We start from the raw sequence: 144,179 nt of genomic DNA, 5'->3' as shown, positions 1-144,179 counted from the left end.
ATACATCAATATTTTTTAATTCCTCAATTATAAATGACTGATTAATATTTATTTCATACAATCATATTATTAATGTCACACGATGGGCAAGCCAATATTGCTCCACTGAATTATATATCACCTAGTAAGCAAAATCAGATGCAGTTCAGTCAGGTAATATTACGAGAAACATTATGACCTGCAGAATGAGATTTTCACTATGCAGCGGAGTGTGCGCTGATATGAAACTTCCTGGCAGATTAAAACTGTGTGCCGGACCGAGACTCGAACTCGGGACCTTTGCCTTTCGCGGAAAAGTGCTCTACCATCTGAGCTACCGAAGCACGACTCAGGCCCGGTCCTCACAGCTGTACTTCTGCCAGTATGTCGTCTCCTACCTTCCAAACTTTACAGAAGCTCTCCTTTCTTTCAGGAGCGCTAGTTCTGCATGGTTCGCAGGAGAGCTTCTGTAAAGTTTGGAAGGTAGGAGACGACATACTGGCAGAAGTACAGCTGTGAGGACCGGGCCTGAGTCGTGCTTCGGTAGCTCAGATGGTAGAGCACTTGCCCGCGAAAGGCAAAGGTCCCGAGTGCGAGTCTCGGTCGGGCACACAGTTTTAATCTGCCAAGAAGTTTCATAACATTATGACATGTTTATCTTATCTTATATGTATCAGTAAATTTTCTAATAGATTTGTGTACTGGCTGGGTATGTAGAATACCAAAAAGCCAGTGGAATGCTGACACATTTTAATGGGGTTGGTGAAATCGTGTAAAAATGCATCTAATGTCCGACAGAATTGCAGTTAAATGTGAAACTCGCTGAAGAGTACGCCGAATGTTATAGTCGTGCCGACGATGGAGATGAGCAGCCTCCGGTCGACTGTGAAGAAGCCCGCGGCAGAGAAGCGCAGCCGCGGCAGGCCTTGCGCGAGCACGTAGCGGACGTCGTCTGCACGAGCCACCACTGCAGAGCACGCCTCCACCACCAGCAGGATGCGAGCCGCGTGGTACACCAGGTGGACGCCGCTGAGCGCCAGAATTTCCGGTGCCGACTTGGTCATGGTGGGCGATATGTTCGATAGTACTCTCAGGACCCTGTAGAGATAGGCCAGCAGTCGGAGAAAGTCAGAGGCCGTTTTAAGGAACACGGCTAATCCAAAGTGCTGCTGTAGCAACCGTGTGGCGTGCAGCAACGCCAAGTACTGCGATCTCGCCTTTTGGTGTGCTGCCGTGGCCAGAGGGATCCTCCTATCAATTGTCATGTCTGGAACGTAACACAGCAACGAGTCAGGGGACTGAGATGAGAATCAAATATAGACTTACGTTAAGAAACAGAACAACTTGAATGGCTAGAGATAGGGCATTTATATTGACAGAACGTGTACGTTCTGCAGAAGAGATTAGCATTTTAACCATGTCGGACAGCGGGTTCTAGATCAACATCGATATCGCGGCGCAACAGCACCTACCGGTAAAACGTGTCTGCTACTACACTAACGGATCGTGCAGCCACGTCTCGATCCCTGAGTCAGCAGATGGGGACGTTTGCAAGACAACAACCATCTGCACGAACAGTTCGACGACGTTTGCAGCAGCATGGACTATCAGCTCGGAGACCATGGCTGCGTTTACCCTTGACGCTGCATCACACACAGGAGCGCCTGCGATGGTGTACTCGACGACGAACCTCGGTGCACGAATGGCAAAACGTCATTTTTTCGGATGAATACAGGTTCTGTTTACAGCATCATGATGGTCGCATCTGTGAACGCACATTGGAAGCGTGTATTCGTCATCGCCATACTGGCGTATCATCCTGCGTGATGGTATGGGGTACCATTGGTGCAATGTCTCGGTCACCTCTTGTTCGCATTGACAGCACTTTGAACAGTGGACGTTACATTTCAGATGTGTTACGACCCCTGTCTGTACCCTTCATTCGATGCCTGCGAAACCCTACATTTCAGCAGGATAATGTACGACCGCTTGCAGGTCCTCTATGGGCCTTTCTGGATACAGAAAATGTTCGACCGCTGTCCTGGCCAGCACATTCTCCAGATCTCTCACCAATTGGAAACGTCTGGTCAATGGTGGCCGAGCAACTGGCTCGTCACAATACGCCGGTCACTACTCTTGATGAACTGTGGTATCGTGTTGAAGCTGCATGGGCAGCTGTACCTGTACACGCCATCCAAGCTCTGTTTGACTCAATGCCCAGGCGTAGCAGGGCCGTTATTACGGGCAGAGGTGGTTGTTCTGGGTACTGATTTCTCAGGATCTATGCACGCAAATTGCGTGAGGAAGGAGACGCAGGTAACACCTTAGCATAATTTATCCATTGTGTACTTAGCTCACTTACCTGAAGATTTTTTCCCACGAACCGGTCCTAAGCTGAACTCACATGCGATAGTGCGATCGAAGTCTTGAATTTGTATTTTTCATGTGTATCCCTAAGAGAGTATTTTGTGTGTTATAGACGTGTTATGCTCCCGTGCTTAGTCTGAAGGTCAGTGAGGAGGGTCGGTTGACTCGTCCCGCGTGGACAGCGAAGGTAGTTTCCACTAATTCTGATGTTTATGATACCGCTGTTATTCTTTAACTGCTCTTGTTGGTAAAATTTCATTTTAATTTTAGTGCAGCTCTTGAGGCATTTGATCCTTCTCCTATTACGTTTCTCATTAGTAAAGTCAATTATCATTCCTGTAAAGTCTAAAAACTGCTTGATGTTGTTGTGGTCTTCAGTCCAGAGAGTGGTTTGATGCAGCTCTACATGCTACTCTATCTTGTGCAAGCTTCATCTCCCAGTACCTACTGCAACCTACATCCTTCTGCATCTGTTTAGTGTATTCATCTCTTGGTCTCCCTCTACGATTTTTACCCTCCGTGCTGCCCTCCAATACTAAATTGGTGATCCCTTTATGCCTCAGAATGTGTCCTACCAACCGAACCCTTCTTCTAGTCAAGTTGTGCCACAAATTTCTCTTCTCCCCAATTCGATACCTCCTCATTAGTTATGTGATCTACCCGTCTAATCTTCAGCATTCTTCTGTAGCACCACATTTCGAAAGCTTCTATTTTTCTCTTGTCCAAACTATTTGTCGTCCAAGTTTCGCTTCCATACATGGCTACACTCCATACAAATACTTTCAGAAACGACTACCTGACACTTAAATCTATACTCGATGTTAACAAATTTCTCTTCTTCAGAAATGATTTCCTTGCCATTGCCAGTCTACATTTTATATCCTCTCTACTTCGACCATCATCAGTTATTTTGCTCCCCAAATAGCAAAACTCATTTGCTACTTTAAGCGTCTCATTTCCTAATCTCATTCCCGCAGCATCACCCGACTTAATTCAACTACATTCCATTATCCTCGTTTTGCTTTTGTCGATGTTCATCTTATATCCTCCTTCCAAGACACTGTCCATTCCGTTCAACTGCTCTTCCAAGTCCTTTGCTGTCTCTGACAGAATTACAATGTCATCAGTGAACCTCAAAGTTTTTATTTCTTCTCTATGGGTTTTAATTCCTACTCCGAATTTTTCTTTTGTTTCCTTTACTGCTTGTTCAATAACTGCTTAATAACCTTTATTAAATTATACAATTTGGGCACTGGTTTACCATTAGCACTTCGAAATAATTGTTCAGTTGTTATATCAAACGTCTAACGAAGACTAAAGGCTCTTGTTCTGTATTAATCGAAATACTTATTCCCCAAAGATACCGTTTCAATCTTTTTATGTAGTTTTAATTAAATTGTCTTACATATTTGCGAGTAGTGCTTAATCTTCATTTGTGCCCAATCCTTCCAAGCTTTGAGCAATCAATAAATCGCAGGAAGCGTACCACTTTTAACTGCTAATTCAGAAAATACCTAATTTACGTGGAAAGAGCCAACATTAACAATAAGTTAGTAGATGGTTGATTATATGAGTAAAAAATAAAATCGTCTTTGTTTGCAATTCCAAATTTCAGGCTTGTCATTATTGTGTTTAGAGATAGATCGGAGGTCCTAGATTTTTGATTTCATATTAAAGACGCTTCTTCACTGTATCGCAACACAATGATTGATTACACATTTTGACATGTTATTACAGTAGAAATTCACACCAGTCTTTGTTTTTTGCTAAACAGAGCTTCCACACACGCACATTATTCATCGTCATAGAACAGACTGACTGAGCAGCAAATTAATAGTCTGACAGAGAGCTCATAAAACATGTTAATACTGAGTGAAGCAGCACGGATTCAGGCCTACGTATTAGAACCTGAGCTTCCGGTGTGTTCTCCAAGTAGTAACTGATCAGATTAATAGTTTCACTAACTTCCTGTTTTTAAATAAGTGGGCAATTTGAACAAAACTGCATCTTCTAATATTTGCAAAAATGTAAGACTAAACATAATAACATAGTTTGTTTTAAATAATTATGGAGTATAACTTTTAAGATTATTGAATATGTCACATGTATAAAACAATAAACCTTTAGCTTTTACAAAATATTTTATTATTAATCAAAAAGTTAAGTGAGCTTTCGAAATGTAACAATGCCACAGTTTTCTATTTCGGAAATATTAAACGTTATGGAAAATTGCATCAATCAAATTTGGAAAAATATTCGAAATACACCATGTGATAAAAAGTATCCGGACATCCCCGCCAAAACATACGTTTTTCGTATTAGATGAATTGTGCTGCTACCTACGGCTAGGTACTCCATATCAGAGACCTCACTAGTCAGAATGGGGCGCTCCGCGGAACTCACGGACTTCGAACGGGTCAGGTGATTGGGTGTCACTTGCGTCATACGTCTGTACGCGAGATTTACACACTCCTAAACATCCCTAGGTCCACTGTTTCGATGTGATAGTGAAGTGGAAACGTGTAGGGACATGTACAGCACAAAAGCGTATAGGCCGAACTCGCCTGTTGACTGACAGAGACCGCCTACATTTGAAGAGGGTCGTAATGTGTAATAGGCAGACATCTATCCAGACCATCACACACGAATTCCAAACTGCATCAGGATCCACTGTAAGTACTATGACAGTTAGGCGGGTGGTGAGAAAACTTTGATTTGATGGTCGCGCTGCTGCTCATAAGCCACACACCATGCCGGTAAATGCCAAACGACGCCTCGCTTGGTGTAAGGAGCGTAAACATTGGACGACTGAACAGTGGAATAACGTTGTGTGGAGTGATGAATCACGGTACACAATGTGGCGATCCGAAGGCAGGGAGTGGGTATGGCGAATGCCCGGTGAGCGTCATCTGCCAGCGTGTGTAGTGCCAGCAGCAAAATTCGGAGGCGGTGGTGTTATGGTGTGGTCGCGTTTTTCATGGAAGGGGGTTGCACCCCTTGTTGTTTTGCGAGGTACTATCACAGCACAGACCTACACTGATGTTTTAAGCAATTTCTTCCTTCCCATTGTTGCAGAGCAGTTCGGGAATGGCGATTGCATCTTTCAGCACGATCGAGCACCTGTTGAAAATGCACGGCATAATACACGACAATAACATCCCTGTAATGGACTGGCCTGCACAGAGTCCTGACCTGAATCCTACAGGACACCTTTGGGATGTTCGGGAACGCCGACTTGGTACCAGGCCTCACCGACCGACATTGATACCTCTTCTCAGTGCAGCACTCCGTGAATAATGGGCTGTCATTCCCCAAGAAATCTTCCAGCACCTGTCTGAACATATGCTAGCGAGAGTGGAAGCTGTCATCAAGGCTAAGGGTGGGCCAACACCATACTGAATTCCAGCATTGCCGATGGAGGGCACCACTAACTTGTCATTTTCAGCCAGGTGTGAGGATACTTTTGATCACATAGTGTAAATGCTATTCCGATTCCTCAACGAGTATTTCAACATTATCAGAACCATTCATCATAGATTTAATTGTTTAAGCATTCGGTGCATTATGAAGATTCAGATTGATATTTTAAAGTAAAAAGCAAAGTACAGTGCATTTTCAGTCAGATCAGTTTACAATATGCAGAAATTATCTTTGATATTTCAAGATCTACGGTTAAATAAACTAAAAAATCATGATAATTCTTTTTATTCAGACAGTTTAGTTGCAATCTTACCTCTGTCTAGAAGGAAAGTAGTGAATCCCCCAACAGCTGTCAAGTATTCTTGCGTTTGTTGCATCAGAACGTCCAGTCTCTCTTCAACGTCCGACATGATGGACATGAATTGCATCATGGACACTACGGAGGAAAATTTGGAAAGTATCGAGAGGACCTTCCATCCCATCTTACAAATCCGTTTATTGTGAGTCCATTGCAGATAAACATGCGAGATACCGGTTGCTAGCAGAGAGACGAATGTTAGCATCCTGTATAGTCCATATCTTGTGCAGCAAATTCGATTTCTTTGACGCGCCCTTCTCATATTTAGTATACGGTAGGTTTCAGACACCAGTTCGTACTGTGTAGAAATACATTTGTGCAACAACGCTAGTGGTGCAGAAAGAGTTACGATCTGATGGGCGTAGTCTATAGACCGTATCTTTAGTGGAAGTTCGGGGTGGCAGGTCTCAGTAACATACACAAATGAAATACCTGCTGCAGTCAAGATAGCGAGCCACAGCGAGGGCACTGCTGACACAGGGATCCTGTATTGCCGGATGCTCCAGAACTGGGGCTGGAGTCCGAACACCTGCCAAACGGATGGGGACTGGCAGCGTCGGCTCCATCCTGTCCGCATCCCTCTACCTTTCCTGGTCCCAATAGCCTTACGCAGGGGAAGTGCTGCAGGAAGTGGTACGACGGCTGGGTTCTTACTATCCCCGCCCCAGTAGAAGGCACAACACCTTGTACACATGTCAGACGCTATAACTTTAACTGCCAACATTGGCCCACTTCTCACTTAGTGTGAGAAGGCTGATGTTTGCTGCAACGACTTCGCTTTTCGTGTGGCTTCATGCAAACAGGGCAAGTTCCTCTTGCTGTGCCCCACGCCACTCTGACGGTCTTCTTCTCGTGGCGCTACCGTAGTACCTGTAGTGACACACCAGCGATATTACTTACGCATATAAAATACTTCACAGATCGTGAGGCTGACAGCGTTTAATGCATATCGATAATCCGTTATCGCAGCGCTGCCATTATCGCAACAGTTAAATGCGTATATATTCGTCAACCAGTGTTATTGGGACCGTAACCGTGCGTTTACAATAGATCCTTAGTGGTAGTAGCCTCGGCAGTATTAAACGACGTTCATTAATGTCCTGCTTTACTTTGATCGCGTCCTGTTACGAAGGTTGTCCCTATAGCTACCAGAGTAAGGCGTTTACTTTGTTCAGTTGACATCGGTTAAGCATCATAAGTAATGGTTCCTTATTTGAGTCGTCAGTTACTGCGACATTTGTACCTGTCTTTATCGTCTCTTTACCATTACCTACATGTGCCCTTCACACTACAATGTGTGGCATGCACAAAAAGTAGTATCGAATTACCCTCCTCGTATTTAGCCCGTATGTGAAATTACGATTAATTTGAAATAAAAATTCTGAAATGCAATCCAACCACACAGGTATTATCTATGTAGAAATTCATCAATGGAGTACAAGGAGACGCCAAGTAGAAATGATTTCAGTTTGTTACTAAAACTGCTTTCTGTGTATCTCACGGGCGCGGTTTGTAGTTAAAGGCCCTAAGGTGGAGACGTCCCAAAATATATATTAAAATAATTTCTCAGCTTTCTCAAAATTCTCAAACCAAAGCTCACAGAAGAGGGACACATATTACACTCTAGGAAAACCACAAAGAAAATGTCAAACTTAGCAGCAGATGTCATAAAAAGAGGGTTAAAGTTTTAGAGGCACACCAGCAGCTACTACTAATATGACCCACCAACAGACTTCTGACATACGTACGAGGGGTCAAATCAGCAATACCATGGATCACACAAGTCAAACTTCAAAATGGAAAAGCCCAAGTCGATCCAGCATAAACTGAAGTCAGAAACATATACAGAGCTTGCATCGCAAGGGAAAGAATTGAGTGGCTGAAATTTTGGTATCGAATGCCTATCTCTGTGTTTCTATTATAGTTTGATGCGTTGTTAATCATCGTTTAGTATTAATGTTTTGATAGTGTTTTAGATAGGTTTTTATTTCTGTCATTGGCAGTTCTATCTGCTGTAGGAATAAGTTTGTACGTATCTCTCTAGAGGGTAGTAGAATGTAGTAACTTTGTCACTACCTAATAGGCGTTTTCGGGAACGAATAGAGGAAATATGCGCGCGAAAAATGATCCCTATCCGTTAACAACTACTTCATTTTTGTGAGTACATTATGCCTGAGTTCCAGTGAGTTTTATTTTCTTGCAATAAACTGCAGCACACAGTGCATCTGAAAGCAGTACAACATTAATCCAGAGCGCAATGTATTAGGCAACAATCCGGAACATGAGCTTGAAAACAAACTACTGAATCGTTCAAATTTTAATGAAATGATGACAGACCATTTTGCAGCGTAGAAGAGGAGGCAAGCTGGTCTCATCTATAAACAAATGAATGAAGGTAAGCAAAACGTACATTAATACTTCAAAGAATTAATTCATTTGTTGTAACCAGCGGTGTAACGTACTAAATGAAATTGTTAAAATGGGTGCTGACATATTTCTACACCGACGTTACATTTTCCTGTACTTTAGCTCAACAGGCCGTGCTAAAAATGAAGCGTTTTGGAGAGATCTTTAATACGGTTTATCACTTGAACTACGTATTTTTCGTAATAAACATGTGTGAATACGAAAACCAACAAATACTGTACACTAGCTTCGCAGACGTATCAACATGACGGCTACTCGGTTTTCATCTGTCGGACAATCACTACGCAAGACCCACGACATCAAGGAAAATTCAATTTGTACCCTAAACTCATAAACGCCGCGGATTGGACTTAAACAAAATATTAAATGTCCCAGATCTAGATTTGAAAACACAAAAATCACAAAGCATGCAGCGAAGAAAAAAATACAGTGTATTAAGGATTTCTCTTCAAAAATTAGCTTTTGTACGGTACGATTTGTTGTGATAAAAAATCAGAACATATGACACTGACGAATAAATACGATACCAGTAGATTTTTTCGACGAATTGCCTTTTGGTGTTATTTAGTAGTGATTATAAAAGGGAAAGGCGATATAGTATTTAAAAATTTGGCTGCAGTTGTGCCCCCCTCCCCCTCCCTCCCCCCTCAGCCCCTTCCGAAATCTTGCTTGTGGCGACTGGTGACAGGCTGATCTGTTGCGTAACCCGACGTCTAGGTTAGTTCAGATCGGTAAATGTCACAACATTCCCCAGTGTGGAAATCACGAGTCGCGCATGTCGTAATCTGTAATTGTAAAGGAAGAAAATAAAGTATTTTCGTACCTCGTATTTTGCTCCATTCTTTGCTAGAGCAAAGTTGTCAACTGTATAATTATTTTTGTGCCTTGACGTTGAATTTATTAATGCTATTATTATCAAATCGTCACTAGCTCATCGCAACAATCTTTGTAAGAAACTAAATTTAGTGTGAGACTGTTGTTAGTATACCTATTGTTTTAAACAATAATTTTCTATTTGTATTTCAGTGGTACCCTCACAATGATATCCTCACAGCACTATTCTGCTCGATGAATACTTTGTGGCTATGTATGGAATTGCATTGCATTGTATGGTAGTGAAACATGGATTGTGGGGAAATCAGAACAAAAGACAATCGAAGCATTTGAGATGTGGTGCTACAGACGAGTGTTGAAAATTAGGTGGACTGATAAGGTAAGGAATGAGGAGGTTCTGCGTGGAATGGGAAAGCAATCTGTGGAAAACACTGACAAGAAGAAGGGACAGTATGATAGGACATCTATTAAGATATCAGGGAATAACATCCAGGGTACTACAGAGTAAAAACTGTAGAGGAAGACAGGGACTGGTATACATCCAGCAAATAATTCAGGATGTAGATTGCAAGTGCTACTCGGAGATGAAGAGGTTGGCACAGGAGAGGAATTCGTTGCGGGCTGCTGTTGTCATCAACGAAATCAGAGCAAATTCCGCTTAACTCACGTATTTGAGAGCTGTAGTATGTGATTTTCTTTTAAATTGATGTGTGTCAAGTCATGTATCTTTTAACATTTCTTCGTGTATGCCCGTGCACCGTGCAGCGTGTTCAACAGCTAGACTATTATATTATTAGCACCTTACTGAAGTAGTACAGCGAAGTTCAGTTGAATTGGAACATTGCCGTACTTTAAACTGGCGAGGACTTGAATATTTATGAAAATAAAATCAGAGAAATGATTGGGAGAGAAACCTCAGGAAATTCGAAAAAATCCTCATTCATAATTTCTGTGTTTGTGTGGGGGAGGGGGGTGGAGGGGGGGGGGGGGAGCAGGGGGAGGGAGTAAAGAAGCGAAATGCGTCTGACATAAAAAATACGTATCGCTAATTTCATTTGCAGAAGTTATACTTCCAAAATTTGTAAGAACTATTGAAACACCAGTGGTTGAAACGGATGCAGACATATGAAAATACACAGCACAGTTTGCACGCATTTCACATATTGGTTTACATTTACAGTCTCTTCTTATGCCAGTTTTCCATGATAGTGATAAATAGTAAACGAAGTTTTCTTGAAGTGAGCTTATAATTTTAAATCATGCGAAACTGAACATGTGGAACTTTGTGATGCAATCCTTATACACTATGCCGGTGACCAAAACGAGCAGTCACTAATGGAAAATGAATAATCAAACATCAACTAATTACCTACAACGCTGCTCTGAACTGGGATCACATCTCTGCACGCTCAGCATTTCAGAAGACTCCACCATACATTTCAGTTCGGGAATACTTTGGACTTATGTATTAAACAACACTAGTTATACACTAAAGAGCCAAAGGAACTGGTATACCTGGCTAATATCCTGTAGGGCTCCCGCGAGCACGCAGAAATGCCGCAACACGACGTGGTATGGACTCGACTAACGTCTGAAGTAGTGCTGGAGGGAACTGACACCGTAAATCCGTAAGAGTACAAGGGGGTGGAGACCACTTCTGAACATCACGTTGCAAGACATCCCAGATAAGCTCAATAATGTTCATGTCTGGGGAGTTTGGTGGCCAGCGGGAGTGTTTAAACTCAGAAGAGTGATCCTGGAGCCACTCTGTAGCAATTCTGGACGTATGGGATGTCGCATTGTCCTAATGGAATTGCCCAAGTCCGTCGGAATTCACAATGGGCATGAATAGATGCAGATGATCAGACAGGATGCTTACCTACGCGCCATCTGTCAGAGTCGTATCTAGACGTATCAGGGGTCTCATATCACTCCAACTGCTCGCGCCCCACACCATTACAGAGCCTCCACCAGCTTAAATAGTCCCCTGCTGTCATGCAGGGTCCAGGTACTCATGAGGTAGTCTCCGTAATCGTACACGTCCATCTGCTCGATACAATTTGAAACGAGACTCGTCCGGTTTGGTTCAAATGGCTCTGAGCACTATGCGACTTAACTTCTGAGGTCATCAGTCGCCTAGAACATAGAACTACTTAAACCTAACTAACCTAAGGACATCACACACATCCATGCCCGAGGCAGGATTCGAACCTGCGACCGTAGCGGTCGCTCGGCTCCAGACTGTAGCGCCTAGAACCGCACAGCCACTCCGGCCGGCTGACTGATCCGGTCAGGCAACATGTTTCCAGTCATCAATACAGTGAGGTGTAAAGAAGGGGCCTTGTAACGTCCCTTAGCAAAAGACATATTTTGTAGTAAAGAGAAAATATTGTGCATCGTATTCTGTTATTGTATGGAATTATGTATTTTTTTTATTATTTATTTTAGATAATATCTGTGTCGGTGAGTACTGAAACCGCACAGACGATAAATATCAGCAAAGATAAGAATATATCACCAGTATAAATAATACAGAACGAACATTAATTTCTCTGTCTTCTTCTTGGAGTTACGGGAGTAAGATAGCCTGTGTCGCAGTTGTACATGCTAACGTAGTCTTCTTTTGTCATGGTCAATAGATGTACGCCATTACGTACTCAATTTTAAAAAAGGAGTGTATTGTAGATAAGTTAACATATTTGAATGTTTTGAATAGAGTTATTTAATGAAACCTTGCATTATTATTTGTAGTAGCTTGCTTAGAATATTATCCCATCCTTTTAAGACATTTTCAGTTATTTAAATATTATCCGTGGTGCAGAGCTGCGCTACGAACGAACAAGCCGCTGCCGCGGCGCATTCAAACTGCATTAAAAGAAATTGATCATACCGCAAAGAAGCGGGAAGGTAATAGTGAAATAAAATCATCTCTTTCAGCTTCCGGACTTGCAGAGCAGAGCAGCAGATTTTATGATGTGCTTTGCAGGTTGACGCGGGCTGCTAATAATATATTGCTAACAGTACAAAAGAGATAATTTACCTTCGTAACATAATAGGAATTTTGCTGTGCTTAGTTCTGGTCTGGCAAACCTTATAGTGAAAACGTATTTTTCTCCGACAACAGTCTCATGTTCTTGTGCTAGTCGTGGTAATTATTGGTGTTTTACTCTTAACAAAAATCCACTGCAAAATTTTGATGTTGAACAATCTTCGTGAACTGTAACATCAGTATTTCATAACAAAGTAATTTTCATGTTCAATAGCTATAAAGTAGGGAAGATACGTTGACTTTTATAGTGAGTTACAGTAACGAAAATGTTCCTTTAATACAAGGCCAGATACAGAACAATAAGAATCCAGTATATTCTGTTTTGTTGAAAATTAATGATTATAAAGAAATTCAAGGCACAGCATTACTAAAAGGTATTTCGCGGCTCTTTTCGTATATGCGTTATTACGCGAGCAATAATAAAACAAAATAAATAGAAGAGAGTATTTACGACTCGCGAAAGCCTCCAGACGTAAGTACCTCCGATTTGTTCTACATGAGTACCACAAGTTATGACTCTTGCTTTGCGTTTTGGTAGTTTTGACTCTTGAATTCCTTTGTCGCAACATAGTTCACACCTGTTTATTTGTTGTTTTCGTTTCAATGTGATGTCTATGCGGCATCTCGCCTGCTCTCACTACTCATCACATTTACTTGCGTTGGTGATATATTCTTATCACTTGCCCATATTCTGTAAGCAGTGTATAGTATGACAATTTCCATGACTACAGACGGAGAAAAGACACGTCAATGACCGAATGGAAAATTCAGAATTTTGTGAAAAAAGATGAGATGAGCACGAGGGGGATTTAAACATGGATCTCCCGCATTGTAGTGCAACACCGTGACCACAGAACCACGACGCCGTGTTACTTACAATTCGCTCGTTGTTGCACATTTTGAACTTGGCCCGTTCACTGTTTCTATTTTGCTTCTTTTTTCACAGTTCAGTATATCTTCTTCCTGTTTTCATGCTTGATGTGTGTTCAGGTTTCGAGGGTCTATCCACTGGGACATTTCAACAATAAATGTGAGAAGGGTTTGCTATTGGGAGTTTCCTTTGTAAGCCTTGCTTATGAACGTAAATGATGATCAGAGCCAATCTGTTGTTGCTGGGGCAGACAACAATCAAGAGAATGTTACCTGACGCACACATCTTGCTAAGAGTTTCACAATGTCTATGCCTCGCACTAAGCACTCCCATCATAGTCCCCCCGCAAATATTCTGTTTGTCAGAGCATAACAATAAAAACCCTTGAAAGCCGACCTAAAGTGATTTTCATTAATCTTTAGGGTATTTTATTAAGGTAATCATGTGACAAAATGAAAAATATGGGGCAATGTAGTATCCTCTTCACCTCGAATACCGAGACGAATAGAATATATGTAGTACGAGCAAAGCCAATAATGAAAATGCCACAAGTAAAGAGATACAACTTGTGTCTTTTATTGCTGCCTGATTCCAGCTGTTTTCGACGTTCATCGAACTTTTTCCTCTCGCCATCACACAGCGTGTTCATTTAATTTCTCTCTCTTGTTTTAGCCGTTGCAGAGTACAGATGCCCTTACGTTGACGTTCTTGGTTATATGGGTTAAATAAGTTATAGTCTATCCACACAAATGTATTTTTTCAAGTATGAAATGGAACTGAAAATGAAGCAGACAGTGTCTGGTCAAAGGCAGGAAGATCTGCAGCGGATAGGCACTTGGTGCAGGGAGAGGCAACTGACCCTTAACATAGACAAATGTAATGTATTGTGAATACATAGAAAGAAGGATCCTTTATTGTATGATTATATGATAGCGGAACAAACACTGGTAGCAGTTACTTCTGTAAAATATCTGGGAGTATGCGTACAGAACGATTTGAAGTGGAATGATCATATGAAATTAATTGTTGGTAAGGCGGGTGTCAGGTTGAGATTCATTGGGAGAGTCCTTAGAAAATGTAATCCATCAACAAAGGAGGTGGCTTACAAAACACTCGTTCGACCTATACTTGAGTACTGCTCATCAGTTGGGATCCGTACCACGTCGGGTTGACAGAGGAGATAGAGAAGATCCAAAGACGAGCGCCGCGTTTCGTCACAGGGTTATTTGGTAAGCATGATAGCGCTACTGAAATGTTTAGCAAACTCAAGTGACAAACTTTGCAAGAGAGGCGCTCTACATCGCGGTGTAGCTTGCTGTCCAGGTTTCGAGAGGGTGCGTTTCTGGATGAGGTATCGAATATATTGCTTCCCCCTACTTATACCTCCCGAGGAGATCACGAATGTAAAATTAGAGAGATTCGAGCGCGCACGGAGGCTTTCCGGCAGTCGTTCTTCCCGCTAACCATACGCGACTGGAACAGGAAAGGGAGGTAATGACAGTGGCACGTAAAGTGCCCTCCGCCACACACCGTTGGGTGACTTGCGGAGTATAAATGTAGATGTAGATGAAACAACAAAGTAATTGTACATATTTAATGATTTTAACTTGCAGGTAAGAGGTAAAGTAGAAACTGATGCACAGTTACAAAGAAACGCATACACCAAGCAGAAAAACGGAACTGTAGATAATGAAACTTTATTTAAGAGTGCGGTGTATATCAGTTTAAATTTGGCAACAAGTACAGATTATTGGCTAATAATGATTATTGAGACATAGGTGAAGAGGAAATCATGTAACAAAGGTGCTGACGTAAGCGGCGAAAGATATTACGGATATCGAGGAGGTAAAGGAAAATAAAATCTCAGATGAAGTAACTATCATAGATAAGGTGAGAGTTCCAAGAAAACGATAGAAGAAATATGATGGCATATACTGAATTAACCAAAATTGTTCTAACGTATTTTGAAAGTATCTTAGAAGGCGTGATAAAATTTGGAGAGAGCAATTATTTTAAACACTAAGAGTTTAAGGAAGACAAAAATCAAATGTTGCAGACATCCCATTTCATCAATAAAGTTGGCAATAACTAACATTGAGGAGAAAATTATTTGAAGATTTCCAGTTCGATTGAATAGACTCCACCGTATACAGACAAACAGCTTGTATGGAACAGGTTTTCCTTTCAGCCATGTTCAGTAAGAACTCACTAGATATCATGTCAGATGATGGTGAGACAAAATACACTACTAGCCATTAAAATTGCTACACAACGAAGATGACGTGCTACAAACAGGAAGAAGATGCTGTGATATGCAAATGATCAGCTTTTCAGAGCATTCACACAAGGTTGGCGCCAGTGGCGGCACCTACAACGTGCTGACACGAGCAAAGTTTCCAACCGATTTCTCATACACAAACAGCAGTTGACCGGCGTTGCCTGGTGAAACGTTGTTGTGATGCCTCGTGTAAGGAGGAGAAATGCGTACCATCACGTTTCCGACTTTGATAAAGGTCGGATTGTAACCTATCGCGATTGCGGTTTACCGTATCGCGACATTGCTGCTCGCGTTGGTCGAGATCAAATGACTGTTAGCAGGATATGGAATCGGTGGGTTCAGGAGGGTAATACGGAACGCCTTGCTGGATCCCAACGGCCTCGTATCACTAGAAGTCGAGATGACAGGCATCTTATCCGCATGGCTGTAACGGATCGTGCAGCAACGTCTCGATCCCTAAGTCAACAGATGGGGACGTTTGAAAGACAACAACGATCTGCACAAACAGTTCGACGACGTTTGCAGTAGCATGGACTATCAGCTCGGAGACCATGGCTGCAGTTACTCTTGACGCTGCATCACAGACAGGAGCGCCTGCGATGGTGTACTCAACGATAAACCTGGGTGCACGAATGGCAAAACATCATTTTTTCGGATGAACCCATGTTCTGTTTACAGCATCGTGATGGTCGCATCCGTGTTTGGCGACATGGCGGTGAACGCACATTGGAAGAGTGTTTTCGTCATCGCCATACTGACGTATCACCCGGCTTGATGGTATGGGTGCCATTGGTTACACGACTCTGTTACCTCTTGTTGGCATTGACGGCACTTTGAACAGTGGACGTTACATTTCAGATGTGTTACGACCCGTGGCTCTACACTTCATTCGATCCCTGCGAAACCCTACATTTCAGCATGATAATGCACGACCGCATGTTGCAGGTCCTGTACGGGCCTTTCTGGATACAGAAAATGTTTGACTGCTGCCATGGCCAGCACATTCTCCAGATCTCTGACCAATTGAAAACGTCTGGTCAATGGTGGCCGAGCTAACTGGCTCGTCACAATACGCCATTCACTACTGTTGATGAACTGTGGTATCGTGTTGAAGCTGCATGGGCAGCTGTACCTGTACACGCTATGCAAGCTGTGTTTGACTCAATGCCCATGCGTATCAAGGCCGTTATTACGGCCATACGTGGTTTTTCTGGGCACTGATTTCTCTAGATCTATGCATCCAAATTGCGTGAAAATGTAATCGAAAATGGCTCTGAGCACAATGGGACTTTACATCTGAGGTCATCAGTCCCCTAGAACTTAGAACTACTTAAACCTAAGTAACCTAAGAACATCACACACATCCATGCCCGAGGCAGGAGTGGAACCTGTGACCGTAGCGGTCGTGCGGTTCCAGACTGAAACGCCTAGAACCACTCGGCCGCATGGCCGGCGAAAATGTAATCACATGTCATTTCTAGTATAATATATTTGTCCAATGAAAACCCGTTTATCATCTGCATTTCTTCTTGGTGTAGCAATTTTAATGGCCAGTAGTGTATAATAGCCGAAGAAGCTGCATGAGTGACAGTGTCCTGCGCAGATTGTACAGGGAAGTCGTGGAGCAGAAAGACTGCCTCGAACGGCTTCACACAACGCAACGTTTCCACTGCCTCCCGCAACCTTATCAGGAGACTTCGGCAGTTTGCCCCTCACGAAAATAATCTGTTAGCACCATAACACGGCATTCCCATAATGCTATGAGCGTCATCCAGTGGCTGTTGGGTGGTGCATCCACATGATTTACTGCTTGCTACGTTCCTTTTTCTAGAGTTCATAGCTCTTTGGTGATGAGGTGGAATAAAAGTGTAGCTGATCTGAAACAGCTGCAAAATACTCGCCGACTCCTCGGTTAGGCTGGCTTTTGTATGGTTATGAGCAGACGGGCATGAAAGGGAAGCAGTGGTTGGAAAAGGAGTGAGACAGGGTTGTAGCCTCTCCCCAATGTTATTCAATCTGTATATAGAGCAAGCAGTAAAGGAAACAAAAGAAAAATTTGGAGTAGGTATTAAAATTCATGGAGAAGAAGTAAAAACTTTGAGGTTCGCCGATGACATTGTAATTCTGTCAGAGACAGCAAAGGACTTGGAAGAACAGTTGAACGGAATGGACAGTGTCTTGAAAGGAGGGTATAAGATGAACATCAACAAAAGCAAAACGAGGATAATGGAATGTAGTCAAATTAAATCGGGTTGTGCTGAGGGAATTAGATTAGGAAATGAGACACTTAAAGTAGTAAAGGAGTTTTGCTATTTAGGGAGTAAAATAACTGATGATGGTCGAAGTAGAGAGGATATAAAATGTAGACTGGCAATGACAAGGAAATCGTTTCTGAAGAAGAGAAATTTGTTAACATCGAGTATAGATTTAAGTGTCAGGAAGTCTTTTCTGAAAGTATTTGTATGGAGTGTAGCCATGTATGGAAGTGAAACATGGACGATAAATAGTTTGGACAAGAAGAGAATAGAAGCTTTCGAAATGTGGTGCTACAGAAGAATGCTGAAGATAAGGTGGGTAGATCACGTAACTAATGAGGAGGTATTGAATAGGATTGGGGAGAAGAGAAGTTTGTGGCACAACTTGACTAGAAGACGGGATCGGTTGGTAGGACATGTTTTGAGGCATCAAGGAATCACAAATTTAGCATTGGAGGGCAGCGTGGAGGGTAAAAATCGTAGAGGGAGACCAAGAGATGAATAGACTAAGCAGATTCAGAAGGATGTAGGTTGCAGTAAGTACTGGGAGATGAAGAAGCTTGCACAGGATAGAGTAGCATGGAGAGCTGCATCAAACCAGTCTCAGGACTGAAGACCACAACAACATGAGCAGACTTGGAACCCAGGGAGTGGATGGTCTGTGTCATGCACAAAATGTCGCCCAAGATATTCAGAACTGATCCTGACTGATTTTCAGTTTTTTTGTTATAACTAGGACCGCCACATCTCTCTTTTCCGCGCATGCGTGATTCCTGCTAGGGCCCAATAAATGTGGACACTACTACGACGCGAATGTAATCCATTTCGGTCATTCAAGAACGTGTCATATCATAACACAAAAATCAATTACCTTCTATGGAACATCACTCACTTCACCACAGCTCTCATCAACACAGTTGTTCGAGAAGACGACCCAAACTACAAAACACCGAAAAGCTACTATTATACAGCACTTTAGGACCTAGGCATTAGAAACAAAATCATAAACAAGAAAATCCTCCCAAACCGTCATTGACTAAAAATTATCTGAGCAGAAGACGGTGAAGCACTGGAACGCTGGTTCTTCTAAAACATCAAAGGGTTTAAGCTCAGCCAACTGGACGTTGAATATGACCAGTCGCGTCTTGCCTTGGCATCTTGCACCTCAGATGTCGACTAGTTGGTTCGAAGAAAACATTATGGAATTACTTTTTTTTGAGTCATCAATCTTCTGGCTGTTTTTATACAACTACCAAGAATTCCTCTCCTGTGCGAACCTTTTCGTCTCAGTGTGGCAATTACAATCTACATCTTGAATTGTTGCTGGATATATTCTAGTCTTTGTCTTGTTCTACAGTTTTTACGCTCTACAGCTCTTTCTAGTACCTTGGGGTTATCCTTGATGTCTTAATAGATGTCATAACATCCTGTCTCTTCTTCTTGTCAGTGTTTTACATATTTTCTTTTCCTCGCCGATTCGGCGGAGAACCTCCTCATTCTTCATCTTACCAGTCTACCCAATTTTAAGCATTTTTTTGTAGCACTACATCTCAAAAGGTTCGTTTTACTTCTGTTTCGATTTTCGCGATGTTCATGATCCCTTACCATACAATGCTGTGCTCCGAATGTACATTCTCAGACATTTCTTCCTCAAATTAAGGCTTATGTTTGATACTAGCAGATTTATTTTAGTCAGGAATCCCATTTTCGCCAGTGCTAGTCTGCTTTTTATGTCCTCCTTGCTCCGTCCGTCATAGGTTATTTTGCTCCTTAACTTCCGTCTACTTCTTGATCATCAATCTGGATGTTAAGTTTCTCGTTGTTCCCTTTTCTGCTACTTCTCATTACTTTCGTCTTTCTTTGAATTACTCTCAATCCATATTCTGTACTCACTGTAATTCTTCTTCACTTCACTGAGGATAGCAATGTCATCAGCGAATCCTTTCACCTTAAATTTTAATCCCACTCCTGAACCTTTCCTTTATTTGCATCATTACTTCTTCTATGTACAGATTGAACAGTAAGGGATGAAAGACTAAATCCCCGTCTTACAACCATTTCAGCCCGAGCACTTCGTTCTTCGTCTTCCACTCTTATTGTTCCTTCTTGTCTCTTGTACGTATTGTGTATTACCCGTCTTTCCCTATAGCTTATCCCTAATTTTGTCAAAATTTAGAAAATTTTGCACTATTCTACGTTGTCGAACTCTTTTTCCAGTTCGACAAATCCTTTGAATGTGCCATCATTTTTCTTGTCTTGCTTCCATTATCGATCACAACGACAGAAGTGCCTCTCTGGTTCCTTTACCTTTCCTAACGCCAAACTAATCGTCATCTAATATATACCCAATTATTTTCTTTCCCTTTCTTCTGTATATTAATTTTGTCAGCAACTTAGATGCATGAGATGTTAAGCTAATCGTTCAGCTCTTGCAAAAAAAAAAAAAAAAAAAAAAAAAAAGTTCAAATGTGTGTGAAACCTTATGGGACTTAACTGCTAAGGTCATCAGTCGCCAAGCTTACACACTACTTAGCCTAAATTATCCTAAGGACAAACACACACACCCATACCAGAGGGAGGACTCGAGCCTCCGCCGGGACCAGCTGCACAGGCCATGACTGCAGCGCCTAAGACCGCTCGGCTAATCCCGCGCGTCCAGCTCTTGCAATCTTGGGAAAAAATCTGATGGTATATCGCCAGTTTCATACGTTCTACACACCAATGTGAATAGTACTTTTGTTTCCACGCCCCCAATAATTTTAGAAATTGTAATGCATTGTTATCTATCTCTTATACCTTATTTGATCTTAAGCCTTCCAAATATATTTTTAAGTTATGATTCTAGTACTGGATTCCCTATCTATTCCCTACTGACTTCAGTTTCTTCTTCCGTTACGTCATCACACAAGGTTTCCCCCTCGTAGAGGTCTTCAGTGTACTCTTTCCTCCTATCGGCTCTCTTCTCTGCATTTAACAGTGGAAATACCATGCACTCTTAGTGTTCCCGCTCTTGCTTCTAATTTCACCGAAGGTTGTACAGCCGTTTTGCCTTAGCTTCCCTGCACTTCCTGTTTATTTACTTCCTGAGTGACTTGTTCTATATTTCCAGATTCCTCCGAACATTTTTGTACTTCCTCCTTTCGTGCATCAGCTGAAGTCTTTCATCTTTAATCTACGGTTTCTTTTCAGTTGCCTTCCTTTACCTACGGTTTTCTTTCCAACTATGGGATTGCCCTGTTTAGAGGCATCACGCGTCTCTGCTGAACTGCCTATTTTGCTATTCATTATCGAAACACCTATGGCCTCAGAGAACTTCAAGCGTGTCTCTTTATTCCTTAATACTTCCGTATCCCATTTGTTTGCGCATTGATTCTTCCTAACTAATCTCTTAAACGTTAGCCTACTCTTCATCATTACCAATTTGTGATTTGAATATATATCTGCTCCTGGGTAGACCTTGCAGTCCAATATTTTATTTCAGAATTTCTGTCTAACTATGATGTAATCTAATCGAAATCTTCCCGTAAGTCCCTGCCTTTTCCAAATACACCTCGTCCCCTTGTGATTCTTGAACAGACTAATCGCTATTACTAACTGATATGTATTGCAAAACTTCATCAGTCTCTCTCCTCTCTCGTTCCTGCTACCACTCCCATATTCTCCCGTTACTCTTCGTTCTACTCCCTCCGCTACAACTGCATTCCAATCCCCCATAACTATTAGATTTTCATCTCCCTTTACGTACTGAATCACCCCGTCAATATGCTCATATATTTTCTGTATCTCTGGAACTTACACTATGTTATTCGGCGGCAAATCTGGGAAATAGGTTTGTTACAGATCCACTGGTAAACCCTGAAAAGCAACAACAACATACTACTTTTATGAAAGATACAAGATAAATCTTGTTTTGAAGCATACAATGATAAAATTTTTAAAATTTTTTAGAATTTTTAATTGATTTTATACAACAATTAAAATATAACCATCGATAGTGATGTTTATGCTGCTATCACTGTGGGGAGTTGTAGAAGGTAGGCTGATGAGGAAGGCGAGATACCAGCAAGTCTTTCTGGGATTGGTAAAATTTAAATCCAGGCAATACTGACATAAGTTGAGTCGGGGCAGATGAGGGATCTAGAGGGAGGATAGTGATAGAAGCTACCTGTTCGTAGTTTTAGTCCGTTCTGGGCTTCGTGTTGTGTGGTAAGGAGGTGCGTGTTAGTTTTTTGTCAAGGATTGGTCCAAAATATGTTATTAGTGAGAGAAACTGACTGATTGGAAATGTAAATCTGGAGACGTTATGGCCGAGTTGCGCGGCCCAAAATGGTGGCTTGGCTTTTCTTAGATTTACCGGTAGTTTCCAATAATCACACAATCGGCCAGGAGATTCAGATGATGTTGGATGGAAGCATGGAAGCGTTCGAGCGTGTCTCTTCAGCGTGTTGTAGGAGGTAGATTGGGGATGGAGGGTGAAGGGGGTGGAGGCGGGGGAATGTTTGTGGCGTGAAGAAGTATTTAAAGGAGGGCAGACGGGCGCACAGCCAGGGGGTGAACGATGTGGCAGTTGCAATGTGTGACAGAATAGAAAGTCCATACAGACGCATAATGGACAATGCTCTGGTGACAACCACATTTTTTTACCTAGGAATACACGATAAATAGCCGGGTAGCGTCGCAGGGAGGTGCATGTAGCTACCGAATATAATGGAAGATGCACCTGATTAGTGACATTAATTCTAGAGTATTATTTCGCAAGAGGTTAAACATATGACATTGTAGTATATTTCCCTACGCATTAAACATGGGAGTGACGGAAACAGTCATCATGAAAAAGCAAATATATACCTGGAACGGGAAGAGATGTGAAAAATTAGCCGTATGTTGCGATATTTTTGATGTTCTGGGAAGAACTGCAACTGATCAGAAAAATAAGTCTCAGTTGTTTTGTCTCAGGAAAAATTAAGCGTCTTAAATGTCATTTAATTTCATATTAGCAAAGAGACAATGATTGTATTTATAATGAAGAGAATATGGACAAAAAGGGAAAGAATGAAGGACTGATGTAAAGATATTGATTGTGATTTCATGTAGGCGAGTAGTCACAAGGGAGTCATAAAATAGTGAGTTTCCGCAACTCGTGTCTCAGATGGTGTATTCATGGACAAATGGCCTGAGGAATGATTCGAGAGTTAACTTTTTCCGTTACATAAAAGCATGTACCTTGACGGCCTCTCTTGTCGTAGACTTATTTTGAACCAAGGACCCGAGTTGTTTACTTACTGCTTGCAGAAGCTATCAAACCCCCTCCCACACCTTTATAAACATAAATAAGTATGTAGACCAAATAAAAAAGTAGTTACACTATGCATTCAAAACAAAGCAGTTCAGTGATCGAAATGGTGTGATAGTTTTGCATAAAACCGAAACTGATGTTAATGGACATCATAAAGCTGAGAGACAAAAGTTACTGGATACCTCCTAATACCGTGTCGCATCTCCTTTGTTCGGCGTAGTGCTGCAACTAGACTGGCGTGGACTCAATAAGTCGTTGGAAGTACTCTGCAGAAATACTGAGCTGCGCTGCCTCTAAAGTCATCTATAATGGCGAAAGTATTGCCGCTGCTGGATGACGTGCAGGAACTGACATCTCGATTGTGCCCCATTAATGTTGAATGGGATTCATGTCGGGCGATCTGGGTGGCCAGCCCATTCTCTCGAACTGTTCAGAATGTTCTTCAAACCAATCGCTAACAATTATGGCCTAGTGACTTGGTGCATTATCATCCATAAAAATTCCATCGTTGTTTGGGAACAAGAATGGTTGCATATGGCCAGCAAGTAGCCGAACATAACAATTTCACTGTTCTGATTAGTTGGACCAGAGGACCCAGTGCATTCCATGTAAACAAAAACCACACCATTATGGAACCACCATCAGCTTGCTCAGTGCCCATGGCTTCGTGGGGTTTGCACCACACTTGAACCATATCATCAGCTGTTACCAACTGAAATCGGAACTCACGTGACTACGTCACGGTTTTCCAGTCGTCTAAGGTCCCACCGATATGGTCACGAGCCCAGAAGAGGCCCTGCACGCGAGGTCGTGCTGATAGCAAAGACACTCGCTTCGGTCGTCGGCTGCCATAGCCCATTAACGCCAAATTTCTCCGCGTTGTCCTAACTGATACTTTCATCGTACGTCCCATATTGATTTCCGCGGTTATTTCACACCGTGTTGCTTGTATTTTGGCACTGGCAACTCTGCGTAGACTCCTCTACCCTCGGTCGTTAAGTAAAGGTGAAAGGTAATGCCTAAAATGTGGTATTGTCGGCACACTCTTGACACTGTAGATCACGGAATCTAACGATAACCGGAATGGAATGTCCCTAGCGACTAGCTCCAACTAGCATTCCGCATTCAAAGACTGCTAATTCTCGTCGTGCTGCCATTATCACGTTGGAAATCATTTCACATGAATCACCTCAGTACAAATGACAGCCCCGCCGATGCATTGCCCCATTACACGTTATGTAAGCGATACTACAGCCAACTTTATACGTGCATATCACTATCCCATGACTTCCGTCACCTCAGTCTATACTCGTATTATAATGAACTTTTCGACTACGAAAATTTATGATATTATTCCTAGAAAGAGATGTATGCCTAGAAAAAGCATTCGACAACGTAAAGTGGTACAAGATGTTTAAAAATCTCAGAAAAAAATAAAAGGAAGCATGGGTACTAAATAACATCTCACGAACAAAGAGAAAACAATAAGAAAGGAAAACCAGAAGAAAAGTGTTAGTATTGGAAAGGGCTTAGGGCAGGTATTCAGTATTTCTCCCATATTGTTCAATCAGTTCAGCTAAGAATCAATGACGGAAATAAAAGATAGCTCTGTAGATTGGATTAAAATTCATGGTAAAAGGATATCTGTGATAAGATTCATTGACGACGTTACTATCCTCAGTGAAAGTGAGAAGGAGGTGCATGTTTGTTGAATCGAGTGAACAGCCAAATGGGCACAGACTACTAATTGAGGGTAAACCAAACAACGATAAAAGTAATGAAGAGTACAAGAAAAGAGATTAACAATAAATTAAACATCGAAACTGCTGACACGTGCTAAATGAAACGAAGGAGCTCTGCTATTTTTGAAAGAAAGAAAATGGATGATGTACGTGGGAAAGAGCTTGTGAAAAACTGACTAACACAAGAAGAGAGGGTATTCTTCGCTAAAAGAAATCCACCAGTACCGACTTACATTGAGTAAGAAATTTCTGAAAACGCACGAAAGGAGGGCAGTATTGTGTAACTGAATGATGGACTGTGGGAAAACTAGGAATTAAGAGAATCGGTCAATTTGAGTCGTTACAGACATACGTTAAAAGTTTAGTGCATTTCTGCACAAAATCGGCGAAGAAGAGTCGAAAACACTACAAAAGATGCAGAACGATAGGGCTTGTGTTAAGTCATTAGAGAATAGCTTCCACAGTAGTTGAGGGAGCCATAGAGAGCAAGAATTATGGCGGAAAACAGAGATTGGAATACGACCGACAAAGAATTCCTCCCTCCCTCCGTTCCTGAGCGAATATGTGTCATTCACTGAAACACTAAAGTTTCTTTTTTATGAATGTTAAATATTTTGGCAATCGTCTCGAATTCAAGTAAATGGATTGAAGGAAATCAGTGTAAGTGAAGCAAAAACCACAATTTATGTCCATGAGCAACACGGTATTTCACAAGTTTTTCAGTAGGTTTGAGTGTTTTAATAAAGATTGCTCTTGAAGCTGTAGGAAGGCAATTAAAACAGACATGTCGTCAGGTGACCTTTAGGAAACTTCATCGTTTAATATACTAAAGGTTCAGATAGTGTTTATAAACGTCAAACAGAATTCGACGCTGCTGGGTTTTCAGGAAAAAATATAACGTTCGCACGGAGAATACACTGCGACAGCCAGCAATTTAAAGATATATCTGAAAAATCTCTTCCACTATCCACGAGCTGTGCATGCACAACAATTTTTACGTGTAATCACAACACACTTTCGTAGCGCGTCTGGGTAAAATTTTTTGACAAAGGTAAAGGAAAACAAAGCAAATAAGCAGCCCTTAATATTTAATTTTCATGTCGTATGTCAACAAAGTTCTTTAGAACTTTAAGGGCCGAAACGCAGGCGTACGTCTCCTACCGTATTCAAATAGTATGCGGGAAACTGCCTGACAGCTCCCACGACAGGCACGTAAATTGTTGTGTAAACAGGGTGGCATTGCGACCAACGTAAAGGTTGACAAACAGGTAACACGTACGTAAATAAAGACGTACTGGCTTACAGAGCATATATACAAAAACTGGCTGTGGCGTACTCATTCAGCGAATGTTTTTCTTCCTCGAGACATTGAGCAAGACAGTCTGCTAGACATTCACCAGGCCATGTTCACCAGAGTTAAGGAGGTCGGTAACTACATTTGATGAACAGGATAGGTGGTCTCTGTAGAACTAAGTGAATCACCACTCGCATTCGATATAAAAAGAACACTGTAATGAAGTAAAAGTAGAATTATAGTCATAAGTAGTGCATTGTTGTGACGTCTTTAATGGGTTGGTACTTCTGCGAGCGCAGCAGCAATCGCTTAACGTCACTGTAAACAATACACATTTCGATCATTCTCTGTTTAGGAGACCAAAATCAGTGTCCCTATGCATGAAAGCAAGTAACGTAGTATTATCGGACGCGTACTTCTTTTGGCGGGCGGGGGGGGGGGGGGGGGTTGGGGGGGGGTTATCAGTCTTCTGACTGGTTTGATGCGGAGCGCCCACGAATTCCTCACCTGTGCAAATTTCATCAACTCAGAGTAGCACGTGCAACCTACGTCGTCAGTTATTTGCTGAATGTATTCCAATCTCTGTCTTCCTCTATAGTTTTTGCCCTCTACAGTTCCCTCTAGTACCACGGATGTCGTTCCCTGATGGTTTACAGATGTCCTATCATCGTGTACCTTCTCCTTATCAGTGTTTTCCACATAGTCCTTTCCTCTCCAATTCTGCACAGAACAGCGTCATTCCTTGCCTTATCTGTCCACCTAATTTTCAACATTCATCTATATCACTAATCTCAAATGCTTCGATTCTCTTCTGCTCCGGTTCTCCCACGGTCCATGTTTCACTATCATACAGTGCTATGCTCCAGACGTACATTATCAGGAATTTCTTCCTCAAATTAAGACCTATGTTTGATACTAGTAGATTTCTCTTGGCCAGGAATGCCCTTTTTACCAGTGCTAGTCTGTTTTTGATGTCCTCTTTGCTCCGTCCGTCATTGGTTATTTTCCCGGTCTAGGTAGGAGAATTTCTTAACTTCGTCTAGTTTGACCATCAATCCTGATGTTAAGGTTCTCCCTATTCTCATTTCTGCTACTTCTCATTACTTTCGTCTTTCTTCGATTTACTCTCAATCCATATTTTGTACTCATTCGATTGTTCATTCCATCTGGCATATCATGTAATTCTTCTACACATGCACCCATGATAGCAATGTCGTCAGTGAACCGTATCACGATACCCTTCACCTTGAATTTTAATTCCACTGTTGAACCTTTCTTTTATTTCCATCATTGCTTCTTCGATGTACAGATTGAACAGTAGGAGGGAAAAGACTACATCCTTGTCTTACACCCTGTTTAATCTGAGCGCTTCGTTCTTGGTCGTCCACTCTTATTATTCCTCCTTGGCTCTTGTACAAATTGTATATTACCCGTCTCTCCCTATAGCTTACCCCAATTTTTCTCAGAATTTTGAATATCTTGCACCATTTTACATTGTCGAACGCTTTTTCCAGGTCGACAAATCCTATGAATGGTTTTGATTTTTCTTTAGTCTTGCTTCCATTACCAACCGCAACATCAGAATTGTCTTTCGGGTGCCTTTACATTTTCTAAAGCCAAACTGATCGTCATTTACCACATCCTCAATTTTCTTTTCCATTCTTCTGTATATTATCCTTGTTAGCATCTTGGATGCATGAGCTCTTAAGTTGAGTGTGCGATTATTCTCGCACTTGTCAGCTCTTGCAGTCTTCGGAATTGTGAGGATGATATTTTTCCGAAAGTCAGATGGTATGTCACCAGACTGTTACATTCTACATATCAACGTGAAGAGTCGTTTTGTTTCCATTTCCCACAATTGTTTTCGAAATTCCGATGGAATGTTATCCAACCCTTCTGCCTTATTTGATCTGAAGTCCTCCAAAGCTGTCTTAAATTCTAATTCTAATACTGGATCCCATATCTCTTTTAAATCGACTCATGTTTCTTCCTCTATGATATCAAATATTCCCCCTCATAAAGGCCTGTAATGGACTCTTTCCACATATCAGCCCTCTCCTCTGCATTTAACAGTATAATTCCCATTGCACTCTTTATACTACCACCCTTGTTTTTAATTCCACCGAAGGTTGTCTTGAATTTCCTATATGCTGAGTCAGTCCTTCAGAATTTCTTCACATTTTTCATGCAGCCATTTCGTCTCAGCTTCTCTGCAGTTCTAACTTACTTGATTCCTCAGCGGCTTGTATTTCTGTATTCCTGAATTTCTCTGAACATTTTTGTACTTCTTTCTTTTCATCGATCAGCTGAAGTATTTCTTCTGCTACCAATGTTTTTTCGCACTTACCTTCTTTGTACCTATGATTTTATTTCCAACTTCTGTGATTGCCCTTTTTAGAGATGTCATTTTCTGTTCAACTGGGCTATTTCTTATTGCTGTATCTACACTCCTGGAAATTGAAATAAGAACACCGTGAATTCATTGTCCCAGGAAGGGGAAACTTTATTGCCACATTCCTGGGGTCAGATACATCACATGATCACACTGACAGAACCACAGGCACATAGACACAGGCAACAGAGCATGCACAATGTCGGCACTAGTACAGTGTATATCCACCTTTCGCAGCAATGCAGGCTGCTATTCTCCCATGGAGACGATCGTAGAGATGCTGGATGTAGTCCTGTGGAACGGCTTGCCATGCCATTTCCACCTGGCGCCTCAGTTGGACCAGCGTTCGTGCTGGACGTGCAGACCGCGTGAGACGACGCTTCATCCAGTCCCAAACATGCTCAATGGGGGACAGATCCGGAGATCTTGCTGGCCAGGGTAGTTGACTTACACCTTCTAGAGCACGTTGGGTGGCACGGGATACATGCGGACGTGCATTGTCCTGTTGGAACAGCAAGTTCCCTTGCCGGTCTAGGAATGGTAGAACGATGGGTTCGATGACGGTTTGGATGTACCGTGCACTATTCAGTGTCCCCTCGACGATCACCAGTGGTGTACGACCAGTGTAGGAGATCGCTCCCCACACCATGATGCCGGGTGTTGGCCCTGTGTGCCTCGGTCGTATGCAGTCCTGATTGTGGCGCCCACCTGCACGGCGCCAAACACGCATACGATTATCATTGGCACCAAGGCAGAAGCGACTCTCATCGCTGAAGACGACACGTCTCCATTCGTCCCTCCATTCACGCCTGTCGCGACACCACTGGAGGCGGGCTGCACGATGTTGGGGCGTGAGCGGAAGACGGCCTAACGGTGTGCGGGACCGTAGCCCAGCTTCATGGAGACGGTTGCGAATGGTCCTCGCCGATACCCCAGGAGCAACAGTGTCCCTAATTTGCTGGGAAGTGGCGGTGCGGTCCCCTACGGCACTGCGTAGGATCCTACGGTCTTGACGTGCATCCGTGCGTCGCTGCGGTCCGGTCCCAGGTCGACGGGCACGTGCACCTTCCGCCGACCACTGGCGACAACATCGATGTACTGTGGAGACCTCACGCCCCACGTGTTGAGCAATTCGGCGATACGTCCACCCGACCTCCCGCATGCCCACTATCCGCCCTCGCTCAAAGTCCGTCAACTGCACATACGGTTCACGTCACGCTGTCGCGGCATGCTACCAGTGTTAAAGACTGCGATGGAGCTCCGTATGCCACGGCAAACTGGCTGACACTGACGGCGGCGGTGCACAAATGCTGCGCAGCTAGCGCCATTCGACGGCCAACACCGCGGGTCCTGGTGTGTCCGCTGTGCCGTGCGTGTGATCATTGCTTGTACAGCCCTCTCGCAGTGTCCGGAGCAAGTATGGTGGGTCTGACACACCGGTGTCAATGTGTTCTTTTTTCCATTTCCAGGAGTGTATATCCTTAGAGAACTTCAAGCGTGTCTCGTCATCCCTTAGTACTTACATATCCCACTTCTTTGCGTATTGATTCTTCCTTACTAATCTCTTGAACTTCAGCCTATTCTTCATCACTACTACATTGTGATCTGAGTCTATATCTGCTCCTGGATACGCCTTACAGTCCAGTATCTGATTTCGAAATCTCTGTCTGACCATGATGTAATTTAGCTGAAATCTTCCAGTATCAACCAGTCTTTTCCAAGTATATCTCCTCCTCTCGTGATTCTTGAACAGTGTATCGCTATTCCTAGCTGAAATTTATTACAGAACTCAGTTAGTCTTTCACCTCTCTCATTTCTTGTCCCAAGCACAATTCTCCTATAAGCTTTTCTTCTACTACTCCTTCCCCTACAAGTGCATTCCACTAACATGACTATTAGATTTTCATCTCCCTTTATATACTATATTACCCTTTCAATGTCCTCAAATACTTTCTCTCTCTTCTTCTTCAGCATGCGATGTCAGTACGTATATCTAAACCATCTTTGTCAGTGTTGGTTTGCTGTCGATTCTGATAAGAACAACCCTATTACTGAACTGTTCACTGTAACAGACTCTCTGCCCTACCTTACTCTATACTCAATTGACCAGAAATCCTTGTCTTCTTTCCATTTCACTCCACTGACCCCTACTATAGCTACATTGAGCCTTTGCATTTCCGTTTTCAAATTTTCTAGCTTCCTTACCACATTCAAGCTTCTGACATTCCACGCCCCGCCTCGAAGAATGTTATCCTTTCGTTGATTATTCAGTCTTTCTCTCATGGTCACTTCTCCCTTGGCAGTTCCCTCCCGGAGATCTAAACTGGGGGCTACTCCGAAATCTTTTGCCGATGGAGAGATCATAATGACACTTTTTCGATTACAGGCCACGTTTCCTGTCGATACACGTTATGTGTCTTTAATGTAGTGGTTTCCATTGGCTTCTGTTGCCTTCTGCATCCTCATGCCGTTGACCATTGGTGATTCTTCCCCCTTTAGGGGCAGTTTCCCACTCCAAGGACACGAGAGTGCCCTGAACCTCTGTCCTCTCCTTTGCCCCTTTGAGAAGACCGTTGGTAAAAGGAGGTTGACTTCTTATCGCGGAAGTCTTCGGCCGCCAAGCCTGATTATTAATCCGAAACCCGGTACCGGGGACGTTTTGATTAGTAATAAAGGAAGCTACCACCTCCTCCCTTTTTTTAATCGTATTTTGTTCGGTATTGTTCGTTGCGGATGTCCCACGACACCCGTTGAACTTCGTCGTTGATCCGTTTACTCAAATTTTTTTATTACAGAGGGCAGCTAACACTCTGACCGAACAGAGCTACCGTTCCGACGCCCCTAGAACACACGTCGCCTCTATTACATTTTGAACGCAGCTGGGGAAACTTTTATTGAGGTGTCTGAATGGCTGGAGGAATAACAGCCCATTTATTTCTCAAGAGACGAAACCACAAAACGCAGTGATAATTGGACATTGAGGTCTGGAGCGAAGACAATGTTCTAACTCATACCAAAGCTGTTCCACTGAGCTCACGTCGAACCCTGAGCAGTCCAGCCCATTTAACGAACATTAATATCCACAAACCATTGTCTTACAGATGCTACTTTATAACAGCGTGAATTATCATGGTGATACAGTCATCGTGTCCGTATTGTTGCTGCATTGTAGGCATACACATTGCTGTAAAAAATGTTCATATCCTTATGCGCTTCTTAAGCGCAGTAAGCTTACACACCTTAACCACGAAAAATACCCCCACGTATAACACCACTTCCTCCGTATTTCATTGTTGGCACTATACACGATGGCAGGTAACGTTCACCAGCATTAAAACCACCACTTTATTTTTGTTTATATTTCGTCAATCCAGTCTCGAAACTTTTTGCATTTGTGAGGCATACCGCTTTCGGAGGTCAGAAGCCATCTTCAGACCTAGAAAACACAAAAAAGCAAAATTGTCGTACTCTACGAAAACACAAGTTGTGGCGTAGCAATACGCAATCGCTCCTTAAGACGCAGTACTGCCTCTATAGACGCCGTATGGAGTGGTAGCTGAGTCATCTGTTCATATGTTATGTATTCGTCGATTGCCACACAGCAGTGTATTTGCATATGGAGTCGCTAAATGACATACCTACCAGTGACTGAACAATGAGTTTCAGCATACTGATTGTAATAAAATTTTATACAATAATGTAAAATGGTGTTGTGTCGATTCCCTAAGGTCTCGACACAATGAGTGGCTAGGTGCACGCGAAACTAACGCAGACGGGCGTAAATTCTGAAACAGGAGACTGGATGAAAACTATAAAGAAAAGAAGAGAGATTTTAATATACTTAACTTTAATGTAGTCTTGTTCTTGTTGAAATACATCTCTTGCATAGTAGTAAGCAATTAGCAATGATACACATGGCGCCTTGCTAGGTAGTAGCGATGGACTAGCTGAAGGCTATTTAATCTGTCTCTCGGCAAATGAGAGGAATACTTGGTAGGTCTAGTCGCAAGCTATGTCGTCCGTACAACTGGGGCGAGGTCAAGTCCGTCTATTGTGACCTGCCATGTGGTGGCGCTAGGATTGCGATTACACAGTGGCGACACGCGGGTCCGACATGTACTACAGGACCGCGGCCGATTTAAGTTACCACCTAGCAAGTGTGGTGTCTAGCGGTGACACCACATTCCTCCCCCGCAAATCGGCGAACGGTCGTGAGATAAGGCTTCCGCCCGCCGTGGGGAGGACCCCATGTTGACGTATGCGATGAGGTGGGGAGCCTAACAACAGGCGAGGCTGTGCCACCCGCACCCGGCCATTCGGTCCGAGGGGAGCTAGGAAACGCCTGCAAACCTAGTCCAGGGTGCACGTCAACATGAGGTGTATGCGCACGTAATGATATAAGAGGAGCCGCGGGGTCGACCTCCATGTGGTCGGAGCACCCGACGGGCGAAGACGACATCAGGTCCGGAGCGGGCAAGAGGTCCATGGCGGAGGACGGCTGGTCACGGGAAGCAAGCGGCGGCGCGTGACCCAGAGAGGCGCGTGGCGGCTGCAGCGAAGCGTCCGCTGCTGGCGGCGCCGGCGGCGGCTGCGGCGGCGCGACGCCATGAGGCAAAATGGAAGGCATCGTCGGTAACACCTGGGGATGAGGCGAGCCAGTAGATGGGTCCCCAAGGCGCTGACCTGACGGCTCCGTCGCTGAAAGCAGACGGGGAGCGGCAGAACCCAGGCGACGACAGAGGCGCAGCTGATTGAGATGCCGACGCACCTCACCAGAGGCCCCCAAAACCAAATACATCGCGCGGCCGAGGCAGCGAAGAATGCGCCCTGCGAGCCAACGCCGTGAACCGCGATAGTTGCGATAATAGACAACGTCGCCAGGAGCAAAAGCAGGAGTCTGCCGCTGCACAGGAACCTGATGTGGCGGATGCAGCAAAGACATCAGAGTTCGATGAGGACGACCATGAAGCAACTCAGCCGGCGAGCGACCATCGCGAGGCTGAGAGCGATATGAGGACAAAAAGAGCAACAAAGCGTCCTCCCGAGAATGCGACTCTTTCAACTTCAACATCTGCGACTTGAAAGTCCGGACCAATCGTTCCGCGGCACCGTTTGACTGAGGCGAAAACGGCGCGGATGTCAGATGTTGAATACCATTGGCCTTGCAGAACGACTGAAATTCTGCGGACAGGAATTGTGGGCCATTGTCGGAAACAATAGTCTGCGGAAGACCTTCAATGCAAAAGATAGCAGACAAGGCTTGGATGGTGGCAGAAGACGTCGTGGAAGACATCCGGACAACAAAAGGAAAATTACTGAAAGCATCGATCACAACCAACCATCGAGCATTCCAGAATGGACCAGCAAAATCGATGTGCAAGCGTTGCCAAGGGGAAGTGGCTTTCGGCCAAGCAAAGAATTTCCGCGGCGGTGCGGATTGTTGTTCGGCACACGCCACGCAAGAGGAGCACATATTCGCAATCGCAGCATCGATTCCGAACCAAGTACAGTGCTGACGAGCAAGCTGTTTCGTTCGCACTATACCCCAATGTCCTTGGTGAAGAAGCTTTAAGACAGAGGACTGTAACGAACGTGGGACTACGACTCGGGATTGATCATTATCGGAACGCAACAACAAAACACCACGTCGGACAAAAAGTCTCTCCTTGTGAGCAAAAAAACGGCGAACCAAAGGATCCTCGATCCGTGACTTTGACAAGGGCCATTGCGTAGCAACAAAACGCAAAACGGAAGCAAGGACAGGGTCAGCAGCAGTGGCAGTAGCTACACGACGAAAATCAATCGGAAACGATGCGACCACGTCATCGGTTTCCGAATCAATGAACATGCAAGCAAGTTCGGAAGAATCGAATGCTTTATCCTCAGCAACAGTCAAACGGGACAACGCATCAGCGTTGCCGTGCTTAGCAGTGGACCGATACAAGATATCGTAGCGGTACTGCGAGAGAAAAAGTGACCAGCGAATGAATTTCTGCGCTGTACGTGGAGGTACAGGCTTGTTCGGATGAAAAAGCGATGTCAACGGCTTGTGGTCCGTGATGATGGTAAAGGGACGACCATACAAGAAGTCATGGAACTTGGTAACACCAAACACAAGAGCCAAAGCTTCCTTCTCTATTCGTGAATAATTTCTTTGCGCAGATGAGAGCAATTTGGACGCAAAGGCAATAGGGCGATCATGCGAGCCATCTTTGTGCGCAAGCACAGCACCGATCCCGAAATCCGAGGCATCTACCATCAACAAAAGGGGTTTTCGGGGATCGAATGGCGTAAGGCAAGTATTTGAAAGTAACGCCGATTTCAACTGGCGAAAGGCGCGTTCGCATTCCGTCGTCCAGACGAACGGAACACCTTTACGGCGTAAGCGATGAAGCGGAGCTGAAATGGAAGAAGCATTGCGCACAAATCGACGATAATAATTTACCTTACCCAGCACACTCTGTAGCTGTTTGAAGTCCTGCGGTGACGGCAAGTCCTGAATGGCACGAAGGTGCTCTGGACTCGGATGTATACCTTGGGCATTAAGGACATGGCCCAGGTACGGTAAGTCACGAGCAAAAAACACACATTTGTCCTTCCTCAAGCGAAGACCATTCTGACGCAAGACCTGAAATAATGTCCGGAGATTCTGCAAATGTTCGGCTTCTGTCTGTCCTGAGATCACAATATCGTCCAGATAGTTCGCAGCAGTAGGGACCGACGCACAAATAGTTTGTAAATATTGCTGAAATAAAGCAGGGGCGGATGCACACCCGAATGGCAGTCTTTTGAAGCGATACAAGCCAAGATGCGTGTTAACCACTAAGACGCGCTGGGATTCTTCGTCCACAGGTATCTGCAAGTACGCATCTGCTAGGTCCAATGTTGAAAAATATTTTCCCGGGCACAGTTTGTCTAAAAGATCTTCCGGGCGGGGCAAAGGAAAAGTAGCAGTCACAAGTTGTGGATTCACAGTGCCTTGAAGTCCACACAAAGTCTCAATTTTCCGGAAGGTTTTGGCAAAATTACTAAGGGTGAGGCCCAGAGAGAAGCCTGCACACGTTCAATTACACCTTGAGATTCTAACTCGGCCAATGTTCGTGCGACCTCATCACGCAATGCGTGGGGAACATTGCGCGCTCTGAAAAATTTCGGTTGCGCGTTGTCTTTCAGTTCCAAATGCGCTTCATAGTTCTTAGCGCAACCAAGGCCCGGTGCAAAAATGTCTGCAAATTCTTCACAAAGGCTAGAAACACTGGCGGAAGGCACAGTCTGATTCACGGATAGGACCTGATTTACAATAGACAAATTAAACAATTGAAACAAATCTAAACCAAACAAGTTCACTGCACTAGAGGAACGAAGAACATAAAATGACACAAGTTTTGTCTGTCCCTTGTATGTTGCAAGAAGGCTGCACTGTCCTAACACAGGTATATGCTGTCCTGAGTAACTAGTTAACGTAACATTTGCGGCACGCAATGGCGGGGCGCCCAGTTGTTTGTACGTGTCGTGATTGAGCAATGAAACAGCAGCTCCGGTATCGAGCTGGAATGGTATCACTTTTCCTGCAAAGTCTAAGTCCACAAAAAGTTTATTGTCTTGTTGACGACAAGAGCGACTGTCTCGTGCAATGTGAACTGAGACAGGTACAGAAGCACTTGCGACTTTACGGGATTTCCGGCGACGTCGACGCACACTTTGGGTGGGACGAACACAGTCACTGTTAGCTAAAGTGTCACTGGACGGGTGGGAATGAACTACATTAATGTCCATGGGCGAAGGTCCACGAGCCTGATTGTCCTGGGTTCGATTCCGGCGCGAAGCAAAAGGCCTGGAATTATTGCGAGTGTCTGATCTAAGCTTTTTCTGGCAAACACTTTGAACATGTCCTTTCTTTTGACAGTAAAAGCAAATAGCTTGGCGTGACGGGCAATTTTCACGCGAATGTCTAGTTGCACACCGCGGGCAAGATTTCACTGCATTTGCTTGCTTACGCGGCGCACGTGGTTGCAAGCTAGGCGGCCGCTGCGAAGTCGGGCGCGAGGGCCGCTCAGCGTCCCGTGCAGCGGGCCGGGCGGGCCGATTAACGTGACACACTGCTGGCGAAGTTTCAAATGATTCCTGAGCAAAGTCAAGTGTGTCTTGCCTGTCCAATATGTCTATCACTTGTTGCAGGGAGGGATTAACTAGCTTCAAAATCTGTTCCCTTATGCGAACATCAGAAACGTTCTGTGCAATTGCATCACGCACCATAGTATCTGAATATGGGAGGCCACATTCACAGGCAAACGCACAGTCTCTAGTAAGTCCTTGCAAAGTTGCTACCCACTCCCTATTAGTCTGACCGGCCGTACGTTTTGTACGAAAGAACGTATACCGTTTTGCAACTACATTTACTGTTTCTTTGAAATAGGCATCTAAAGCCGACAAAATTTCTTCGTAGGTCAGAGTTGCTACGTCGCGTCGGGGAAACAATTTCACTATCACACGGTAGGTAGACACACCGACACAAGAAAGCAAAAACGGCTGCCGCTCTTTACCTTGAATTCCATAAGCAGTGAGGTGGAAGTTGAACTGATCGGCCCACTCAGTCCAACTTTCGGTTGTGGCCTCGAAGGGCCTAAATGGCGGTGCGACAGCGTTGTGTGGCTGCGGTAGCGAAGAAGCGGCTGCCGCCGCATCGGTTTGCAGCGCACGTTGACCCTGGACGAGCTGTCCAAGGGCGTCCAATAACGCCTGCGTCTGCTGATTCTGCAAGCGAAAAAATTCGGACAGTACATCTGGAGAATGCGGCGAAGCCATGACACAAGCAAATTAGAGCAAGTATAACACAAAGACTGCAACGTGGGCGCGGCACCACTCCTCGGCGCCAAAATATTGTTGTGTCGATTCCCTAAGGTCTCGACACAATGAGTGGCTAGGTGCACGCGAAACTAACGCAGACGGGCGTAAATTCTGAAACAGGAGACTGGATGAAAACTATAAAGAAAAGAAGAGAGATTTTAATATACTTAACTTTAATGTAGTCTTGTTCTTGTTGAAATACATCTCTTGCATAGTAGTAAGCAATTAGCAATGATACACATGGCGCCTTGCTAGGTAGTAGCGATGGACTAGCTGAAGGCTATTTAATCTGTCTCTCGGCAAATGAGAGGAATACTTGGTAGGTCTAGTCGCAAGCTATGTCGTCCGTACAACTGGGGCGAGGTCAAGTCCGTCTATTGTGACCTGCCATGTGGTGGCGCTAGGATTGCGATTACACAGTGGCGACACGCGGGTCCGACATGTACTACAGGACCGCGGCCGATTTAAGTTACCACCTAGCAAGTGTGGTGTCTAGCGGTGACACCACAAATGGCTATGGTAGTTAACCACTCCTGTTTCAAAATAATAACTTCGATAGTCGTCGTGATACAGAAATATACCCAAAGTTCGAAAACTTTCGTATTACGTACAGAATAGATTCCTGAGACGTTGGTATAACATTGTATACGTATCATAGAAGAAACACTTTATTGTAAGGTAGTCATAACACAATCTTTAACAATAAAAATAAGGTCTGGTTTTACGAACCTTTTTGGGCCCTTTTTTCATTTCAAGTGGTTCTACCTTTTACGTGTTACCAGTATGTGTGGTGGAGTACATAACAGTGTACATGAAAAATGATCCTTGAAACTGTAAATGTTTAACTATGTGTGAGTGAGTATCTGTTTGTATTATTTATTTGTCATCAGTCCTCTAGCGATTTCATGCAGCTCGCCACCAATTCCTCTCCTGTGTCAATCTCTTCATCACAGTGTAGCACTTACAACCTCTAGTACCATGGAAGTTGTTCGCTGATGTCTTAACGCATATCCTAGCAGTCTATCCCTTCTTGTTGTCAATGTTTTCCATATGTTCCTTTCTTCGCCGCTTAATTGTCAAAATTCTTCTGTAACATCTAATCTCAAACTCTTCGATTTTCCCACTGACCATAATTCCTGATCACACAATGCTGTGTTCCAAACGCACATTTTCAAAATTTCTTCCTCAAATGAAACCCTATACTTCATACCAATAGAATTCTCTTGGCTAGGAATGCGCTCTTTGACAGTTATGGTCTGCTTTTTATGTCTTCCTTACTTTTGTATGTCACAGATAATTTTGCTTCCTTAATAACGTACACTTTGTGATCAACAATTTTTATGTTGAGTTAGAAGGTCAGAACTGTCTCTCTGCTGCTTTTGCCTTTACTAAAGCCATAGCGATCGTCATCTAACAGATCCTCAAATTTCTCTTCCAGTTCTCTGTGCATTATTGTTGCCAGGAACTTGGACCCGTGAGCTGTCAAACTGACTGTGCGATAGTTCTCGCAATTATCTGCCCTTGCTATCTCCGGAAAAGTGTGAATGATATTTTTCCAAAAGTCGATGGTACGTAGCCAATCTCATACATTCTACACACCAGCTTGAACAGTCGTTTGGCTGCCACTTTCCCCAATGCTTTTACAAATTCTGGTTGAATGTTGGCTATCCATTCTGCCTTATTTGATCTCAAGTCTTGTAGACCTATTTCAGATTCTGACTGTAATTCTGGTTCCCATACGTCTTCCATATCGAATCAAATTTCATTTTGTATCACGTCATTGCACAATTCCTCCCGCAGACAGAGGCTTTCAAAGTACTCCTTTCACATATCGGATCTCCCCTCTGCATTTAATGGTGGAAATCCCATTTCACTCTAAATGTTTTGCTTTTTATTTCTCCGAAGGTATGCTGAGCCAATCCTCTCGACGAGCATTTCTTGTTCGATTTCTTCACATTTTTTCTGCAGCTATTTCGTCTTGGCTGCACTGTATTTCCCATTTATTTCATTCTTAAGTGATTTATATTGTTGTAGTTTGGTATTTCCTTCTACATTTTTGTAGTTTCTTCTTTCGTTGATCAACTGAAATATTCCTTTCGTTAGCCAAGATTTCTTCGCAGTTACCTTCCTATTACATATACTTCTCTTTACAACATTTGTGATTTCCATTCTTAGAGATTTCTGCTCCTCTTCAACTAAACTGTCTGCTCTGGTCTTCGTTATCAAAATATCTACATCCTTAACGAACTTCAAACGGGTTTCATCATTCCTCAGTACTTCAGTTTTCATATCCTTCCACATGGATTCTTCCAAACTATTCTCTTAAAATTCAATCTACTCTTCATCATTACTAAACTGTGATCTGAATCCATGTCTGCACCTGAGTACGCCTTACAACCTAATATTTGATTTCGGTATCTCTGCCTGACTATGATCTAATCCAGCTAGAATCGCCCCACGTTTCCTGGCCCTTTCCAAATATACCTCCACCTCTTGTGATTATTGAACAGATCATTCGCTATTATCGTCTGAAATTTATTGCAGAACTCAGTAATCTTCCTCCTCGCTCATCCCTACTGTCAAGCCTACATTTCTCTATAACCTTATCTTCTGTTTTTTTTTTCCCACTAGGACCGTGTTCTATTCCCCAATCTCCCTTCACGTGCTGACTTACCCGTTCAATATTGTTATATACTTAATCTGTCTCTTCATCTTCTGCTTGCGACGTTGGCATGTATACATGAACAACGACTGTTGGTGTTGGTTTCCTGACGAAAATAAAGCAAACAACCTTATCACTGAGCTGTTAACAGTACCTCACTCTCTGCCGTACTTTCCTATTCATAACGAATTCTACTCCCCTTATACCATATTCTGCACCTGATGATATTACCCTACATCTGCCTAACCACATCTTCCCCTTTGACGTCTCTGACCCCCACTAAGCTAGAACGAACCTCTGCATTTCCCTTTCCAGATTTTCTAGGTTTCCTACTACGTTAAAACTGCCGACATTCCAAGCTCCGGTTCGTAGTACCTATGCTACCCTGTCGTTCGTTATTCCATCTTTTCCTCGTGATCGCCTCTCCCTTGGCAGTCCCCTCCTTGAGATTTGAATATGGGACTAATCCGGAATGGAGAGACCATCGTGACACTTTTTTCATTTACGGGCCACGTTTCCTGTAGGTAAACACTTTGCGTCTTTAATGTAGTGGTTTTCATTGCCTTCTGCATCCTCATGTCGTTGATCACTGCTTATTTTCCATTTTTTAGGGACAGTTCCCCAAGGGCAAGAGACTGCTCTGAACATCTGCCCGCTCCTCCACCTCTCCATTGGCAGAATGAGGGTGATTCCTTATGCCGGAAGTCTGCGACTGCCATTGATGATGATTTTTATTCACAATTTAAGCAGTGGCTGTGTTGGAGCTCGGGTCCCACGACGTTTTGATTTCTAGTCGAAGATGATATCTGTAGACCACGGGTCTACATTCCTACAGTTAAAGATTTTTTATTTAAAGTTCATGTAGCATATTGAGGAAAGAAGTACTTAGTTACACAAGAGCAGCATCACCTGGCACTGGCCATAGAGAAGAGGGCGGTGGCCCATTAGAGTAACTGCACGGGCCAGGGCATGTTCGAGATCTAACTCTGATAGAGATGTCTTCAGTGGGTTTGAAAATTTTGATAGCATCTTCAGCAATGCATTTTCGTGAGAAACTGTATGATAGGGGACAGTGAACAGTGGACATCATCATTAATAGTAGATTTGGATAATTTTTGCTGAGAGTTTTGTTAGCTTTAGTGAAATTTGCCCTTCTTATTCCATGTCGCAACACGGCGTGGTATGTAATGTATTTTTGTATAGACATACTAGTTCACTCTTAAGTAAGGAACTGTCACATTTTGACCAACATAACTAATCACCGAACAGTGTGTGAAAATTTGACTATTAGCATTTTGTTTTGCTTTATAATCTCCCGTTCGGTGTGGATAAAGACTGTTAGTTTGAGTGCTTCTTATGAATGAACTGAACAGGAAGGAACAATGAATATTAACTTTCGTACCGTAAATTGTGCATTGGAAATGTATACTTATTGTGTAGTATGGACTTGGCGGCAGTTATTTTCTGTTGTTCCATTTTATAATATAGAACTGGTATATTTTGCTAGTTACCTGGGACTGGTGCGTAGAACAAATTTTCAGAGGATTTACATTCAACACGCTTCCTGTCTGGTATGGAACGACTGCTGCACAAGTGCTTGCGTTTCAGCGCAGATGTCCGAACAGGCTGCAGTAATATGTCAAAGCATATTATCGGTTGTGATTGGTAAGTTCTCGTAGACATTCAACCTAGGGACACACCACTCCTGACGTACAGCATTATACGCATCACTTCTGACATACAGCGTTATATTCTGGGTTAACTCCTCCCATCCACAGAAGATGATTTTGGCTCAGAAATGGGCAGCTCGAGCAATGTGACGTGTAAGTTCGCAAAGCTCTTGTCGATCCGCATTCAGAGTCTGGGAACTCTGACGCTGGCCTGTTAAAAATTTATTATTTAATGTCGTTTGTTGTTAACAATATGAGCTTATTCCCAAGAATTAGCAGATTTCCCTCAGCCAGTAATACACAAAAGTGAAATCTGCATTTGGTTCGCATCACCTTCATTCTTGTGCAGAGAGATACGCAGTATTCTGCTTTATCCATTTTCAATGGGATGTCACGGCAATCAAAAAAATTTAGCAGTAATACTCGCATATTCAAATATAAACTATAAAATTTCCTCACGGGTCACTCCTTCTGTTCTATCGGGAAGTTGCTGGAAAATTAAGCTAATTCCTATATTACATTGTTGGTTATGGTAAATATACAGGGTGGATCACCTGAAAATCGCACCGCGAATATTGCACAAGTGGAAAGTGCTTTTGATGTGCGGTTTTCACACAATGGATCTGTAGTCGAGGGCTCGTATTGTCAGGCTATCAACATATTGTACTAATACTTAGAAAGTGTATTTTTTATGAAAACATACACTTTTTTAAATGGAACAATGCCTATTGACATTTACAAACTGACAGTAGAGTCAATTAGAATGTCAGTGGTGTTTGCTGCAGCACTCTGGCACGAGTTGTTTACGAGATATAATTTGAATAGTTCCCACACCTACACTTGTACAATACCTGTAATAGGACACACTAAAGAACAACACAAGAGGGTACACTAGTTACATGGATTCTGGTCAGTAACGAGACAATTGACCATTACAGATTGTGTTCAAAATGACCGCCAGTAGAGGCAAAACACGCTTCCTGTCTCGTATGGAACGACTGCTGCACAAGTGCTTGCGTTTCAGCGCAGATGTCCGAGCAGGCTGCAGTAATATGTCAAAGCATATTATCAGTTGTGATTGATAAGTCCTCGTAGACAGCGTCTTTCTACTTTCTCCATAGAAAAAAGTCTACCGGCGTCAAACCCGGGGATGGGGCCGGCCAAATTACAATTCCTCTACGTCCAGTCCGATGATTTGGAAACAATTCGTGAAGACAAGCTGCATGTAGTACATCACGCACTAAGGACTGGACAGTCATCGTGGTGGTACCATAGGCTCCCCCTACTCTGCAGAGGAACGTCTTTTAGCGTCTGTGGAAGATGGTATATGAGAATGCTGAGATGCTTGTGCGGTTTCAGTGTTTCTTCTATGAAAACGGGTCTATGAGGTGATGGCCCACTATCCCACGCCACACGTTTAGACTTTCTGGATCTTCCAACAGACAAAGCTAACGGTGACTGTCAACAGGCCAACAGTGCACGTTTTGGCGGTTTATCTGGCCATGATTGGCTTCATCACTAAACAAGATGCATGATACATCTGAAGTATCCTGTCGTAACGCCCATTTACAGAAATTTAACACGAGCCTCATAATCGTATCCATGCAGCACCTGATGGAACGAATGTCGTTGGAGAATGTGTAGGACGCTTGCCTGACTCATGCCACTTCCACGTGCGATTGCGAGGGACCTATGGCGTGGATGAACTGCAACAGCAGCAAGAACATTAATTTCCCCCTCTTCTGTCGTCACTTCTTTCCTTGTGTTACGTTGTCTAGGTGTAACACTATCACTTTCACATAATTAGCTGAAGAGGTTGATAAATAATAGCGTGGCAGCCGGCCGGAGTGGCCGTGCGGTTCTAGGCGCTACAGTCTGGAACCGGGCGACCGCTACGTTCGCAGGTTCGAATCCTGCTTCGGGCATGGATGTATGTGATGTCCTTAGGTTAGTTAGGTTTAATTAGTTCTAAGTTCTAGGCGACTGATGTCCTCAGAAGTTAAGTCACGTAGTGCTCAGAGCCATTCGAACCATTTTGAATCTGCGTGGCAAATCGCGTCGTCCTCTCACAACCTGCTGCTTGGACTTTCACACACTAACTGACTAGCAAGTCGCATTGCACTCAAGGAACACACTGTACGCAGAGGTAACATCGTTCCTAGCAACCACGCAGGTTGAATGGCACAATCAAGTGTCGGGGTGGAAGCTTTTTAAAATACAGTGTCACGCAAAGAATCGTGCAACAAACACCACTGACATTTTAATTTACCCTACTTTTAGTCTGTTAATATCAGTGGGCATTGTTCCATTTTTAAAAAAAGTTTATGTTTGTACAAGAAATATAATTTTGAAGTATTATTACAACAATCTGCTGATAGGCTAATAAGCGGTCAAAGGCGCTGCAGTCATGGACTGTGCGGCTGGTTCCGGTGGAGGTTCGAGTCCTCCCTCGGGCATGGGTGTGTGTTTTTGTCCTTAGGATAATTTAGGTTAAGTAGTGCGTAAACTTAGGGACTGATGACCTTCGCAGTTAAGTTCCATAAGATTTCACACACATTTGAACATTTTTGATTGGCTAATAATAGTTAGTTAGTTAGTTGGTTGCGTGTTCCATTGATCAATCGCACGGTACGGTAGCCGTTATGATGTGGAACGTGTCAAGTGCACAATAAATGCACATATGAAACAAGATTTTTTAGTATGTACATATTAAAATACAGCGTTAAAGATTAATATTTCTATTATTTATCCCATTCCCTTAAATGGAACAAAGTGCATATACTATATTTATAGATTTATTTATTCCTATTCAAGAATTCATCTATGGTACAGAAGAAGTTGTCAAGGAGATATGATTTCAATTTCTTTTTGAAGCTATTACTGCTGTCTGACAGACATTTTATTTCATCTCGTAATTTGACGAAAACTTTTATAGCAGCATATTTCACCACTTTCTGTGCCAAAGATAGGCTGAGTAAAGGATAGTGTTAGCCTTTCTTTTTTCTCGTATTATAATCATGAATGTCACTGTTGTTTTTAAACTTGTCCATGTTTTTGAGAAAATATTTCATTAGTGAGTAAATGTACAGTGAGGCTGTTGTGAGAATTCTCAGTCTTTTAAAAAGATGCGTACAAGATGTGCGACTATGAACCCCACGCATTATTCTAACCACTTTCTTTTGAGCAGTGAATACTTTTTGTCTAAATGTTGAATTACCGCAAAATATTATTCCATATGACATCAGAGAGTGAAAGTAAGCAAAGTATGTTAGCTTACTAATTTCTATCTCCTCAAAATTTGCAATTATTCTGATTGAAAAAGTTGCTGAACCTAGTCGCTTTAGAAGATCCAAAATAGGAATTTTCCAATTAAAATTCTCATCTATATGTACACCCTAAAACTTAGTAAGCTCTACCCTGTCTACTGACTTCTGTTGATGTGCTATGTTTATTGAAGGAACTGTACTTTTTGCAGAAGAAAATTGGATGTACTGTGTTTTTTCAAAGTTTAGAGCAAGCCCATTTGCAGAAAACCGATTAATGACTTTCCCAAAGACCTTATTTGTATCATTTTAAATTGGAGTTTCTTTTACTGGATTAATGATGCTTGTATCAGCAATTAGTGTCAGTTCAGCTTCCTGTTTCAGACAGAGAGGAAGGTCATTCACATATATCAAGAACAGAAGGGGACGCATGATTGAACCCTGTGGAACACCTTATGTAATTTCACGCCAGTTAGATGAAGTGACAAACTTATTTAAATCACTTGACCCATATAAGGAAACATTTTGCTTCCTGTTCTGTAGGTATGACTTAAACCACTAATATGCCATTCCATTTATACCATAGAATTGTAATTTCTGTAATATAATGTCATAGTTCACACAATCAAATGCTTTGGACAGGTCATAGAAAATTCCTGTTGGTGACATATTACTATTTAAAGACTATATTATGTGGACAGTGAAATTGTATATTGCTGTCTCAATGGAATAGCATTTTTGAAATCCGAACTGTGATTTGCTAAGTATCCCATTACTGTTGAGATGGATAACCATTCTTGAGTTCATTACTTTCTCGAAGATTTTTGAAAATGCTGTAAACAAGGATACTGGCCGATAATTATTGACATGTCCCCCTTTTTGTAGAGAGGCCTGACATTGGCATATTTTAACCTGTTTGGGGAAATATCTTGAGTTAGTGATGTGTTACATATATGGCTCAGAACATCAGCTGTAATTGCTCCACATTGTTTTAATATCTTATTAGAGATGTCATATACTCCAACAGAACATTTATTTTTCAAAGATTTAATAATTTTACTTATTTCACAAGAGGTTGTTGGGTGAAACTTAATCTGACTAATTTTTTTTCAAAACAGACTCTTCTATGCACTGCCTGGCTTTTTCTTTTGAATTGTTCTCACCAATTTTTTCTCCTACACTTAAGAAATGGTTGTTAAATACATTAGCTACTTGTGTACTGTTGGTTCGGATGGTCTAGTTCTCTTTAATAGTAATAGTACCTATCCCAGTGGTTACTTTTCCGTCTCCCTTCTAACAACATTCCATACTGATTTTATTTTGTTGCCGGAGCTGTTAATTTCTTCTCTAACATACTTCTTGATTTCCTTACAACTTTTCTCAGTATGTTACAATAATTTTTACAGTGTAAAACTACTTCTGGACTTTACTAGCTCTTGCTGTCTCATAAAGTTTTCTTTTTCTTTCTGAACACACTTTAATACCTGTAGTAATCCAAGGTTTCTTTGAAAGGAGTGTGGTGCTACATTCAGTAATTTTCTTTCGGAAACAATGTTCAAAAAGGGATACAAATTTATCAAGAAATATGCTGCATTTATCATTAGCATTTGTCTTAACTTTTCTTAAGCTTTCTCTGAAGTGCTCTATAGATACCAGGTTGAGCGACTCACATTTTTACTTATTGGTTTCCGAACTGAACACCCTGTTAGGTTTTGTAAGTTAATCTGTTGTGCATCATGGTCTGACAATCCATTTACCACAGGGAAGCTTGTGTTTGTTTACATCCTCTTTCTGTACAAATACATTATCTATTAGCGTGCTACTTTCTTGAGCTACACGTGTAGGGAAATTGATCACTGATTCTAAGTTATATGTTGTTAATAACACTTCTAGTTCACTTTTCCTATCAGAATTACTTAGAAAGTTTACACTGAAATCACCAAAGATTAATAACTTCTCCTTTTTGTCTGACAGACAGCATAATAGGGAGTCAAACTTTTTTATGAACAGCTCCCAGTCTCCTAATGGGGACCTGTACACTGTTGCTAATATCAATACTACATTATCTAGCTGAAGTTCACATGTACAAACCTCAAAGTGCTGATCAACACAAGATTTTCTTACTTCTACAGTTTTGCAGTTATACCCTTGTTTTATGAAAATGGCAACTCCTCCTTTATCCATCCTAGATCTAAAAGTGTAAGACGCTAAATTATACCCACTTATACTGACACTATCCGTACCCACAGTAACATGGTGCTCAGACAGACTGAGTATATCAATCTCATTCTTATTTTTGAGATCATCTAAACACACTAATAGCTAATCTACTTTATTTTTTATTCCCCTGATATTATGATCAAGTAAGTTGATACTGCCCTTAGCTTTGCCCCTATTTACTATACATGAAGTTTCTTTTATTCTAGTATTTATCTTGGTGTTATCTGTTTGGACTTTGCCTTTAACATAAAAAACCTGTCTGCCTGGACCCATTAACCACAGGGATCACCCTTCGTGTGACTGTGGACCCCCTTACAGTTTCTGCTAATAGAGAAGCCATCTTATTTTTCTCAACCGATTCAGGTTTAGGCCATGTGTAGTGGATTTCCACCTACCAATACGAGCCCCTGACTACCAATTTACTCTGTGAAATTCCCACATGAATAGCACATTCCATTTTCGCAATATTTGCGGTGCAAGTTTTAAGTGATTCACCCTGTATACTCGCAGCTTGTCGTCTGCGTAGGACTCGTACCAATTTTATTTTATTTATGTTAATTCCGTGTATACATGGAAGAATCCTGGAGATACGAAAAGGTATCAGATAGATTATATAATGGTAAGACAGAGATTTAGGAACCAGGTTTTAAATTGTAGGACATTTCCAGGGGCAGATGTGGACTCTGACCACAATCTATTGGTTGTGAACTGTAGATTAAAACTGAAGAAATTGCAAAAAGGTGGGAATTTAAGGTGATGGGACCTGGATAAACTGAAAGAACCAGAGGTTGTACAGAGTTTCAGGGAGAGCATAAAGGAACAATTGACAGGAATGGGGGAAAGAAATACAGTAGAAGACGAATGGGTAGCTCTGAGGGATGAAGTAGTGAAGGCAGCAGAGGTTCAAGTAGGTAAAAAGACGAGGGCTAGTAGAAATCCTTGGGTAACAGAAGAAATATTGAATTTAATTGATGAAAGGAGAAACCTTAGAAGATAGGTTAAGGAAAGGCAAACCTACGTTTCTAGCATTTGTAGACTTAGAGAAAGCTTTTGACAATGTTGACTGGAATACTCTCTTTCAAATTCTAAAGGTGGCAGGGGTAAAAAACAGGCAGCGAAAGGCTATTTACAATTTGTACAGAAAGCAGATGGCAGTTATAAGAGTCGAGGGGCATGAAAGGGAAGCAGTGGTTGGGAAGGGAGTGAGACAGGATTGTAGCCTCTCCCCGATGTTATTCAATCTGTATATTGAGCAAGCAGTAAAGGTAACAAAAGAAAAATTCGGAGTAGGTATTAAAATCCATGGAGAAGAAATAAAAACTTTGAGGTTCGCCGATGACATTGTAATTCTGTCGGAGACAGCAAAGGACTTGGAAGAACAGTTGAATGGAATGGACAGTGTCTTGAAAGGAGGATATAAGATGAACATCAACAAAAGCAAAACGAGGATAATAGAATGTAGTCGAATTAAGTCGGGTGATGCTGAGGGAATTAGATTAGGAAATGAGACACTTAAAGTAGTAAAGGAGTTTTGCTATTTGGAGAGCAAAATAACTGATGATGGTCGAAGTAGAGAGGATATAAAATGTAGACTGGCAATGGCAAGGAAAGCGTTTCTGAAGAAGAGAAATTTGTTAACATCGAGTATAGATTTAAGTGTCAGGAAGTCGTTTCTGAAAGTATTTGTATGGAGTGTAGCCATGTATGGACGTGAAACATGGACAATAAATAGTTTAGACAAGGAAAGAATAGAAGCTTTCGAAATGTGGTGCTACAGAAGGATGTTGAAGATTAGGTAGGTAGATCACGTAAGTAATGAGGAGGTATTGAATAGGATTGGGGAGAAGAGAAGTTTGTAGCACAACTTGACTAGAATAAGGGATCGGCTGGTAGGACATGTCCTGAGGCATCAAGGGATCACAAATTTAGCATTGGAGGGCAGCGTGGAGGGTAAAAATCGTAGAGGGAGACCAAGAGATAAATACACTAAGCAGATTCAGAAGGATGTATGTTGCAGTAAGTCCTGGGAGATGAAGGAGCTTGCACAGGATAGATTAGCATGGAGAGCTGCATCAAACCAGTCTCGGGACTGAAGACCACAACAACAACAACAATTCCGTGTACTGACTCATTCCATGACCGTGGAGATTTGATACTCAGTTTGGTCCTAAGGAACTAGACGTGTAAGATAAAATAATAAAAATGTTGGCGGCGGTTTTGCAGGGCGGCTGCCTCCTGCGGCCGACGACGCTGCAGGAGGCGATGCGGCCCGTGTGGCTGGTGTCCCGGGCTGTGGGGCTGGCGGCGGCCGGGGGCGGTGGCTGGGGGCAGGCGTACTGCGCGCTGAGCGCCGCCGCGATGGCCGCCGCCTCCCTGGTTGTGGTGGCGCGCCGCTTCCTGAACCCGCCCTCGGCCCAGGTGCACGCCGCCGTCGAGGTCACCTATAACACCTCCTCCACGCTCAAAACGCTCTTCAGCGTCTCCTGCGTCGCCGTCGCCGCTTGCAGACCAGTCGCCCTCAAGCACATCCTTAGCAGGTAGCGCAACGATTTCCATTTCTCCTAGCCACTGCGCCGGAACAAATCATATCAGAATATACACTATGTGATCAAAAGTATCCGGACACCCCCAACAGCCGGCCACGGTGGCCAAGCGGTTCTAGGCGCTTCAGTCTGGAACCGCGAAACTGCTACGGTCGCGGGTTCGAATCCTGCCTCGGGCATGGATGTGTATGATGTCCTTAGGTTAGTTAGGTTTAAGTAGTTCTAGGGGACTGATGACCTCAGCTGTTAAGTCCCATAGTGCTCAGAGCCATTTGAACCATTTGAACACCCCCAAAAAACATACTTTTTCATATTAGGTGCATTGTGCTGCTACCTACTGCCAGGTATTCCATATCATATTCCATATCAGCGACCTCAGTAGTCATTAGACATCGTGAGAGAGCAGAATGGGGCGCTCCGCGAAACTCACGGAGCTCGAAGGTGGTCAGGTGATTGGATGTCACTTGTGTCATACGTTTGTATGCGTGATTTCCACACTCCTAAACATCTCTAGGTCCATTGTTTCCGAAGTGATAGTGAAGTGGAAACGTGAAGAGACACGTACAACACAAAAACGTGCAGGCCTACCTCGACTGACAGAGACCGCCGACCGTTGAAGAGGGTCGTAATGTCTAATAGGCATACATCTATCCAGACCATCACACAGGAATTCCAAACTGCATCACGATTCAATGCAACTACTATGACAGTTAGGCGGGAGGTGAGAAAAGTTTGATTTCATGGTCGAGCGGCTGCTCATAAGCCACACATCACGCCGGTAAATGCCAAACGACGCCTCGCTTGGTGTAAGGAGTGCAATCATTGGACGATTGTAAAGTGGAAAAACGTTGTGTGGAGTAACAAATCACGGTACACAACGTGGCGATCCGATGGCAGGGTGTGGCTATGGCGAATGCCCGGTGAACGTGATCTGCCCGCGTGTGTAATGCCAACAGGAGGCGGTGGTGTTACGGTGTGGTCATGCTTTCAAGGAGGGGGCTTACACCCCTTGTTGTTTTGCGTTGCACTACAAAAGCACAGGCCTATATTGATGTTTTAAGCAACTTCTTGCTTCCCACTGTGGAAGAGCAGTTCGGGGACGGAGATTGCATCTTTCAACACGATCGAGCACCTGTTCATAATGCACAGCCTGTGGCGGAGTGGTTAACAAACAATAACATCCCTGTAATGGACTGGCCTGCACAGAGACCTTACTTTAATCCTATAGAACTCCTTTGGGACGTTTTGCAACGCCGTCTTCGTGACAGGCCTCACCGACTCTCCTCAGTGGAGCACTTCGTGAAAAATGGACTGCCATTCCCCAAGAAACCTTCCAGCACCTGATTGAACGCATGCCTGCGGGAGTGTAAGCTGTTATCAAGGCTAAGGGTGAGCCAATACCATATTGAATTCCAACATTACCGATGGAGAGCGCCACGAACTTATTAAGTCGTTTTCAGCCAGGTGTCCGGATATTTTTGATCACACAGTGTATGGAGTGGTCAGTAGGCGTAGGTTCAAATGGCTCTTATCACTAAGGGACTTAACATCTGTGGTCGTAAGTCCCCTAGACTTAGAACTACTTAAACCTAACTAACCTAAGGACGTCACACACACCCATGCCCGAGGCAGGATTCGAACCTGCGACCGTAGCAGCAGCGCAGTTCCGGACTGAAGTGCCTAGAGGCGCTCGGCCACAGTGTCAGTAGGCGTAGGTTACGGTAATATGGCTATCAGTTCGTTAGCTCAATTTTTAATTTCAATCCTAGCATCGCTATACATAGATTTTCTGATGGCTTTTAAATTTATATATTTTTGTATACTTCACTTGAGCAGCAATGTATCCTACTGTAAGTAGGCTGTTTAGGTTTTTTTGGTAACGCCACCTCTGTATGAAAATCACTGGCTGTGCTGTGTGCAGTCTGTGGCTGCTTTGCATTGTTGTAATACTCGCCATTGTAGTGTTAGGCAGCTGGCTGGGAACAGCGCGTAGCGTTGCGCAGTTGGAGGTGAGCCGCCAGCAGTGGTGGATGTGGGGAGAGAGATGGCGGAGTTTTGAAATTTGTCATGAACTGCTATATATATTATGACTATTAAGGTAAATACATTGTTTGTTCTCTATTAAAATCTTTCATTTGCTAACTATGCCTATCAGTAGTTAGTGCCTTCAGTAGTTTGAATCTTTTATTTAGCTGGCAGTAGTGGCGCTCGCTTTATTGCAGTAGCTCGAGTAACCAAGATTGTTGGGAGGTAAGTGATTTGTGAAACGTATAGGTTAATGTTAGTCAGGGCCATTCTTTTGTAGAGATTTTTGAAAGTCAGATTGCGTTGCGCTAAAAATATTGTGTGTCAGTTTAAGCACAGTCATGTAAAATTCTTCAAAGGGGACGTTTCACTACATATATGATGACTCATTTGGTGTAGTTTATCTTACCACAACTTACGTTACTACGCCAACATGTTAGATTTGTGATGGTGTTTGTATTTCATTTTTCGTCACTTTAAATGGTTCAAATGGCTCTAAGCACTATGGGACTTAACTTCTGAGGTCATCATTCCCCTAGAACTTAGAACTACTTAAACCTAACTAACCTAAGGACAGCACACACATCCATGCCCGAGGCAGGATTCGAACCGGCGCCGTAGCGGTCGCGCGGTTCCAGACTGTAGCGCCTAGGACCGCTCGACCACCCAGGCCGGCGTGACTATTTACTTAGCATGGCCTGCTACTATTACTTTTTTTTATCCCTTGTTCATTCATTTTACCTATGTACCACTGCATTATTGCCTAAGAACGTCACACGTTGTCGAATGTTTGGGAGTTATTTAGGCTAACGGCATACCACAGCTCGTTCGTATTCTGCTATGTCCGTAAATGAAGTATTGTAGGCGCTCGGACCAGTCATTCGAGATTTTCTGTATCTTCGCTGATAACGTCAGTTTACTGCTTGCACATCGTTGGCACCTGCGCCACACCGCGCCTCCAGACCTCCAGTATAGACCCTCCACTCAGTCGCGGATGGCGTTTTTGTCTCACGGCTGTCTGACCTCGGTAGCGTGAGTACAGTATTTGTTCCCGCTTTCTGCTTCCTTCGTCCCACCCGCCCGGACGTTACTTTTTTAGGTTAGTTTGATTATTATGCCCTTCCCTTTTTGCTAGTTCCGCCAACATGCAGTGATTGGAGCACTAATTTGGAGATAATGCAGTGTCTGGCTTGATCGCATGTTATGTGTTACCAAAAACAATAAGTAGGAAGCCTCCCTTTGGTAGTCTGCTCCTTTGGTTTTTACAGAAATGCTGCATTATATTTCTCACTGCTCTCCTTTATATGTTACAATTTTATTCACCTGAAGATGTAATTTTAAAATGCCAAAACCGGTGTAGATTGAATAAATCATTAGTTCAACTGAAGTGGATCTTTCTGAATCAATTATCATGCCTCTCACTTGCGAATGGCCTGCATACCAAATCTAGTACCTTTTCTTTTTACATTTGTTACATCATGTCTGCAGGTCAGCGTCCAATAGACCCGTTAACATGTATGGCTCCTGTGGTTTGCGTCACAGCTCGTGACGTTGCCGGTCTTTATCGATTGCAGTGACCGACTCCGACGGCGAGCGAATTACTACTTCACACAAAATTAAAAGTTCGTAGGTGCATACTAAAATACACTTACGCTCTAGATGAATGAAATAATCCTATGACATTGATGACCGGTAGTTCCCACCTGAGGAAGTTCTGCCGTCGAGTTGCAAGTCTTTTCAGGTGACGCCGCCCTGTCCGACTTGCGTATCGATGATGATAAAATGATGAGGAAGACAACACAACAGCCAGTCCCCGAATGGAGAAAAATCTCCTAGGCGGCCGGGAATCGAGCTTGGGCCCGCAGTATCGCAATTAGACACGTTAACAGCTTAGCTAAAGAGGCAAACACTCTCTCGATAACACATGGCAACATTAAGAATTTAAAATGGTGTTTTTCCATTGTAGTACCAGTTTGCCGCCTGGCCCCTGACCTAGCCGAGGTTTACGCTAAGGTAACAAAAGTCGTGGAAAACCTTCGAATATCACGTCGGATCTACTTTTGTCCGGCATGGTGCAGCAACCTGACGTGGCGTGAAGTCAACAAGACGTTGGAAGTTCCCTGCAGAAATATTGAACCAAGCTGCCTCCATAATAGCGGAAATATTTCCAGTGCGTGATTTTGTGCACGAACTGACTTCTCGATTGTATCCCATAGATGTTCGATGGGGGTCCACGTCGACTGATCCGGGTGGCTAAATAACTCGCTTTTAATAGTAGAGAATGTTCTTCTAACCAATCCCGAACAACTGTGAACCGATGACTTGGCGCATTGTCAGCCGTAAAATTCCATCGTTGTTCGGGAATATGAAGTCCATGAATGGCTTATCTGTCTACCCACCCACCCACAGCGCACACACACACACACACACACACACACACACACACACAAACACAAACACAAACACACACACACACACACACACACAAAGATAAAATGTAAACAAAATTCGAATTTGGCACCGAACTCTCTGGTGAACAAATGAACACTGACTGGGCTGGGATGCACAACAACCACAATTACATCTACATCTACATTCATCTACATTTATACTCCGCAAGCCACCCAACGGTGTGTGGCGGAGGGCACTTTACGTGCCACTGTCATTACCTCCCTTTCCTCTTCCAGTCGCGTATGGTTCGCGGGAAGAACGACTGTCTGAAAGCCTCCGTGCGCGCTCTAATCTCTCTAATTTTACATTCGTGATCTCCTCGGGAGGTATAAGTAGGGGGAAGCAATATATTCGATACCTCCCAGCTTCAGGCAGTGTTGGCTTCGGTCACACAGCTTGAGGCTGTTGCCAATGGGCATCACTGTGGGGGTCCGGATGGGGGTTTGTCGGGGACGGCCAGCTCGTCCCACGCATCCTCCGATCGGACTACGACTGTGGTTGCCCGGGATACTGCCCGCATTGAGGCTGATCCCTCACCTGTGGTAGAGAGGGAGGTCGTCTCAAGGTGTGGTAGGGGGCGAAAGACATTCCGGAGGGCTGAATGGAAGGTCTCTCCCGTTTGTCTGACGAACCGGTTTCAGGCTCTGTCTCAGGTTGATACTGATCTTCGGCCTGACATGGCTGCTTGTCCTGTTCCAGAGGTTGCCCCTCAGTCTGCAAGATCCGGGCGGTCGCATAGGGTGGGCTTACTGGTAGTTGGGAGCTCCAACGTCAGGCGCGTAATGGGGCCCCTTAGGGAAATGGCAGCAAGAGAGGGGAAGAAAACCAATGTGCACTCCGTGTGCATACCGGGGGGAGTCATTCCAGATGTGGAAAGGGTCCTTCCGGATGCCATGAAGGGTACGGGGTGCACCCATCTGCAGGTGGTCGCACATGTCGGCACCAATGATGTGTGTCGCTATGGATCGGAGGAAATCCTCTCTGGCTTCCGGCGGCTATCTGATTTGGTGAAGACTGCCAGTCTCGCTAGCGGGATGAAAGCAGAGCTCACCATCTGCAGCATCGTCGACAGGACTGACTGCGGACCTTTGGTACAGAGCCGAGTGGAGGGTCTGAATCAGAGGCTGAGACGGTTCTGCGACCATGTGGGCTGCAGATTCCTCGACTTGCGCCATAGGGTGGTGGGGTTTCGGATTCCGCTGGATAGGTCAGGAGTCCACTACACGCAACAAGCGGCTACACGGGTAGCAGGGGTTGTGTGGCGTGGGCTGGTCGGTTTTTTAGGTTAGATGGCCTTGGGCAAGTACAGAAAGGGCAACAGCCTCAACGGGTGCGGGGCAAAGTCAGGACATGCGGGGACCAAGCAGCAATCGGTATTGTAATTGTCAACTGTCGAAGCTGCGTTGGTAAAGTACCGGAACTTCAAGCGCTGATAGAAAGCACCGAAGCTGAAATCGTTATAGGTACAGAAAGCTGGCTGAAGCCAGAGATAAATTCTGCCGAAATTTTTACAAAGGTACAGACGGTGTTTAGAAAGGATAGATTGCATGCAACCGGAGTGTCTGGATACGCTGTTTCGAGCCACTTACTGATTTAACGTAAGACCAGAACTTCCTAGGATTTTCTGTCAAGTCGGTACATAGAATTCACTGAACGCTTCACGCATAGCCCTACCACTGCCTACACTGTGCTTTGGTGATGTGCAAAGCGCTTTTATGACTTTACTTGTGAAAATACGTGTTATATTTACGTGTGCATCACGACACTTCACCATGATGCTCAGAATAAAAGGGCCTGCCACACGAAAACGTAAGTAAAAACGAATACAGGCGCGAAATATCGCGGCAAACTAAATTACGTTTAGATGATAGGTTAACTCCCAACAAAATTTCTCATCAGCATCGTTTGGTTGCAGAAAATAAGCTACCTGTAATAAACAATGCACAAGTGATCCTGAAAAATCATGTACACCAAGTGTAAAGGTATTAACGAAAAGAAACGAACTATTGTTTGAACTAAATATCCACATAATTTTGTAATCATTTAGTAAAAATGTTTCACATTACTGATTAACTAAAACGGAAACCCACTGATGATGGCACAGTGGTGCTGAAACATGCTTGGGTACTTGAAAAAAAGGTGTTTTGCATAACTGGCAGACCTCACAACCTACAATTTTAACTGCAAACACGGTAAACACAAGGAGCTGCAAATCCAAACGATGAAGGACTCACTACTATTTGCGTGAATACTATTGAGTGGGACAATGATGGTCAATTGACAAGGTGAGTGCCATTACACTGTATACTGTTGGGTGGGGGCAAATAATGGTCAGCTTGCAGGGTGACCATCATTACTCCGGAAACTAATAGGCGGCGACCACCTTTGTAGCTCAGTGGTTAGTTTGGCTGCGTTCGGTGTGGAAGGGCCTATATTCGATGTTGGTATCTCAGATTTTTTTGTGGTAGAGAGATCTGGAAAGATGTCCACTCAGCCTCGTGAGGCCTCATGAGGAACTACTTGAATAAAGAAACAACTCAGTCATAAGGATTTATCTGCTGGCAGTAACAATTGGAGGGATTGGCAACTTGTTGCTCACATGAAAATGGTTCAAATGGCTCTGAGCACTATGGGACTTAACATCTGAGGTCATCAGTCCCCTAGAACTTGGAACTACTTAAACCTAACTAACCTAAGGACATCACACACATCCATGCCCGAGGCAGGATTCGAACCTGCGACCGTAGCGGTCGCGCGGTTCCAGACTGAAGCACCTAGAACCGCTCGGCCACAACGGCCGGCTGATCACATGATCATAGATCGCTTCTCATACCTTACTTACATGAAGTATAAATGCCAAATTAACTTAAAGTAGTAGAAACTGAGCTCCAAATAAATATGATCAATTTATAAGGCGTGTGAAGCTAGAGTTTTAGATGATATTTCTATTACAAGTAGTAGTAGTACAGGTGTTGCGATTATTTTTAACAGTCATTTTCTTGCTTGATACATTGACTGAACTGGGCACACGACATTAGCAGATTAGTGCTTAATTTAAAATTAATAAGTGATGTGGGCATTTGGTAGGGTGTGGTAAGAAAGTTGGGAGGGGAATGAACGAGAAGGAAGAGAGAAAGAGACTGATAGAGCCAGATTGACAGGCGGGTGGAGTGGAGAGAGCAACACACACACACACACAGAGAGAGAGAGAGAGAGATGGCAAAGAGAGAAAAGGGCAGACGGGGAGAGAGGAATTGAGAGTGTGTGTGTGTGTGTGTGTGTGTGTGTTTGCGTGTGTGCGTGTTGTCTATTTTGTTTCTGAATACCAGATTAGTTCTTCAAAGTTAAAGAGTCTTTAGAAATATGAAAGAAGGGGCTATTTGCTAATGCTGTCTGTTCATTTAAAATTATGTGAGACGATTTATGTTTGTGAGTGAAAATCTTTAATTGTGCAAGAAGGTCGTCTTTATTCCCTTGTCTACAGTGTGTGGGATATGGAGGCTGGTTTTTGTGTCTGTAATGGAATGTTTATTTTCTGCGAGATGGGTGGCAAACGTAGATCTATTTAAGTTTTTTAGATAGAGTGCATCAGTGTACTCTTTGTATAGTGTTCCAACGCTTCTTCCAGTTTGCCCTATGTAGTAGCACGAGCAGCTATCATATGTTAATTTATATTTGCCAGATTTGTGAAATGGTATGACGGCTCTTTTAGTATCATGGACTATTTTGGACAAGCCTCACAAAGCTACAAATAAAGCACTGAATGTATATATGTGAAGCATCTGATGAAGCGGTCATGATTTACTGAAATACATCTATTTAAAAAGGCGACTGGTTGAGGTAATTTCTGAAAACCTTTTCATATTACAGTCGCAGTGTTACACATCCACAATGGATAATAATCTTTAAGTTTCATTTATCAGTTTGGTATGTGCCTCAAAAATCTTTCTGTGTAGGGGCGTAATTCCAGTTCCAAAGAAAACAGCTGTTGGCAAATGTGAAACTTACCGACCTATGAGTTTAATAAGTCATGGTTGCAAAATATTAACACGAATTCTTCACAGAAGAATGGGAAAACTGTTAGAACGCGACCTCAGGGATGATCAGTTTGGATTTCAGAGAAATGTAGGAACACGCGACGTGGTATGGACGCTGTGACTTCTCATAAATTACCTACGTTTGTAGCACATGTAGACTTAGAGAAACGAGAGTGAAAGGGACGCAGTGGTTGAGAAGGGAGTGAGACAGGGTTTTAGCCTATACCAGTGTTATTCAATCTGTGAGCTGAACAAGCAGTAAAGGAGCCCAGAGAAAAATTTAGACCAGGAATTAAGGTTCAGTGAGAAGAAATAAAAACTTTGAGATTTGCCGATGATATTGTAATTCTGTCACAGACAGCAAAGGGCTTGGAAGAGCAGTTGAACGGAATGGACAGTGTCTTGAACGGAAAATGAAAGATGAACATCAAAAAAAGCAAAACGGGGATAATGGGATGTAGTCGAATTAGATCAAGTGATGCTGAGAGAATTAGACTAGGAAATGAGACACTTAAAGGAGTCGATGAGTTTTGCTACTTGAGCAGCAAACTACCTGATGATGGACGAAGTAGAGAGGATATAAAATGTAGACTGGCAATGGCAAGAAAAGCGTTTCTGGAGGAGAGAAATTGGTTAACATTGAGATTTGAGCCAGGAAGCCTTTTCTTAAAGTATTTGTATGGTGTGTAGGAGTGCAACCATGTGCGGAAATGAAACATGGATTATACACAGTTTAGACAAGAAGAGAATAGAAGCTTTTGAAATGTGGTGCTACAGAAGAATGCTGAAGATTAGATGGGTAGATTACATAATTAGTGAGGAGGTACTGGACAGAACTTGGGAGGAAAGAAATTTGTTGCACAATCTGACTAGAAGAAGTGTCATTTGGCAAGACACTTTCTGAGACATCGATCGATTACTAATTTAGTACTGGAGGAACGTATGAGAGGTTAAAGTCTTAGAGGGAGACCAAGAATGGATACAGTAAGAAGATTCAGAAGGATGAAATTTGCAGTAGGTACTCGAAGATGAAGGGACCTGTACACGATAGAGTAGCGTGGAGAGCTGCGTCGAAACAATCTTTGGACTGAAGCCCAGAACAACAAGGCAGTTCGAGCATCGGTTAAATCGTTCTCAGTCGACATGTTTTCCTGTTTTTCAGACCATGTCCCTGTTTCTCCAACACTAGGTCGAGCTGATCAAACATTGCAGTTAGGTTACCGTCTACTTTCTCAGTTCTGCGGAATAACTCCGATAACGGATCTGTAAGAGTTTGGTGATTAGTGGCTGGTTCAATATACTGTATGACCTGCTGAACGTTTGTTTGTCCCAGATTTTCCATTTTAATGCGATTATGAATCTTTGCTACAGTGAGCTAAGTTCACGAAGAAACTCTTCTAATATTAATTTGGACAGCAACGACGATAGACTAATACACTGATGTTAGCTGAATAACGCAAGATTTGGGTTATCTTTATGCAATTTTTATAAGAAACTGTGATAATGGTCTTCCTAACAGAACACGTCAGTAGCACAAGTCTTGGTTGTTGACATACTAATACTTCCATATCAAAACAATTCTGAACAATTTATCAACCCTTGGTACAAACAGAGTGAGTTGGGAATGAGTAATGTGTATGCTACTTGCTTATCATTTTCAGCAACATAGCCCACCAGTTTTCCAGTCCACTCGTGACTTTTAATTGTCCTTGTCCACGTTCTCCGTCCATAGTACAGGACCCATAAAAACATACAATACATTAATACACTCTTACAACAAAAATAATATTTTTACCGTAAACGTGCTACCGGTCCTTTCGTTACGCCACTGTGTCGCCTGTATAATATCACAGTTTAATAATATTTTTGTGTGTTTAATTTTTTTTAGTTATTATACCCCTTCAATGAATTCCTCGGAACAGATTAGAAAGTCAAAGTCTATGGCTGGTACAATGCTTCACTGTGCGCAAGACGCGTCAGTTATGCGACTTACTAACTGTGCAGTTAATCGAAACTAGTATGGAAGGAAATTGTCACCAAAGGCAAGTTCTGTAGCTTCGCACAAACCACTGATAAGCCATGATAGTCAGTGGAAATAATTATAATTTATAACTTAGAAACGCGAATTTAGCTTAAGTGTTCCTACCATGCGTGCTCCAGTGAGAAATTTATTCCTCTTCTGTAATGTTACCATGACCAGTCAGTTGACAGTATGACATACTCAAGCCAGAATAGTTTTGCACACCTCTAAGTCCGGTTTCTTTACAGAGCTCACCTCTAATCTCATCTGCATACATGATAATCCAATGTGAACCAGAGATGATCATACTTGAAAAATTCCACGGAGCCAAAAGATCACTACCATGCCAACACTAATAACTCTGGTTGACAGAAACTTACAAACAGAAAAATGATATACTGCAAATGCTGATAATCTTTCATGCTGTAAAGTGAGAATGCGTGCATGGTTTGATGTTGAAATGTCCCTTTGAGGCATACAGACAAACTGAGCAGTGTACAAAAGCCTCCTCGTCCCATTTGCTATTGGGGACACAACGCGCTCTACTCAACTGTACTGAGAATGAAGTTTTCTTTTTAGGTTTAATATAAGGGGTGATTAAAAAGTTTCCGTTTGAGGCTGTTGCTGTAGTGTATATGAAATTCAGTGCGACTCCAATGCGGGTATATAAGCACCGACAAGTAGGCAAGGGATTAGTGTGACATTCGTGTCTTTCCGACGTGCGTGCGGTAAATGCGGAAGCGTGAACTACGGCGACGTTATTACCAAATACATCCGAAGAGGAGTAACGTGCTGTTATTCCTTTCTTGCTTGCCGAAGGAAAAAAAACACCCGTATACATCCACCACTGAATGAAGAATGTGTATGGGGCAGCACGTCCGTCAAAAACCACCATTGTAGTCCAAGTTCTGTGCTGGTCACTGTCCGAGATAAGATCTAGGAGGCCAGGAGAAGTTACGCCAACTCAGGTGGGAGTCACTTGAGCACCCGTCCTATAGTCACGATGTCCGACCCGATAGCTGAGTGGTCAGCGTGACGGATTGCCGTCCTACAGGCCCGGGTTCGGTTCCCGGCTGGGTCGGCGATTTTCTGATTGTTGTGTTGTCTTCATCATCATTTCATCCCCATCCGGCGCGCAGGTCACCCAATGTGGCGTCGAATGTAATAAGAGCTGCACCAAGGCGGCCAGACCTGCCCCCTCCCGCCCAATGACGCCAAACGCTCATTTCCATTCCCATAGTCCCGATCTCTCCCCAACCTGCCAGGGTAGCCGAGAGCGTTAACGCGCTGCTTCCTGGACTCGGGTAGGCGCGCCGGCTGAGAATCGAATCCGCCCGGCGGATTACCGACGAGGGCTGGTGTGCCGGCCAGCCTGGATGTGGTTTTTAGGCGGTTTTCCACATCCCGCTATGTGAATACCGGGCCGGTCCCCACTTTCCGCCTCAGTTAAACGCATCGCAGACATTTGAAACATGTCCACACTATTTCACTATTTATACTGAACGTAGACAATTGGGGTACACTGATTCAGTCCTGGGGGGTACGGGGTGGTGGCAGGAAGGGCATCCGGCCATTCCTAACACTAACACTGCCAAATCCGTTGTAAGCAAGCCGACCGTGCGATCGCTGTGGGACTATGACGTCAGCGAAAGGAAGAAAAGAAAGAAAGAAAGTTTCGACCTCTCCCCATGCGATTATCACGTCTTTGGTCCCTTAAGAAAGGCCTCGAAGTGTCGACGATTCCTATCACACGAGGTTGTGCAACAGGCACTTACAGACATCTTCAAGCAGCAGAAAGCCGGCCGAAGTGGCCGCGCGGTTCTGGCGCTGCAGTCTGGAACCGCGAGACCGCTACGGTCGCAGGTTCGAATCCTGCCTCGGGCATGGATGTGTGTGATGTCCTTAGGTTAGTTAGGTTTAACTAGTTCTAAGTTCTAGGGGACTAATGACCTCAGCAGTTGAGTCCCATAGTGCTCAGAGCCATTTGAACCATTTGAACCAAGCAGCAGAACATCGTGTTTCACGAAATGGGGACCCTGAAGTGGCATGATTGCCTCAAAACTCATGGCGATTTTCCTGATCCGCTTACCAATTGTGGACTGCACAGCCATCAAACAGATATTTTTTGTTCGGATCTAACACGCTGGTGATTGTACCTAGCAATTTCCTATAGCCAAAAGAATTTTATAGAAGAGGTTTCCAATTAAAATAATAACAACGAAATTTACGAGTGCAGCGAAAAACTTTTTTGAGGAGTTTACTTCATTTTACCATTTCCACATATCACTAAGCAGCACCACTTTTGTAGCATGTCATACTAATAACGACTGTAGATCTTGAGTCGAAATATACGGCTTGTATGAAAAAATATATTCTCTTGGAATAACTCGCCTACACGGTCAGATGCACAGCTTGCTCCAGGCACCTCAGCTGTGTCATTAAACTAACCAGTGATCAGAAGAAGAAATATGTGTCAGTGTCGACAGAGACTTGCAAAATGTTGGAGGAGTTGAGTGCGTTATAACGCAAATTTTGAAGGAGAGACGCGATAGAGGCAGCAGCAAAACAAACACAGCAGGTATTCAATTGAAAATATGTATAAATGTGCCATTGGGCAAAATTTTCTGTGATACTGTGGCAGACGTGCTCTGAAGCCTTAAGTATATGGGACGGGGCAGCTAATTTTGATGTACACTCAGACTGGATATTCAAATTATGAGACATGGCGCCATTAGCACACAGCACGAGCTGGTTAAGTGACTTTGCGCTCTCAGCGCTCTCCAGCGGCTGTCGTCGGGCTTTAGTGTCTCGCAAACCATACAGCCTGTTTACAAAAATGAATACATGTCAAATTCCTGCGTTAGCTCTGTTAAAACGCACGTTTTCTTCCCGCTCCAAAAGCTAGTCATGTTATTTTGCCTGCAGTATACATAAATTAAACTTCAATGTCCATGAACGTATAATAAGACAAAAAAGAAATTACATGTCCAGTCAGTAAGAATAAGAGATCAGCAAATCGAACAAACTGACTCCTGGTAGAGAGCACACTCATATTTACGTAACATTAGATATTACAGAAATTATTTCTATTAATTTCATAAGAAAGTCCTAAAACCTCTTGGAAAATACGAAGGCGAAAAATATGTAGATACAGCAGGACGTGAAACCTCTACCATACTATCCGTTGTTCTGTAACATAGCGCTTCTGCTAACTAGTTTACACTGAAGGCCTGAAGCAAGAAACTTTCATATTGCATGTTATGTTTGTATCTTATAAAGGCTTTAATTGCCGAAATGTTATTAACATGTTTAAATATAACTAATCCTAAGGCGAATAACATGTTTTCATGAATTTTCGTTGTGCTATTGTCTTAAAGCGGCTTATTTTCGTAACACACGAGTTATAACACGCAAATAACTTAATACAAAAAATTTTAGCTACCATAATAACGTTACTCATCAGTTTAATACCACAAATCGTACCAATAACGTTGTGTTCTCGAGATATTGAATGTATTGCTGCTTAGAAGTTGCATGTGTTCATTTGGTGTAAGACATAACACAAAGCCCACTGAAAACATACTACTCCTGGAACGAAGGTCAAACAGGTGAGAAAGGTTTATTGTTGATTTTATTATATCACCACTCACACAACTTGTTTAATGTGAGCACCAGATAAATGTCGTGTGACTGAGGCCACCCTTCGGGTAGACCGTTCGCCGGGAACAAGTCTTTCGATTTGACGCCACTTCGGGGACTTGCGCGTCGATGGGGATGAAATGATGATGAGTAGGACAACACAACACCCAGTCCCTGAGAAGAGAAAATCTCCGACCCAGCCGGGAATCGAACCCGGGCCATTAGGATTGACATTCTGTCGCTCTGACCACTCAGCTACCGGGGGCGGACATGAACGAGGTGCTGTATAGTATCAGATTTCTGTTTTCCGCAGCGTAAATTAGTTCAGGATAAGGCTTCAGCATATCTACCAAGTATCGCTGCCATACGTTAAAACAGCCTACACTGGACCTCTTTGAATAGCTGCACTTCATTTATAACCACCCCGTACAATATAGCATCTCGCTTTCTGCATGTGAAATTGGGAGCATACTTACTTCTCGCTTTGTGCTTGTGACGTTGGGAGCGTTCTTGCTTGCTATTCGTTCTACATTTTGTGGTACCTTGCCGAAATATAGCAGAACTTATTTTGTGTTTTACTTTTAGAAATGGCTTCCCAAGGTAAAGTAACAGGAAGTGACATCATGAGGTCACAAAACTCGTAGAGTGCTGCGTCAGCGTTAACTAACTCGTTTCATACGACGACGGCTTTACAGATTCTCTCCCACAGAACTAGAGTTCAAAGTTGGAATCGAAACTCTGAGTAAGGGTATTCTAATAGCACTCAGTAATAAAAGTGCTAGACTGATGTGTCATGTGCTACATCATAAGCAATGGTAAGGAGATGTGGGCTACGGAGTGAGTCAGCAGCTGTCACCGTAGGAAAGCTGGACAGGAGCAGATTTGATTGGTGAACAAGTAAGTACAGTAAACAGAAGCTTTACTTAACTTGTAACTTTCTCCAAGACTCTTTACAAATTAACATGCACCAATGAAGTCCAGCTAATAAAATAGCAACAAGACTACCGTAGGGTGAGGCTATCTTAAACTAATGCACAAGTGATAGCGACTGGTCCGCACCTCATTGTGAATGGGCTGTGTGAGTACCGCCGACCATCCTACACCGCAGTGGCAGACGCCGCTCGTGTACGGAGCCTCTGGAGGTGTGGCTCAGTGGGCGTGCCCCATTGTGTCCGCCGGATCCCGCACGCCTGCTACCGGTATCTGATGGGCAAACTTGCGTTGCTGTTACCAACTGATTGACGCCACTTGTGTGGTATCGATCTATGGTACCACAATCACGTTTCAGTGACATAACGTAGAATCAAAAAGAGCAACCTACATATTTATGAAGAAATCGATAAAGGGAACTGAAATGTTTTACTTAGATGAGATTTGAATTGGCACGCTTTACAGGGAATAAATGCTCAAAATTTGACTGTTGCTGTACGTTTTACATGTGACAAAGCTTCACTTTTGTGAATGCCTAAACATACATCGTCTATTTCTCTCTCTATCTGAAATCTGGTTTCGCACGATAGAGCATATCAGGTTATGGTTGTGGAGGGGGTCCGTAATCGTTATTGTTAGTTGCACCAAACACACAAACTTTTATTTTCCTAAGAATCAATTAATTACACATTGCCTTAAATGGATCAGATTAAAACAATACGGCTGAAGGCCTAGTTAAGAAACTTGCGATACTTCCTGGGCTGAAGGCTCAAAACCACACCAAAAACAAGAACGGCTGAAGGCCTGAACACAAGTTATAAAAATTGCTTTAAAGAACAGACGCGGCTGAAGGCCTTATTTTAAAAATATTTCATGTAAATACACGACTGAATGCCACATACAAGTCATTGAACAACTCAGGGCTTAGGGCCTAGATAACAAAAATTTCAGATAGAACAAACTTTCAAATTTTAGTTATTAAACAAATCAATCTTCAAACTTAAGTCGGCTGAAGACCTTATCTTAAAAATATTTCATGTAAAAGCTCGGCTGAAGGCCACACACTGGACATTAAACAACTCAGGGCTTAAGGCCTGGATAACAAGAATTCCAGATAGAACAAACTTTCAAAATTTATTTTTTAAACAAACCAATTTTAAATTTTTAATTTAAGTCAGCTGAAGGCCTTATTTTAAAATTAAAACAAACTAAATTAATAGACGGCTGAAGACCTCGCACAGTAATCAGACTAAAATGAAAATCACAATCTAAAACCAACAGAACAGTGGTGTTCAGAAGTGTTCCAAGGGTCGGCCTGAGGAGGTAGCTCTAACGTAAGGTGAGGCGAGACAGGCAGCCAAGAGTAAGGGTAAATGATCGGATGGCAACCCGACTCAGGGACGGCTGAAGGACCGATCAACAACCTAAACAATTCCCTTCCGCCCGACCAATGGTACGACAACGAAAAATATCAGCCGAGGACGAAGGTACCAGCAGCACTAAGTCTTCAAAATTGGCGCCTAAAAACAGCCAAGGAACAAGAACCACTCTTAAAAAAATATATGAACAAAGAACTAAAAGGCTTTCGAACTACACGCCATGCCGGACAGCAACACGGAAAGACACACTGCTGGAAAACTACGCTAACGACCAGGGCACGTAACTGGGGCATTAACGGCCACAAGGCAGAAAATACCTCTGGGGCACTTCACTGACAAGTAACAACCAACTTAATAGTTAAAGACCATACAGGAAGACGGCTGCAAAATTTCGCCGACTCCAACTCATCATACGTTGCTGCTAGATGGGACGGCCCAGGAAGCAACAACTGGCAATGAACGAAGAGATGTCACAGCAGTTGAGGTTAACTGATCATTCAATTTCAGGGTCCAGGTTCGGTGGGCAACGATCTTTGTAGCTCTCGCAGCTAGCGCCTCACAACCCGACCGCGCGCGCACGCCGCCAGCGGTCTCGGCCTGAAGTCGCGCCACGGAGACTTCCTTGCTGCTCTGTCCCAACCGACCGACTGCCACACACACCACCACACGGAAATATAGCGGTCTCACCAAAAATGGTACAGCAGTACTAGTATCGATAAGCGCTGCTGCTGCCACTGACGGAGGCAAGTCAGCAACTCGTTATGGTAGTACCTCAGGGAGAAATAAGACGCCACTCGATTGCGACAAAATGCCAAAGAACAAACTGCAACAACGCGAGCTGGCAACGGCTCACTATCTTTCTGGTATGAACATTGTTTCTACTCTGGTTGGGACTTCAGATTTATTGCCCTGTTGGGCGATATCTCTGGTGAACCCCATAACACGTCTGTGTTACTGATTAAATTAGCAGTCTTGAATAAACACTATTGCTCCTCATTCTTCTAGTAACAGTATCATAACGTTGAACTACCACATGCACATAGTTCGCTGTCCAAGGCGCTTGTGAACCTGGCCTAACGCTGCCCCATATACAGTCTGGACATGTGCCATTGGCGTGGGGTGCCGAAGGCACGTCACGACTGTACAGGCGAAAATTGGCTCGAGATGATCTCTGGCTAGTGGACAACACTTTGGTAACTAAGTAAGCAGCTCTGCATACAGGCTGTCGATGTGTCATCATGTGCTGCTGCGATAGGGTCGAGAAGCTCAAGTAAATACTACTGTCTTTACAGTCTGTTGTTATTCTATCATTATCTTCTGTCGTTGGTGTCACAAAGGTACAAGTGGGAGTTAATAGTGAGATTGGCATTGTGTAGTGCCACAGTCTTCTGGTGTTCAAATACAAATTGCTTTGTGCACATTGTAACACTTCCGTTTATTTATCCCGTCCTGATCTGATCGAATAGCAGCCCAATAATTATTATTAATGTGACCGTGTACCTAATGGGGCTGGCAATCGGAATTGACTGCTACGGAAGTTGTTACTTTCCAGTTCGTCCTTCTGAATACTGTAATAATGAAATGTCTGGTAACAAGAAAAACACCAACACAGTTTCACTAATCACGAACCTATATTCGTCTCAAAAACACAAAAAGGAGGAGACAGCCACTGCCTTCGTCATACATATCTAATTACGGCTAATCTCAGCACAGGCTTCTTCATTTTCTATTATCGTCACACGCTAATCCATCACTGCATCCAACACTGCAATCCAACACTGCAATCCAAGGTGATGCCGGCGCAGTAGACGCGAAACCAAAATATCGGCACTAGAAATGTCACTGACCACTTCCGTAATGATACTTCTTCACTTTCCCGGTATTATTTCTAGTACAAAGGGGTTTAACCACGGCGATGGCAACTCCCTTTGTCGTTAAAGCCTTGCATTACAACAACTGGCCTCCACACACCTCTACCTGCAACATGGCCCTCTCAACTCCACACTCGCTCTCGCAACACGACACTATCGATTGTTCGCCCTATCGACCTGTGCCGAGTGCAAATTTATAGTAAGGGCCTACGGACCCCTTGCATCCCCGCCCTCGAAAACTTCTTTGGAGCCTCTGGCGTAAAAGAATCGGCAAGGAAATTAGATATCATTACATCTGAACAAAACACATAGTGTAAATAATTAATGAAATTACAGTTCACCAAATAATCCCTCCACTCCGGTAGTGGGCTGCCTCCACAATAATATTCTACAAAAGGTTATTACATCTCACAAACATGGCATTGTCCAAATCACAATTTTTTTTATCAAGCAGCAATAATCCTCTATAGTCCATATTGAAGGTAACACACAACATACAATCAAAAATTATTACGTGAACACATGACATATGAGTTATTATATTACAAATTAGTTGTTACAGGTTTTACACCCATTCTCAGGTAATCGTCGATATGAAATATGAAGTTCTAGTTATAATACATCAGAAAATACAATGCAAATAAACATACCCCTTTTTCAAATGTCCGTTTAACAACTAAATGTTCTAAACATGTCTTAGTAGGTTTATTCTGGTCCTTGTCGCTCTCACTCCTGACCGGACCTCATCTGGAGTGTCATTCAGTTTTCCGGTCTCTCTGCCTCTTCTATATGCACTGTGTCATTCATTCGCCTATCCCTTCCTCTCTCATGATCTCTTCGTTCTTCACTCCTTCTCGAATCATTTCTCCATTGCCGTTCACCACCATGGTTCCTATATTTATGGCCACCACCTATTCCTCTATAATCAGACGAATTATTAAAATGATTCCTTTGGTCACTATTTCCCTCTCGGTTTTGATCATTAGCTTGATTGTGTTCCTGTGATCGAACAGATTCCAACTGTTCCAGTATCTCCATCAAGGCCTCCCTATCTTTAATTAGGCTCCCAGATACAGTTTCTTGCATTCTCCGGCTCAATCTTCTTTTTATCGCTGATATCATTATGTCATCACTCAGGGGTTGTTCCAAGGTCTCGTTCAATTCCCACAAATGTTCGGCAAACTCTCTCAACGTTCCTCTCCATGTATTAAGTGACTTGCGGTGTAGTAGGTCCTCAAGTGCTGCACACTGATGACTCTTCAAGAAGTCCCCTTCAAACTGATCATAAGTAGTAGTCCCTTCCTTCTTCCTGACTCCCCAAGTGCAGGCCTCACCTTCCATCCTATCTATTGCAAACTGAATCTTGTCTGCGTCCTTGAAAGGTGCTGGGAAAACTCCTTTTAACCATTTCATAAATATCATTGGGTGCAACCCTCCTTTCGGTTTAAACTTCTGCCCTGTATTATTTTGGACGTACCGATTATCACTGCTCATCAAGGTAACGACTCTACCTTCCCCAACGGTTAAAGTGGCATTGCTAATTCGTCTATCAATTTCTTCTGTCTTGCTCTCCAATTGTTGCACTCCCTGTTGTAATTGCCTGACCTCCATTGCAACCCTCTTGTTATCCTCTTCTCGTTGCACGGCTATAGCATTTCTCAGATTGACGGCCAGTTGGTTTTGCCTATCTCCTATCCCCTTAACCGTATCGTTGCATTGTTTCTGCATCTGCGTCACCTCGGCGATTCGATGACTGCAATTTGTTTCCACTTCGGTGATCCTTTCTCCCAATTCGGCTTTAGTTTCTTTAATATCATCTTCTATCTTTTTCGTTAACTTTCCTTCCATCTTCTCCACGTCTCCCTGGACTTGGTCTTTGCTCTTCTGTAGCTTACTCTCTCTCTCATTGATGTCCATCTTCAGTCGTTCTTGTAACTCCTGCATTTTCTTCTTCAGATTATATTCTATCTTCATTTGCGATGTTTTGATCTCTTGTGCTATAGTTTCCTTAAATGACTTTTCTAAGCTTTCTTTGGTTTCTTGTAAATCTTCCTTTAATGATTTGCGGAATATTTCTTCCCTTTCTCTAGTTTCTTGTAAATCTTCCTTTAATGATTCTCTAGTTTCTTGTAAACTTTTCTCTAATGATTTGCGGAATATTTCTTCCCTTTCTCTAGTTTCTTGTAAATCTTTCTTTAAGGATTCTATAGTTTCTTGTAAACCTTTCTCTAATGATTTGCGGAATATTTCTTCCCTTTCTCTAGTTTCTTGTAAATCTTTCTCTAATGATTTGCGGAATATTTCTTCCCTCACTTTTGTTGCCTTGGTTTCCTTTAACAAGTCTGCTAACATCAACCGTATACCCTCACCCTCTGAAACTGGCTTATCTCTCGTCGTTTGCCCCGGTGTCTCGGGGTAACTAGTTGAATGTGCTAATGGGCTTTCTAATGACAATCCATAATCACTGATTCCTGAAACATCTCTGTCTTCCTGTCTTGTCCCTTTCCTTTCAACTACTGCCTCACAAACCTGCTTATCTTCAGTAGACATGTTTGGTTTATTTTTAATGCACAGGCAAGTAATATAAAATAACCTCTAGTAACCCAAAACACTCCTAATTACTGCTAAACTAATCAAACAGTAACTGTAGTATTTTCAGTTAATCCCAAAATTGATACAATACGTATGAGTACTGAACACAACGATTCCCAAAACCTAATAATTTCAAATATCAATTTTCACATACACAGTTTATGTAAAATGTTTTAAATAAGACAAATCACACCATTCATTAAATCTATAAATGTAAAACCTCCAAAAATAATGAGCATATCTGTATAATCACCATTTAGACAGCGCAGTATGCATAAATAAGTATGCTATATTTCAGAGTATGTTTCGCAAACGTTTCGGAAATTACTGTAATTGGGGACTTGTCCTAAGGTAAAACGCAGTTTAAAACTGTTTATTTATCGTGAAGACAGTATACTGCAATTTAATATTATGCTAACCAGTTGTCTTCACTCACCAACTGACGTTACCACGAGTAGCGATGTTTTGATGTTTGAAGTGGGCGTGGCGCTGTACTGCCGGCGGAGCCGCATGAAGTCGTGCTGAAGATCTGTGGCGAGTCATCGTAGTTCTCAGTCGGCCGCTCCGTGGCGCTGCAGGCGGGCGTAGTTTGTAGTTCGGCCGCTAGATGCCGGGTTGGCGCTCGGTGTCTCGAAGTCGCGCTGCTCGCTGTCAGTGTAGTGCGTCTGCGCCTGACCTACCCCTTGCACAGGTAGTTGGGATGATGTGTGAAATCACCTCGCGGGTCGAAGCTCTTTGGCGCGGCTGCTGCACGGGTCTGCGTGACGTCATTCAATAATTGCGTCGCCACATAAATTGTCGCCTGCATAACAGTTTATGGGTTCACATGAATTTGCTCGATTTTCGTCATTCAAAAAGCAATTTCGGTCATAACATTACTATTAAACACTTCTTTAAAAGCTTTCGTGGCGAATTCTTGGCACGTTTTGTTGTAGTTCACACGTGTCTTTCTTTGGCGTTCACTTTTCACAGTTTTTCGCGCGGATTTACGCGTTTGCACATTATAACACAGTTTATCGACACTACTACTCTCATCTAATATGGTGGAAAAACAGTTTTTTCACAATCGTAAGATGCTATTACTTCGTATTGTTCAAAATGCACTGTTTCTTGTCGCGATTTTAAAGTTTATGCTCTGTCTTGATCCGAAATTGGAAAATATTTTCTCGCGTTAAGCAAGATAAAATTACCTATTGTTCTTACTATTCGTCCGAAGATTGCACTTGTCCTTTCACGGTAAGCCAAGGTGTAGCACCTCCGTTTATTTATTCCAACCTGATCTGATCAAATAGCAGCCCAATAATTATTATTAATTTGACCGTGCACCTAATGGGGCTGGCAATCGGAATTGACTGCTACGGAAGTTCGTCCTTCTCAATACTGTAATAATAAAATGTCTGGTAACAAGAAAAACACCAACACAGTTTCACTAATCACGAACCTATATTCGTCTCAAAAACACAAAAAGGAGGAGACAGCCACTGCCTTCGTCATACATATCTAATTACGGCTAATCTCAGCACAGGCTTCTTCATTTTCTATTATCGTCACACGCTAATCCATCACTGCATCCAACACTGCAATCCAACACTGCAATCCAAGGTGATGCCAGCGCGGTAGACGCGAAACGAAAATATCAGCACTAGAAATGCCACTGACCACTTCCGTAATTATACTTCTTCGCTTTCCCGGTATTATTTCTAGTACAAAGGGGTTTAACCACGGCGATGGCAACTCCCTTTGTCGTTAAAGCCTTGCATTACAACAACTGGCCTCCACACACCTCTACCCGTAACATGGCACTCTCAACTCCACACTCGCTCTCGCAACACGACACTATCGATTGTTCGCCCTATCGACCTGTGCCGAGTGCAAATTTATAGTAAGGGCCTATGGAACCCTTACAACATCTAATGACATGTAATCACGTGCTGCTTTTTGGGGTGGGGATGACACACCACAGTTGTACAGCTGGGAGTAGTGGAACTCTCGTTTTGGGGTAGATACCACATTCTGTATAATACAGGGCTATTACAAATGATTGAAGCGATTTCATAAATTCACTGTAGCTCCATTCATTGACATATGGTCACGACACACTACAGATACGTAGAAAAACTCATAAAGTTTTGTTCGGCTGAAGCCGCACTTCAGGTTTCTGCCGCCAGAGCGCTCGAGAGCGCAGTGAGACAAAATGGCGACAGGAGCCGAGAAAGCGTATGTCGTGCTTGAAATGCACTCACATCAGTCAGTCATAACAGTGCAACGACACTTCAGGACGAAGTTCAACAAAGATCCACAAACTGCTAACTCCATTCGGCCATGGTATGCGCAGTTTAAAGCTTCTGGATGCCTCTGTAAGGGGAAATTAACGGGTCGGCCTGCAGTGAGCGAAGAAACGGTTGAACGCGTGCGGGCAAGTATCACGCGTAGCCCGCGGAAGTCGACGAATAAAGCAAGCAGGGAGCTAAACGTACCAGAGCCGACGGTTTGGAAAATCTTACGGAAAAGGCTAAAGCAGAAGCCTTATCGTTTACAATTGCTACAAGCCCTGTCACCCGATGACAAAGTCAAACGCTTTGAATTTTCGGCGCGGTTGCAACAGCTCATGGAAGAGGATGCGTTCAGTGCGAAACTTATCACTGATGAAGCAACATTTTTTCTTAATGGTGAAGTGAACAGACACAATGTGCGAATCTGGGCGGTAGATAATCCTCACGCATTCGTGCAGCAAATTCGCAATTCACCAAAAGTTAACCTGTTTTGTGCAATCTCACGGTTTAAAGTTTACGGCCCCTTTTTCTTCTGCGAAAAAAACGTTACAGGACACGTGTATCTGGACATGCTGGAAAATTGGATAATGCTACAACTGGAGACCGACAGCGCCGATTTCATCTTTCAACAGGATGGTGCTCCACCGCACTTCCATCATGATGTTCGGCATTTCTTAAACAGGAGATTGGAAAACCGGTGGATCGGTCGTGGTGGAGATCATGATCAGCAATTCATGTCATGGCCTCCACGCTCTCCCGACTTAACCCCATGCGATTTCTTTCTGTGGGGTTATGTGAAAGATTCAGTGTTTAAACCTCCTCTACCAAGAAACGTGCCAGAACTGCGAGCTCGCATCAACGATGCTTTCGAACTCATTGATGGGGACATGCTGCGCCGAGTGTGGGAGGAACTTGATTATCGGCTTGATGTCTGCCGAATCACTAAAGGGGCACATATCGAACATTTGTGAATGCCTAAAAACACTTTTTGAGTTTTTGTATGTGTGTGCAAAGCATTGTCAAAATATCTCAAATAATAAAGATATTGTAGAGCTGTGAAATCGCTTCAATCATTTGTAATAACCCTGTACAGGCTGACAGTTTTCGATCACGTGCTGCTGTTGCGGTGGGGAGCAGATAGGAGGGGGGAGGGAGGGGGGAGGGGAGCGAGAGGACGTGTTACAACTACACTGCACAACAGAATTAAAGAATAACTTTTCCGATACCCCGTCCTATTGCTACGGATAAGTTTGAAATTTGGCTGAAAGGTGCCCAGAACCTTCCCCTGCAGTGATACAAAAACGTGGTGCCCTGTGACGTCACCCTCGGGCTCGACGACGCTTCCAATAGCAACGTGTCGACATATTCGAAAAAAAGGCCACAGCTCTAATGTTCATGTGAGTTGTAAGTTGGGAACTACATTTCACTACAGTTCTGCCCATCGCCACCGACGCTTCTACGATGTGGGGGTCAGAATCGCGACACATAACGTTGATGTCACGCGGTTTTCTTATGGGTGGCCTATGGGAACATTTCAGACACGCCACCGTTCAGAATGGACTCAAAAAGGGCTCAGGGGGTGGCATAAATGGCGCCAATGAAATTACCCCTTTCCTTGGTGCGTTGATTCCTATACATTTCGCGGTCGAAAACAACAGTTCGCAGTGCGACGAGCAACAAGATGTCCTTGACAACTTTGACACTGCCGAAACCCTCGGACGGGTCAGCCCTTCTCTAACGACATTGTGGTACTGCATCGCCAATGAAAACAGCGCGACAGCAACTTTTGCTCTCGTGTGCGGGTTGGAATCACTAGAAACTGTTCATAATCATTCGAGGAAGTTTGAACGTGCTCTGAAGCTTCAACGGGTACTTACGCTTTTTCAATAATCCTGTTTTCTGCCCTCCTGCGAGGTGATTATGTGTGGAAGCAACATTGACATGTTCGTGTGAATACAACAGTAATTGGACCCTCTAAGACCTCACGCCCAATACGGCAACACTATTCGTGCTACTTATGCAACGTTGTTGACCACGATAGAAATGAACCTTCAGAAATTTCAACACCAAATTAACCTAGCGCCTGAGAATTAGGAAAACCTTTTGTATGGTTTGTCTACCTTCAGGCGCTATAGGAGCTGTGTAGTTGAATTTATGTCGAAGTTCCTCACAGCTGCATTTGCCACGTGTGCAACAAAGTTACGTGGGTGCCACCGAAGGTGTTGTGAAACTCGGGGGCAGTAGAAAGCCCCTTTGTCGTTTTATACACGCACACGTTAATGTTGCATTCACGAGTGATCATGCCACAGGTGGGCGGATAACAGGATTGTTGGAAAAGCGTATGTACCCTTTGATACTTCGGATCACGTTCAAATTTCGTCACATGTTTTTGAACGGTCCTAGTGGTTTCAACTTGCACACGAGAACGAAAATTGCGTCGCGCTGCACTCCAAAGGGGTGCGACCGCTTTCAGTGGCGATGCAGCCCCACAACGTCATGGAGGGTGTTGGAAAGTCCGAGGATGTCAGCAATGTCAAAGGTTGTCAAGAACATCTTCCTGTCACGCATCGCAGTGCGAATTGTCGTTTTCGACCGCGAAATGTGTTGGAATTAACGCCCCAAGAGAAGAGGAGGTATCATGGACGCAATTTATGCCACCCATTGAGACCTTCTCGTATCGATAATGAACGGTGAACGGTGGTGTGACTGAAATGTTTTCCTCCGCCACTCATAAGAAAATCGCGTGATTTCAACGTTGAGTGTCCAGTTTGACCTCCACCGCAGAGCCGTCAAAGGATGGGGTGGAATGTGGGTAAGAGGGTGGTGTCGTAGTGGCGTCGTAGTGACGGTGGCGTCGTAGTGAAATTTGATGCCAATGTGGCATCGTTAACCCAACTTACAGCCCACATGGACTTTAGAGCTGTGGCCCTTTTTTCGCCCTGTCGACACGTTGCTGTTTGAAGAGTCGCAGAGCCCTATGGTGACGTCACAGGGCACCTCGCTTCTGCGTTATTACAGAGGAAGGTTGTAGGCACCTTTGAGCAAAATTTAAAACATATGAATCGCAATGGGAGACAATTACGGGGTTTCGAAAAAGTGATTTTTTAATTCTGTTCCGCAGTGTATTGTACGGTGATGACAATGGAAATTCTTACACAAAGAAGCACCACTCCATATCAAACTTAATGGAGATATTGATCATAGAGTGGACAATATATAAATGGTCCATGAAATATTTGTTTTTTGTGGTTTTTATTCGCTACATAGTCCGTGTCACACCATTTTACCAATAACTTTTGCACTACAGACTTCACTAGAGGTTTTTCCGATACACTTCCAGTCTTAAACTCTTGCTCATACGGTTCCGCAAAGGTTCACCACCAATCGTGCTTCGCATAACACTCGATAACCAACATGCGCTGTTTTATCGTGAGCAGCAATATGTGTTGCTTTCAACTGCTCACTAAACACGTTCGCTTCTCTCACTTACTCAAACGTAATGTCATAGTGTAGTACTCGGACAGAGCTCGCGACAGATGCGCGTGTGCTGACATGTAACATCAAATGATTGGTTTATCGAAGTCTCACTTTCCAGAATTCTCTTTTGGGACAGTTTTCCTGTTAATTAACATGGACCAGTTTCACATCAGTCTTATAAATATGCTTCTTATTTTTATAAAGTCTTTTCCGTCAGACATGCATGAAATTTTTCGCAGCTGTGAATATTTTTGACATCAGCTGGGTTAGGTATGGATATCATCCCCATTGGCGACACATAAAAATTTGTGCAGGGCCAGAACTAGAACCCGGATATGAAGAGCAATTGTGTTGTGCTTCTTCCCCACAGCATCATAGGTAAGGTTCCACCTTATCTAAGTTTTTTCTGTAAAGGGATCAGAACTGACAGCCAACAATATTTTTCTACGTATTTTATTGCACTTATTCACATTGTCCAATCTTTGTTTAATCCATTACTTCACTATAACATTGCACACGGTACCGAAGTGTTACGAAAAAACAACTGATTTGGAACTATGAAATTGTTTCAATAAATACGATGACCGATTTGCACCTCCTGCTTGTCGATTATTATTTTCAATTTTTCTGTATTTACCCTTTTGATTTTTATAGACAAGTAAACTATCTATACCATTTTTTCGCCATCTCAGCAGAAAAGTAAAACCATACACTACACACAAAAAAATAGAAAATACATCAGGGCTCCAATTTTGTAGAGATAAAGGAAGTAACAGTCAATAATATTTTTTAGGTTTTCTACTGCACTGATTCATATAGTCGAATCTGTTCTAATCAATTACGTTATAACGACACTCTCTCATGCAGAAGTACTTAGATACATGCAAGGGTTTAAGATCCTGCATAAATTGGAGATAATCAACCAAACTGTGATGTAGAAATTTTATATGCATATGAACCATAGCACCAATATGTATACAGTGAATGGCAATTTACTCGAACACACTTTGCAAATTTATCTAGGACTTGTCTCGTAAACACACGGCCATACAGTCGCAGAAATTATCTCTACCATACAATGATTTATAATTCTGTCTCTAAATATTTTTCAACATAAAAAGCGTTTCGTATCAGTGATGACATTTACAATTGTACATTCGTTCTATATATCTATGAAAAGTGACTGGTCCTCCTTTCACATACTTCTCTTTACATCAGTTGTTACTAAAACTCAAACCTGCAGAAAGTTGCATAAAACAAGGTAAAAACGTGTAATATTCAAGTTTCACTATTAACGTAAATAACTGTAGACAAGTAGTTATCCCAAAATCACGTGACTAGCCCAGTACAATAGACTATTCTCAGTTTCTACCCTCTACATTTCCCTCTTGTACCATGGAAGTTATTCACTGATGTCTTAACAGGTGTCTTATCATCCTGTCTCTTCTTCTTGTCTGTTTTTTTCTCCATATATTCCTGTCCTCTCCGATTCTGTAGATAACCATCTCATTCCTTACCTTACGTAAGGTCCATCTAATTTTCAACATTCTTTTGCAGCACCACATCTGAAATGTTTCTATTCGCTTGTGTTCCGGTTTTCTCACTGTCCATGATTCACTACTGTACAATTCTGTGCTGCAAACGCACATTCTCAGATATGTATTCTTTAAATTAAGGTCAATGTTCAATACAAGTAGACTTCCCTCGGTCAGGAATTCAATTCTAGCCAGGTTAGTCTCCTTTTGGTGTCCTCCTTGCTCCTTCTGACATAGGTTATTTTGCTGCCTAGTAGCACAATTCGTTAACTTCGTATACTTTGTGATACCCAATTCTGATTTTAAGGTTTTCACTGTTCTCATTTCTGCTATTCCTCATTCCTTTCGTCTTTCTTCGATTTACTCTCAAACCGTATTCTCGACTCATTACATCGTTGATTCCAATCAACACTTCCTTTAATTCTCCTTCGCTTTCACTGAGGACAGCAAAGTTATTAGCAAATCTGATCATTGATTTCCTTTCACCTTGAATTTTTATCCTACTCTTGAACCTTTCTTTCATTTCAGTAATTGCTTCTTCGATGTATAGCTTGAATAGTAGGATCGAGTGATTACATTCCTGTGTTACACCCTTCTTAATCCCAGCGCTTCGTTGTAGAAGCCTATAGGCAGGTAACTCTTGCGATAAGCACTGCTCCGTGTACAGGCTAGTGAAGTGCGACTCTCTGTTGTGCTCATAAGATGAAATCACAGATGTACAGAAACGTGCTGGGACGTGTTGGGTACAGGCTGTAGTCACATTACTCTAACGATCATATGTGGTGCTCTGTGTACAGGCTGGAGAAATGTGACCACCTGCTGCTCTTGTCGACTGGGGAGAACGCGTCGCGGCTGTATAGGCGGCAGTTGTTGGTGAGCTGGGTGCTGGCCGGTGGCACGATGACGTGCCTGCTGGCGTGGACCGCCACCATCCCCTCGTCCTTGGGCACACTGCAGGCTGTGGTGCAACTGTGGAAGGCCGTCGTCATGACCGTCCTCGTCATGCAGTACTCCAGCCTAATGCTTATCCTCGCCGACAGGTAACAAACACTTTCTCGTGGATATTTCAGGCAATGTTCGCAAGCTATGATCCAGTCATGTTAACAGGAGTAGCGTTGAATATTTTGCTCATATGAGAGTCCACAGCCTCCGAGGATTTTGTGAAAGAAAACACTCTCCATAATAGGTTGTAGAATTATGCTTTACTCGTTGTGCGATTGGCCAGTTTCGAAACTAAATCATTTTCAAGCACCTAAAAAAGAATGCATCAAAATGGACAAGCATTAAATTAAATAAATACAATTTAACATCAGTGCAATAATGTTAAAATCTATAGAAGCAGTCTTACTTATAAGAGTAAGAAAGGTTCGAAAATAGAAATTTGATTGCCCATATCGCAGTTGATACATTTCTTGACTGTTAGTTTCGGCGAAGTTGCAATCTCCAGATCTGTAAGTGTTACAAATACGTTACAAGGTTTATAATTATCATATCTCATTTTGAAAAAAAAAAGTTACTTCAATTTTACATACTATCGGATACATGAATTATAAAGCCATTACGTATGGCACATTGCCGTCTGGCCACTGAAAACACGCAGGTGAACGCTGAAAATAAATATACCAAGTAATAGAAAGCGCTAAAAATTTTATGGTGACTTCAACGTCAAAGACTAAAATAATGAATAACGTTTACCTCAGAGAAAAGACTCTCCCATGCAAAACTAAGTACACTAGAACAAAAGCCATAACGATATCAACAAAGCACAGAGAAATCAAATACCTCAAATAGAGCGTAAGCACTAATGTCAGGTGTTTGTATTTTACTAACAGCCTCCATACTGCCGAAAAGTTGTCAAACGAACTTCATAATACAACAGAGCCTCAGAGCAGTCTCGACAAAATATATAATGTAGGAACAGTGTTAAGCTACACACAAACTATATCAATTTGTTTACATCAACACCAACCTAAAAATTATTGCAGTACTATAGAGCATACAGTAATTTTTGTGATCATACTGATCGAAAAATATTTAGAGAAAAAAAATATATAAAGCATGTCGAGAGACATGGCATCATACAATTACAAAATCTTCGAGATGATTGCAGAACAGTCTGATGGGCATAACCATGTATATTACAATATTGACAATGCACACAGAGGCTACAGCCACGATTATCAGTGGTCAACATTGTCAGTATTGTAATATGCATGGTTATACTACTCATATTGTTCTGCTGTCATCTCGACGGTTTTATAATTATATAACATTACCTATCTTTACAAGCTTTATTTTTGTTTTACATATATAAAATTGTAAAATATTGCTTATGTTTATATTGCTATCACTATATTTTATCTTGAAATAGTATTATCACTTGCTGCTGACACAGCTTTTCAAAAGTACCGCAATTGCGGATTGTTTTCCCTAAATATTTTTCGATCTGTATCATTGCAAATGTTACTGCTTGCTCTGTAATGTTACAATAGTTTTGTAAGCTTGGTGTTGATGTAAACAAATTGATTCACTTTGCATTTAGCTGGACAATTTTCCTACATAACTTGTTTTGTCGAGACAGCTGCTACCTGGTAGGGCTCTGTAGTGTTATGCAGTTCGTTTCTCACTTTTTCGGTAGTACTGAGCGGGTTATCAATCTACAGTTATACACACATCTGACAAAAGTGTATGCACTCTGTTTGATGTATGTGACACATCTGTGCCTTCGTGATACAGTTATGGCTTTTATTGTAGCGTAATTATTGTTCCATGAGAGTGTCTTTTGTGTGAGGTGAATATTATTCATTATTTTAGAATATGACATTGGAGCCACCATAAAATCTTTTAGCCTTTTATTTTACGTAGTATTTTTAATTTCACAGTTCACCTCAATGTATTCAATGGCTAGATGGCAATGTGCCACATCTAGTGGCTTTGTAATAAACATATCTGATGGTAAGTGAAACTGAATTAACATTTCCTTCGAAATTAGCTATGGTAATTATAAACTTTATAATGTGTTTGTAACACTCACAGATCTAAAGAAGGCAATACAACTTTGCTGAAACTGGTAATGAGGGTAAGTATCAACTGATATCTGGGCAATAGAATTTCTATTTAGGAAATTTTTTTATTGATAGAGAGGTCGATCTCCATCTGCCAGTGTCATGTAATTATACGTAAGCATTGTGCAGTACGTGTGTGTCATACGTGTTGTGGCATACAATTGAAAACACATTCCATTTTTGAAGCCATATATGAAATATGTACATTTTAGTGACTGCGGCCAGCACGACCATACAGTGTAGTACCGAAATGTTTCACGCATGTGTCATGCCATGAGTGTTCGATTTCACGCTGCCAAATTTGTTCTACACTGGCTCCCAAGAGCGCTGTGTTTCATCTGTTAACTCTGCTCAAATTACTCTTAGTTTATAGTACTTTGTACTCGTATGTTCATGTTACTCTATGTTGAGTTTGGTGACTGCTTATTGTAGTGGTTAATAAAAAAGAAAAATAGAAAGAAATGAAAACAAAAGGTTGAAAATGTGGGAAGAAATGGTGAATAAAAAGGGGGTTTTCAAATCGTAAATGACCGTGAAAAAGGGAAAGAATGAAATGCAAATCGGACTTCGTATTACAGAAAAGCGATCGGACTTCGTGATTCGGAAAAGCTATTGTTGGGGTGGTCCTTGTGGCGTTTTTGAGCAAAAGTTAAACCAATTTCCAGTACAAAAATTATTGAAAAAGAACAGAGAATAACAAAATGTAACTGACAGGGGGAAGTGGCGTAGATAAGAGTTCATCCTTTACCAGGTTAACTTGTCTTCTTTCGTGCGGCGTCCAGGTCTTCAAAAATCTCCTTCATTTCTGCGTGAAAAGTCTGCTCCGAAATCTTGCAATAAGTTTCATTGTCCAGGAATTTCTAATGTATCCAAATCCGTCTTGATATTAAATGCAGTTTGTTTTAGTTGCTTCTCTCCATCCTCCGAATTTCATAACAACTTCCACAATGTCTACACGTTAATAAGTTTTTTCATCTTAATCAGATCACGTTTGCATTAAGCTTCCGCTCTCGAGAGAGACAATAAAGAAACGGATAGAAAATAAAAAAGAGTTACTCTCTGCTGTTGAGCGCTCATACCGCTGCGACGGTATAATACTTACTTTTTAAATCTATATACTAAATACAATTGTTACAGTTTTGATCCTTTTTACAAAATTAATATACATATATTTACGTAGAGTTTGTTTGAACAAGCTGTTCGCCAGCGCAGTTAATGTTGTGTGCTTCCAGCGTTGGTTTCCCAATGCACCTCTGGCAGCACGTAGTTTTTGCGCATGCGCAATAGCATCACTGAATTTCGCGTGCGGCAGTTTCAAAATCGCTGTGTTACGACAGTCTTGCACAGTATTCACTTTCACATAGTGTTCATTACAAGTTGTTATTCCAGCATAAATGGCGTGTTAAGTCCGGAGACACCATAAGATTGAGTGTGTGCGTGATCTGAAGCAATGTCCATGTCTTCTGTTACGACACAACACTCCAGGTCCTTGTGCGTTTTCATGACTATTGTCCCCGGGGCATATATGGTCGATGTAGTTTTTAGCCTCCACATCGCCTACGACAGGTGCTGAGTTTATTGTCTCCAAAGCATCTGAAGGCCGGCCAGGAACAACGGCGTCGATGTTCGCAAAGGTAGGTGTTTGATCACGTTGTTTACACTTGCCAACAAACGTTCATTTGCAGTGTGAAAATCCTCATTATCGTCGAAGTAAATTGCAGTTTATATCGATTTGCAAACAGTTATTTCGTTTATGCACCATAGGTTTCACAAATTTCGTCGTTTATAACGTACACAGTTTAACACAGTTTGCAACACTTTTTTGCCATATTTACATTTTAACAAAGTTCACTGTGTCCCAGCATGTTTACATCGTTAATTATGAAAGCTTATTCTTCGTGGTAACATTTCAAAATATGTTGACAATGTGCAAAGTTTTAACACATATACAAATACATATAAACTTACAAGAATATGCATGTGAAATATTTACAATAAAAACTAAACGAAGTCCCATTGGCTTTCTTTTATTGTGGTTTATGGTCATTTTGATTTTCTTTATTAAGGTTTGGGCGTGCAAAGGGATATCAAACTTAATATTTAAAGCACGGGCTTTCCTTCATTTATTATTTATTTCTTTCTTTTGATTCCATATAATGGCTAGTGGTTGACCAGGCTTGTAATGCCATCAATAGTCATGTCTTTCTATTCATACTTGAAAGTTTACTGTCACACAATATATTCTTACATTCCACAAACAAACAATACCCAGCTGCAGGAGGTGGTAGGATAATGGAGAAAGAAAGAAAGATAGAATGGAAGAAACTATTCACTACCTATAAACTACCAAACCCTACAGCTAATACATAAAAAGAGAACATAATACATTATAACATTTGCATCACCTTCAAGGGGTGTGTGAAAGGAGGTGCTTACCATTTACCAAATCATGGGTAAATGTAAGTGTCCTTACTTCAAGTCTATGTAGTGTAACATCATGATAGATTCTCTGTTTGTGTTGTGATTGTTCATATGAATAAGTGTATTATACCTTAACAAATCCTTGCATGAGTAAATCGCATATCTGCTCAGTACTTCCTCAATATCTCCACTTCTTGTGGATACCGTCTATACAAATGGAAAATATATCTCACAGAGATTCTCTCTCTCATAATGTGTATTATATAATACCATATCAAATTCCCTCTCAAGAGTTCAACCATGAACTTTCTCCTACTTTAATGAAGGTTAAACATAATGTATGTTGTGTATATATATATCATTTCTTTCTATAAAACATAAATAAAGAACATAGTATTATAATTGACAGTATAATATCTCTTCTGCAGTGTCTGTTGCTCGACGTTGGTTGCATGGGTGGTCACTGCTCCTTTGCACTTACCTTGCATTACCTGAAAAGTCAAATGTTGTCTTCAATGTAGATGTAATTTTGTCATCTGTTCACTTAAGTGGAGGTGTTGTACGAATCGCAAAACGGCCTTAATAACTCTATCTTTTGCTTCCTCAGGGTTTTCTGTTGTGTGTAAGTATAATAAAGGCTGACATGGCACTAAATTTCACTTTCGTATACACAAATGTATTCACATGAGGGATGTGTAAAAACTATATTTCAACTTAAGTTCCTTAAAATATCATTCTCCTGTCTGAACACGAACTATAAATGTTTTTTTCCACACAGTGGCTTAACAAAACTTAACGAAAGTTTACTAAGTTACACTTCCGAAATAAATTAAAGCTTATGTGTTTCCGAGTCACATTCTTATTACACTTCTTTCAACAGCTGTAATCATCATTATGTTCACTCTGCTTTTCTTGCATTCGTTCATTTTCAAGGACACTGTAAATAGATTCACATTTAACGTCTTGTATTCACGTGTTCTAACTCATGACAAATGTTTTCTTTCAAACTGAAATTCTTATGTAATCTTAAAGATGTAGACTGTTTACTCACTTCTCTATGTAGCACAATATTACCAAAACATTCTCACTCATTCCTTACTCACATATTCATGATAATATATATATCCTTATACATTAAACATATTCCTCATCAAACCTTAATATATCACATACGTGGGGCCATCTGACACTTCCATTCTCATAAAACTTCAATATCATCTTCCTCAAATAAACTCTTGTCTCCATCAACTACTTCACAGTAACTTACCTTCTTATATTAACCTAAATATTAACTCATTCATACTGATCATTCATTCTGACGTCCTCATTCATTCTGCTACATACCTATGTCATTACTGATCTCAATAGCTATTATTTCCTCTCATTATAGTGCCTTGAAATAACTAACTAGTTGTTGTTCACCTTATAATTAACAATTAACAACCAATGTAACCTGCGTAGACCTCACTCCTATATGAATATCTTTTCTCATTGAGTAAGTGTACTCATCTGGGTTTACATTCTCTTCATAATTATGTGTACAAGTGTAGCTGCAGTATATAATTTCCATAAAATAATGTTTGTGTTCTTAGGCTGTATAACTTAATGTTCGTGTGTTCAATACAAATATTTATGATCTCGTTTTCACAGCAACTTGCTCATGTTCAACTTAGTTATCATTATATTATGTTGTTTTAGTGCACAAAGGGTTTCAAATGTCTGAGGGGATGCAGCCCTCTCGGCTTGTGAGATAACGGGTATTCTAGGGAGTAACAACCTGGGTGAGGTATGCTTGCTATTCTGAAATGACCTGAGTATAATAGCTGCCATTTTCTGTTCAGTTGTTTTAACTTTGTAGACTTGGGATGTGAACGCAAAAGAACAAGGTCATCAACCTGATAGGTTTGTTAATTCCTGTTCTGCTGTCATTTTGTCGTCGTACCTGAGGAAACAAACCGTCTCAGCCGTTGCACTCTTACAACACCTCCCGACCGAAGCACGAGCGCTTAGCTCGGTCGTCGACTGTTTTCCGTCGTCTGCTGTGTTTGGCTGGGTTCATTGACCAGCTCCACTATGTTTACATTCCGGCCGGTTGGCGCCCACGCGTCAGCTGATGGCGCGCCGCAATTGCTACTTCGTGGCGGGGAGTGCATAACTATACAGGGGAACGGCGCCGGATTCCGTGGAGTGATATGATTTGTCATGCGTGAATTTTGTGTGTTCCACATATTCTGTCGGTGATTGTTGGGATTGTTATTGTTTGGGTGGTAATTATGTCTGTTATATGGCATGTTCCTGTCAAAGTAGCCCGGGTTGTACCGGTTATTCTCACGTCTCCCATTGCGGTTGTTGTTGTACTGTCTGTGATTTTCATTTTGCATGTAGTTACCATTTTGATATGGGTGATAATTATTGTTGTGATTATTATTATTCTACGAATTTCTGCGGTTGTTCCTACCGTCATACACGTTTTCATTTGAATATGTTTCGCGCGCAGGCATGGTATTGTGTCGCGGCGCGGACGGATGGTTCCACCAACCACCGTCACTACGGTTCCTTTGGGTTGGGTGCTGATTTTGGTTACTAATATGAGTAAAATTTGAATGGCGTGAATCGCCCGTGTAAACTACGTCCATTTGATCTAAGAAGTTTAAGAAAGTCTTAACGTCATTCTCCGGTACTCCTATTAATCTGTCTCGGTATGGAAAAGGTAAGTGGCTCTTTAAAGTGTCAATTATTGCTGGCAAGTCGGCTGGTTTGGACCAGTACAGTGTCTTGTCTAGGTACTTCTCAAAGTATTGTCTTAATGTCTCTTTTTTAGGGTCATAGGTCTCGGGGTTGCACACTTCTCTCCTTAGATTCTGTTGCTCATTCTCGGACCAGAATTCGTCCAAGAAGGCTTGTTCGAACTGTTCAAACGTAAGGCACCGCCGTTTCATAGCGGCACCCCACTTAGCTGCTCGTCCTCTCATGAGATTGGTGTCGTATCTGATTTTATCGACTTCTGACCAACTACGTGGAAAAACACCGTCAAATGATCTAATAAACACAATAGGGTGAACTTTGTGCTTATCCTCACTGGAAAATGTCTGGAAATACCCATGCCTTACAAACGTGTCATCGGCCATGCCGGTTGGCATAACTGTATTGACGTGGTTTGTGTCACTTGCTACTCTAGATGTCGTACCGTAATATTGCTAGTTTGGTGGAAAAGAAAGCGGCACATTGTAATTTTGATTGGAAATAGATGATTCCACAATATGTGTTCTGTCTGTGTCATTAGCCATGGTTTTAGCTGTTTTGTCGTTCCCTGACGATGCGTTTGCACCAATCGCCAACCACGGCACAACATTGTCTCGTAATTTTGTCACTTCGTCTTCTATGTGTTTTGTCTCGTCTTTAACATGTGTCTTTGTTTTTGAAATTATGTCCTGTGTAATTGCTTCAAGTTTTTTGTCCAGATAGTCGTCACACAATTTACATTCATGTACATTTCTCTCGGCCATGTTGGTGTCGTTGTTTAGTGACGCGAGTTCCGCTCGGTCTTCTAATTTTTCTATCTTTTCTTTGAGGTGGGTTTGTTCAAGAACTACCATTGTGAGTTGTTGGGTAATATTTCTCACTTCTTCAGTCAGCTTTTCTTGGGTGGAGGTAGCTGAAATGTGGGCCTGAGCTAGCTCTTCCACACGGGTGTTCACTTCCTGCTGCACATTAACTATTTGAGTTAACTGATTCTCACATCGGGTGACATTGTTTTTTGTTTCATGTGTGAATGTAACCAAAGTTTCTTCCTGTTTAGTGACTCGGTCGGACAATGTCTCAAATCGCTGGCTGAGCTGTTGAGTGGTGTTATTTAATTCTGTCATCTGTTTTGTCGTTTGTTCAAAATTTTCGGTCATGGTATGGTTTAATATGTCAATTTTCTGACTAACGTCTCGTTTCATGTCTGCAGATAACTCTAATAGTCGGTCCAGTTTGTCAGTTTCCTGTGTCCGATATGTGTCACTTTGCTGAATTTGTCTCATATTCGGTTCTGACATTGGTGTTAACAATGACGCTGACGGTCTAGTCTCGCGTCGATTCCACATTTCGTCATTTAAAGTCGCCATCTGTGTATTATCACAAATGTTGCGAGTTTGAGGCAAAATCATTGCATTGATCTGTGAACTCGTCCATGGAGGGAAACGCGGACTTTCTGGTTGGTTGAACGATGAATCTAGTTCACTTAACTCATCTGTCGAAACTATCTCTACCTTACCGCGTTCCTTTGTAATAGGATGTATAATCGTAAGTCAAAAAGGGAATAACATAAGTCTGATTAATAAAGACTTGACTCAAATCTAGGATGAAATATTTTCTCGTCAATGTAAATGATTCCTCCATTGCAAACAATGATTGAGAAAGATGCAGCAGGGCGGCCAAAATTTTTCGTAAAAAATGACTGTTTGGCGGTCAAATTCACGATCTTCATATGCTACAAAAATATTATAATTACCACAAACTACAATAGACATAGATAATTTTGGAAAAATCTAGAAGAAAACTACAGGATGCGTGGAAAGGGAAAAATGGATTCTGCAGTTGGCTATTGAATGTTTGAATGAAACATAACTGTGTGACTCACCATTAAATTTTCTGTCCTGCAGCGGCTGGTCAAACACTTTTGCGTAAATCCTTTTCGACAAAATATGGATTTTCTTAATACATCTCCATCGGATAATCACCAAAAGGTCTCAAAATAACAGTTTTGCATCAATATATGCCATGAAAAGAAAAACAGGTTGAATTAGTTACAAAAATTCTTTACAATATTGTTGTATAATCATTTGCTTAGGTACAATAAAGCTGGTGTTTTAGTTACCCTTTAAACTTCAGGATTTTTGGTTATTCTCTGTTGGGAAAAAATACAAATTTAAGTTTCAAATTTGCTCAAAAACGACACATCCGAAAATTGCGTCATGTCGTGGGAGCCAGTTGTAGTGGTCAATAAAAAAGAAAAATAGAAAGAAGAAAAGAAAACAAAAGGTTTAAACTGTGGGAAGAAATGGTGAATAAAAAGGGGGTTTTAAAATCGTAAATGACAGTGAAAAAGGAAAGAATGAAATGCAAATCGGACTTCGTATTACAGAAAAGCGATCGGACTTCGTGATTCGGAAAAGCTATTGTTGGGGTGGTCCTTGTGGCGTTTTTGAGCAAAAGTTAAACCAATTTCCAGTACAAAAATTATTGAAAAAGAACAGAGAATAACAAAATGTAACTGACAGGGGGAAATGACGTAGATAAGAGTTCATCCTTTACCAGGTTAACTTGTCTTCTTTCGTGCGGCGTCCAGGTCTTCAAAAATCTCCTTCATTTCTGCGTGAAAAGTCTGCTCCGAAATCTTGCAATAAGTTTCATTGTCCAGGAATTTCTAATGTATCCAAAACCGTCTTGGTATTAAATGCAGTTTGTTTTAGTTGCTTCTCTCCATCCTCCGAATTTCATAACAACTTCTACAATGTCTACAGGTTAATAAGTTTTTTCGTCTTAATCAGATCACGTCTGCATTAAGCTTCCGCTCTCGAGAGAGACAATAAAGAAACAGATAGAAAATAAAAAAGAGTTACTCTCTGCCGTCGAGCGCTCATACCGCTGCGACGGTATAATTTTTATCTGAGGGAACGAGTGTAGCGCGGCGAAATTCAAAGTCCCGCTACATTATCTTCGGTGACTGTGCTTACCCGTTAATCATCAGGCAACAACAGTCTTATTCGTTTTCTCGTGTTCGTCTTCACAGGCACTGCTCGTAAATGACGTTTGTATTACTTGACCCATGAACGAATAAAGTCGTTGTAATCCCAGCAAAGGAAATATCATTTGTGAGTTATTTATCGTTAATAAATTGGACTAAGTGGTCGGATGGGCCAGTACTCAGCTCTATGGCCAAAACCTCATCTATATTACAATATTGCAATAGGGACATCGTCCTGGAAGCATGTAACCAAGTCATTTCATAAGTGATTCACAAGACTTCCATGTACAGAATGTATATTACATGCTTCCCTGGAATGCCAATAAGTGCAAGTTGATAATATGTACAACATATTTTATGAAACATATCTTAAAACGTCAAAATAGATTAACGAAACATGTATTACAACGTCAAAGTGGCATACAGCAGTTTTTCCAAGGATTGTCACTTAAAACACATACCTGTATTTGTCTCCAATATGTTTAAATATTGCCTTATTATGAACAGAGAGAGGGACTGGAACTTCCCACAGTATCCCATGCTGGATTTTACTTGGCCAATCGTATGGCAACTTTTAAAAAGCGGGAAGCTCTCCTTTATGGGTGAACATAAACATCCAAGCTGCCACACATAGAAGAAATAAAGAATATTACTGTTGTGTCGACAAGTGGTGCCGACACAGTGTTTTGAGGGGGCCGAAATGCACGCTACAAGCGCACGAAGGATGGCGTGAGGTCTGAAACAAGATACGTAATGAATGCTATAAAGAAAAGTACGTAGCTGCGGAAATACTTAACTTTATTCCATCCTTGTGGTACATCGCTCTTGACGAATCAAGTGAGACTCTTAAGATACATGGAATGTTACAAATGGCGCCTTGCTAGGTCGCAGCCATGGACCCAGCTGAAGGCCACTCCAACCGTCTCTCGGCAAATGAGAGAAAGGCTTCGTCAGTGTAGTCGCTAGCAAAGTCGTCGTACAACTGGGGCCGAGTCTAGTAAGTCTCTCGAGACCTGCCGTGTGGTGGCGCTCGGTCTACGATCACACAGTGGCGACACGCGGGTCCGACATGTACTAATGGACCGCGGCCGATTTAAAGCTACCACCTAGCATGTGTGGTGTCTGGCGGTGACACGACAATTACTCTAACTTGAAACTATTCAGTCATCTCCCCTTCTCATGCAATAGAAAAATCGGGACTCGTTATTCGAAAGGATGAAGATGTTTAAATCAGTAAAGCAAGAAAACTACATATTCCATTTAATTCTTCCTCCAAGCATCGGTTTATGTTCTAGATATGATTCTGACAGTAGCAGAAGTGCAACAAACGTGAATGACGAACTCACAAGATTATGAATGTGTAGAAAAAAGATGTACACCTTTCAGTATTAGCTTCAGCTGAAGGTACAGATAACGATGACTTTGGCAGAAACAAAAATTATATTCGTTATTGTAGGTTATCTGACTTGAGCTGACTGCAATGTAATTAAAAAGAATTGCACAAGACACGTTTCGCTTTTATTTACAAAGCCTCTTCTGTGGCATTCTGTAAATTGGATACCCAGGTTTGTACATTTATTTTTGATTCTTTTAGGTTAAAAGCTGCGTTTTCTTATGAAGTTGGTCTGTAAGCTACTTTTGGTGTTTCTTTACATAGTCTACGCATTCCCCCTCTTGCTAGCAGTGGTTGATGTCGACAGGCTTCATTTCACATCTGCAGTTCCTGGCATTTTGCGTTATTTCCTGCGCTGTACTATTTATAATTTGTATGTTGTATGTTAACCGGGGACCTAGAAACGATGGAGAGGCTCCATCCCTGCCGCAGCTGCGGTGGTCCACAACCCCACGACGACTACTGCAGTCCACTTCACCCTTCCACCACCCCACACCAAACCCAGGGTTATTTTGTGGAATGGTCCCCCAGTGGACCCCCCCCCCCCCCCCCGGGACTGTCTCACACCAGATGAGTATAACCCCCATGTTTGCGTGGTAGACTAATGGTGGTGTGCACACACGTGGAGAGCTTGTCCGTGCAGCAGTCGCTGACATAGTGTTCCTGAGGCGGAATGAGGGGAACCAGCCCACATTGCTTAGGCAGATGGAAAATGGCCTAAAAACTATCCACAGACTGGCCCACTCACCGGACCTCGACACAAGTATGGTGGGTGGATTCGTGCCGGGGACCAGGCGCTCCTTCCCGCTCTGGAACGCCGTGCGTTAGACAGCTCAGCTAACTGGGTGGCTATTTATAATTTACTTTCTTGACTGTTTTTCATTCACCACTGCTACAGCGTTTATGCCTATTTGTTTGTTTTCGAACACGTTGTGAGTATTGCCAACCTATGAAACGATTTTGTGTGTGTGTGTGTGTGTGTGTGTGTGTGTGTGTGTGTGAGAGAGAGAGAGAGAGAGAGAGAGAGAGAGAGAGAGAGTTAATTGTTTTGTATATAGGTAGGGATGTGAGAGGGGTGGTTTTTTCCTCCAATGGGCAAGGAGGGGAGGAATGACAGGGATGGCCTGGAAAGTGATTATGGGACAGATCTGGGAGGAAATGGTAGTGGTAAATGGAGCCTGTGGTTATATTTGTACTTTTAATGTTATATTAAGTGATCAATCAGTTTAAAAGTGTGTGGTTTGCCAAGTTTATCTGGCCATTTATGAGTTGTTTATTTTCTGTTATGGATTTTTGGATGTGGTAGTTTTCTTGTAAGGTGAGGAGGTATTTTTTGTTGTTTATCCTTATGATTACCATGTCTGTGTCTCTGGTTGTAAATTTATTTTGGTGTTGGTGTAAGTGATCTACAAAAGATATATGATTTGTCCTATACCTCCATGCCCTTACATGTTCTTTGTATCTCGTGTCAAATATCCTTCTGGTTTGACCTATATATCTTCCATCACATGTATTGCATTTCAGTTGGTATATTTCTGATTTCTGATACAGATCAGTTTTACCTATTGTTTTTGAGAAGTATTTCTAAGTTGAGCGGTTGGTTTGGTGTGCTATTTTTATTCCTTGTTTTTTGAAGCTATTGGATATTCTGTATGTGTATTTGTGATTGTATGTCATTGTGTACAATCTTTTACTTTCTGTTTCTTTCACACCTTATGTTGTTTCTATTCTTGTATTTTGTGTATTTGCTTGTTTCTGATTTTGTCCTTGTGTTGGTGACAGTTGGGCGTTTGTTCTTTTCTGTTTCTTGATTTTCTTGTTTAGCTTTGTTACTATGTACCCTTTGTATCCATTGTTTGTGACTAATTGTATTATTGTATTAATTTCATTTTTGTAATTGTCTGTATCTAATGGTACTGTGTTTAGTCTGTGGAGCATGTATCCAAGTGAAGATGAAGAAGTAAAGGGATATTAAATTTTAGATAATAAATTATTTTCTTTTTTACAGTTATGAAATCAAATAAATTTAAGCATAATTTTCAATTAATCTTTTATTGGAGTTTCAATGATACATTGAATGATCTGCTGCAACAATTGTAAAATTGATATATAATTGTACATGATTTGAATGAATCAATGCCTCACCAGTATGTATGTTATTTTCAGTATCTTTATCAGGAATACTTAAATTATTTTTAATTTTCTCATTTACAGGGCAAAATAAAAGTGATAGTTCTCATTCTTGTCCATTTAATAAGTTCAGATTTTATTAATTCATTTCTAAATTTATGAATTCATTTTTAAAATTCTTTAAATTCATTTCCCAATTTTTAAATGCATTTCTAAAATATGTTATTATAACACCATCAAAATCAATCAAATTCTTAATGCTATTTTGAAGCTAATAAGTGACCATCTAGGAAATAAGTTTAATATGCAAGGACCTTGAGAAATAGAAATAGAAATATTTTTATTCATTTCTAAAATAAGTTATTATAACACCATTAAAATCAATCAAATTGTCATCACCATCAACCTTAATGCTGTTTTGAAACTAATAAATGACCATTTTGGAAATAAGTTTAATATGCAAGGAACTGGAGAAATATAAATATAAATAGAAACAATAAAGTATAAATTTTATTTTCAGTCTCTTGTATAATTTCAAGTTTTCTTTCGCTATTTTCATAATTTTTGGTTTTGTTGCATTCAAGAAAAGATAAGAGTCACTTGAGTTACATTACTTTCGAAATTTATAGTTTGTACTCCATTTTCAAATGCTTCATTAACTGTTTTTCTGTCTCTTTGTTTCCAAAATATATTTGTAGAAAATGGAAATCTTTTTTCAATTGTTTAGTTCCATAGTTTTTTAGAACTTAAAGTTTCTTTGGATTCTTCTCTGAGTGAAGATGTGCTTCATTATAACCTTTATCAGAGTTACAGTGTGTGAAATATTGTATTCTTGTTATATGATCTTTGTCATGCAGTTCTTTCATTGCTGAAAGTGTGTCGAATGGCGGAAATTCAATCATCTTTCCTTAATTTATAATATCGACTTCAGTTATCTGCTTTACAATAATCAAAAACTTGAGATGTGTTTTTCCTCAATTTGGTCTTTATTTAAAACATGAAAAAATTATTAAATTTTTATGAAAATAAAAATGAGTTTATATTTTTATGAGTTATTAAAAAAATTATATTTATAAATGGACCAATGCCTTAAGAATCTCAGTAATATCTACGACTACTTCTTTCAAGAAATTATTGATCCAGAATCAAATTTTTTCTGTAATATTACAGGTTATGAAAATTTTAATTAATATCATTACAGCCAGGTGGAGGTTTGAACAGTCGTCCTCCTGAATGTGAGTCCAGTGCTCTAGCCATTGCGCCATCTCACATGGTATCTTTTTTAGAATTTATTGAGTTATGCAGATGAAATCATTGTCACAACAGCATTTCCTTTTTCTGCCATTCCACATGCTCCCAATAATGAAAGAACTGCATGACAAAGGGCATATGACAACAATGCAATATATCATCTGTTGTAAGTCTGATAAATGTTAAGTACAACTGAACTTGAGATTAAGACTGAACCTCTTTAGCGCCAAGTGCTGGTACTTACAATAAACTACATTGTTCTAGAACATACAAGAACAATACTATCAAATTAATTTACATATTTAATGTCGGGTACATACAAACACTGAAAAGAAACAAATGAAGTGTACTATGGTTCTTAAAATTGTGTAAACCATACTTGTGCCGGTAAAAAGTATAAATACTACCATAAAAACAATTAAAGTCTCAAAAATATTTGACTCAGAAAAGTTGTTTACATTTTACAAAATTGAGTTTTTTATGTATATGACAAAATCTTGGATGAAGTTACATCAGTCTTTATAATCAGGTAATCCAATGTTAACTAGTGAATAATAGGATATAGTTAAGAATGTTATGGAACATATTTGGAAATTTATAAGTAAATATGGTTTCTTTGAACTAAACATTGCTAAATCGAAATTAAATTGCATCGTTTTGGCATAGGAGTGTTTTCTAAAATTATGTTCATTGACAGTTTTAGCGTGTGATTAATAGGAGAGTTATTATCTTGTAGCTTTGTTCGATTTCTAATGTCATAAGCCAACCTGAATTTTCATTTACTTGTAAATTATCGTCATATAGTCTGTACCTCATTTGAAATTTGATATATTTCTGGTATTTTACGAATCAGCAGACGAGTTTCCCCTTGTTTTGGCGTGTAAGATACCTATTAATTCATACAATTACAGAAGACTTAAACTGGAACACTCGTACAGATTATGTTGGAACTACAAACCAAACACTGCGTTTATTAGCAGAATACATGGAAATGCAAAATGGCGATTGAAGAGAATGCCTATACTATGCTTCTCTGTCCTCTGTTAGAGTACAACTGTGCAGTATCTGATCCTTACCAGACTGGACTGACAGAAGACATCGAAAACCTTCAAACAAGTACAGCACTTTTGTATTAGCGTGAAATAGGGGGAGGGTGTCACTGTGATTTGGGAGGCAGTCATTAAAATACGGCATTTTTCGTTGTGAAGAGATATTTTGACGAAAGTTCAATCTCCCATGTTCTCCTCCAAATACGAAAATATTTTGTTCACACCCACCTACATAGGAAGTTATGCTCATCATAATAAAATAAGAGAAATCAGGGCTTGCATGGGAAGGTTTGTGTGTTCTTTTTTCCCATGCACAAGGGTGAAACACTAGAGAAATAGTGTTAAACTGGTTTGATGAACCCTCTGCGATGCATTTAAGTATGAATTGCAGTGTAGTCATGTAGGTGTTGAGATGTAGATGTTACAATTGTGAACTAGAAGGCAAGAGATGGTGGAAATCTGAGAGAAAAAGAATAGGACAAAGACAATGACAGTCATACAGACAGTAGCAGAGGAAACAGGGGTAAGGAAGAGTGAAAGAAAGATATGAAGGCAGTGACAGTGGGAGAGAGACACTGGAGAAAGGATGGGAGCAAAAGGAGACAGTGGGAGAGAGGCATCTATAGACAATTGCAGTAAGAGGAAGATGAGTATAAAGATGTAACTAGAAAATGAGATTGGGTAAACGGAATAAGAATGTTCTAAGCTAAAAAGAGTACAAATATGTTTGCAGGCCAAAATATTTGGTGAGGAAGATGGAATGAGGACTGAGGCAGTTGGTTCCTCCTTTTTCTGACAGAGTCCTTTAAAGAGGAGAATATTCTCCTTTATTGTGATTCGACAGAAGCATTTTTCAGCTGGCTCAAACTTACATGAGGGAAAGGCTTTATCTTGACATGGGAATAGCCAATTCTGTAGCTTGGCAAATAGTTTATGCGAAATATTTTGGCACTGTATGACTTCTGCAAGAAATCGACGCTGACTTACAATTAGATGAGAATAAAGCAACTGCTGTTTTTATGTATCTCTGAGGACTCAGCTCCAGAGATAACATTAGTACAGTTGTGCTAGTGTGCATATAACATTCTGATGGTTTCCTTTTAAAGAAAGAAACAAAACAGAGTCAGTGTTCAAATATGTTTCAAATGGCTCTGAGCACTATGGGACTTAACATCTGAGGTCATCAGTCCCCTAGAACTTAGAACTATTTAAACCTAACTAACCTAAGAACATCACACACATCCATGCCAAGGCAGAATTCGAGCCTGCGACCGTAGCGGTCGTGCGGTTCCAGACTGAAACGCCTAGAGCCGCTCGGTCATTCCGGCCGGCAGAGTCAGTGTTGTGCTGTGTTTAACATGATCATAGTACGATAACTGAAATGCTTAATTCGCTGGACAGCGATTGCTAGTAACGTAGATTTTAAACCATATTTCAGCTGACATGGGGTTCCAACATAGTCAATTTTTTTTACTTCGTGGTAAATTTATTAACTGCTGGTCTCTGAATTACTGTATAGGTAACTGAAAGATCATAATGAATAAAATAAAATTTTCTCCGCACTCTCTCGCTCTAAGTACAAAATAAGTAATGCAGCAAAAAAATCTGTCTGACTGCATTACACAGTTTCATTCAGGATGGGTTTGACAGAAATCGTGCTTGAATTACTGTTCTGTATTATTTGTATTCACATAATTTAGTTCAAGACTTCTTTCCTTGCTTTTCTTACTTCAGCTGAAGGTTGTAGTTAGCATGGTTTAACAGTTAATCAATTTTCAAATATTATCAATAATTTAAAACACACAGGCATGTCATTTAGCAAATGCAAATCAGTCCTTTCTGTGATAGCTTCTGATGTATCTTCTGCTGCACCTATGAATTTTGTAGTAAACTACTGATAACAATGAATTTTAAACAAATAAAATGAGCTATTTCAGTAAAGAATGTAGAAAATATTCTTATGAAGCTAATAAAGAATAATTATTTGTTTATCTTTGGCAACAGCATGCAGTGAAATCCTTCATGGCTACTCGTAGTTTGCCAGTGTACTCAGTTAAGTATATCAGATACTAAACAGAAAAAGATGATTGTTCCAGTTAAGTCACATCATAATTAAAGAAAAGGATGTAAGTTGTGTATTACGACCTTTACACATTACCATAGCTTAAACATCTGCTTCAAGTCAGCTCTAAATGGGAGAAATGAGACAGTATAACACCACTTTTCATGCCATTATAATGTTAATGATTAGAAGCCACTGTTGTCAAAGAATTCTGCCCAACCCCCAGATTGCTTACCATTAGGCACTGGCATATGTTTCCTACCTATATGACGGGCTAACAGTCAGCCTTTGCTGGTCCTGCACTCTTCAGGAGTGCCCGATTTATGTACTGTGAGTGAAAGGAGACATTACAGAGAAACCTGTAAAAAAATATAAAAATGATTGTATGGATCTGTTGGTGGTGCACAAACACTACTCTGTATTTGGCCCTGTGTATATCATGGCTCACGTGGGGTCAAACAGTTAAACAGAAACATCTTTTCTTTAGCCTCAGACTTGACAATAATAAAGTGTTTCATGTCCATCTAATCTGCGATAGTTAAATAGAGATGAAGAGACTTACAATGGCGTGACAAGCCGGATAGCACAATCACTGCATCAAACCAGTCTTTGAATTGCTTTTGCAGCCTCAGTGGACCACTTCAGTCATTCATAATCTGGCCATCTTCTTCTACATTTTTTAGTTCCTTTAAATTTTATGTTTGTTTTTGAAAATCGTCCACAGTTCATTCTGGCTCTTTCATATCCTTCCTGATTTACTTTATCCATCCTACTTGCTGCTTCACATTCCAAAGTGTCTCTATAATTTTTATTGGCAATCTGGATCCTAGTATCATCATAATGTGACCAAAAAAAGTCCTTACCTTCCATATAGTATCTGTAATGGGGTCTAGTCCACTGTACACCACATCATTTGGCAATGTCTGCCATTATCTGTCTTTTTCATACTTCTTATTTATCCATGTTCTAGCTATCCCTCTCTCAAATTTTAGGATTTTGTCGGTTCTGTAGCTTTGAAATGAGTTTCACTTCCACATGTCACGTCTGGTCGAACCACCATTATGTAATGTTTTAATTTAATTTCGATTGATAGACGTTTTTATTGTATGTAGAAAATGTTAATTTTTGAGTTTTTATCACTTTATTAGTTCTTTCTTGCCATGCATGATCCAAGTAGTTTGTTATATTCTCTCCTAGGCATTTAAATTGTTTCACCAGTTCTGCTTTCCAGTTATTTACTATTAGGTCATTCATTACTGTATTTTGTAGGCTCATTATTTGATTTCTGGCTTCTTGAATGTTATCAGCTAGTAAGGCTAAGTCATCTGTGAAACATAAGCAATTTAAGTTTATTTGATCATTATTGGTACCAATTCTTACATTTTCCGGATTTTCCTTGTACTTCCCTCATCAGATACTCCAGAGCATAGTTAAAAAGTAATAGCAATAAACCATCTCTCTGTCTTAACCATATTTTAGTAGTAAATGGCTCATATAATTCTCCTCTGAACTTAATTTAGACTTGGTTTCTGTTAGATTCAAGTTTATCACTTTTAATGATTTGGAATAGAGATAGAAATTCCTTGGTGGCTTCACCACTTAAGATCCATGGATACAACCATAAACTTTTTTGAAGTCCATAAAGGTTATGACATGATGTTCTTTGTATTATTTTGTAGTAATTCATTACCAATTTCAGTGTGTTATCTGTTCTGAGGAGCTTCTCCAGGGTCTAACTCCTCCTTGGTGTTCCTCTAGTTCCAGTTGAAGTTGATCTTTACAACGATTGCATGGAATTATTGACATGACTTAATGTGTGATATCCAAATGGGGAATTTCTCTGTAGTTGTCTGAATTTCATTTGTCTCCTTTTGGAGCAATGAATGGATTATAGTTGTAGTCCAATGATTTAGTTGTTCTTCTTTGCTGTAATTTATTAAATATTTCTGTTAAAATTTCTCTATTTTTACGATTGTTATGGGCCTTATTATTTTTTAATATTAACATTAGAAGTCATATCTTTGTAGTTGTCCGCTAAATATTTAATAGCAACCTCTTGAGCTACATTTCTTGCTATTTATTTCTGTCATTAAAAGTATATCTTTTTCGAATTGGCGTTTAACTTTTGTTATTATAATGAGGGTTATCTTTCTTTGTTTTGTGAGTCCCAAGTGTGATTCTTCTGATTCATAACTAATTCCTTAGCCACTCTTGGTGTCTATCTACCACTTGTTTCATCTCACTCAGCGTTCTACTATTGTTGTTTTTTCTTGGATTTATTGGGGCTACTTGTTGAGTTATTTGTTTCAATTGGGAACTATTTCCTCTAGATCATATTTTATTGTTATATTCTTTGTTTGTGCTTCTTATTCCTTAATTTCTATCAGTTTATGAGGTTTTGCAGATTCTCTCCTTTGTGGGGAGGGATTTTTTCTTTCTCAGTGTGGTGCATTTGATTTTTATTTGCTATCATTATATGATATGATACAGTGTCTGACCCTCTAAGGACTTTCACATTGTAGATTTCCTTGTGGTAAATTTTATCCATACAGGCATGATTCAATTGCTGTTCTTTTTTCCCAGGCTGGATGATTCCACGTTTTCAGCTTATTTGGTCTTCTCTCGATGTATGTTAACAGTAAGATCATGCCAGAATTCCACCAATCTCATGTCATTCCTGTTCTTCTTTATGATAGTATCTATATGTCTTTCCTTTCCCACTTGGGCTTTAAGATCCCCAATTAAAATTCTGGTGTGACTTTTATGTATGTTTACCGTCGTCTGACCTAAAATCTCCCAAAATCCATCCACATTTTCTATGTGTTCTTTCTTATTAATTTTATCATTATCTGTGGTGAGGACATTCAGTATTGTGTACATTTTATTTGCTGCTTTTATAGTTAGTGTTAACAGCCTGAGATTGTGATTTAAATTCTATCGATACTGTTCTGAACTGTGGACATTGTTTCATATTATTTTTCCTGGTATTCGCTTATAAATATAGCCTCGTTATTCTATCAGTTCCTGATCAATGTTTCTCATTTCTTGAAGTCCAGTTACCAGAATCCATTGCGATTCATTTCGTCTGTCAGAATTTGAGTTTTCCTGGTTGTATGATGGAATTTGTGTTATGTGTTCCAAGTAGTTTATCTGTCCTGCCACGAGTCTAAATTTAGATCTTCGGTCAGTCTTTTCAGATGCTCCAACTCACCTAAACTATTTTTCTAGTGACTGTTACTGCTCCAACGCACCTAAATTATTTTTCAATCGACTGTCCGCTGTACCTGAGAGCAGTCTTCTTTAGCAATTGCCAGGATTGTTCTTCAGTTGATTTTCTTTCACGATTGACTTTCATATGTAGACAACACTGTATGGAGCAAGCTTCGAATTACACTACCGTTGTTATCTATAGAGGTTCTTGTGTGTTGGTCCATGAGAGCTATTTTGTTTCACTCAATTCCATTGGCGATCTGGTGAGGACTCTCCTATCTGCTACCCAGGTTGCGCCACTTCAGAGTATCATCTCTCTGCCAGCTATAGCAGCATAACTCTTTTTTTTCTCCTGAATCATCAGTCATGTGATGGTTTGATGATGTGACCCGCGGTGAATTCCAATCCTATCTTCATCTCAGAGTAGCACATATGTTCTCAATTATGTGTTGGATGTATTCAAATCTCTGCATTCCCCTACAGCTTTTACCCTCTACAGTTCTCTCTAGTACCATGGAGGTTATTCCTTGATGTAATCATTGTTTTCCATATGCACTGTAGCATATTGCCATCGGATGCGATGTATACGTTGTGGTTAGTGGAGCATGATTCTTCGTTAACGACACTAAGTTTCCATTCCTGGACTGGTTCAGGTGTCCCTATACACATGGTGTTAGGGATAAATTGTGATTGCTCACGAAAATTAGTAATCCAAAGTTCTCCTTGACCAACTTCAATGTTTCTGATCGTCGCTGACATGTAGAGTTCTTTGTGAGCCTGTGTAACTTTTCGCATCTGACAAAAGCATTGCATATTCAAAATGTTCAAATGTGTGTGAAATCATATGGGACTTAACTGCTAAGGTCATCAGTCCCTAAGCTTACACACTATTTAACCTAAATTATCCTAAGGACAAACACACACACCCATGCCCGAGGGAGGACTCGAACCTCCGCCAGGACCACATTGCATATTAACTGAGCATCTTGATTGATGACTGGATAGCGTCTTCAGCAGTAGCCATCTGTCCACATCAATCATTGTAATGTGTGCTTGTTCGTAAATCCGGCGCTCTGATCTTCCATGGTCTCTGAGTGCTTGTGATGCCTTCAAAAAGTCCAATCCAAGAATCACATTATAACTACATTCTCTTAAAATAAGAAATTCGAAGCACTGTGTTCTGTCACTGGTAAGTATTATTTCAATAAATGTTTTTGTTGGTTGGACGTATTTCTCATTTGCAACTTTCAGCACGAATTTCTTTCATATTATTGTATATAGTCTCCTTTAACGTACAATGAAAAGTATCTGATATTAGAGAAGATTAAGCCCCTGATCGATTCTCATCTGCACAGGTTAGCCATCGATGACGACTCCAGTGAGTTTCTTGACATCAGGATGACTGTCGTCCATGCAGGATTTTCATCTGTGGCGTCCTCACCTCTGTAGATGGTCCCCTCACATAGTTTACCTGAAGTTGGTGACAAGAGAAGTGCCTCATACATATGTAAGCGACAGGGATGGCTATGGAGCCAGTGGTAAGGCTAGTGCCTGGTACATCTATAAACGACAGGGAATAGCTGCAGCATATTTTAGACCGGCCTCTCATTCAGTGGAAACACACCAATGTGTTGGCCTCTGTCCTCCAAATGTCTGTTCGTTTGTTCTGCAAGACATCATAATTGGTGTAAGAGTGGGTATTGCCTGTGTTGTTCGGATGCCAGGCTATCAGTTGCTGGCAATGGCATAAGCCCAAGTTGGTCGAGCCCATTCTTCTTGGCACGTTCGGCTATTGGTGGAGATAGGTGCTATAGATTGATACACCTCATTTTCAACATTCACTATTACCTCCTGATGAGTGAGCTTGACATTTTTGGCTGCTGTCTCTTGCTTGATCAGTGAAATAGTTCTGGTTGCCATAAAATACTTTTTCTCTTCTCACATTATCTGGTGTATGAGAGAGGTGAGGTCATGGTGTTCTCCCACAGCACCATAGGGAACGATTTGGGGAGTCAGTAACATTTCTTCTGTCCGATTCTTTTCTATTGCATTTCATTAATATCCATCCACCACAATTCTTCGGTCGGTGTGACATCCATGGACACCTGATGTACAGCTGACTTATTATTCTTTAGTGTCGAGAACACACGTCCCCTGCAAATGATGTACTGCTTATATTACAGTTCCTACTTATGTAGGCACTGGTTTTACCACTGCCTAATTGGAGCGATGTTTTGAAGTATCTAGCGCGTTCTCCAAACAATGTCACTCAGTATCTGTATGGTCGAAATACAAACGTCGCTGCAGAACGCGCCTGAAAGACACATGTGGAGTTAATGGCTTTCAACCGGCATGCAGAGTAGATTTTTGTGGACTATGTACAAAACTCCTCCCCATAAACCATGGACCTTGCCGTTGGTAGGGAGGCTTGCATGCCTCAGCGATACAGATAGCCTTACCGTAGGTGCGACCACAATGGTGGGGTATCTATTGAGAAGCCAGACAAACGTGTGGTTCCTGAAGAGCGGCAGACTTTTCAGTAGTTGCAGGGGCAACAGTCTGGATGATTGACTGACCTGGTCTTGTAACATTAACCAAAACAGCCTTGCTGTGCTGATACTGCGAATGGCTGAAAGCAAGGAGAAATTACAGCTGTCACTTTTCGCGAGGACATGCAGCTTTACTGTATGGTTAAATGATGATGGCGTCGTCTTGGATAAAATATTCTGGAGGTAAAATAATCCCGCATTTGGATCTCCAGGCGGGGACTACTCAGCAGGACGTCATTATCAGGAGAAACAAAACTGGCGTTCTACAAACGGAGCGTGGAATGTCAGATCCCTTAATCGGGCAGGTAGGTTCGAAAATTTAAAAAGAGAAATGGATAAGTTAAAGTTGCATATAATGGAAATTAGTGAAGTTCGATGGCAGAAGGAAAGACTTCTATTCAGTTGAATACAGGGTTATAAATACAAAATCAAATAGGGGTAATGCAGGAGTAGGTTCAATATTGAATAAAAAATAGGAGCTCGGTCAGCTACTATGAACAGCATATTGAACGCATTATTGTAGCCAAGATAGACATGAAGCCCACGCCTACCACAATACAACAAATTTATATGCCAACTAGATCCGCAGATGACAAAGAGATTGGAGAAATGTGTCATGAGATAAAATAAATTATTCTGATAGTGGAGGGAGACGAAAATTTAATAGTCATAGGGAACTGGAAAAGGAAGAGAAGGAAAAGAAGTCGGTGAATATGGAATAGGGGTAAGGAATGAAGCCTCCTGGTAGAATTTTGCACAGAGAATAATTTAATCATAGCTAACACTTGGTTTAAGAATAATGAAAGAAGGTTATATAAGTAGAAGAGGCCTATAGACCGGAACGTTTCAGATAGATTATATAATTGTAAGATAGAGATTTAGGAACCAGGTTTAAAATTGTAAGACATTTCCAGGGGCAGATGTGGACTCTGACGACAATCTATTGGTTATGAACTATAGGTTAAAACTGAAGAAACTACAAAAAGGTAGGAAATTAAGGAGATGGGACCTGGATAAATTGAAAGAACCAGAGGTTGTAGAGAGTTTCAGGGAGACCATTAGGGATCGATTGACAAGAATGGAGGAAATAAATACAGTAAAAGAATGGGTAGCTTTGAGATATGAAGTAGTGAAGGCAGCAGAGGATCAAGTAGGTAAAATGACGAGGGCTAATATAAATACTTGGGTAACAGAAGAGATATTAAATTTAACTGATGAAAGGAGAAAATATAAAAATGCATTAAATGAAGTAGGCAAAAAGGCATGAAACATCTCAAAAATGAGATCGACAGGAAGAGCAAAATGGCTAAGCAGGGATGGATGTAGAGGCATATATCACTGGGGGTAAGACAGATACTGCCTACAGGAAAGTTAAAGAGACTTCGGAGAAAAGAGAACCACTTGTATGAATATCAAGAGCTCAGATGCAAAACCAGTTCTAAGTAGAGAAGGGTAAGCAAAAAGGTACATGGAGTATACAGAGGGTCCATACAAGGGCGATGTACTTGATGGTAATATTATGGAAATGGGAGAGGACGTAGATGAAGATAAAATGGGAGATATGATACTGTGTGAAGAATTTGACAGAACACTGAAAGACCTAAGTAGAAACAAGACTCTGGGAGTAGACAACGTTTAATTAGAACTATTGATAGCCTTGGGAGGGCCAGCTCTGACAAAACTCTACCGTCTGGTGAGCAAGATGTATGAGACAGGCGAAATACCCTCAGACTTCAAGAAGAATACAATAATTGCAATCCCAAATAAAGCAGGCGTTGACAAGTCTGAAAATTACCGAACAATCGGCTTAATAAGTCATGGCTGCAAAATACTGAAACGGATTCCCTACAGACGAATGGAAAACTGGTAGAAGCCGACCTTGGTGAAGATCAATTCGGATTCCGTAGGAATGTTGGAACACGAGAGGCAGCACTGATCATACGACTTATCTTAGATTAAGGAAAGGTAAACCTACGTTTCTAGCATTTGTAGACTTAGAGAAAGCCTTTGACAATGTTAAATGGAATACTCTCTTTCAAATTCTGAAAATGGCAGGGGTCAAATACAGAGAGACAAAGCCTATTTACAATATGTGCAGAAGCCAGATGGCAGTTATAAGAGTCGAGGGGCATGAAAGGGAAGCAGTGGTTGGGAAGGGAGTGAGACAGGGTTGTAGCCTATCCCAGGTGTTATTCAATATGTGTATTGATCAAGCAGTAAAGGAAACAAAAGAAAAATTTGGATTAGGAATTAAAATCCATGGAGAAGAAAATGAAACTTTTCGGTTCACTGATGACATTGTAATTCTGTCAGAGGCAGCAAAAGACCTGGAAGAGAAGTTGAATGGAATGGACAGTGTCGTGAAAGGAGGATGTAAGATGAACAACAAAAGCAAAACGAGGATAATGGAGTGTAGTCGAGTTAACTCGGGTGATGCTGAGGGAATTAGATTGGGAAATGTGACACTTAAAGTAGTAAGTTGAAACGTCCCCTTAGAAAAATTAATGAATTACTGTGCTTAAACTGACACAGAATATTTTTGGCGCAACGCAATCTGACTTTCAAAAATCCCTACAAAAGAATGGCCCTGACTAACATTAACCTATACGTTTCACAAATCACTTACCTCACAAAAATCTTCGTTACTCGAACTACTGCAATACAGCGAGCGCCACTACTGCCAGCTAAATAAAAGATTCAAATACTAAAGGCACTAACTACTGATAGGCATAGTTAGCAAATGAAAGATTTTGATAGAGAACAAACAATGTATTTACCTTAATAGTGTTCAAAAGTCATAATATATATAGCAGTTCATATCCAGTCTTACAAATTTCAAAACTCCGCCATTTCTCTCCCCACATCCACCACTGCTGGCGGTTCACCTCCAACTGCGCAACGCTACGCGCTGTTAACAGCCAACTGCCCAACACTACAATGGCAGACAACAATGCAAACTAGCCACAGACTGCACACAGCACAGCCAGTGATTTTCATACAGAGCGCTACGTGGCGTTACCAATAAGAAAACCTAAACAGCCTACTTACAAAATGAGTTTTGCTATTTGGGGAACAAAATAACTAATGATGGTCGAAGTAGAGAGGATATAAAATGTAGACTGGCAATGGCAAGGAAAGTGTTTCTGAAGAAGAGAAATTTGTTAACATCGAGTATAGATTTGTCAGCAAGTCTTTTCTAAAAGTATTTGTATGGAATGTAGCCATGTATGCAAGTGAAACATGAAGGATAAATAGTTAATACAGGAAGAGAACAGAAGGTTTAGAAATGTGGTGCTACAGAAGAATGCTGAAGATTAGATGGGTAGGTCACGTAACTCATGAGGAGGTAATGAATAGGATTGGGGAGAAGAGGAGTTTGTGGCACAACTTGACTAGAATAAGGGATCGGTTGGTAGGACATGTTCTGAGGCATCAAGTATTCACCAGTTTAGTACTGGAGGGCAGCGTGAGGGGTAAAAATCGTAGAGGGAGACCAAGAAATGAATAACTAAGCCGATTGAGAAGGATGTAGGGTGCAGTACTTACGTGGAGATGAAGAGGCTTGCACAGGATAGAGTGGCATGGAGAGCTGCATCAAACGAGTCTCTGGACTGTACAACATGTACAAAACGGAGTTGAATGTACCTTACGCGTTAATCGAGCAGAAAAAAGCGTTGCCTTGAAACTGTGTGTGCTATTATTGAATGCTTAGAGTTGTACAGTCGACAAAACTTCCACCGCACAGTTAGAAATGAGCTGCACCTGTTGAAACAGTGAATGGAAAACTCCTTTTATTGGCGGGTTATCGTTGAACGTTGGATAATGAAACAGTGAGCGGAGCGATCTAGCTGCAAGATGGAGATGGCTACCAGTGATCACTTGAATCAGACACTTACAACTGTCATAACAACAAACTATTAGTTTCGATGAGTGAGTTAAAATTCACCTTCTATTGTCATTCATGTAGAAGACATAATCTTTTAAACTCTTGTGAATTTTTTTGTAACACAGTGTACCTTTGCGTCACACCGAGTACTCAAATAACTGTTGCGACTCAGGAAGCTGCGGTCACTTGTGTGCAAGAAGCTGAGCACAGCGTGTGCGAAAGTTGTTCGGAGAAATGCCCGGAGGTATTAGGAATACAGCGTTATGCGTAGTAACATTTTGTGGCACCCGAGTTCCTCCTGGCGTATGCAATTTTCAAACAACTTACGGGAATTCAGCCAGATAATATTTACAGCGACCGCCGATATTTCAAGGCACAAACGGCAACGGACAGGTGATGTACAATTAAATTTATTCGCCAAGATGAATTTACAGAATACTAAAATTGCCTCGGTCCGTCGTACAGCAGCCAGGCTTCAGCGCATGCAACGAAGAAGCGCTGGCACGCCTTGTCAATAAGTCGTGACGTCGGAGTCATAAGTCAGTGTGTTGCAGCCATGTGTTGTCACGCAGGTTGCAGATGGTTATGGGCAGGCGTCGTCCTCCCCAGACGTTCCGTGATCCCATGAGATCCTGCACCGCAACGCTTTCGTATATCGGCTGTTGCTCGCTTTGATGAATATAGCCGTCACCCACCACAGACCAAAACCGCAGCAGATGTTCACGAGCCATTCAGAGGGCTTTGTGGACACGCTATGCTTGGATGGCGTGGCGGTGACAGTTTACGGGTCATCCGCAATTGACTCTGAGTGAGAGGAGGACTGGCAGCACACCAATCTTCTCCTCATCGGCGATGTCCCAGCAGGCACCAATAGAAGACCACAGCTATGGTTTGCATCGGATTAGGTGTGTCATGGTGGTGAAGGCAACAGGCAGGTAGCAGGCAGACCACCATCGATCAGTTTGTTGTGGTTTCACTGAAACTCAGTAGACCGACATGCTCTCTGGTTCTAGCGGCACGGAAAGAATGGCGTTAGGACTCAATGTACCTTTGAGCTGCGGAAGCCTTGTTATTTAAAGAGTCGAGCTCACGCATGTGACACAGTCGCTCTGGGTGCATGAGCGAATTTGCCCTCGTTTGATCTCCTTTTCTCGCTGTGGTGGGTCACCAATCACGGGTCTTTTGGCAGTGTTTGACTATTATAGTGGCTTCATACTGCCGTGTTATGTTGTACTGTGGCGTTCGATCTTTCGCTTCCTGCGCTCGGATGCTGTGTGTCAATGCTCGCCTGGTGCCCGGTCTTCTGCTACATAGGCGATACGCCATATTGACTTTCCGATTGGCAGATCGGTCCCCAGATGGCCTCCTCAGCTCTGAGCAAGCAGGGTAAAACTTTGAAGAATTTACACGTGTTTAATGAAGTTATTCTGGGGAATTCGTGAAGCAGCACTGACCCTACGACTTATCTTAGAAGATAGATTAAGGAAAAGCAAACCTACGTTTCTAGCATTTCCAGACTTAGAGAAAGCTTTTGACAATGTTGACTGATTTCCACTCATTTGAAGAATTTAGACATGTTTACTGAAATTATTCTGGGGTGCTACATAGCACACGGAGCTGCTGTTCAAATACTATACACCTGCTTTCATAATATTTTGCTAAGTTGCTCTATTTGTATAACTATAGGGAAACAAATTTTTCGCTTACTTCTCCACTGCTGCAATGAAACTCTTTCGTTCCAGCTTACGGAATGGAATATTTAACCTGTCGTCTAAGATAATGGTACGTGGTGATCAACTTTTCTCTCTGTGCCTCAAGAAGCCAGACACTGAAGCATCATACTTTTCAAACTGTCTCTAATTTAAATACTTACACACACTGTATTGCTCCAAACAACTCATTTCCACTCAAGATCGAAGCGAAGCACCGTCTGAGATCCTCTCAGCCGAGCTGCTCTTACTCGCGTCGTATATTCTCCGATACAAAAATAGCTTTCCTAGTTGTACTTACTGCTGTTATCGAATCTAATTTCACTTCTGTACATCTTTTCTTTATGCGTTTACATGGGTTGATGTTGCGTTCCTCCTCTATGAAGCCGTTTCAAAGAGGAATCTGTGAACGTAACACATTTGAATCTTGCACTGATCGTATGCTCGTCTTTGTAAGCATCTGTTATCTGTTGCCTATATCTACATCTACATCTACATACACACTCCGAAAGCTACAGTACGGTGCATGGTGGAGAGTGTTCTGTGTGACTACTAATTTCTTTTCCTTTTCCACTCGCAAAGTGAGCGAGGGAAAAATGACTGTCTACAAGATTTCTTAAGAGCCGTAATTCCTGGCAGATTACCTTTGAGGTCCTTAAAATGTCTGTTGGCGATAGCTCTGCAGTTAGCCTCAAATGCCAGTTCTCTAAATTTCCTCAATAGTGTTCCTCGAAGAGAACGTCGCTTTGCTTTCAGGGATTCCCATTTGAGTCTCGTGTTGAGACACGTGTTGTTCGGACCTACCAGTAACAAATCCAGCAACCGGCCTGTGAATTGCTTCGATGTCACCGGTCACCGGCATTCTTTACAGTGCCTCCTGCGGAAGGGCAAATGTTATTGTCGTAAGCAGGAGTTTGTTTACAAGCGTACAGTTATAACGCTGCGTGCTGCTCATACAGATGTCGTGCTCCCCCTGGAAGCACGGACGCAACTGCTGCAAGTAGAAGCTACGGTTAAAAAGTACTGAGTACTGGGACATGCTCGTTATCGGACATGTTAACAGTATATAACAATTAAAGTTATCTTACAAATAAGTGTATTGTGAAAAGTGCATATAAAATTTACGTATTTTCATGTCAACCCAACAGACACTCTATCTTCTGAGAGCATCATGTGGTGGTTTCTGAGTGTGCCTTTTCTCCAATGCTATAAATTTCGGTTACTCATAGCAGTGCAAGTTGTTGGCGGAACAGGAGTATGTGGCTTAGTTCTTCACAGCAGAATGGGTACGTGGAGATTATAGACTGCTGTCACCAACATTCCTTACGGTGTGTGCGCACTCTAATAGCCGTAATTTTTCTGCCAGGCCACTTACAAAGTGATGCATTTTTTATCGTATTTTGTTAGCTGTTCTTGACTAGAAAGAAGGAAATGGCCAAAGAAACATGAATCACTCAGAGACTATGACGTTAAAGAACGAGAGTAATAAATTTATTTATTCTAACTTTGGGAAAAACTATTTTCTTTTGGAAAGACGATGTGAACAGTCGCGCCAACACATTCTGCACAAGCTGTATACCTTCTTCACAGATATATGACAAAATAAGAACCATTATACAGTTCGCTATAAAAAAAAAAGTGAAGTTTACCTTCATCCCTTGCGTTTCTGCTACAGGTACAAGAGACTCCACAAACGAATGGAAGGTCTGTTGAACGTCATCCGTATTAAAAAGGAAACGGTGTCACTTGCAAACTTTGCCTGGGAACCTAACATTGAAACCGTAAGTTCTTTAGTTTTTAAAAATTAATCTAGCTTTACGTAAAAACCTCTAAGTTGTTTCATTAGTAATAAATATTAGTGTTAACGATTTTGCAGTCAGATTTTTTTCCGATTTTTACATATTTAGATATGTTCAGCAGTTTATCTGAACGTCTTACTCAAATTTCACCAAACCTCACAAAAAATATCTCGTTAGTTTGACTTCGTCCAGTAGACCTTGCTCACCGTAGTTCCACACTTAGTCATTTTGAATCACCCAAAGGCCCAACAGTACCTTTCCTGACGCCGAAAACTTGTTGAAAAAGTTATTTGTATGTAGCCGTTAGCTTTTGTCACAGCTTTCTCTAAGCTTAGGGTATACAAAAAATAAAGGGGGGAATTCGACTGCTCGCAGTATATTCGGTGAAGGTTTTCTGAACAGGCCTAAATTGTCAAGGTTTTCTTATGTGGTAAGTGGAAACTTTTTGAGCAGTAGGGTCGGAAATTTTAGATTCTACCAGGAGGCACTACCAAACATGGAATATGCAAACGATTAGGTGAGACTGCTCATTATTGGAACAAGAATCAATCTGCAACGTTTAGTTAATTCTTGAAAAGGACTAAATATGCAACATTTTTTACGAAGGCGAATGCGTTATTATTCGGTGTCAAGACTGAATTAGGTTGTGTATCGAATAACGATGCACTTCATCAGGCATGATAAATGGAAGTAAATTGTATTCTTCCTATTGCCCAGCCTCTAATTTTAGTTTTTAATATGACACCGCACATAAACCGCCAATTTCCAAATCGCCTAAACATACACACTCTCTGTATCTTCTCCCAACGAAATTTCAACCGTCTCCCTCTCCCAGACAATGAAGTTTGTACTGATTTATACCCGTCTTACAAACTGTAATTTCACTGCACCCATACCATCAGGACTTCCTTTCCCAGCCCCTCTCCATGTTTCCCTCTCTCTTTCACTTTCTGTCCCCATCTTTCCCTGCCTCCTTTTCCCCCTCATATTATGACCTTACCGACACCTACAACTACTTCATCCTATCTCCCCAACATCCACTTCTTCTCAGTCGATACTATCCATCGGCCCTCTTCCTTATACCCTCCCACCATCCTTAAAGTCTAATCCCTTTCCTGTCAATAAAGGACGATTTTCACCAAGACGGGTCCTACTTTTAGTGACAGTACAATGCTTCATTATTAAGAGCAGTGCTTTACATCGTGTTTTAAAAAGGGTTCAAATGGCTCTGAGCACTATGTGACTTAATTTCGGAGGTCATCAGTCCCCTATAACTTAGAACTACTTAAACCTAACTAACCTAAGGACATCACACACATTCATGCCCGAGGCAGGACTCGAACCTGCGACCGTAACGGTCGCGCGGTTCCAGACTGTCCTCGGCCGGCCGTGTTTTAAAAATAGTCCATCTGTCTACTACTTGAACGACTTATTGTGGAGTAAATATCGACATTCCTTATTACTTCTATTCTGTCCGCCCCGATAGCTGAGTGGCTCTGTAATAAAAAAACTGAGTCAAAGAGTCAACGATCAACTTGAACGTATGTCTTGTGACGTCCGCCCAGACCAAACGCAACGAACAATATCGAACAAAATGAGGGGAAAAAATAAGTGGTTAGCGTGACGGATTGCCGTCCTATGGGCCCAGGTTCGATTCCCGGCTGGGTCGGGGATTTTCTCCACTCAGGGACTGGGTATTGTGCTGTCTTCGTCATCATTTCGTCCCCATCCAGCGCGCAGGTCGCCCAATGTGGCGTCGGATGTAATGAGACCTGCACCAAGGCGGCCGGACCTGCCACGCAAGGGGCGTCCCGCGCAATGAAGCCAAACGCTCATTTCGCTTCTATTCTATGGGTTAGTGGGAGTGTGCCTGCTATACACTTTTTCTTTCCGATGCATACTGTATGGGTGCATAATGCCATTTGGAGAAAAAACACTAGCTATTGTAATTTATTTTAAAATACTGAGTTCCTCACATGTTTCACTGTCAGCCAAGGCAAAATGATAGAGACAGTGTATCATTGTTGTAAAAGAGGCTCTTTTATGTAGTGGTAGGTGACAGGACCTGGCAATAATGATCAGATCTGTAAAGGCAGGTTTCCTGAAAACTGAAAATTTGTTGTTTACTTTCATAATGGTAAAATTTTCATCCTTAATGGAGTTCCCTTCTTCCATTTCTCTAGTGAATATCTCATTAGTGTCACGTTCTGTCAGTAATAAAATATCGTATTTAATCTATAGCTTGATGATCATACTTTGTTCAGTCAGTCAAATAGTATTATTTGCTTGAGATTAAAGTTTTAAGTATTTCTTTTCATATTTATTAAGCAGAAATTTGAAATTTTTAATGTTCTGATATAGATGTGTTTGAAAGTTCTCAGTTGCGTCTTTGTGACCTTTTTCTGTAAAAAAACTCTTCTGTTTTGCCAGTACAGCCATTTTCACAAACACAGTTCAGTCGCATAAACGTGACCAGGTCCAATGTTCGACATGACCACTCACAGACGGCAAGTGGCAGTGCTAATAGTGGAGGAGATATAAAGCATTTTGGAAAGATGCGAAAAGCAGTGCAGTTGTTGTAACGTGGAGATGGAGGGATTCATCTGACGTCCAAAAGGGCATGGTCACTGGCTTTAGGGCCAATGGTGGAAGCATTTCCGAAACGGCTAAGTTTGTAAACGGTTCGCGTGCTGCTGTAATCAAAGCACACCGTCCATGGTAAAATGGCACTATCCAAAACCGGTGCCGAGGCAAGAGTAGAGCACAATGGGCCACACAACACCGAGGTGAATGACAACTGCAGGAATTTGTGTGGGTGAACAGACGGGCAACTCTGAGCAGCTGATCGCCCAGATGAACTAAAGTGCTACCAACAGCATCTCCTCAACGACTGTCTAGCAAATGTGGCTGTATGGGCCTCTGCAGTAGGCGCCTGATTCATGCACCCATGCTGACTGCTGTTCATCAGCTACGAAGGCTGGAATTTTCACGCCAGTTGCGCTACTGGGTATCCATTGAGTAGCGACAGATGGCGTTTTCAGATGAATCACATTTTATGCTAGATCGGACAAATGGCTGTTGGCTTGTACTGCTTGAAACGTCTGAAAGCAAACTTCCTGCGACAGTCGTCAAAAGGGTTCAAGCCTGAGGGCATTTCCTGCGTGATCTCGTCATTCTAGAATGCACAATGGATCAACACAAGTATGATATATCCTTGTAGGCCATGTCCATTCCTACATGGGGTTTGTTTTTCCTCAGCACGATGGCATCTACCAGCAGAACAATGCAACGTATCACACAGCTCGCCGTATACGTACGTAGTTTGAAGAGCACCAAGATGAGTTTACCGTTCCTCCTTGTCTATCAAACTCAGCGGAATGTAACCCAATCGAGAATCTGTGGGACCACCTCCATCGGTTGGTTCGCGCCATGGATCCTCAACGAAGAACCCTAGCACAGACAGACACAGCGCTGGAATTGACATGGCTCCACATCCCTGGTGATACCTTCCACAACCCCACTGACTTTCTTCCTTCACTTTTGTAAGAAAATGAAACGCCCACAGTCGTCCTTATGATCTTATTTATTGTGTAACTACCAGTTTCTGCGCTTCAATGTGCGATCTTCGGGGCGTAGTTGATGCTGAAGGGGCTAACACGATCCATATATACCCAGATCAGTGGTCAACATAACTGGTTTACGCAGACTGCCAGTTGGCAGTTGATGGTTGGAGTCCTAACACCAATGTTTACAGATAGTCTGTGTAAATCAGTTACGTTGGCCACTGATGTGGGTATATATGGAACGTGTTAACCACTTGAGCATCAACTACGGCCTGAAGATGGCGCATTGAAGCGCAGAAACTGGTAGCTACACAACAAATAAGATCATAAGGACGACTGTAAGCATTTCATTTTTTTTTACAATAGTGAACGGCCGTGGTCCCCAAGACCTCCAGTCAAAAGGATGGACATACAAAAAATTCTTCCTGCACTTGTCGCAGCGGTCCCCACCACAGAAGTTGGTTATTCAGGCTTGAGCTCTAATGACGCGAAAGCTTTACTGCCTTCAACGGCTGTGACCGCAATTTCTACTTTCGTTATCTTTGCTACTTCACATGCAATTTTGATCTCAACTGCCGGCCGCCGTGGTCTCGCGGTTCTAGGAGCGCAGTCCGGAACCGTGCGACTGCTACGGTCGCAGGTTCGAATCCTGCCTCGGGCATGGATGTGTGTGATGTCCTTAGGTTAGTTAGGTTTAAGTAGTTCTAAGTTCTAGGGGACTGATGACCACAGCAGTTGAGTCCCACAGTGCTCAGAGCCATTTGAACCATTTTTTTGATCTCAACTAGAGCTAGCTTAATATTTTTCTTATTGAAATTTAGAGTAATACTATGTTGTAAATCTTTATTCGGTAACGTATCTTTATGATCATTCAGTTACAGATTTGTTAAGGTAGTTCACTCTGTTAAAGCGATGCTGTCAAATGCCAACCTTACGTTTTACAATACTTGCATTTTGAGACTTCAATAATTTACTTAAATTCTTGTTTTGTCTTTTTCCATTTTTCGGCTTTTCTCGTAGCCCCATTACGAATTTCTTCGTTGCAAAAATTGAAACTGAGTACTAGAAAGCCCATTACGTAGTTGTAAAAGTAATTCTGTAACTTCTCCACTTACTAAGTCTTTACATTTATACACTTCATATAACTGGACCTTAATCCAGTTATTCTCACTTTTGTTGTTAATTGGCTGCGCGAGGGCTGAAGGCTACCTAATTTTCAATTTAGCATAGTTTGGTTCAGCGCCTGCTGCAAGACACTGCTCATTGAAAGCTATACTTGTTACCACAATACTTATTTTCTATTTCTGTTTACAGAGCCTTTTTACTCTGTCCTAATCCAGATACGGCACTAGTGTTACAAGTTGCAATTAATTCCCGAGACTTTAGCCTGGCCTGCACTGTATTTTTATATTTGTTCGACGATGCCAAGCCAATTTATTTTACATCTTACGACCTTGGAATTTCCTCTTAATAAAATTAGGATAATATAAGGCGTCTTCTACCCTTTCAACTATGTTTCATCACATTTTTAAACTCGTGTTATCTACATGTATCAAATTAGTATCTTTTAACTATTTTGTAATTTATTATTACAAGATGTATATTGTCAAGCAGCTGTATTTGGTTTCACTTTTCCTAGCAGGTCTGAAAATGAACCGAAAATGGTAATCTGACGATAGTTTGTTTATCTCTTTGAACGGAAGTAACAAAGAAATTCAGTTTTAATATACTGCAGAATATTCTAGTATGATAACTAATAGACTTCAAGTTAATCCAAATAAGAGTTCCTACATTTGGTTGAAAGACCCAAATTTCCAACGCTATGCAAGCACCAGATGATTTACAAGATGTCTAGATGTCTGTCAATAATGCATCTACTACGAATATTCTTATTTTGTATCTCCTGATACACTTTTGTTGTTGATCTCATGTTCTCCAGATCCAAATTTGGCTTAAGAGGCATTTTCTATGCAGTTACCTTCTTATCGTTGGTTGAAAAGCCACATATTGAATTTGCAATTTAAATTTTACTTTCACTGTTGGATTCAGATGCATTTCTTTCATGTATACTGATATGACACTTAACACACGAGCTCTAGAAACGTTGAGTAGACTTGCCACTGCTGTCATGAATGAACTGATTTCATGACTTCAGCTTCTGACGCAGTTGATGGCCAATACACGTTGTATCGGTGAGGGAAAAGAAGAAGCGTCTACATGTTCAGTGTGGCATTTCTGATGCGCTGGATAAGGAATGCAAGACATAAGAAAAATTAAGACATCTTCCTTGTTTTTATCGACCTAGACAAAGAGTTTGACAGTATAAAACGGCATAAGGTGTTCGAAATTCTTAGAAAACTAGGTATAAGCTATAGGGAAAGACGAATAATCTAAAATAAGTGTAAGAAACAAGAAGAAAGGAAGACCAAGGGCAAATTACCCGGAACAAAAATGGTGTGAGACAAGGATGGGGTCTGCTGTTCAGCCTATACTTCGAAGAAGCCATGATGGAAATAAATAAAGGTTCAGGCGTGGAATTAAAATTATGTGTGGAAGATCGTAAATGATAAGAATCGCTGGTGACTTGCTATCCTCAGAGAAGGTGAAGAAGAATTATATGAGATAAGGAATGGAAAGGTCTTCTCATCGCAGAATATGGATTGAAAATAAACTGAGAAAGGCGACAGTAATGAGGAGCAGCACAAATTGCATGGAGTTTATTAAAAGCTTATATCTATATCGATGATGATCATCTGACTGAATCCAAGGACGGTCCGACAGACATGTATCGTGCAACAATAAAATCTATCAGTATTTTAGATATGTTGTGGAGCGGATCGATTAAGAAGCTACTTCTTTAGGATAGTGACAGACAGTTCCTGTTCTTAGGTATAAGAATAATAAATCATAGATAAAATTACTCATATGTGGACTGACAACGCCAGACCATCCGAAAAGAAGAAGATCGGATTGGCAGGCGCTGCTTCATCGTTCGGCAGCGTGACTTACCTTAGTTTTATGAAATTGACCCCATCATACAACTGTGGCTCCTGAAGACATCGTAGTGAGGCAGCAAACATTAATAATCCACACTAACATTAATCACAAAATATTTATTAATTATTACTCCAGAAAAAAGCGTGAGATGGGAGCATTATTCTGACCAAGGTAAAGAAATTGAAAAATTCAAATAAACTTCTGGTTTATTAGAATAATTATTATCACAAAACCTCGCATAAATCAATTCAACACGTAGCGTCTGCCGCACTTAATTCAGTTACATTTGGCCCGATTCCTGAATCGGCAATCTTAAGGAATATACAGAAATATTTCCTATCTATTTGGTGAATGAAAACGTTGCTTTACTAACTCCCAACTGCGGGTTAGATATTGGACGCTAACGTAACAAATGCTGAATATGGAGCTCAGATTAATCGTCACTCTGATGTATGGTTCGTCAGAAAACCTAATCAGATACACTGCTACTAGACACACGCCAAGCCGTAAGAAAAGGAAAGCAGTAACTATCTTACCTCACATCATTCAGTAGAACACACAGAAAGGAGCGTTACGTGCTTGTCAATATCAATTCAACAAACGTAACTTGCTCTCTCAAAGCTAATATTACAGCCACTCTCAATACCAATACCATGCACTCCTCACCTTCAGCTGAGTGGCAACAGAATTATCAAACCACAGCTTCTCTTATACAAACCACTTCCAACCTTCCGGAGCAACAGTGCCTGCTCGCACCAACTCACCGTAACATGTATTTCACGCGAAAACTGTTCAGCACCGACTCATAATAACATATACTGCAGTACACGGCAAGCCCACTTCGGTCTGCACATGTCTGACAACACGCTGCTTGCCTCAGTACAACTGACTCTTTACATGTGCCAAATTGCAACTGCCTCTTTTCCTTCCTTCGAATACAACGCTCTCATATGGCACCACCACGTCCTAGACGTTCACTGGCTGAGATACTCACTCCAAAGTTCGCCAGCGAAGCCTACACGCTTCCCACGTAGCAGAATTATATCGAAATCGACCAACAGGCGGTCAGAAAATATACCAAAGAATTCTCCCGCAGTCGATGTGCAAAAATACTTAATCGAAATGGAGGTTGGCTCATTCAAAAGACATAAAATGCTGTCTAGCAGAGCAAAGTGGGTATCCTGGCCAAAATAAGACTACTACTACCAAACATGGATCTTAAGTTTGGGAAGAAATTTCTGAAATGTATGTTTCGAGCACAGTATTGACATAGAAAGCATGAAACCTGCTTTTTCCACAACTGGTTTTTGGAGACCATTGCCCTCTAGATCCCTGCGGTCGGATACTCTTATATATTTTACAGTTGTTGCTGTTTCCAGAGATTTATCGCTAATAATGCAAACTTTCCACCTATTTATGCACAATACCTCACATTTATTTATGTTTAGTCAACTGCAGGTCTTGCTGTATTTCACTATAGTTATGCTGTTACTTGTTAGTCACATGTCGCTAAGCAATGGTAAATAAATTATTACAAGAGAAAAACAGCGAAAGTTGTAAATTTCACTTTTATTCATTTGATGACTAGTTTCGGGTCGGGAACAATTTTCAAATCATCCTGTAGGACCGAAAATCAAAATTACAATTAGTTACAATACAGGTCTTACCAAATTATTAAGCACACGTGAAATATATTGAATGTATTGATTGAAGATGTACATACCAGATTGTCAAAAAGGTGTTTCCCAAAATATAAGAAGCATGTACAGAGCATACAGACACCTGACAGTCCACTCCTTCCACTGCAGTAACGTAACCTCGGGAAGTAGCGTCCTATCAGGGTATAGAAAACATCTTTTGTGTTTATTACAACGTTCTCCTGTCATAAAAAATGCAACAGTTAATATAATAACAATAAGATAAATACCTTTAAAATCTTTACCAAAAACAGTAAAATAATTAAAATCGTCAAACAGTAAAGCACAGCAGCGTCACATGGGGTTGAATGACAACGTTGTGTGCCATGATGGTACGTAAAACTCAGTAAATGTTAACCACAACATTAGTATTAAAATAAAACAAATAAGAGGACATTAAATAAAATCTTCATTTTCAACTCTTTACAAGCGTAAAAACTCTACCAAAACTAATATTATAGATTTGTATGAACATAAAACATTTTTCTGAGGCATTCCATGTAAAAACAAACAGTAAACTGCAAAGTTGTCTTTCACAAAGCACTATAAAATGTACTGGCCATCCTGGGGGGAAGGCTTAGCTTAATCACACTTACAGACATGTGGGGTTGAGGGTGGTGTAGTAAAGGGAGGGGGAGGGAGACGGGGGAAGGATGGAGGGCTGGGAAAAAGGGGAGGAAAGCATGAAGAAGAAGGTGCCAAAAAAGTGGGTCAAGGTGGAAAACATAGCATTAATGTAAATAATTTATAATCAATAGTAGTGAAACGAACTTATTAAAATTGGACCAAAAACGATTATTTGCCATCTTTTACAATCAAGTAAATAAGAACTACCATAGGCTAACGGATTCAAAAGAGAAACCACACACTTCTGTTTACAATGTGTACTTGCTCTTCGGTTGCAGCGCATTGACCTGCAATCACTACATCATGGTGGAAGTTCGTGACAAATAAATTATCCTAAATTTTCTAGATAGATGCACAGAGCTTGTGAAATCCGGTGCTGGTACGTGGCGAGGGAGACTAGCTGCAGGTTTCAGGCATTAGCTGGTGGAGTTGCGAATATTCGGGAGGTTACCCCCAATTCGCTCAAGGACCGTGAAGCTCCGTGAGAAGACCAATGCTGGTAACAGTGATCATACATAGGCTGGAGTACTGCAAAGTCCTTTTTAGAAATGTTCGAACTACGACAGTTCCCTTGGGGATAGTCAGAAATTCCCGCAGACTTTCGTAGAAGCGTATCCAAATAATGAGCCACTGAATTTTACTGTACACAGCATGGGAAATGTGCTGCATTTCACGATGAGACTAATTTTCAGCCAGTCGTGGAGAGAACCCGACCGATGCCAACTTCTAAGTCAGTTTATGGAAATACAACAAGCTCTTGTTGAAAAAAGTCTCCGGACTTCCCCTGCATTTTGGAAGGTGCGAAGAAATTCCTCCCCTCCAACCGGTTGCATTTAGGAGCGGGTGGAACCTAGACAACTACAACACTTGGTGTTTGAGACCACGGGCAATGGTTTGTCTCAGAGACCTCGAGAGGTGTGCCGCCTCAGCAGAGTTCTTCTTTCGCTGTTTTTTGTGTAAGTGTCGCGTTTAGCTTTGTGATGTTTGTCATCTGTACAACTCACAATTTACAAGTTTATTTCGCAACGTGGCTTTGCTTTTTGTGGAAAATTTCTTGCACTAGGATTGTGAGACGATTTTCTCCAGTATTCTTCCATCTGAGAGCTGCTCAGACTTTGAAAAGTCATTTGCTTCTTGAGTAGCGGTCTTTCATAAAACATTCAGGTGCTTTCGGCGTTTATACAGTGTTTTCAGAGTTAATTGTAATGCTGTCTCACCATTGCTACATGTAATATTTTTGTAATTCCACGGTCACTAATTTTTATAGTTAATAAAGAGAATTGAGACTATAGTTTACCTTGATCTGAGAAGCGTTTCCCAAGATCAATACATTAATGTTTCATTTTAACGGCTCCAGTAGCATCATTTCCGCCCCCAACTATCTAATGAGGCGACACGTTAATAAACATCTTATTTAAATAGAAGGTGGAGGGGGAAGAAAGGAAAGGCAAGGAACTAACGACATCAGCTGCATGGAGACTTCATGCTGAATCAGCGGCGACGAGTGAAACCGTGTGCCAGTCGAAGACTCGAACACAGGATATCCTCTTTACTAGACAGTTGCGCGAACCAGTGCGTCATCCGGACACGGCGTTTATGGCAAACGCGCAGACTCCCTGGGCACGCTCCCCTGCCGACTCACATACTCACTAGCGCCTCACTAATTTTCGATTCCCGTAGGAGGTCGAATGTAATTGTGCATCCGCTCTGAAAGTTCTGGATTCATTGCCCATCAAGGCGAATCACTTACATGAACGCATGGTGTCTATTCTTACAGACACGTCCCGATGCAGCTGATATCATTAGTTCCTTCCCTTTCCTTTCCTTCCTCCATTCTTCACGTTCAATTTACATAATATGTGTCACAGCTGTGGATTTCACACGGTGTCAGTTCTTTCGGGCGTACTGGAAAGAACAGACATCTCCATTCATATAATTAATAAACATCGTCAGTCGGTTCTATATGACTGAATTGTGGATTTAGGTGTGTCGGTGTAACCAGGTGACTTTGCTAAGAACATTTTTAATTAATCATGAAAGTTAACTGCTTCATTTCTTTTATTTTTGGTAATTAAACTTCAACTCCATTTGCACTGGGCAGCGTGAGTGATAAGCATTGTCAATGCTATTCTGTCGTTTTGTAGATCTACAAGGCGCAGAACTGCTTGTCGAGTTACTCTTGTTTTGAGTTCACAAGTGTGGCAGACAGCTTGCAGTAACTGCTGCCGGACCATAGTTGACTCACGCGCACCATCGTAACAAAACGCGATAAAAACTGTAAAGCCGGCCGATGTGGCCGAGTGGTTCTAGGCGCTTCAGTAAGAGCCGCGCGACCGCTGCGGTCGCAGGTTCGAATCCTGCCTCGGGCATGGATGTGTGTGATGTCCTTAGGTTAGTTAGGTTTAAGTAGTTCTAAGTCCATCTTTGCAAACACGACACCATGCAGCGCGGTACAGATGGGCCGAACAACTTCCCGAATGGACCGCTCAGGATTGGCATCACGTTCTCTTCACCGATGAGTGTCGCATATGTCTAGGGGACTGATGACCTCAGATGTTGAGTCCCATAGTGCTCAGAGCCATTTGAACCATTTTTGAAAAACTGTAAATACACACATACAAAAAAGTTTTGCATCACCCCAGTTCCCAGAACTCCTGAAGATAGACTCTGACTGTACAGATGTCACTAAACCCGCCCAAAGATGTAAACAACCACGTATGAGCAGCGCCTATTAGATGGAGAGGATCCGACATCCGATGAGTTCCAGTCGTTCCACCAGGAAGGAGGTACACGGCTCGTATCGTCTGTAGTTCATCCATGCCTAGACGGTCAATACCGCGGTTCGATCGCGTCCGCATTGTTACTTTGTGCCAGGAAGGGCTCTCAACAAGGCAAGTGTCCAGGCGTCTCGGAGTGAACCAAAGTGATGTTGGGGCATGGAGGAGATACAGAGAGACAGGAACTGTCGATGACATGCCTCGCTCAGGTCGCCCAAGGGCTACTAATGCATTGGATGACCGCTGCCTACGGATTGTGGCTCGGAGGAACCCTGACGGCAACATTACCATGCTGAATAATGCTTTTCGTGCAGCCACAGGACGTCGTGTTACGACTCAAATTGTGCGCAATAGGCTGCATGATGCGCAACTTCGCTTTCGACGTCCATGACGAGGTCCATCTTTGCAACCACGACACCATGCAGCGCGGTACAGATGGGCCGAACAACTTCCCGAATGGACCGCTCAGGATTGGCATCACGTTCTCTTCACCGATGAGTGTCGCATATGCCTTCAACCACACAATCGTTGGAGACGTGTTTGGAAGCAATCCGGTCAGGTATTAGACACACTGTTCAGCGAGTGCAGCAAGGTAAAGGTTCCCTGCTGTTTTGGGGTGGCATTATGTGGGGCTTACGTATGCCGCTGGTGGTCATGTAAGGCGCCGTAACGGCTGTACGATACGTGAATGCCATCCTCCGATCGATATTGCAACCGTATCGGCAGCATATTGGCGAGGCATTCATCTTCATGGGCGACAGTTCGCGCTCCCATCGTGCACATCTTGTGGAATGACTTTCTTCAGGATAACGCTCGATTAGAGTGGCCAATATGTTCTCCAGACATGAACCTTACCGAACATGTCTGGGATAGATTTAAAAGGGCTATTTATGGACGACGTGACCCACCAACCTGTCTGAGGGATCTATGCCGAATCGCCGTTGAGAAGTGGTACAATCTGGACCAACAGCGCCTTGATGAACTTGTGTGTAATATGCCACGACGAATACAGGCACGCATCAATGCAAGAGGACGTGCTACTGGGTATTAGAGGTACCGATGTGTACAGCAATCTGGGGCACCACCTCTGAAGGTTTCGCTGTATGGTGGTACAACATGCAACGTGTGGTTTTCATGAGCAATAAAAAGGGCGGAAACATGTTTATGTTGATCTCTATTCCAATTTTCTGTACAAGTTCCGGAACACTCGGAACCGATGGGATGCAAAACTTTTTTGATGTGTGTATTACTCAGTTTTGTGGCATTTCTGAATACAATAGCAATATCTGTGACCAGTCTCACTGAGTGTCCTACGTTACCCACAATATCATTTATATGTACTCTGAACAGTAACGGTCCTATAAACTCCGGAAGTTATTTTTACTTTTGGTGCTTTAAGAACGACGTGTGAACTTTAATCTGCTAGGAAGCCCTTGATCCAGTTACGAAGTTGGTCCAACAATCAATAATCTCCCATTTTGTTACCTAAGCGACAGTGCAGTTTACCGACTGCCTTTCGGAAGCCAAAGAACACGGCGTGATCCAGGACGACCCTATCCTTCATTTTTCGTGGGTGAACGGAACCAACTGTTTCACAAAGCTTGCGGAATTGATTTTGGTTCTTATAAACGTTTTCGTGCCCCAAAAAGGTCTTAATAATGTGAGTATGAAAGTTGTCCTGTGTTCTACAATACTGACTTCGACGTAGACTATACTTACGTCAAGGGGAGTACCTTGGAGCACTCCAGAATTTCTTCTTCAACCAGAGCTGTGATAGAAATTTAACTATTTTGTGATAGAAATTTAACTATTTTTTCTTATTCCATTTTGAAATGATGACACTCAGTTTATGTACACTGCAGTGTTTTTTTTGAAATTACAGACAATACTTGGGAAGAGTAAGGCTTTTACAAATGTGAAAAATTGTTCCAAAGTACAAAAGTTCATGTACGTAGACACAAATATTCTGTTCAAATTTAAAATTGTTTTAGTCGAGGAAATCTTGTCAGTACTATTTTTAATGGTCTATGTGTTACATTAATGCTCTACTGCACACCAGTAATCAGTAAGTGAAATCAAATTAAGAAGTAATATCAAAAACCAGTTACGGGTTAAAAACATGTTGAAGTAGGAGCTATTGACAACTAAAAGAATTTTCCGTTTTCAAGACATGGGAAATTGTTAAGAGATTAAAGAAACTCAGTTCATTTGAAAATATCACTGTTCCATACTAGAAGACAACTTACATTTCAAGCTGCAAGATGGTGCACAACCGACGAAGTATGGCTTAACCATCTACAGGTTATGGAACTAGCCTTAAAAACTTACAGAATGTTACCATAAAATTCTGTGGCAGAGAAGAATTAGCAATATCCTCCATATTGCTGTAATATATTATACATCACTTAAATGAATGAAACTCCTAATATTCACAAACACTACACGAAACACAACCTCATGTCACATAGCAACTAAAACATTAGAAAATGCCAGAAACTGCTTCTAGCAGTTTCTACTAGTCATTTATTTATTCGAATTTAAAATCAGTCATTAGAATTAAAACACAGGTACATTATCCTCCAGGTACGCACTCTCCCCTACTTATTCAGTTCGACGTGCCCGGGAATGACTTCAGCTTAGCCCACTTGGAAGTTTTCATCACTCTATCGACCTGTGATAAACGAGTTCCGGAAATGTGATGTTTGTACCACAGACTTCATATTACACAGTCTAGTGACATTAATGTGACCACCACCTACAGGGGATAGGCAAAATAATGTGAACACCTGTACTTGCTTGGGAATTGTTTGCGTAGTACAGCTGCGATTCTTCTTGGGATACTGGCATATAATGACTGTATAGTCTGCAGTGGAATGTTATGCCATTATTCGATCAGAAAGTCTTCTAACTCTTGTAGTGGCGATGGAGGCGGAAATCTGATCCGTATTCTGCGCCCCAATACCACTCAGAAAGGTTCGATAATATTCACGTCCGGGGACTGTGCTTGCCAGTGAAGACGCTGCACCTCAGTTGCATGCTCCTCATACCACGACTGTACTGTCCTTGTTTTGTGAATGGGTACATTATCGTCCTGAAATATGGTATCATTGTTGGGGAACAACTTTTCAGTCATGGGGTGCAACTGATCACCTGAAATGTTCCCATAATCCTTGGCTGTAAGGCGGGCTTTGAGAGTAATGATGGGACCAGCAGAATACCATGATATGGCTGCCCACACCATCACACTTCCACCTCAATGCTTAACCGTTGGAATCAAGCAATCAGGATTGTCGACTTCTTTTGGCGTTCTATAGATGTAAACACGGCCCGATTTTGGAAATAACGAAAACGTTGACTTTTCGGATCATACGACGCGTTTCTACTGACCAACAGTCCAGGATTTATGCTCCTGACACCATGTTTTACGCTTCTTTGCGTTGGTTATCGTCACTAATGGTTTCGCTATAGCAACTCGTCCATGAATATTCGCTTGACTGAGTTCTCGGGGGACAGTGTCAATAGATTCGGGGTCTAGAAGATGGCTATTGAGCCTCCGTAGTTTTGTGTTGTTTGGACACAATTCTTGTTAACGTACAACGATCTCTGTCATTTAGCCGCGCGGTCTTGGGAGTCTTGTCACGGTCTGGGCGGCTCGGTCCCCCCTCCCCCTCCGTCGGAAGTTCGAGCCCTCCCTCGAGCATGGGTGAGTGTGTTTTCCTTAGCGTAAGTTAATTTAAGTTAAATTTAGTAGTGCGTAAGCTTAGGGGCCGATGACCTCAGCAGTTTGGTCCCATGAGTCCTTACCACAAATTTCTGTCATTTAATTTTGATTTGCGCCCACTATTACGTTTACACGATGATGTCTTTCCATGTTGTTTAGGCTGTCATGACTGTTGAAACAGTTGCTCTTGAAACATTCGTTAAGTTGGCTGTCATGGTTCCTGATGCTCCAACTAATGGGGCCCCACGATCTGCTCTCTTTGGATCACTGTTAAGTCTTTCATTACACGTCGACCTCAGCCTCTGAATGCAAATACGAAATGTGCAATACTCGTAAACAACCTTCACTGATGCCTAGCCCGTACTGAACATGCACAGTGCAGCGCAACATTTGCCTTACCTGCGATGATGATCGTCAAACACACCCATCCTATTACTACCACTGTTCACATTATTTTTCCTATCCCCTGTATGTTCGACGTTAACGTGCATTAACCACTCACAGACGGCAGGTGTCAGCACTAGCAGTGAAGCATAAATAAAGCGTGTTGGGGGATGCGGAAGACAGAGCAGTAGTAGCCGTAATGCGGACATGTGCAAAAGGGATGATCGTTGGCTTTCGGGCCAAGGGTGGAAGCATTTCCTAAACGACTAAGTTTGTAAACTATTCACGAAGTGCAGTGGTTAAAGTATATATATATGACGCTATCCACAACCGGCGCCGATCTTCTCCCAGAGCGGATTTTCCTCCTTCTCCTCCACCCCCCTCCCGAGTCCCGGCAACCCATCCTCGCCTCTTTCCCTCCCTGGCCCTGCCCCCCAACCCGTCTCCTCCCCCTCTCTTCCCCTCCTTCCCTTCTTCCCTTCTCCCTCATCTCCTTGCGCCTGGCAGATCCTCCATTTTGCTCATCGTCCTCAGTGTGCTACGTCAGTGTTGTCTTTGGTGCTGTTCTCCTGTGCGTCAAGAGCTGTGATTTTAGTTATGTGCGGGACTTGTACGTAGTGTTCCTGTCAGTGTTCGTTATATTCTACGCCGTCCATCGATACTTTTATGCTGAAGCCATACTTTGCCTTGTCTTCCTTTAATTGTCCCAGTGTGTGGTATTTTGTGCTCAATACTTTTCAAGGTTTTTGTCTCCATTTTACAGTCGCCCCCTTTTTGTCTATTCTCGTCCATTATGTTCCCCCTTTTTTATATTTTTGTCCGCCATATTTTCTCCTTTGTAATTTTAAATGTGTTCTGTTGTATCATTATTGCCTTTTGGCTGAAGAGCAGCGCATATGCTGCTGCCAGCCCACCACAATGGGGAATTGGAATTCAATTAAAAAAAAAAAAAAAAAAAAAAAACAGCGCTGAGGCAACTGTGATGCGCCACCGACCATGTATGACACGGGTCAACGAGCTCTCCAGAGACGTCTCCGTGCGAATCGACGTGCAATTATTTGAGTACATGACCGTCCAGATGAACCAAGGGACTACCAACAGCGTCTCTTCAACGATCGCCGGCCGCGGTGGTCTCGCGGTTCTAGGCGCTCAGTCCGGAACAGCGCGACTGCTACGGTCGCAGGTTCGAATCCTGCCTCAGGCATGGATGTGTGTGATGTCATTAAGTTAGTTAGGTTTAAGTAGTTCTAAGTTCTAGGGGACTGATGACCACAGATGTTGAGTCCCATAGTGCTCAGAGCCATTTTTTTTCTTCAACGATCCTTCAGCGAATGTTGCTGCTTACGGGCCTCCACAGTAGGCGCTTTGTTCATGCCCCCATGCTATTCATCGGCGACGAAGGCTGGAATTTGCGTGCCAGTACCATAACTGAAAGTTCACTGAGTAGCAACAAGTGATCCTTTCACATGCATCACGTTTTATGCTCCATCAGACAGGTGGCGATTGGCGTGTACGGCGTGAAACGTCTGAAAACAAACACCATGCAACAACCATCGTAAGGTCCAGGCCAGAGAAGAGAGCTTTATGGTCTGGGTGTTCTCATTTTCTGAAGGGAATAATTGATCAACACAAGTATGCATCTATCATTGGGGACCACGTCCGCTTGTACATGCAGTTGGTTTTTCCTCAGCACGATTGCATTTACCAGCAGGACAGTGCAACCTGTCACACAGTTCGCAATGTACAATCGTAGTTTAAGAGCACCAGGATAAGTTTATCGTGCCTTCCTGGCCACCAAATTCATCACAACTAGATGAAATTACCGCACTCTCCTGGCCACCAAACTCCTCCCGATTTAAACCCAATCGAGAATCTGTCGGACCACCTCGATCGGGCAGTACGCGCCATGGATCCTAAACCGAGAAATATAACGCAGCTGTCCACAGCACCGGAGCCGCCATGACTCCACATCCCGATCGGTACGTTCCAGAACCTCACTGACCCCTTCCTGCACGTCTTGCAGAGATCCGCACAGGTGGTCACATTAATGTGACTGGACTCGGAGTAGCACTTGCAACCTAAGTGCTCAGTTATTTGCTGGGTGTGTTCCAATCCCTGTTTTTCCCTACAGTTTGTACCCTCCGCAGATCCCACTTAACTATGCAAGTTATACTGTGATGTCTTAACAGGTATCATACTATCCTGTCCCTTCTTCTTGTCAGTGTTTTCCATATATTCCTTCCCTCGTTGATTCTTCGGAGAACCTTCTCATTCCTTACCTTGAAATAATTATGCAGTCTACTACTAATTAGATTTTTATTTCAGGTACGTTATGGCTGCAGTATCTACAGTACCGTCGTCCCAGTGACTTCAGAAGTGAACCTGATACGACAACTGTACTTCGATCTGTTCAGCATCTCAGTGGAAGTCAACTCCTATTTCAGCTTGCAGCTGTTTCTACTGATTATTCACCTCTTCTTCGGCATCGTTAATCTGTCATTCTTGATCGCACTCTTCGTTCAAGACAGAGTGAGTATTTGGAGCAGTACGATACTACTTAATGTTAAATACAACATCATAATGTGTACATGCGTTTGCTGAACAACGTGTGTCAAGCTTTATAACACATCAATTTCGTGGTCGAGGACTGGAAGAAATGAAGCAAAATTACTCACAAATTTTTCGTTACTCTAACGATTAGACTCTTCACCTGTTCGTATTTCATTCGAGCCATCTCTTCTGTGCCGGCCGATGTGGCCGTGCGGTTCTAGGCGCTTCAGTCTGGAACCGCGCGACCGCGACGGTCGCAGGTTCGAATCCTGCCTCGGGCATGGATGTGTGTGATGTCCTTAGTTTAGTTAAGCTTAAGTAGTTCTAAGTTCTCGGGGACTGATGACCTCAGATGTTAAGTCCCATAGTGCTCAGAGCCATTTGAACCATTTTTTAAGCCATCTCTTCTGTGATGTTCTGGGATCTCGGTTTACTTGTGGTATTAGTTCAATACTTGTAAGAAGCCAGGGTGGCATATGAAACAAATTACGCGGATGGAAAACCGAGAACATTTTATTCTAATTGAGTGCTTGTTTTGTTAGTTTGCATTCCTGTCGATATCTCCTACCTGTTTTACTATCTTCTCTTTTATTAATTTGTTTATTGAGCAAGTTTACAGCTCAGTTCTGACGTCTTCATTCCTTATCTGATCTGTCAGGCTGCTGCCTTTCGTTCTTATCACAAATTCCATTTCAGTAATTTCTATACACGTTTTGCCTTAGTTTGTTATGTACACGACTCCGAGCCGTATGTGGAAACAGATTTGGTCAGTATTTTATAAAATTTTATTTTTGTTTCTTTCCGCACCGTCTTGCCTAATGAACTATGCACAACAAAACATCTGATATTTATTTAATTTACTTTCTATGTAATTATCAATCTGGTAGCTCTTGTCACAATCTAAAAAGTTACCATGCGAAACTTTTTCTAAAACATTGCTGTTTAGCAGTATTTTGGAACGTACAACGCCTTTTCTTGAAAAACTGTTGTGTTAGCTTCTTGTAAGAAACATTGACAGGAAGATTAAAACTGTAGTCCTTACGTATCTGATATAGGCACTACCCTTTGCATATCTTACAAGCCTTCTTGTAAAATTATTTGGTTGTCTGAGGACACGATGGTGTTTATACAGTTGTATTACCTTTTTTTAATGCTCAATGACTTTGGTTTTCCATTATCTAACAATGTCGTAAACGTAGATATTAAAAAATGTGGGCTATAGCTTACACAGACTTTTGTTAGTTATTATATTCCCATCCTCACTCTACTCATGCTTCTTCTAATTTTCGTTTCTTGATATAAGGTTATAATAACTCGTATTAAGTGATTAGAGTACTCTCGTGCTCCTAAAATACTCCATAAAATACAGTTTAAGACAAAAAAAGACGCACCACAAAGGACTTATCCGTATGGAATTGAAATCGGAGTTCACAATTTCGTAAAAATTGGATGATCTATTCAAGAGAAAGAGTTTCACAAATTGAGCTACTCAATAACGCGTTGGTCCTCCGTTGGCCCTTATGCAAGCAGTTATTCGGCTTGGCATGATTGAAATAGGTGTTGGATGTCCTCCTGCGCGATATCGTGCAAAATTCAGGCCAGAGATCTTGCGACCTTTCTAGTCAAGTCTGGCAAGCATGAAGACATGTAACAGGAAGCATGCCGTGTGGGAGGACATCATGTTGCTGAAATGTAAGCCCAAGATGGCTTGCCATGGAGGGCAACAAACGGGACGTTGACAGACAGGGTTTCTGCTGTGAAATCAAATGTTGCCCTAGACCAGAAATAGTCAACCTTTTTTTATCTACCAGCCACTTTTGCATCTTTTTTAGTAACAAAATTTTCCAACTGCCCGATAGTTCCACAGGAAAGGTAATTTGTAAGATAGGGAAGTAACTTAACTTTATAAAATTTATAAAGCAGAGCTACAGCAAGTAAAAGGATAAAATAATGATAATTACTTACCAAATTCTTCATATCAGAAATTTATGCAAAACTCACCAATTTTCCATGGCGTCTGCCGCCCACAACGAAAGCTGGAAGGTTGACTACCACTGCCCTAGGTCATCACTCCAGATCATTGGGTCGCTTGGCGGGCGCGTTTCAGGGCGTCTCCAAACACATCTACAGGCTGGAAAACCATTGACTGGAGTAGAATTGTCTTCAGAAATGAGTCCCGCTTCGAAAGAATCTGAGCGAGTCCGTGTCTGGAGAGCCCCTGGACAGCGGGGGATGGAGGGGGAGGGTGGAAGGAAATGGGGGGGGGGGAGGGGTACTAACCTGACTGTCTCCCGCTACACTGTCCGACAACCGGAAGTGAGGGACTAGGGTGCCATTCTATTTTATAGCAGGATCCCTTTATTTATCGTCCGCAGCACCCTTACAGCACATCGATACGTCGACGATATTCTACACCCTGTTTTGTTGTACTCCATGGCAAGTCCTGTGCTTACAGTTCAGCAAGATAACGCCCGGCCACACACGGCGACAGTTTGTACTGCTAGTCTTCGTACTTACCTCAGCCTACAAGGTCGCCGAACTTCTCACCAATAGAGAACTTTTGTAGCATTATGGTCAGGGCCATCCAACCAGCTCGAGATTTTGACGATCTGACGCACCAATTGGACAGAATTTAGCACGACATGGCTCAGGAGGCATTCATTAATTCTATCAGTCAGTACCAAGTAGGCCAGAAGTGGACTTGCTCAATTTCTAAATATTTTTCTCTTGAATAAATCATCTAGTTTTTCCGAATTGATAATCATTTACGTGTAGGGCCTACATATGCATGAAATCTACCAATTTCCGTCCCATTCAGATAATTCTGTTGTGATGCATCTGGTGTCGCGATCGAAAGTTTTCTCGTAATTTATAAAACCAGAAGTGTTTTCATCGATCTCGTAAACTGACGTACGGTCGGGAGAGCGGTGTGCGGACCACATACCCCTCCATATCCACATCCAGTGACATCTATAGGCTGAGGATGACACGGCCGCCGGTCGGTGCCGTTGGGCCTTCATGGCCAGTTCGGGTGGAGTTTAGTTTAGTTCTAGATGTGTTTTCACATTAATCTACATTATTTATTCATTGATTTGTCTTTTTACAGTTATACTGTCGCTATACTTTGATTATTGGTGACTATGGATTATAAGAGTTATTACGAAGAAAATTTATTGCTAATTACTTTTCACAGTTATTACTACCTAGTTTCTTATAAACTGCTATTACTTGAGCTGTTCCCAGGACTCTGGCATTAAGTTTCTTTTTCAGCAATTATTCACTAGTTTCGGTAAGTCTAGTTCCAACAGTACCTTCCATATTTTAGTAACTCAGTTGTTTATTCTGTTTCGTCCTGTGGCGCTTCTGCTTTTCATCTTGTCTCGTTGGTAACTTGCGCTGTTTGCAATGAAGATGTTGCTTGTATCCTATGGGTCATTTTTTTTCTTCCATAGCTTCTGGCGCTGGTTAATCCACCTAGATTTGTCAACTGTTTGCAGAGGAGAATTATCCTGCCTACCGTGGGTAGGGTATCAGTGTCTGTGTCATTTTCTAAGTTTGGGCATCCTGTCGGATTTGTCTCCTCGTTTAAGACTCCAGGGACTCGCCGTTCACCATCTTCCGTTAGCTGCATTCCTTGAGGAATACATTGTTTAGAGACTACAACGTGCAAATGGAAGGGTGATTTTCTGGAAGAGCTACTGAAGAGTCTCACAAAATAAAACTGTTAATAATCGTCAACTGTTACGGTATACTTTATGTGAGATTTGAACCTGTCATTTTGCTGTCAGGCAGATAAATTTCAGGAACATGCAAATACTTCGTGTACTTACAATTTTTTTATCTTGTATGATGTTGAAAAAGAAACTATCAGGGATTAAGGGTATAACGCTTTTGGGGCAGGATGTGGCTGGGGTCGCGCGAGCGTGGGCTTATAGTTAATATGGTGACTTTTTCGTTTTCCGTCGTTCCTTAGTTGCTCCATATTTCAAGGATGTATGTTCCGCCTTTGCAACTAAATGAAAGGCAGTTTGTTCCTTGCCATATGTCTTTCGCTTCTTTTATTTATCAACCATATTCAGTCACTTGTAATACATTTTTATTTTATATGTATATAATAAATGCGTTATACAGTAGTTGCAAAGTACCTTAATATGTTACGTTTTCTCGTATCACTCTAGTTTTACAGGTGAGGTTACATTGTCGCTTGGTGTCACTTCCGATTTTCAATGCCATTAGGTCGTGTATGTCATCTTGGAGATGGGTTTACTCGATCCTCATACTCCAGGTGACGTTTTCTCGCCCACATTTATTACAACACTTCACCTGCACTTTTCACTGTGCGCTGAACGTGAGTGTGCTTACATGTGTAGCTTACCAACTGTCGCTGTGTAGTTATCTTTCGTCTTTTGTTTGTGTTGTATATGTGTGGTTTGGTATTTGTTAATTTCTTCTGTGTATGTGTGTATTTTGTTTGCTGTGAGTGTTTCTTTTTTTCTTTTCTTTTTAAACAAGGTGAGAATACAAACACCACCGAACACCACAAACAATACAAACACTACAACACACATAGAAATAGAAAACAGTAACACTCATGATATGACTAACATACAGAAATGGTGCGCATTAACATATAAACACAAATAAACGCACGGGATAAGAAATATACTAAGGAAACAAGGATTACACATGGCTTACATGACAAGAAACACACTCCAGTCACGTTTAGAAATAACAATAGGAAAACCAGATAAATATCAAAAACGTGAATCATTGCATCTGGGAATGGGAAGTAGTATTTCAAAAATAGGTATAAGGTGATATAAGAAGCTGGAAGTACGAAAATAGCCATTCTACCGCTTCTGAAAACTTGATAAGACATGGAAATGAAGCATACAACATGGCACAGAACATGAAAATTATTAGAGCGAAACAATTATAACAAAAAATTCCTGACTTTACAGGAAAACGTCGTATACAACGAGTTCTTGCAATGAGAAAAATCACATAATCAATAATCACTGATAGTGCTAGCCAATAAAACAATAACAAACAAAGTAAAAAATAACCAACATAAATAGTTAATTAACCTCTCTCTCTCGCTCTGTTTCTCTCTCTGTCTCTCTCTCTCTCTCTCTCTGTCTCTCACACACACAACAGATGCACAAATATCGAACCAAACGTAAACAAAACAAACAACAGACCGAAGATGAACACACAACGGTAGTCGGCTACACTACGCACTGTAAACACACACACACACACACACACACACACACACACACACATTCAACACGCAATGTTGTAATAAATATGGGTGAGATAACGCCAAAAACCGGTCGTCTGAAGTATGGAGACCGAGTAAACACATCTTCAGGATACGACACATGAACTAACAATTAAGTCTCAAACTTAAATTTCTACGACTGTCAAAATAATAAAAAATGTGTTACAATATATGTGAAACATCAAATCATCGAACAACTTTAAAACGTCACTAAAAAAAAATTCATCCGACAGTAATAGTTTACTCAAAGTTGACATGTGTCCGTCTACAACGTCGGAGCAAAAACTAATGAAGGCAATAAAGCCGACATAAGCTTATATACTAAAATAACGTATCAGGCAGCGTACTGTATACTAATTCTCTATATAACAACATTGGAAATCGTAAGTAACTCCAAACAATAATTTAACCAAATGAACGTGTGCTGCAAAAGTTGTTTAGTATATGTATTAAATAAATTATTACAGCTCCAGGGTGCACACAAATATTAAAGCTTTGCACTCAATTTAAATTTCACGAATAATAATTTCGGGAATCAAATGATACAACGGATCAAAACAAAATACGCTTCAGTAGTAATTCAACAGACATGTCTCGTAGTGACCAACAACGATACACTTATCCTAAAATACAAGGGTTATTTGGAAAGTAAGGTCCGATTTCTTAAAAACACAAACCGTCACAGATTTTGTCAGAAAACTGTTTTTATTTAATTCCTTAAATATTTCTCTATTTTTCTACTTTGTTTCCATATTTGTTTAAACACTTTTCACAATGTTTTACAAGCCTTTGTATCCTTAAGTCTGTTTCCGCCTGTGAGGATTACCAGACCTTAACTGCTTCTTTCACCTTGTCTTTCTGTTGCAAAGTTCTTGCCGCCAAGAAACTCTTTTAGGAAACGGATCAAGTGAAAGTCGCCTGGAGCCAAGTGTGGGCTGTACGGTGGGTGGATAAGCTGTTCCCATCCAAAGGTATGATCAAATTTTGGGTATCCATTGGCAGAGTGGGCTCTGGGTTTGCCATGCAGCAACAAAACTCCAAACGTCAGAAGGCCACGTCGCTTATTCTGTATTGCACGTCGAAGTTTAGTCAGGGTAAGGCAATAAGAGCCTGCGTTTATTGTTGTTCCTTGCTGCATAAACTCGATTCTCAAGACTGAATGTCTGTCTCAAACACGGCTGTCATATCCTTGGGTTATGAGGGTGTCTGCATGGCTTTGACTTTAACTGGCGATGTCCTGTAACGCCATTCCAGTGACTGACATATAGTCTCTGGCGTCACATCTCGTCCCCTGTTACAATGTTACCTGAGAACCTTTCTTATGATACCGGACCAAAAAATGAAGAGCACATGTCATTCTTTGTATTTTGTGTTTATCAGTAAGCAGTCTGTGATCTCAACGTTCACACGATTTGAGAAATTGGAACTTTTTAGAGATAATTTTACGCAAAGTTGTTCTACCCATATTGGGAAATTCCAAAGCTCAAGTTGAAATTGTAGCTCGCAGGTCTTCATGAATCGTTTCGTCCACGACTTTGATCAAATCTTTGAGACCACTGATGGTCGGCCTGATTCCGGCTCATCATGGACATTATCCCCCGTCCGTCCTTGCAAGCAGTCACCCACTTACGCGTTAAACTGTTACTCATGCCATCGGGGCCATACGCCTCACTTACGGTATATGCTGATAAATTTCCGCTGCTGCAATGTTCCTCACTGTCATAAATCGAATCACTCATTATATTTAAGAGCCGGAGGGCTGATCAATTGTTTTAACCATTTTGAACTGACACAGGTAACTGCGACAATACCAATGTAAACTGCGTTGTTTGACGAGCGAGTATAGCGGGAGTCGGTGCGCATGCGCGTTTCAATTTTCGTGACACATTAGATTAGCTCCAGCTATTCTGACCTTTATTTCCGAACAACCCTCGTTCATCCATACATTATACAAATAAAATAATCTTGCATAGGCCCTGAATGAGTATTCAAGAGGGCTTTAAAATGAAACAATTTGTTTCTGTCAGTGAATATCTTTACCAGTGGGCACCAAACAAAATAGCAAACTAGCTTCCGACTGTTAATAACTTTAGAAGGACACACAAAAAAATAAACCAGGAGAAGCATGTGAGCTACTATAATTGACTAAAATCTACTACTATCATCACGGCCCCTAATAGACTACACAACCACTCAGAACTATATCAAAGATAAGAAAATGCAGATAAGCAAAGACACTATAACAAAAAATACAGGCAAGCCAAATATAGAATAATTTATTACTAGTAGACTGATCGAACAGTGGTCTCGCTGTAGTTACAATTTCACAATCAAAACTTTCACTGGATCCATTGTGCACAACACGTGACAATATTTTTGGCACACTCAGAGTTCTTAATTCCTCAACTTCATGGTCTGGTGATACAGCAATCAGATTGTAGAATGAGGAGAAAAATCAGTCTCATTCATCAACGACGCACGTTTTGCCTAATTCAAGACATCTCCAGATTTGCCGATAAATGTTGGTAGGGAAATTATGGATCATCATCACCGTCATCTTCATTTTGAACAGTTTCCAGCCCCGGTCTGGGTCCATTTGAGACATAAGCCTCGCCATCTACACCTGTTTTCCCATCATCTTTCTGTGTTCACTCTGGCCCAGTCGTTGCCTCTTTCTTCAAAACCCTCCTCCACATCTTTCAGTCATCTGTCCTTTGGTCTTCTTCTTGGTCGTTTCCTTCCCATCTCCACTTCGGAATCCTCTTGTTTCCCATTCTCTTTAAGTGTCCCTACCACCTTAGCCATGATGTTTCTATCCTGACCTGCAAGGGTTTCTCTCTCACTGGTTCCCATACCTTTTCATTTCTAATCCTGTCACTCCTTATTACTCCTTTCCTACCCACGAGAAACTTCATTTCACACGCCTGTAATCTGCTTACATCTCTTTTCTTCATTACCAGTGTTTCAGATGTATGGGTCAGTATTGAGATGTAGTAACTTCTTTTTATCACTCTTTTTTTTCTTTTCGTGCAATTTTTTTGTTCCAAACCAGGCTTCTAATACTTCGTAGGATATCAATCATCCGCAAAAATAAATGGCGCTCATCGACGTGGGCATCTTATTTTTGCGGATGTTTTATCACTGATATCCACAATTTGCTTACTCACATTTATCCGGCAGTCTGAATATGCATTGAATCAGACGATGTGCTCGTCATTGATGAATAAATAAACAGTAATTTCAACATCGCAACCAAAGCCGTTTTCTCCTCCGCCTCCTCTTCCTCCTCCAAACTGAATGAAACCAATTTCCCTATCCTGGTATACACCGCCGCACTGTAGTCAGCGAAACTCTGGCAACTACCACTGCTTACCAATAGCAAATATGGGCCACATAAGCACACATCTCTTTTTCTCCGTACTGTCTTGCCATAACCAACTTCTTCACCATTCCTCATCATTGACTATGAGCTGCATATTCTCCTGGACATCGACAAGAAGACACTATCCGATAGCCCAGATCAACATCTGTGTTACAGATGTTGCCTGTCAATACCCATTACATGGTCTGCCTGTCTTCAGACTGATACTGAACTGAGACATCTGTCTGTGCGGTGAGGCATAATGTGAGTTTTGTTTGTAGAGATTTTATTTGTTTTTGCTAAGGAGACGGATGTGCCCTTTTATAAGCGGAGATCAAAAAGTTTATGTTCGAAGACCGTAAAGTCCAGAGTCGGTACACTACTCAGGCAAAATCGCCGAGAGCATTGAGGTAATCGTCCCAAGTTGACGGTGCCCGTTTGGTAAAACACAAAGTCCTGTTGTGTGTAGAAGTCCGTAACTACCTGCTGCATATCCTCGTCCGGTAGGAATCTTCAACTGTTCAAGGTCTAGAGGCATGATTGCACGCGAGAGACTAAAGCTGTGGGGCGGGTGCTCGAGTGACTCACACTTGATTTGACGTAACTTATGCCGCACCACATTTCGATGTAGGGACGAGCTTTATCATGAAGCAGCAGCACGGAACGTGGCGCACCATTCCACATTGCATGAGACGTTTTGCCCATACATATCCCTCATTCTCTGATGGTCTTAGGTGTCTGTCCTTCGGCAGCCAAGAAAATAAAAGCAGCACCTTTCTCCAATTTGCATTTGGTAATAACTTCGCCATAGTTCAACTTTTCACATTTACCACACGCAAGTCGGAAAGACGCAAATGCCACACTAATTCCTTGCCTGCATATCGGTGCTTATACAGGGTGTTACAAAAAGGTACTGCCAAACTTTCAGGAAACATTCCTCACACACAAAGTGTGGTGTCACCGCCAGACACCACACTTGCTAGGTGGTAGCTTTAAATCGGCCGCGGTCCATTAGTACATGTCGGACCCGCGTGTCGCCACTGTCAGTGATCGCAGACCGAGCGCCACCACACGGCAGGTCTCGAGAGACTTACTAGCACTCGCCCCAGTTGTACAGCCGACGTTGCTAGGAAAGGTTCACTGAGAATTACGCTCTCATTTGCCGAGACGATAGTTAGCATAGCCTTCAGCTAAGTCAATTGCTACGACGTAGCAAGGCGCCATTTATCCTTTGCTATGTATTTAATGAAGCATGTACAGTAACAAGATCAATGTTCACCAATTGTGGATTAAAGTTAAGTATTCCAGCAGCTACGTACTTTTCTTTATAGCATTCATTAAGTATCCTGTTTCAGACCTCACGCCATCCTGCGTGAGCTTAAAGCGTGCATTTCGGCTTCCTCAAACAACACGGTGTTGGCACTTCTGCCGACACTTCACAAAGAAAGAAAATATGTTATGTGGACATGTGTCCGGAAACGCTTACTTTTCAGTTTAGAGTTCATTTTATTACTTCTCTTCAAATCACGTTAATCATGGAATGGAAACACAGCAAAAGAACGTACCAGCGTGACTTCAAACACTTTGTTACAGGAAATGTTCTAAATGTCCTCTGTTAGTGAGGATACATGCATCCACCCTCCGTCGCATGGAATCCCTGATGCGCTGATGCAGCCCTGGAGAATGGCGTATTGTATCACAGCCGTCCACAATACGAGCACGAAGAGTCTCTACATATGGTACCGGGGTTGCGTAGACAAGAGCTTTCAAATGCCCCCATAAATGAAAGTCAAGAGGGTTGAGGTCAGGAGAGCGTGGAGGCCATGGAATTGGTCCGCCTCTACCAATGCATCGGTCACCGAATCTGTTGTTGAGAAGCGTACGAACACTTCGACTGAAATGTGCAGGAGCTCCATCGTGCATGAACCACATGTTGTGTCGTACTTGTAAAGGCACATGTTCTAGCAGCACAGGTAGAGTATCCCGTATGAAATCATGGCAGTGAATCGAGGAAGTACAGTACATACTGGCGAAACTAAAATGAGCTCTAACATGGAAATTAAGCGTTTCTGGACACATGTCCACATAACATCTTTTCTTTATTTGTGTGTGAGGAATGTTTCCTGAAAGTTTGGCCGTACCTTTTTGTAACACCCCGTATACTCGCATCGGAGTCGCGATACGTTACATATACGCTGCAGTAACTCCTTTATATGGGAACGTTTCGATTCCCCTTGTACACTGAAGCGCCAAAGAAACTGGTATAGGTAGGCGTATTCAAATACAGAGATATACAAACAGGCAGAATACGGCGCTGCGGTCGGCAACGCTTATATAAGGCAATAAGTGTCTGGCTCAAGAATTAAGTGAGTTTGATCGTGGTGCTATAGTCGGGACACCAGCGATGGGACATACCATCTCCGAGGTAGCGATGAAGTGGGGATTTTCCCGTACGATCATTCCACGAGTGTACTGCGAATATCAGAAATCCGGTAAAACATCAAATTTCTGACACCGCTTCGGTGGGACCAACGACGTCTGAAGAGATTCGTTCAACGTGACGGAAGTGCAACCCTTGAACAAATTGCTGCAGGTTTTAATGCTGGCCCATCAACAAGTGTCAGCGTGCGAAACTTTCAAACAAACATCCTCGATATGGACTTTCGAAGGCGAAGGCCAACTCATGTACCTTTGATGACTGCACGGCACAAAGCTTTACATCTTTCCTGGGCTCGTCAAAACCGACATTGGACTGTTGATGACTGGAAACATGTTGCCTGCTTGGTCGAGTCTCGTTTCAAATGGTGTTTAGGTGATGGACGTGTACGGGTACGAAGACAACCTGATGAATCCATGGACCCTGGATGTCATCAGGGGACTGTTCAAGCAGGTGGAGGCCCTGTAATGGTGTGGGGCGTGTTCAGTTGGAGTCATAGGTGACCCTTGATACGTCTACATACGACTCTGATAGATGACACATACGTAAGCATCCTGTCTGATCACCTACATCCATTAGTGCCCATTATGCATTCCGACGTACTTGGACAATTCCAGGAAGACAACGCGACGCCCTACACGTCCAGAATTTCTACAGAGCGGCTGAGTTTAAACACTTCCGCTGGCCACCAAACTCTCCAGACATGAACAGTATTGAGCATATCTGGGATGCCTTGCAACCTGCTGTCCAGAAGAGATCTACACCCCCTAGTGCTCTTACGTATTTATTGACAGCCCTACAGGATTCATGCTATAAATTCCCTCCAGCACTAATTCAGACATTAGTAGAGTCCTTGGCACGTCTTGTTGCGGCACTTCTGCGTGCTAGCGGGGGCCCTAAACGATATTACGCAGGTGTACCAGTTTCTTTGGGTCTTGAGGGTAATATTGAATCGTAGAAGCGCATAGGATTAAATAAACTGAGACTGTATAACTACAGTCTAAGCAATGACTATTGTACAAGAAACACATTTCAGTACAAACATTGCATAGCGACTTATTTTTTTTTTTTACATAATGTACACAGTGGAGCAGTATTATCAGCTTGAGGCAAATGAGCATTCCTCGGAAAACCCTCATTTTTTTCTTAATAATGACTCAATCAGCTTGACACACTCGCCTAGTCCTTGACTCTAATGAAGTTAGAATTTGTCAGTCAAGTCACTAATGTCATTTGCCACGCTGCACAACTGTACGTTACCTTGGTGTGGTACCGAGTCAAATGCTTTTCGATCTTGCTTTCTTGTATTAACTATATCTGAATTACGACAGTCTGCCCACTGGAGTGTCGACCGGTTGTCCACCAGGATACGAACACGCCGAGCGGCGCGTCGACGGACGACGCGTTCTACAACGCGGAGATGCTGCTGCAGAAGGTGGCGGTGCTAGTGGCGGTGGTGGCGCCCAGCGAGAGGGCGGCGTCGCGGGCGAGGGAGGCGCGCCGCCCCCTGGTGGCGGCGTCGCTGTGCGCCGGCCTGCCCCACGAGCTGGCCTCGCAGCTGCTGCTGTTCGCCCACCAGCTGGCGCTCACGCCGCCGCGCCACGACGCCTACGGCTTCTTCGCGCTCGACCACTCCCTGCTCAGCACCATGGCCACTTCCGTCGTCACCTACACCATATTCCTCATCCAGCTTAACTGACCGCCTCAACTCTGCGATTCTGCTCCACACTGAGGAAGCTGCACGAGCACTGTTCTGCTTGGAGTTATATTTCACGTAGCGCAAGCCACATGTTACGACATGGCAAAGAATTAATGGACTAGCTGAGTATCTGGCGTTGACAGAATGTGTGTTTATTAGTTCTTCTCCTCCTTCCCCTTCTCTCGTTACATTTCCTCCTTGATCCCCTCTCTGCCCATCTCCTCCACTCCCTCTCCACTTTCTGCACCCTTCCCACTCTCTAGCAATCTTCTCCCGCTCTTTCTCTGTCCAGCTCCTCCTCTTCCCTCTGTCTGTCCATTTCCCTACCATCTCTCTCTCTGCCCATCTCCACTTTCTCCTTATCTGTGCCCATTTCCTTCTCCCTTCCCCCTGCCTGTCCATCTCCTACACCCTCCTTCTCTCTCACTGCAGTAGAAGGCTCGTGATTTTTAGTCCGATGGTATCTCTATCCAGATTGTAACTAATAAGTAATAAGTGTACCAAATCTGGTTTTAAGCTTTCGAGGAATTTAGGATGAGCTTTTCAGTCGTGGCTTTGCCTGTGTACGCACTTGTCAAATATATTCCACATATTTGCAGAATGAGTTTTTCACTCTGCAGCGGAATATGCGCTGATATGAAACTTCCTGGCAGATTAAAACTGTGCACCGGACCGAGACTCGACCTCGGGACCTTTGCCTTTCACGGGCAAGTGCTCTACCAACTGAGCTACCCAAGCACGACTCACGCCCCGTCCTCACAGCTTTACTTCTGTCAGTACCTCGTCTGCTACCTTCCAAACTTTACAGAAGCTCTCCTGCGAACCTTGCAGAACTAGCACTCCTGAAAGAAAGGAGGACGGGGCGTGAGTCGTGCTTGGGTAGCTCAGTTGGTAGAGCACTTGCCCGCGAAAGGCAAAGGTCCCTAGTTCGAGTCTCGGCCCGGCACACAGTTTTAATCTGTCAGGAAGTTTCACATTCCACATATGTTTAACTTACTTCACTGGCACTTTACCAGATCTCTAGCGAATTTCGCCCGCAATTTCATTTTCATGCGGCACAACGTGTATGACGTCGTATCTCCTGAATTATGCACCGTAGAATGTTATAATTTTGCAGCCACGCCCAGTGGTATATGTGGCACTGTCTGCAAAATGTGTTCAGAATACAGTTAGTAGTAAAGAAATATTAAATTAAAGCTTCATGCGGCCACTTTACTGCTGAGGAACAGCGAAAATATAGTAAGCGATAAACTTTTTCCTTCCACTATTTTGTGGGGTTGTCAGCGAGACAAAGTTTCGTAAAGGTTTGTTGAAAATTCTAAGTGTCTATGTGCTGTCATCCTCAAATACTCAATGACTAAAGTAAGATCATTCACGCGACGTGTCATGGGCTACGCTACTTTATCAGACCCACCGCTTTGATAAGCAGGTGGTTCTTACTCCCACAGTGATTCTTTCCAGACAGTAAGTGACATGTGTACCAAGTTAGGTTGAAATTGGTCCAGTGGTTTAGAAGGAGATGTGGAACATGCATAGATATATAGGCACATCAATTTTTATAATATGTATGGATTATAATTTTTCTTGAATTGTGAACTGCTAAGTGTACACCACTACTTGGCCATATACTTAAAATGTCTGCTGGTTCGTTTCTCTTCAGATGGAATAGGGCATAAAAAGAAGTACCGTTAAATTCCTTTCCTGAATTCATCGTACATTTAACTGCTGATTATCTTTATTGCTTAGACAACGAATGATATTACTTAATGTTGCACTCAGTTGAATTCACTAATCTCTGGTTTGTACAAATCACTCAACTATGTAAGAAAATAATTTGCTTTTTAATCCATTAGTGCTCGAATTACTTGTTCCTTAATTTCTTTTCCATTTATTACTTTTGCCTTGTTTTTTTACACTGAAAAAGAAGCAGCGAAAAAGCAACTTTTTACCTTCCTAGTTTTAATATCATGTACTGTAACATAAATGTAACGCTAAACATTATCAACAGCGAAACATACATTAAATGAAAAGGTTCGAAGTGGTGTAATGAGATGGAGACTACAAAAATAAAAATAATGTTTAAAGTCAATTGTCAGTTGTTACCAGTAATGCACTACTTCTCACAATTACTAACTCGGAAATGAAATAAAAGATGTTCAGTAATCCTTAAGCGAGCATAACAAGACTACAGAATTCATTGTTGTCTCAAAGAATTAGTATTTTTCAGCCAATCGTAGCTAAACAACTTACATTCACGATCATTAACTAGACTTCAGTGTCTTTTAAAAATACAAGCTACTCTTTCAAAAATATTTTTCGGCGAACTATTTTAAAAAGAACAGATTTCATTTCTGATCTTTTGTATGGGTCACTATATGAATAAGTTTTTCAGTAGTTGTGAGCTATTGATTTAAATCAACAAGACGTGACTAAGAATGATTGTTTCGTAAATATTTACCCTGCGTTATCAAAGGAATTCTCCTACACCCTGTCTGTTTATTTAAGTGAGCCCACATGCCTTCACTATTGCACCTCTCGAAGATACCCTTTCGTGCCTCTAAATCAAAAACCTGTTTCAGTTTATCCAGGTCTCATCATTTTAATTCCTACCTTTTTGCTACTTCTTCAGTTTCAATCGGTAGCTGATGACCACTAAATTATGATCAGCGTCAACATCTGTCGCTAGAAACGTCGTATAGTAAAATATGTTTTCGATGCGTCTATCTTACTATTATAAGAGGTGCATTCAAGTTCTAAAGCCTCCGATTTTTTTTCTAATTAACTACTCACCCGAAATCGATGAAACTGGCGTTACTTCTCGACGTAATCGC

At 41.9% G+C, this 144,179-nt stretch overlaps 1 protein-coding gene across 1 annotated transcript; it reads left to right on the top strand.

The window, feature by feature from the left end:
• The first annotated feature begins 78,773 nt into the window (after positions 1-78,773).
• Positions 78,774-141,348, top strand: LOC126199605 (uncharacterized). The gene is made up of 4 exons (XM_049936533.1): positions 78,774-79,036; positions 110,128-110,233; positions 128,343-128,546; positions 141,016-141,348. The coding sequence occupies exons 1-4, from the start codon at positions 78,774-78,776 to the stop codon at positions 141,346-141,348; spliced, it is 906 nt and encodes a 301-aa protein (XP_049792490.1).
• The last annotated feature ends 2,831 nt before the right edge of the window (positions 141,349-144,179 follow it).

The sequence above is a fragment of the Schistocerca nitens genome, chromosome 8 (assembly GCF_023898315.1).
Source record: "Schistocerca nitens isolate TAMUIC-IGC-003100 chromosome 8, iqSchNite1.1, whole genome shotgun sequence".
Classification (NCBI taxonomy): Eukaryota; Metazoa; Arthropoda; class Insecta; order Orthoptera; family Acrididae; genus Schistocerca; species Schistocerca nitens.
This window is presented reverse-complemented; position numbering and strand designations above follow the sequence as displayed.

What these genes read in the sequence shown, in the direction of transcription:
- LOC126199605 (XM_049936533.1), top strand. Translation starts at nt 78,774, where the DNA reads ATGTGGTGCTCTGTGTACAGGCTGGAGAAATGTGACCACCTGCTGCTC. An exon ending in GGGAACCTAACATTGAAACC is followed by an intron (nt 110,234 to 128,342) that starts GTAAGTTCTTTA and finishes TTTTTATTTCAG; the next exon opens with GTACGTTATGGCTGCAGTAT. An exon ending in CACTCTTCGTTCAAGACAGA is followed by an intron (nt 128,547 to 141,015) that starts GTGAGTATTTGG and finishes GTTGTCCACCAG; the next exon opens with GATACGAACACGCCGAGCGG.